General features: G+C 41.7%; 5 protein-coding genes across 5 annotated transcripts; 2 read left to right on the top strand and 3 right to left on the bottom strand.

Annotated features, from left to right (window-relative positions):
- The first annotated feature begins 817 nt into the window (after positions 1 to 817).
- LOC135085164 (uncharacterized) lies at positions 818 to 3,934 on the top strand. Its single transcript, XM_063979920.1, has 3 exons — positions 818 to 895; positions 1,302 to 2,490; positions 2,851 to 3,934. The coding sequence occupies exons 1-3, from the start codon at positions 856 to 858 to the stop codon at positions 3,932 to 3,934; spliced, it is 2,313 nt and encodes a 770-aa protein (XP_063835990.1). The 5' UTR covers positions 818 to 855.
- Positions 3,935 to 4,507: 573 nt separating this feature from the next.
- On the top strand, positions 4,508 to 118,275 carry LOC135085520 (catenin alpha). The gene is made up of 24 exons (XM_063980306.1): positions 4,508 to 4,677; positions 7,026 to 7,337; positions 9,096 to 9,262; positions 16,830 to 16,958; positions 17,811 to 17,891; positions 18,848 to 18,953; positions 20,257 to 20,318; positions 21,028 to 21,146; positions 22,481 to 22,565; positions 28,217 to 28,332; positions 29,137 to 29,254; positions 43,141 to 43,233; positions 44,873 to 45,029; positions 47,287 to 47,392; positions 48,993 to 49,087; positions 95,383 to 95,534; positions 104,006 to 104,078; positions 107,483 to 107,550; positions 108,132 to 108,313; positions 109,029 to 109,134; positions 109,927 to 110,061; positions 114,098 to 114,214; positions 117,020 to 117,185; positions 117,952 to 118,275. Coding segments are annotated over exons 1-23 (2,745 nt in total). The 5' UTR covers positions 4,508 to 4,676; the 3' UTR covers position 117,185; positions 117,952 to 118,275.
- On the bottom strand, positions 49,540 to 55,954 carry LOC135085134 (uncharacterized). The gene is made up of 7 exons (XM_063979889.1): positions 55,915 to 55,954; positions 55,723 to 55,868; positions 54,966 to 55,115; positions 54,236 to 54,427; positions 53,502 to 53,651; positions 51,374 to 51,478; positions 49,540 to 50,766 (listed from the first exon to the last, which is right to left on the bottom strand). The coding sequence occupies exons 1-7, from the start codon at positions 55,952 to 55,954 to the stop codon at positions 50,668 to 50,670; spliced, it is 882 nt and encodes a 293-aa protein (XP_063835959.1). The 3' UTR covers positions 49,540 to 50,667.
- LOC135085135 (peroxidase mlt-7-like) lies at positions 76,931 to 83,081 on the bottom strand. The gene is made up of 4 exons (XM_063979890.1): positions 82,933 to 83,081; positions 81,156 to 81,354; positions 80,448 to 80,553; positions 76,931 to 77,063 (listed from the first exon to the last, which is right to left on the bottom strand). Exons 1-4 carry the CDS (start codon positions 83,053 to 83,055, stop codon positions 76,931 to 76,933), a joined length of 561 nt encoding a protein of 186 aa, XP_063835960.1. The 5' UTR covers positions 83,056 to 83,081.
- LOC135085136 (peroxidase-like) lies at positions 83,655 to 87,878 on the bottom strand. Its single transcript, XM_063979891.1, has 6 exons — positions 87,846 to 87,878; positions 87,366 to 87,558; positions 86,108 to 86,302; positions 85,499 to 85,643; positions 84,553 to 84,709; positions 83,655 to 83,843 (listed from the first exon to the last, which is right to left on the bottom strand). Exons 1-6 carry the CDS (start codon positions 87,876 to 87,878, stop codon positions 83,655 to 83,657), a joined length of 912 nt encoding a protein of 303 aa, XP_063835961.1.
- Positions 118,276 to 122,574: the final 4,299 nt, after the last annotated feature.

A 122,574-nucleotide genomic window follows, 5' to 3' on the forward strand; every position in this document is an offset into this window, starting at 1 on the left:
GTCCAGGTAATCATCAAAAATCACTGTGGTCGAAACAGTAGACGGAGTGAAGGTCTGCTCGAAGAATGGGTAGAATCTGTTTGGCGTAGTACGAGTGGAGAAGTATGACGTGTCTTTCAATCCTTCCATGGTTAGCCACCAGTTGTCTACGTAATCATACTGCTGGGTGAACTTTGGCGTATTTATACGAATATTCCCTTTATATCCGATTGGCCGTTTTGGCTGTTGCGTCGTCAGAACGCTGTTGGTGATGTTCAGTTTTTCTAAGGCTAGGGATAAAATGAATAGTGCTGTAGCTAAAATTATTTTACTTATTTGACAGTTTTTTCATGGATTAAGTTAAGACTAAGAGAGAGAGTCAAGAAATTAGATATAGGTACCTACTGATGAGCTTGCGTGTAAAAATATAAAAGGTAATGTGACGACTGGATCTATATTTCTTTTGAAGATTGTGTGTAGGCTGTTGGCTTTGGATTGATAATTTTCCGCTGTCATGGAACTAAATATTTTTTACTCTCACTCCACATCATCATCAGCTACAGGACGTCCCCTGCTGAACATAGGCCTCTCCCAATGATTTCCATACTGCCCGGTTGGTAGCGGCCTGCATCCAGCGCCTTCCTGCTACCTTTATGAGGTCGTCGGTTATAGGGTTTGTTATTATTAGTTTTTGGAATACGTACGAACAGTAAATATTTCAGCTTGAACCGATCTCCAAATGAAAATAATCTGGAATAATAACATTATGACGAATTTCTACAGAAACATTTTGATGGCGATTACATTTTTACGAGTTGTAACATTTATAAGTTCTTGATAAAGATTTGTGAAGAAACTGGATATAGTTTATACGAAATGAAAGTTCTTGTGTTTATAGCCTTGTTCCAAACATACGGTAATTGTTTGTTTCTAGAATAACTTAATATTTTCATTAATAATCACTAAGTAATTGGAAAAGATAAAGCCAAATTATTTCTATATGTGGAAGTAAGAGGCATATCAGGAATCTAGATTTCGAGGTCCTACAAATCAACTTTCCATACTATGGTGATAGGAGAAAACCATAAAATATACCTACTGCTTCCCTTGTCTCTAGTTCTTTAGGTCAACTTTCTCCCGGGACAAACTTGACCTTCACTGGTTGGGTTTTTATTGGAGGTCAAGCTGTAGATCCTGGCTACACAGGAGTCGCAGCGGTGGGAATAGTCCTCTAGTTCTCTAGGCACGCGATTCAAGTTTGGTAACTATCTCCATAACGTCTCATGAAGGGTTATTTTTGATAAGTAATAATGTGTTTTCAGCATATTGTAAAGAACCATCCAAACAGCGCAGCGTCAACCTAGCACTAGAAACCATTCTAGAATTCGACAACAACGAAAACTCTGCTGATGTCAACATAATCGATAAAGTGCGAAGCTTCCTGGACCGAGTCAAGATGGTCATTGACAAAAATAGTGTATACAGACGGAATCTGCCAAGGGGACGCTTGAAATTTACTGATTTCATCAAACATGTGATAGGCATTTTGAGTACTTACGATGATAGTGATTTGGAAGACGTCCTCACGATTGTAGACGATGAAATGAGGAAGTATCACTACAAAGGCTGCAAATTTCATGAATTAGTAGAAGATATCAACGTGAGAAGATTCATGGCTGATAATTTGGAGAAGATGAAGAATGCTCCAGCTAAAGTGGTTAAGGATGAATTGCAGAAGATGCTTAAGAAATTTGAGGATGATAACATGGGGCTGATGCAGAAAACGGTAATGGATTACGTGAATACTCTGTACGGAGCCAAATCCGATGCTAAGTTTAAGGAAGTTCTTAACAATTTAGCATTGTATAAGAGTAAGTCGAAGAGGTCTAGTGTAAACTTAGTGAAGGTCGTCAGAGATGGAATTAGATCTATCATCTTCGACCACTACAGCTCGTTGGAGCCTCAAAGACGTCGCGATCTGAAAATTAAGCTGGAAACCTTTTGGAACGACTACGGTCATCCTGAGAGAAGTCACCACTACGTGTGGCAGTTTAGACCTTTCAACAACGATGAAACCAAAAAAAAAGACAATCATGTAGAAGGAGAAGAGTCTGCTAGTTACGAATTAAAAACTACCCCTAAACGTCATAAGCATGCCAAAAATGTACCAAAACATAAACCAGATAGAAAAGTGAAGAGAGAACGTGATGATGGAACTACGAGAAGGCGTCTAACTTTTATCACTCTGTACCCTGAATCGATAACGTTCTTGGAGAAACGTCGGCACAAGAAGAAGTCGACTACAAAGAAGATAAACGTTCGTTCGAAGGAACATAGGAGCAAGTCTAGACATAGGAAGAAACATAAGCCAGTTAGGGAGATAGTGGCAGAGCATGAAGCGGTGATAAATGTAGAGAGAGAACAGTTCATTGACACGGATGATGAGCCGACCACTGTTAGGAGTCATAAGAAGACAAGATTTGTCAAAACATCAAGGAACAAAAAGAAAAGGTAAATTATTATCAACTAAAATAACTGTAGTCTACTTTAAATATCTAATTTACTTTGAACGATTGTTTGATTTAAAGGAAGAGTCAATGCTATCAAAGTAATAAGGTAGTTAATAAACAGGGGGCAGCGTGGGCAGGCCTCCCACTAGGTGGACCGACGATCTGGTGAAGGTCGCGGGAAGAGCCTGGATGCGGGCAGCGCAGGACCGTTCGTTATGGAAATCCTTGGGGGAGGCCTTTGTCCAGCAGTGGACGTCATTTGGCTGAAACGAACGAATATGCCTTAGTATTTTCAAAAATCTTTTACTTCCATTTTCCTATCCCAGTAACGTGTCTAGATTTATAACTTGGTTTGTTTCAGATATCACTCAATCGAAAGAACGAATAGTTACAAGAAACAAAAGAAATCTAAAAAGCCACGATTTGAACATCACACCGAAGAGTTTAGAAGACATAAACTTACTTCAAAATTGGAATCTGACGAAGGCCTCTCAATCAGCTTTGATGATGAAGATGCTAGTGATGTCGTCACAAAATCATTTAGAAAAAGCAATGCCAATGATACTTTACAGGTTAACCATACTGCTGGTTCAAACAATACGACAGCCAATGCAGTACCAGTAGCAGACACAGTAATAAAACGTATAGACCACCTTGAAAAAGAAATAAAAGATGTAAAAGAACAGATGAAGGTTCGCAAAGAATCGGATGAAACGCCTCACTATGAACCTTTAGACTTCTGGGTAGGGACTACTAAGCCAGCCACCACTAAAAGCACAACCAAACCTACTACAACTAGACCTACAACGACTAAAACGACTAGAGTTACTACTACAACAACTAGACCTAAGACTACTACAGCAAGAACTACCCAATCTACAACTAGAGTAGTGGACAATACGTTTGCATACGACAGTGCAGTATTTAGAGCGAATCCGACAAATGGAACGAAAGATGAGAAGAAAACTCCCAAAAAAGAAGAAAAAACTACCGTAAAAGAGGTGACACACAAAAAGGTCACTGAAAAAAACGCTACGACAAAAAAGTCAACGGAAAAAAAGTCTACCGCAGAAGTCACCGCAGAAAAAAAAGAAGGAGAAAGTTTACCAGGAGGGATGCCTATGCCACATGCTGATAGCGATCCATTAAAATTAGATCAACCAGTAGAAGACGATTATTACAACGACATAGATGGGGCTAACATGAATTTAACCCGTTTTGAAGATATTGAGAAGTATTTGAACGAAACGAATCCAGTGCACGACCAAACTGGGTCTATGGTTCGTCAGCAAATGCTGGACAAATTGAAAGGCCTATTTGCAGGGAGTCCGGTATTGAACAATGCTACAGATTACATACCAACTTTACCACCGATTCCTTCATTGAATGAGGAGGGGACGGAGCCATTAAAGTTCCTGGATGAAGTTGATTTAACAAATAAATAAATTCGATGTTTGATTTGAATCATAATCCTTATTTAATTAAGAGTAGGCGCACACCGTTGATTTTTCGTCGGCCGATACTTTAGTCGGGCAGTTGATCAGTATGGGCATGTATGGGAGAGCGCATACTACGCCGATTCGATTTGGCCGATTCTTCATACAATTTAAAATCGGGCACAACTATCGGCCAACTAAAAATCAACGGTGTGCTCCTACTCTAAGTCCAAAATGGGCTGTATTATAGTAGACTACAAACACAGGGCGGCACTGCAGCTAGAGGCTACGGTTGACCGCAAAAAAGAAAAAGTCGAATAAATCGTGGTGGCTTGCAGTTTGCGATCTACTGTCCATCTCGATGACGATGAAATCTCAATGACCGTCTTTCTACCTACAAAAGCATTATAAAATTTCATTAAAATGATAGGTTGAAGAATAAATCTGCCTTGCCACGATAAAAACGCTTTAAATCGAATATCAATTGAATCATGGTTATCGATAATCATATCCAATTCTAATCGATTATTCGATTCGAAAGCAAACGTCAAATAAAATTTCTTTTTAGTCTGTGCACGTCTTGCTGTGTTTTTTGACACGCCTTGATTGTTGTAATCGCATTTTCGAAGAATTTTGTGGTATTTGATGTGATTTGTGACATCGAATAAGTTAATTAGTGTGTATAGTTAATTAGTGCATCGATTCAAATAAGTTTAAGTGGAGAATTACGTCGGATTTCGCCGCTAAAACAAGTAATAAATCCCTTACATTGTTTTTGATGTTCAACCTTGCCAAATTAAAAAGTCTCAGTTTTGGAAAGTTTGTAAACAAGTTAATGACATTTCAATTTGGCAGTGTAATCGTTTACCTTTCACTGAGCTATAATTTGTTTATTTATTCATGAAATTCAGTCGATTTACAGATCAATATTTGTCTGCAAACTTTGTTCAATACACAAACAAGATAATAAAAGTAAATTACTTAATTAAATTACGCTGCACTCTCGTATGAGTCATACATTCTTCACAATGCATATCTACTTACCTATTACTCATAAGAAACAGTTAAGTTACTCCAGTTTTTACTACAATTATATTTACAACTGATAAGAAAACAACATTATTGCTTGAACAAATTAAAAAATAACATTGTATTTTATGTAGAAATGTACAAATTGGTGTTGTTAAAAACTGTTGTTTTAACTTTCACCAGCTTACAAAGAGTGTTGCAACTGATTAATAGATAAAACTGTTGCAGTTTTATTATATTACTGTGACTATACATGACATTTTATGTAAACAATGATTTTATATGACTACCTACTATTTTAGATAAATAATTTGATTTGATTTGATTTGATTTTAGTACTATGAATCCCAACTAATATTATAAATGCGAAAGTAACTCTGTCTGTCTGTCTGTCTGTTACGCTTTCCCGCTTAAACCTCGCAACCGATTTTGATGAAATTTGGCATAGAGATAGTTTGAGTCCCGGGATAGAACATAGGATAGTTTTTATCCCGGTTTTTGAAACAGGGACGCGCGCGATAAAGTTTTTCTGTGACAGACAAAATTCCTCGCGGGCAAAGCCGCGGGCGGAAAGCTAGTATTCAATAAGATTAAAATATACAAACCTCATACTTAAATGGTAGAATAAGAAAAAGTTATCATTGATAAATTAATAAGCTAGGAGTCAGTTCATAAATAATTAATACCACTCCAAAGATTGTAAGAGTGCCAGACTGGCAGTCTTGTTAAACTCTTGACACATAGATTTATTATTTTAACTTTACGGGACTATTCCCACCGCTGCAACTCCTGTGTAGCCAGGATCTACAGCTTGACCACCAATAACCCAACCAGTGAAGGTCAAGTTTGTCCCGGGGGAAAGTTAAACTGTCATTGGACCTGCAACAAAATTTAAATTAATCAGAAAAACGTAGGAGTGTGAGTGGTTAGGAAAAAATACTATTCATGAATTTTCATGTACGTATTTTGGAGAAGGTCATAGGTAATTGTAAAAAATAATATTACAAATTAATAAGACTGGCCAAAAGTGCATAAAAGTAAAGATAGTTGTATTTGATAAACACTTTAGTTTATACGAGGTGTGTTCAAAAAGTAAGGTGACTTTGTATTTTTAAGAAAAAATATTTATTTATTTATCAATATTTATGTTGTCCCGTTCAAAGTAATCCCCCTCAGATACAATACACTTATGCAAACGGTTTTTCCAATCCTCAAAGCACTTCTCATAAGCACTTTTCGGTATAGCCTTTAGCTCTTCCAGCGATGCAGTCTTTATCTCCTCAATCGTTGCAAATCTCCGTCCTTTCATAGGTCTCTTTAATTTTGGGAACAAGAAAAATTCACATGGGGCCAAATCCGGTGAATATGGTGGCTGAGGCATGATTGTGGTGTTGTTTTTAGCCAAAAAATGTCTCACAAGCAAAGATGAGTGAGCAGGGGCATTATCGTGATGCAAAAGCCATGAATTGTTTTTCCAAAACGTTAGAAAAAAATTATTGGCACGAGCCAAGCGATATGCCGATATCCTCAGCAACTTCTCTGATAGTGATTCGACGATTTTTCAAAACAATTTTCTTCACTGCTTGATCGTTTTCATCAGATGTTGACGTGCTTGGGCGTCCAGAGCGAGGCTCGTCATTGGCATCTTCCCGGCCATCTTGGAAGAGTTTGAAACATTTTTTTTTACTCAGAACAGTTTCACCGTATGCCACTGTCAACATTTCAAGTGTTTCGGAGCACTAAATTTAAAAATTTTTACACAAAATTTGATGCAAATCCTTTGATCCATATTTTTCGATAGCAAAAAATCGCCGAGCACGCAAAACATTTATAACCTTTACGGCTCTCACAACCAAATAAAAAATGCTATACACTTGAAACTTGGTACAGATGTTCGGGAAGAGTGTACCAACATAACAAAACAAAAAAATCGATAATCGAAAGTACGTTGCCCGCGAAATTTGAAAAGTCACCTTACTTTTTGAACACACCTCGTATGTCATCATTGCTTTGGAGGTACAATAAAATAAAAATAATATGAAGTTAAAGAATATAATCTATTTCTTTCCAGTGGCAATGACAGATCCGTACGGTACAACGGGGACCTTAACCCTAAAATGGGACCCGAAGAATCTGGAGATACGAACCACTTCGGTGGAGCGTACTTTAGAGCCGTTAGTGCTTCAAGTGACCACGCTGGTCAACAGCAAGGATAAGGCAGCGAAGAAGAAGCGTCCTGGCAAGTCTAAGCGGGCGAGCGCTCTGGTGGCAACTGTGGAGCGAGCCACGGAGATATTCATCGAGCGCGGGCAGACCATCGCTTATGAGAACCCGGAGATTACGCAGGAGATGCTAGCTGCGGTCGAGGAAGTTAGGAAGGCTGGTAAGTTTAAAGTAATTCATTTACCAAAACCAAACGGGTATTTGACACCCTCATATAATATCCTACTAATATTGTAATGTGAAAGATGAAGATGGATGGATGGATGTTTGTTATCAATGCTTACACCACTGAACCGATTTAGATGATATACAGGGTGGAAACGATAAGTGATCTCATTCGATTATTTCTAAACTATACAAGATATCAAAAAATTTATTACTAATCCTGAAAGTACTTCACAAGCTCTATCCAACGGTACCAATATTAGATTACAGAATTAACTGGATCTATCCAAAAATTTAATGTTTTCAGCTTCCATACTAAATTTATGCCAGCCAAACAATAACAGAAGTATAATTTTTTTTATTAAATAATAAACACTTAAAATGACTCGTAAAATGCATTCATATTTAAAATTATTCTTGGAAAACATTGGTTTTAGGCTTTACTTGCTATAATATTAACAAGACATGAGTGCCATGACTGTGGCTGTACTAAATGTATGGAAGTTGGAAACATTGAATTTTCGAATGGATCCAGTTTATTTTGTAACCTATTATTGGTATCGTTGGATAGAACTCGTGAAGCACTTTCAGGATCTGTAACCAGTTTTTAAATATCTTGTATAGTTTTTAAAATTATGTGGTTTTACTAAATGTATGGAAGCTGGAAACATTGAATTTTCGGATAGATCCAGTTTATTCTGTAACCTATTATTGGTACCATTTAAAAGAGCTTGTGAAGCACTTTCAGAATCAGTAATCAGTTTCTCGATATCTTGTATAGTTTGGAAATAATCGAGTGAGATCACTTAACGTTTCCACCCTGTAGAAAAAAACAGTGTTAGTTTATCCTGATTTTTTACGTTAACAAGAAATATGTGAATATCAAGCCTCCCAAACTGTTTCACCAGTGTGAGGAGTGTAAGACAAACCTCCATTTTCTACCAATATCAGCCACAGGGAAAGGTGGAAAATGATGGAGGAGGCTTTTACCCAAGTGGGGCCACAAACAGATTAATTAAATGAAACTGTTAACAAGTGGAATGTAAAGCTATAATAAATAAATAAAATCTGCCACTGCTGGGTATTGGTAGAAAATGGAGGCTACAAGCTCTTTACATGATTTATAACATGTTGCGAGTCTTCATTTATGCGTGATTCAGTGCCCGCGACACGTCATCGGTGGCAGCTATTCGGTATAAATCTTTTACAAAATCTAGTGGCTGCTTAAGTTACTAGTTGCGGCTACCAACCACTCGTGGCATCCACCAAATACCTTGGTTGGTGCCATATTAAATGACGACGCGTGTGTCAACCAATCGTGGTGGCCCGTTTGTGCGAAGAATTATTTGCGATTTCCTTCTCGACTAGGGTTGCCAGAACCAAAAACACAAAAGCCGGACTCGGTGCTTAATTTGGCCGGACATTTTACCCTGAACACGGACACGCCTTTTTTGCCATGTCACATGCAATTAGTATCATTGCTTATGGGCGAGTACTATCAATAACTATCATCTTCGAATCGGTAGCACGCATTCGCGGTAGTTCTTCACACGCATGTGTGCTTTTGACTGGGCGCGGCAGCCACATAAAAAGCCTAACAAAAGCCGGACAGGCCGGACAAGAGAATTTTTGGCCGGACAAGTCCCTAAAAAGCCAAACATGTCCGACTAAAGCCGGACACCTGGAAACCCTATTCTCGACTGCTATTATTTTGGATATCATAGGTTCTGACATAATATTTTTACACCTCCAGGAGCGGCAATGAGTGTAGCCGCGCGCGAATTCTCCGAGCAGCCGTGCGCGTCCGCCGCGCGCTCGGCTATGGTGCGAGCCGCGCGAGCGCTGCTGTCGGCCGTGACGCGCCTGCTCATACTAGCTGACTTGGTGGACGTGCGGCTGCTGCTGACGCGCCTGCGGACGGTGAGTGCCATGTAGTTCCGAGGTTTGACAAGAGATGGCGCTGGACGCAGTTGCATCGCGGTATCATTTGATTTTTTCCGAAACTATAAGTAAAATTGGAGACTTCTAGGGACATCCATCATTCTGACAGAATGTCTGTGCTTGCGTAGTGAGTGAAGTGAGATCCTGACATAGAGCCTCTTCTGGAGAAACTACGCTGTAAGCCAGCATCTCACTATGAGATGCTAGCAGAGCTTCTCACTTGGTGGAAACCCAGCATTCTCAAGTATCAACCACTGAGGCAACTCATTTTGGTAAGATACAGAGGTAGTTTCATGGTAGGTAGCTAATGTTGCTTAAAGGCTCTGTGGACCTTGCAAATGTGACGTCACAAGTCTGTGAGTGCCTACTAGTAGTTCCCTGGCTCTGGCCAGAGACAGGTGTCTCAGAAGACAGCCGGTCTTTCCCCTATAAGACTATAGAACAGCGCTGCTGTCGGCCGTGACGCGCCTGCTCATACTGGCTGACCTGCTGGACGTGCGGCTGCTGCTGACGCGCCTGCGGACGGTGAGTGTGTAGTTCCGAGGTTTGACAAGAGATGGCGCTGGACGCAGTTGCATCGCGGTATCATTTGATTTTTTTCGAAACTATAAGTAATTGGAGACTTAGGTCATCATTGTGAGTCACCTTTGAGGAGCTCTTAGCTTGCATCTTACCTAATGGAAAGTCACTATTAGGCCGTAGGTGGAAGCGAGGTATACCCGAAAGGAACTGTTTATCTTACTTACCATCCATTGGGAATCGTGGGGACCTCTGTGTCCGAAACAGGTGGTCTCGCTTCTAGAAAACCTTTCAAAATTCAAATTCAAAATTCAAATTCAAAATTATTTATTTGCATAAAACATGGTACATTTCAGTTATTATCTTGTTACGAGAACAACATGTTTCATCGACATAGCGATATGCAAACATTTAGTCGTCATGCAGTATTATTATTAAATTATTAATAGTCATTATTAATATTACATGATCTACCTCCAATAGAATTTAAATGTCAAAAATATTTATTACAATGCAATTACAATATCAATTAAAACAATTAGGTAATTCAGGTAAGGATTAAAATTTAGGATGTCACATAAATTATAATAAATTAAGCAATTTTATGATCACAATAAAATGTGAGAATACAATGTCAGTATCAAAATTACAAGAATGTCATAAATTAACAATTCGCATATGGTTACCACGGCAGAATTTTATAAATTCATCTATGTCATAAAAACAGTTTTCAGTGAGAATTCGGAAAATAGTTCTCTTAAAAAGATTGAATTGCAAATTTTGAATGTGATTTGGAAGTAAATTAAACAATCGTATACACATACTATAACAATTTTTAGTAAAGCAAGTTGTGGCTGCTGGGGGTACTGATAGCTTCCAAGGGTATCTTCTCGTACCACCACGATTACAAATATCAGACTTTTTTATAAAAAGGTTTGCATTTTTTTTCGTAAATATTAGGATTTCAAATATGTATAAGGAGGGTAATGGCATGATTTTTAGATTTTTAAAGAGAGGCCTACATGATTCCATCTGTCCAACATCGCACATAGCTCTTATACATCGCTTCTGTAGAATGAAGACACGATTTGCGTGAGTCGAGTTTCCCCACAAGATTAGCCCATACCTTAACACCGAGCCTACGTATCCGTGGTATGCCATCAGAGCTGTCTTAAGGTTAGACAATTTCGTAAGACGATACAGAGCGAAAACGAACCTGTTAATCTTCTGGCACACAATGTCAACATGATTTTGCCATGTAAGTTTGGAGTCGATTACAATACCAAGAAAGATTGCCGATGTAGTCATGTCAATAGGATTGTTGCGATGCTGTACTAATAATTGCTGAGGTTTACCATTTTTGTTGTAAAATTGTATGTATTTTGTTTTATTTGTGTTAATTTTTAAGTCATTACATTCCAACCAATTTGTTATATTTCTTATTTCATTATTTATTTCATCATTATAGTCAATATTCGATTTTTTGTGTATTGTTATAGAAATATCGTCGGCAAAAAGTGTGACCGGGTATTGCGTACAATTTGGAAGGTCATTAATGTAAAGGATGAAAAGTAATGGACCCAATATACTGCCCTGAGGTACACCTGAAGTATTTAACCTACTCTCTGATCTGTACGTCACGCTCTGGAACCTATTATCTAGTTTAGGTATTTCTACAAACTGTGTCCTCCCACTGAGATAGCTTTCTATCCAACCATAGGCAGCTCCCCGTACACCATATCGTTCGAGCTTGTTCAGGAGTGTTTTATGATTGACAAAGTCAAAGGCCTTACTCATGTCGAAAAGAATGGTGGAAACGGGAACCTTCTTGTCCATATGGTACAATACATTCCTAATAAGAAAGTAACACGCCAGTGTTGTTGACCTTCCCTTGCGAAACCCAAATTGCTCCTCCCTAATTATAGCATGTTTTGTTAGAAATGAAATTAATCTGGCCTGCATTGCCTTTTCAAAAATCTTTGACAAAACTGAGATAAGGGCAATAGGTCTGTAATTATTTATATCATACCTATCTCCGCGTTTAAATAGTGGCCTGACAATGGATAGCTTAAGAGTGCTAGGAAATTTACCGTCCACAAAACAACGATTTACAAAATGTACTAGCAATGGCGCTAACTCCTTCGCACAAGCCTTAACCATTCCAGTGCATATCGCATCATAGCCTGTAGAATTTGTATTGTTAAGAGATTTTATGATTTTAATTATTTCATTTTCATCAGTAGGGTTCAAGAATAGTGATACCGAAGTACTTTTAATGAACTCGAGTTTACTTGGATTACCTCTATAGTTACAAGGAATGTTAGTTGAGTCTATATAATGATTATTAAAAGAGTTTGCTATTTCTAAGGGATTATCTATTATTTTGTCATTTATCTTCAAGTAGTCTATATCATGTTTGTTATTAGTATTGTCTTTGTTATTTATTACATTCCAAGTTGCTTTGCATTTATTTCTAGCTGTATTTACGTAATTTTCATTTGTAATTTTTTGGGAATATTGTATACATTTTTTAAGAATTTTAGAGTACTGTCGGTATTTCTTTTTTTTATTATGTGCATATTTTTTATAATAGGATAAACGTAGTTTTCTTTTAGTTTGACATGATGTTCTTAAGCCCTTGGTTAGCCAGTTAGATTTTTTATGTGCTGTATTAAACATTTTAATTCTATATTGAGGAAAGCATAAATCATACAAGAGGATCAATTCATTATGAACTAGCGTGAAGTCTATATCTACATTCCTGAATTCAACTAGGTTTCGCCACGGGTAGCTCGTCAAAACATATTTAAATTTGTTCAGGTTGTCAATACTGTAATCACGTCTCATTTCAAACCAAGATTCAAGCGGTGGTTTACGTGGTTCAACTGGTACAGTCAATAATTGGGCTGTATTATGGTCTGATAAGTATATGGATTTGGTATATCCGCATGCTTCCCTGATATTGCTTGCGAAATGATCTATACAAGACTCCCTTCGAGTAGGAGTTTTTATATGCAAATCCAGATTGTAGCTAATAAGTGTTTCAATTAATTCGTCCGATAAACTATTTTTCTTTAGGGTGTCAATATTCCAGTCCCCTGTAATAATTATATGTTTTTTAAATGATTTTAATTTGTCAAGAAGATGATTAAGTTTATTAAAAAATATTTTCAAGTTTGCTGTTGGTGTGCGGTAAATACACACGAGGATTATTTTATATTCTACTAGTTCTAAACCACAACATTCAAAAGTCAGTTCAGATGCCAATTCATTCAGAAAAGGAAGGGCTTTTGTTGTAAGTGTTCTACTGTGCAAGATACAGGAACCTCCGCGTTTTTGCGTTGACCTACAAAACGAAGCGCCCAACCTGTAACCTTTGAGATTTATGTTTGACTCACAATGTCTTTTGACAAACGTTTCAGTTAGACATATCAGGTCCGGGATTTCGTAATTTTCCGACATTTCAGTTAGAGTTATTTCTATAAGTTCTTTCTTACTAAGAAAACCAGCTATGTTTTGGTGCATGATTAAGATCGAGTCATTTTTTATAAAAAAGGAAGTGTGTCGGATCTTAGGTCTGTTTCATGGTATGGACATGCCTCTGATATTGATGGATTTGGTGAATATGGTGATTGTAGGTAATCCACTACATCCCCATGATTTCGCAAGTCAGTCAAGAATGGTTCATGATTGCGATAGGATACATGTATAATGTCTCGGAATATACCAAAACATAAGTCCAAGAAATATTTAGAGCCAAGATGAGATCTGTTATAATTAGGTTTCACAAAAGTACAATAGGTGAAGCCCTTACATATAAGTTCTATTTCCCTATTAAGATAATTACTTAAATTCGCTTTATAAGGCAGGCCACACATAACAACATTTGTGTGTCGTGTTAAATTTAACCATTTTAAAAGTGTGATCTTTAAATTAAGTGGGTTATTGTCGTTTAAGCCTCCCATAACTACAACAAAGTCATGCAATGTAAGACTACACAGTTCGGTTTTGCAGGTATTTAGAACTTCTTCTAGGCACGCGCCATCCTTCCAGAAGCATGTCACTATATAGTTTGTATTCAGAAGTCGTTGTAATGCTCGTTGTACGCCTCGTCCTTGCTGGTCAGCTATTACCACAACTTTTATTTTCCTTGGAATAGCTGTCACTGTCTCAGTCTCTTCCTTAAGCTCGAATGGTCTCCCCTGATCTTTTCTTTTATCTGCACTATTTGTGTTGTGTTCACTTAAATCATGATCCTGTAGGCTACGATGTGATTTATGGTTTTTTGCTTTATCTTTCTTTCCGTATTTTTTATTATTTTTGTTTTTGTTATTTAAAGGAGTTGAGCATATAGTTATTAAGTCTTTGATTTTTTGGTCCTGTTCTTTGATTTTTGTAGCCATAGTCTTGTTTTCTAACATCAGATTATTCATTTCATTCTCTGTAGCTTCAAGTTTCAACTTTAGTTCGCTTATTTGATTTTTCATGATTACCAATTCTTCGTGATTCTGAAGTGTTGATAAGTCCGGCAAGCTTTTCATTGCCAGCCCACTAGACTCCGACCCGGACGAAGAAGAATCTGCACTTTCAATATTTGGTAGCGATGTTTCAAGGTAGTTCCTTTTTCTTCTTTGTGTAATAAAAACAGAATAATCAGACCCTTGGTTTTCAGCGCATGTGGGTGAAGTCAAGGTAGGTGTCGGGCTCGTGGATGGCAACAAGTGAGGCATAGAGCTCCCGGATGTTAAGCCCGTAATACGCGGTGATGTGGGAGCACATGACAGGGCCACAAGTGGAGACTCACGTAGTTCTGTAGGTGATGAAACTTCTCGAACATGACAGATGTCCATAACTGATGTTTCTTCTCGGGAGGCCATTTCCTCCAGGTAAGTAGTTGGCAGCCCAGGTGAAGGCTGTCGGCAAGGAGACAAAGATGGCCGTCTCAGTGGTTTGTTGAGAGTCGACTCTTGCTCAATGTTTGCTGATTTTTTGTTTGCAGTTATTTTGTCTGCACCAGATTTCAGAATCAGACCTTTATTGTACAACTTAGCGGCCGTTCCCGACTTCTGGTCAGGTTTCTTGTTTGCAATAGAAGTCCTTGTTGTTTTATGTGGATGAGGCTTGTCGATTGGTGTGCTGGTTGTAGGTTTGTTTTTTTGTTTACACTTTTCACATGTCCATAGTAATTTACGTGAATGGTCCATAAGGTAAAACAGCTTCTCCGACACGTTTGCACACTCAATATCAAATGTTTGTTTGCATAATGTACGTTCAGGAAACGTCGGTTTTCGATTTTTCGTCGACATTTGGTACATATACTGCATTTCGGAGACATTTTTCTTCTATATAAATGTCCACTTAATAGCACAAACAGCAATTAGAGTACAGTTTGACTTGCACAAAAATGACACTTGAACGAAGCACGGTGACTGTCCAGTCTGTGTAAACGCAGCACGGGCTAGCCGCTCGCTTGAATCGGCGGCGGTGACGGCCGTGACGGTGACTCATCGGCAGCGCGCTTGTTGTTATTGCGCCGACGAGCGATCGGTAGCCGTTTTTAAAATAATTCAAACTTAATTCTTCTATTACTCCGAAACGACATTGAATATCGAAAAACGGTTTTTTTCAGACAATGGGGAACTTAATTGGCTGTGTATTACTCGCAAATTAAACGATATATGATCACTTTTCACTACCACTTTGAACTAAAATCGACGGAGAATTGAAATATACGTGCTCTTCGAACAACTACCGCACGACGACTTCTAAGGTCTTAAAGCCAGTTCTGGGAGCATCCGCGTTAAATAGAGCGTGTGACGTCACAAGTCGAGATAGGCGGTCTCTCCACTTGGGTTAGGATACAGTCCCCAGGCTCGGAACCAGTTCTTGGAGCAGCCGTGTGACGTCTAAAGTCTTCTAAGGTTGTGGGTGCCCACTACAGTAGTTTCACGCCTGTCTGTGTCTTGAGACAGCCGGTCTTCCCCCTATAAGACCATAGAACAGCTCCCCCAGTCGTCAGTCCGCGCTCGGGATGGTGCGCGCTGCTGTCGGCCGTGACGCGCCTGCTCATACTGGCTGACCTGGTGGACGTGCGGCTGCTGCTGACGCGTCTGCGGACGGTGAGCCTTATCCCAATACATTTAGGGTCGGTTTTCCTTGCTCCAAGGCGAAGACAGGTCTTTTAGGGTCGGTTTTCCTTGCTCCAAGGCGAAGACAGGTCTTTTAGGGTCGGTTTTCCTTGCTCCAAGGCGAAGACAGGTCTTTTAGGGTTGGTTTTCCTTGCTCCAAGACGAAGACAGTTTTTTTCCATCCACTATGACGTGCGGCTGCTGCGAGCGCGCCTGCGGACGGTGAGTGCTACGTAGTTCCTAGGTTTGATAATAGATGGCGCTGGACGCAGTTGCATCGCGGTATCATTTGATTTTTTCCGAAACTATAAGTAAGATTGGAGACTTCTAGGGACCAATCGTCACTTTCCATCGTCAATCACTTTCCATCCTCAATCGTCAATCAAGCCGAAGGTGGGAGCGAGCTTCACACTGAATCGTCGACCATAGAGGAAGTGACTATCTTTCTTACCCCTATTGAGTGAGAATCGTGGGGACGGGGACCTCTGGTTCCGAGACAGCAGCTGGTCTTTCCACTAGAAGACACTATTTCACACAACCGCTTTTGTTTTCTGAAGTCTTGAAGCCGATTCTTTATGCAGCCGTGCGCGTCCGCTGCGCTGAATAGACTGTAAAAGTGTGACATCATAAGTCTAGGTGTTGGTCTGAGACAGGCGACGACGTTTCCATTTGGATATCCGCAGCCTCAGAGCCAGTTCTCAGAGTAGCCATACGTGTCGGCCTCACTCAATAGACTGTAAAAGTGTGACGTCACAAGTTTAAGAAGATGGTCTTGGCACTTGCTCTCCTCGGAGTCACCATCCCTTCAGCGTCCCGTAGCGAACCCTTATTGTATGTTCTATAACCGCTACAGATATTACTTTATTCTTTTGGTTTTAATATTGTGTGTTCGTCCACAGGTGGAGAACGACTTGGACAAGCTGAAGTCGGCGTCATCGCAGTCGGAGCTGGTGGAATCGGCGCGGCAATTCGGGCGCTCTGCTGACGAACTGGCTGCGCAGGCTGCCAAGAGGCAGCACGAGCTCAAGGTATGTCTTTTCTTTTTCTTTTGCTTTTTCTTTTTCGTTTTCTTTTTCTTTTTCTTTTTTTTTTCTATTTTTTTTTCTTTTTCTTTTTTTTCTTTTTCTGTTTATTTGACAGACAGGTTTTGCTTACTACAAATAATAATTAACTTTTTAAAAAAATAAAACCGACTTCAAATGCGTGAACACAAAAAAAACTAAAAATTGAAATTATTGCGTATAAAAAAGTTCATCCCCAATTTTCCACCCTTGGGGGTGAAATATTTTCTTCAAATTCGCATGAAACCACCCTTTTGATAATACCTATTCAACAAAAAATAATCGTTCAAATTGATTTATAATCGGCGGAGATATTGCGTATAAAAAAGTTCATCCCCAATTTTCCACCCTTGGGGGTTGTTTTTTCTATTATTAAATTTAAATGGGACCACCCTTGAGGTATTACCTATACGCAGAAAAAAGATTTGTTCAAATCGGTTCATAATTGGCGGAGTTATCGCGTAACAAACATGGAAAAAAAAAAACATACGGGTCAAATTGAGAACCTCCTCCTTTTTTGAAGTCGGTTGAAAATTAATATTCACCGTAGGTTTGATAATCTGCAGTTTTTTCAATATTTCCAAAATACAAGTTGCTTTCCCGGCCGGCCAATCAGTTGAAAGAGAATGAAGACACTTAGAAAAAAACCGAAGACTGCCGAGCGCGCCCGAATGTCTACCTTTGGCTACCTTCACCGCGCTCCGTTCGTTCTTATTTGAATTTAGGCGCGAAAAGGTTTCATTTAGGTTATCATTAAATTCTATCAGCAAGTTATGTTTAAGAGGTAATTCAACCTTTAACCTGTTTTTGTTCTTGCAGGAGCCGGTGATGAAAGACTCGCTGGCTGCGGCTCGAGCCGTTCTGAAGAAGCATTCCACCATGCTGCTCACTGCTTCCAAGGTTTGTGGACGATGTGTTGTTTCTCGCAATGAGTTAACTTGGTAAGAATTTATCACTATAGATCGTTTCATCCACTCGGACGCGCCCCACCATTCTTCAGCTAATGTTTGAGTGTTATCGGTACACGCTAAATGATCCATGAGTGCACACGCACAAACTCATAATCGGTCAAAACCACTTTTGACTGCAAAAATCAGTGAAAACCACTTTTGACTGATGCCCTTTGTCAATATCACTTTTGACTGACTTTTCCAGTCAAAAGTGGTTTTGACCAAGCGCGTTAGTCAAAACCTTTTTTATTTAACCGACCGAACAAATTGATAATCTACTTATCTTTTACCTGACGAATCTAGGTATTCTATGGTAAGTGATACATTTTAAAATTGTTTTATAACACATTTTCACTAATCATAACACTTTGTATGAATTTTGACGGATTGGTAAAATTTTAAACCAAGCGAAACCATTTTGGACTGATTTTTTGCACTCAAAAATGATTTTGACTAACGCGCCCTTGGTCAAAACCACTTTTGACTGGAAAAGTCAGTCAAAAGTGATATTGACCAAGGGCATCAGTCAAAACCACTTTTGACTGCCAGTCCAAAATTGTTTCGCCTGATTTAAAAATTTGCCGATTATTTGTTTTGACTGTAACATAACAATTGATTTCTATTCTTTTTTTTTATTTATTTATATTAGGGAAACAAACAATTTGATATACAGACAAATAATCACACAAAAAATAGGACAGAAATCAGCAAAGTTTCCACAGTTAAAATTAATACAGAGTGCAGACTAAAATTAATACAGAGTGCAGAGTACTATTGTCTCGATGTCTAGCTAGTACTCAAAGGGCTACTTAGTGGGTATCTAACCCTGTATTTATCTGTGTTTTTTCTTGTTATTATTGTTAATGCCTGTTTATATCACGTAGCTTATTGCTTATTCTTTCTCAGGTGTACGTCCGCCACCCTGAATTGGCGGCCGCTAAAGCGAACCGCGACTACGTGTTACGCGCTGTATGCTGCGCTGTCGACGCCATATCTGCAGTTGCGCACGGCCGCGCCGCGCCGCATAACGGTTAGTGAGACTACGCTACACTGCGATACATAACGCCTACATTACGTTACACTGTGATATATTACGCTACACTGCACTATACTACGCTACATCAGAAGTATACTGCGCTACACTACGCTACATTACGCTACACTACGATAAACTGCGCTACATTACGATTACGATACACGCTACATTACGCTACACTGTGCTACACGACGTTACGTTACGATACACTTCGCTACATTACGCTACACTACGATACATTACAAGTACCTACACTACGCTACATTACAATACACCACGCTACATTACGATACACTGCGTTACACTACGCCACACCAAGCTAGCGGCTGCTAAAGCGAACCGCGACTACGTGTTACGCGCTGTATGTTGCGCTGTCGACGCTATATCCGCAGTCGCGCACGGCCGCGCCGCGCCGCATAACGGTTAGACTACATACATTACGCTACACAACAGTCAGTGTACACTACTATGCTACAAGACCCTACATTACAAGTACACTGTGCTACATTACGCTACGTTCCCGTAAACTGCGCTACATTACGCTACACCACGCTACACTTCGATACATTACGCTACACTGCGCTACATTACATCACGCTACACTTCGATACATTACGCTATACTGCGCTACATCACGCTACACTTCGATACATTACGCTATACTGCGCTACATTACGCTACACTTCGATACATTACGCTACACTGCGCTACATTACACTACATCACGCTACACTTCGATACATTACACTGCGCTACATTATGCTACATCACGCTACACTTCGATATATTACGCTATAACTGCGCTACATTACGCTACACTTCGATACATTACGCTACATTATGCTACACCACGCTACATTACGCTACACTGCATTACACTACGCAAGACAGTCACCATTGTCAGCCAATGTACTTTACATACTTCATTACACAGCGCTCCCCTGCAGTACTCGAAACTTTATCACACTGAATCACTGCACAGGCACTACATTTATCTTTATACTACTCTGAATTACATAATGCTAAGTTCACATACGCCCGTATTCACAAACATTACTATGAGATCTCACAGTGCGCGTGGACGCACAGGGTGACACACGAACCTATCACAGAGCTCTATTGAACGCTGTGCGTTCGATTTGCTGCTTCACTTAAGCAAGCATCGTTTGTAAATACGGGCGTTAGCACATCTTGTGTGAAAATCCAAACTTTTGAGTGTTATTTCCCAATACAAAATCTTCTTTATTGTATTAAATTATTATAATTATTATTTTTACAGGCGCCAATCGTCCCCCGGTTGAGGGCCCCGGAGAATTAGCTCAGGCGCTGGACGATTTTGATGTAAGTATCCAAATGGATTAAATTCGACATCGACATCTTTTAATTTTTATGCAGTAGGCGACATCTTCACTTTCACTTTGTTTTTTACCAGTTGGTGCCATTGTTGTAGGCGCCAACTGGGCACAAACTCAATTAAATTAAATTCAATATGTTTATTGCATTCTATGTTCTACATAAGGTATTAAACAATATATTGTATAGTCTCAAACATCCGGTTTGGGCACAGCAACATTGTGTTTTACAAACATTTATTTATTAATTCGGCATGCATTTAGTGTTAAGAACTTCAGAAATACTTGTTTATCAGGAGCGCATGGTAATTAAGCTTTTAGCATTAGCAGTTACCAATTGGCGGCACTATCGAGTGGCTCACCAGTGGCGACAACTGGGCGCTAACTCATTCGCTTTCATAGTTACTAATTGGCGCCACTGTCTAGTCCAGTGGTTTTTAACCGGTGGTCCGCGGACCACTGGTGGTCCCTATAGGTATTCCAAGTGGTCCACGAAGTGCACTTGGACACCTTGGTCAAAACCACTTTTAACAGATTTTTGCGGTCAAACTGGTTTTGACCGATTATGAGGTGGTCCGTGACAAGACAGAAATTTGGTAAAGTGGTCCCTCATGACTTAAAGGTTAAGAACCACTGGTCTAGTCTCTCGCCAGTGGCGCCAACTGGGCGCCAACTCATTGCCTTTTCTCTCCTTCCAGGAGCGCATGGTCATGGAACCGCTAGCTTACTCGGAGCTACGCACGCGGCCGTCGCTTGAAGAACGCCTGGAGTCAATCATTTCTGGTGCCGCGCTGATGGCTGATAGCGGCTGCACCAGGTATCATCATCATCATCATCATCATCATTTCAGACATAGGACATTGATCAGGATTTAAAATAAAAGAGTCCCTTTTTTACTTGAGGAGTTGTCTATTCTTCATATGCTGCGTTTACATTGGTAAAATGGAGAAAAAATACGAGCTACGCGCTCGAGGATTCGATCCAAAGGTAAAGATGGCCGGACGACGCCGCTAGTGATGTTCTTTACTTCTTGTTTGGAGGCATTAGCGATAGTGACGTCAGGCGAGGGGTGAAAAAAGGTTGTAAGCGCACTGCGCGAACAGACGTCCACTGCTGAACATAGGCCTACCCCAATGCTTTCCATGCTGCCCGGTTGGTAGCGTGCGTCCAGCGACTTCCTGCTACTTTTACGAGGTCGTCGGTGGTATTTGATGGGTGCCCCAGCGGCCATCAGAACTGTCATTATTACAAATTCATCCAATCTGATAAAAGCTGATGGCTGATCGCAAATAGAATAAAAGGAAAAAAAAGCGGCCATTAGCTCTACGAGCTATATGCTCCGCCCACTACCACTTAATTTTAGCAATTCTGCAAACATGTGCTTTGGTTTTACTGCGGATCTCCTCATTTCTAATTCGATCATATACTTAAAAGCTGAGACGGGGGGACCTTTTTGCTGCTGCAACGCTGCCTAAGTTTGCCGATTACTATTTTATTTTAATTTTATTTTATTTGTTTAACAATGTTTCAACAGCATTTCATAAATAAATAAATAAAAATCATTTATTTGTAGACAAAAGCAGTCCATAGTTTGGTTAGTAACAATTTAATGGTACATAAATGTATGTAATTTTTTTTTTACTGATTCTGTAGTGTTGACTTAGTTTGTTCTATGTATGTATGTGTTTTTATGTGGCAACAAAAATAAATGTCTTATATTCTATTCTATACTCGTATGTTTAGTGTACACTGGACCAGAAAAAGCTAGCCAGGCTTGGACCCACCTCTCATGTTATTGATCAGTCAAAGAAACTTATTCTAAAATATATCATAATCCATTTACTTTTTTTTTTCTTTCTTTTAATATTGTATTTTTTTATTTTGTTTTTTCTCTTTTGTTTGTTTTTGTGTATTGTCTCATGTTTGCCCAGCTCTCTCCAAAAATGGTCACCGCAGAATAACAGCGTCGTGTTCTGGTTTTATTTACCACTCCAGAGCATGACACATGCTGAGCGGTGGCCAGTTTTGGTTCTAACTTGTATCTGTTATCTGTTTTTTGTTATCTGATTCTGTGTGCTATATTTTAAGTTGGAACCAAATAAATGTTTTTCTTTCTTTCTTTCTTCTTTCTTTAAAATGTGTTATATCCAGGGACGAGCGTCGCGAGCGTATCGTGGCTGAGTGCAACGCAGTGCGTCAGGCCTTACAAGATCTGCTCCACGAGTATATGACCAACGTGAGTGTACTTATTACTTCCTGTACTTTTATTACAGCTTGTTGTTGTTGTTTTTTATGCGTAACAAGGCAGGTATTTGACCACAATCGCACCTGATGTTAAGTGGGATGCAGTCTAGGATGGTACATATCTGCCCTGTAAGTGCTTTCACTCTCGCCTTGAAAAGGCCCGGATTATAGTTTTAATTTAGAGATCGCTTCATAGCGACAAGATTGTCTAAATTGTGTATTTTTTTGGGTTAATTTCTTTCTTTCCTTGTATTGTGTGGATTAATTATTTTTTTCAAAAAATTACATAATTTTGTCTGTCACAGAAAAACTTTATCGCGCGCGTCCCTGTTTCAAAAACCGGGATGAAAACTATCCTATGTCCTTTCCCGGGACTCAAACTATCTCTATGCTAAATTTCATCAAATCGGTTCAGTGGTTTAGGCGTGAAAGCAAGACAGACAGAATTATAATATTAAAGCCTGGTCCGTGAGCACGTAGAATCCCGTCCAATGACCCCAAGCTGCCCATCCTTGTCGCTCGCACGTAATTATGTTGATCACACTCACTGCGGGCGCGCGTCGCACAGTCGCGACAGCAATATAATTATGCGCGAGCGATAAGGATGGGTAGCTTGGGGTCATTGGACGGGATTCTACGTGCTCACGGACCAGGCTTTAGTAATTTGGTGTCTTCTCTATTTGTGCGTGTATGAGGGTCCATAAGAAGATAATAGAAACGTACAATTTAGATGATGATTTATTAGACACTGACTTGTCACATAAGATCTCAAACAGTTTTGTATAACGCTTTACATATTAGGAATACGTATGAGTAATCTTGCTAATGCCCGCTACAATACATCCCCCTTTCTTAAAAATAAAATACATGGTTAAACATTGTAACATACATGGTTACATAGATGGTTAAAAATACAATACCTATTCAATTGCTTTAATTAAAAGATAACACTTTTTGAAATAAGTAGGTAATAGTTAATAATAGGTACCTACATACATGAGTATACATAAACGAGTAGATACACAAAATACGATTACACAATTATACGATTACACAAATGACTTTTTTTTTAAATTTGCACACTTTTGGAACTTTGCACTTTCACTTTTTCACTTTACACTATCACTTGTTGTGTGTGCTGGGCGTGAGGGGAGTGGCTGATGAAGCCTGACTCTCCTCTGCGTACTGCTAGCACAGGAAGTTCTTGAAGTTCTCTCCTTACGTATCTTCCATAGTTTCTTTTCACTCTCTTCCAATAGAAATAAGCGATAATTATGATGATGAAAATGGTAATAAATATCAGGTAAAATTCCATTCTCTCTCTATCCATTTGTGTAGCGGCGGCAGCGGCGGCACTATTTCCGGCTCCGGTTTGGGCAATTATGATTTTTTCGTCAGCAACTTTACTTTGACTTTTTCCCATTGTAGATAAAATCAATTAGCAAAAGTGATTCGTGATTACGGGGCGAAGCGCACAACAGGTTTGACTATTCGTCCCGATTTTGTGACTTTGGGCTCATTGTTTACATTCGTCGTTGCCTTATTGGTCGCAACGGGATCATCGGGTAGCACGACCTTATTTGTCGCGTTCGCTTGTTCATCAATCTCTAGCATAAATGCAGGTTTTAATCGATCTATACTAATTATTTTCTCTGACTCTCCTTGCAATATTTTAAAATATTTATCAGTCTTGCAAATAACCTTATACGGACCTGTGTAAGGTTGCGTTAAGGGTTTAGTCACTGAATCACATCGCACAAATACGTAGTTGCACTCATGTAACTCTGGATGTACAAACATTTTTCCTTGTTTAACATTTCGTTTAGGCACAGATGACAAGTTAACTATCTTGTTTCGTAACTCCTTTAAAAAATCAGGGCTATTGGAAATTTCTCGCGTATTCGGCTGGAAGAAATCTCCCGGTAGTCTAATGGTTTCTCCGTATACCATCTCGGCTGCGCTTATCTGAGTATCTTGTCTTATGCTTGCTCGTAACCCTAGCAATGCTGATGGTAACTCTGATACCCAGTGCTCTGTGTTTCCTCTACACATAAGTGCTACTTTCAAAGAGCGATGCCAGCGTTCCACCATACCGTTCGCTTGAGGGTGGTACGCGGTAGTTCTTAATTTCAAAATGCCCATTCTTTTCGACAATTGGTTGAATAATGTAGACTCAAATTGTCGACCTTGGTCTGTCGTTAAACGCAAGGGACATCCAAAACGTGCAATCCATCCTGAGTAAATAATATCGGCAACTGTCTCAGCGGTAATATCCTTAACAGGATAAGCCTCTGGCCAACCTGTGGCTCTGTCTATCATAGTTACTAGGTATCGATAACCATTGCAGTAAGATAGTGGACCCACAATGTCCATGTGTAGATGTTCAAATCTGTCACTATTTTGGAATTTTCCTAGTGGTGATACAGTATGTCTTTGAACTTTGGACTTCTGACATTCGAGGCATGACTTAGTCCAACTCGAGATGTCTTTGTTCATTCCTTTCCAGAAAAATCGATCGGTGATCATCTTGCGTGTTGTGCGTATGCTTGGGTGGCTTATTTCGTGTATGGCTTTGAAAGCTGATACGCGAAACGCTTGTGTCAAATATGGTCGGGCCGCTTCTCTAGAAACTTCGCAGTAAATCGGGATGATGCAATTTGGAATAGATATTTGTTTAAAGTGTAATGTCCTCGATTGCATCAGGTTTTTTAATTCAGCATCGTTACTTTGTTCTCGGGCTAATTTTTGGTAATCGATGGGTGAAGGCATGTCGATAGATGCGATGCGAGATAATGTATCGGCTACAATGTTATCAATACCACTGATGTGTTGAATTGATGTACAAAATTGCATAATAAAATCGAGGTGTCGTATTCGTCTCGGCGTGTCGGTTTTTCCAACTGTGTTTTTCATTAACGAATATACTATCGGTTTATGATCAGTATAAATCGTTAAGGGTCTGCCCTCTATAAGATGTCTAAAGTGTTGTATCGCCATGTACATTGCAAGTAATTCCCTGTCGTAGGTACTATACAGTTGTTGTGTATTGCTAAGCTTCTTAGAAAAGAAACCTAAAGGTTTCCAAGTATTGCCATCTTTTTGTTGCAATACAGCTCCGGCACAAGTATTTGAGCAATCTGTCATCAATGCTATAGGGGCGTCCGGCGATGGAAATGCTAGCGTGACAGCTTCCAAAAGATTTTGTTTACTTTTTTCAAAAGCTTCGATACTTTCTTCGGTCCACGAAATAATAGTTTTGTCTTTTTTCTTTGAATTATGTAGGTAGTCATTTAATTTTGCATGTATTTCCGATGAATTTGGCAGGTGATTTTTATAGAAATTAATCATTCCCAGGTAACGACGTAATTCTTCTACTGTCTTTGGCCTAGGAAATTCTGAGATGACCTTGACCTTTTCAGGTAACGGCTGCAAACCATCTTTCGTCACACGGTATCCCAAGAAGTCTAGTTCCGTTTTGCCGAAGTCGCACTTTGCCAGGTTTATTGTAATACCATATTTGTCGAGTCGTTCAAACACTTGTCTGAGGTGTTGTTTATGATCAAATTTTGATGATGATGCAATTATTACGTCATCTAAATATATAAAAATATTGGGTAGTCCTTGTAAAACTTCATCATTTAGGAATCTTTGGAAAGTTTGAGCGGCATTTCTCAAACCAAAGCTCATTCTCGTAAATTCATATAATCCAAAAGGTGTTGTGATTGCAGTTTTTTCGATATCACTGTCAGCAATTTTCAAATTATGGTAAGCTCGTTGTAGATCAATCCGTGAGAAAATGGTTTTTCCGTTTAACAAATAAGTACAATCTTGGATGCGTGGTATTGGGTAGCGATCGGGTTTCGTTATCGCGTTGAGTTGACGATAGTCGCCACAGGGTCTGATTTCACCGTTCTTTTTATTCACTACATGAAGAGGGCTCGCCCAACAGCTTTTTGAAGGACGACAAATACCCATTTCCTGCATACGTTGAAATTCCTCTTTTACTTTTCTATATTTGTCAGGTGGCAAAGGTCTCGGTCGCGCGAAGACAGGCGATCCCGTTGTCTCAATATGATGTACGACAGAGTGACGTGGCGCATCCTTGAAGCACATAGGTTTGGTAATGTTCGGATATTCCAATAACAAATCACTATATTCACTATTGCAGTCTATTGTTCGTATTGAAAAGTTATCACTTAATGTCACTGAGGCGATAGAACAGAGGTTGGTAACAGAGTCTATAAGTTTTTGTTTGTTCACGTCCACTAACAACTTATGATTACTCAAAAAGTCAGCACCGAGGATTGGTTGCTTGACATCGGCTATCACAAATGTCCAACGGTATGGTCGTCGAAGTTTAAAGTCTAAATCGAGAGTTTTAACACCAAACGTTTTTATTTCTGAACCATTCGCTGCATACAGTTTATAACTATCACATTGTCCAAAATAACGTTGTTTTTGAGTCACTGGTAAAACAGATATATTTGCACCTGTGTCCACTAAAAATTTAAGTCCACTGTTATTGTCCAATAAGGTCAGGCGGTGAACAGGATTGATGGTGCAAATCGCCGCCTCCGACTGCACCACGTTTAGTTTTCCTTTTGTTCAGGTTTTTTCCACGCACACGGTTCCACACATTTAATTGCTCTTTGTCTAAATTTATGATGATAGTAACATAGCCAGCCTGGACTGTCCGGCGTACGGCGGCTCATGTTACGGGCACGAGACGTTGAACGTGATCTCGAGCGGTTATAGTTAAACCTTTTATATTGATTTCGACTTCTCTCCATGTCTCTGATTTTTAAGCTCAATTTAGCTATTTCGGCCAAAATGAACGAACTGTCACTGAGAGGTGTTGAGTTCACTTCTGCCACTTGTAAAGGTCTTGATGTTTCCATAATTTTATCCGCAACTGCTGCCAGGTTCTCCAGGTCTTGACTCTCACTCACTGCTAGCACGGCACGGACGGAAGAAGGCAAATGTCCTTGCCACATGATGCGAAGAGTTTCGTCAGGAATCTTTTCACGGGCCAAATCTTTCATTCGGCGCAGAAGCTGTGAAGGTTTCTGATCACCTAACTCCATACCACTCAAAAGTTTTTGAAACTGTCTTAACTCTGATTCTTCATAAGCCTTCAATAAACGCTCTTTCAATGTGTCGAACTTTTTGGTATCTGGTGGTTTCAATAATATGTCACTGACTTGCTGGATAACCTCTTTCCCGAGCTTGGCTACGACGAGGTTGAATCTTGCCTCATCACTCAACTTTTGTGGTCCCAAAATGGCTTCACATTGTATAAACCACAGACGCGGCTGGTCGCACCAAAATTCCGGTATTCTCGACGAGACTGTTACTGATGCCAATTCGGTAACTCCGCTGGAGGTGGCAGTGCTGGTTGATGGTCCTGTTTGCGAATTCATGTTGGTCGGGGTCACCACTTTGGTGTCTTCTCTATTTGTGCGTGTATGAGGGTCCATAAGAAGATAATAGAAACGTACACTTTAGATGATGATTTATTAGACACTGACTTGTCACATAAGATCTCAAACAGTTTTGTATAACGCTTTACATATTAGGAATACGTATGAGTAATCTTGCTAATGCCCGCTACAGTAATAAGTATAGATTTATATTTGTTCCCAGGCCGGCAAACCAGAGCAGTCCGAAGGCTTGGAGCGCGCCATCGAGCACATGTGCCGCAAGACGCGCGATTTGCGCCGTCAGCTGCGCAAAGCGGTCGTGGACCATGTGTCTGACAGGTAGTGATATATTTGACAATTAGAGCCGTGTGTGACAGTTAGTGACGTGTGTGACAGGTGGTGACGTGCGTGAGAGATAGTGTCATGTGTCACAGTCAGTGACATGTGTCACAGGTAGTGACATGTGTGATAGGTAGTGACATGTTGACAGGTAGTGACATGTTTGAAAGGTGGACATGTGTGACAGTTAATGACCGGTATGACAGATAGTGATATAATTGACAATTAGAGACGTGTAGACAGGTAGTGACGTGTGTGACAGGTAGTGACTTGTGTGACGGTTAGAGACGTATGTGACAGTTAGTGACTTGTCTGACAGTGAAGGGTTTGACAGGTAGTGACATGTGTGACAGCTAGTGACATGTGTGACAAGTAGTGACGTGTGTGACAGGTAGTAATGTGTATGATAGTTTGGGACGTGATTGGCAGATAGGCCAAGTAGTGACGACAGTTAATGACGTTTTTGACAGGTAGTGACATGTGTTAATGGTAGTGACGTGTGTGACAGTTAGTAACATGTGTGACAGCTAGTGACAAGTAGTGACGTATGTGACAGTGACGTGTCTGACAGTTAGTGACGTGTGTCGACCATTAGGTATTACAAAAATATCTTTAACTCAAAATCAAAAGTATTTATTCAGTTTAGACCACAAGTGGCACTTATGGACGTCAAAATATTATTATAGAAAATAATAAAAAAAGAAAAGGTAGCCCTTATGGGGCACTTTACATGTCTCCTTATCTTTTGGGCCCAAACTACATATATTATATTATCAAACATTATTCTTTATTTCTTGTCCACAGCTTCCTGGAGACCAACGTGCCTCTCCTGGTGTTGATGGAAGCGGCGCGCAACGGGAACGAAAAGGAAGTTGAAGAGTATGCGCTGGTCTTCACCGAACACGCCAACAAGCTTGTGGAGGTCAGTCATAGCGTCATAGGTCACAGTCATAAGCGTCATAAGTCATAGTAGCGACGGCGACGAGAAGGAAGTCGAAGAATAATAATAATAAATAAATAAAAAATAAATAAAACATTTATTCGCTGCAATTTTAGGGTTACAAATTAGGTGTGGACTTCCTCTATTAAGTACATAAGCACCTGTGTCAGAGGTAGCCGCTCTTCCATAGCATAGCATTGTAAAAAACCTTGGTAGGGTGCAGTAAACATTTCAAATCAAAAGAAAAACAAAAATGAAAGTTAAAGTTAAACATCGAGACTATGTAAAACTTAAATAATTAAATTAAGTACATGTTCGATTAAAAGTATAATTTAAATTAGTGAGCCAAATAAAGTAACAGTAAGTATGTGGTGTGTGTGTGTGAATATGTGTGAATGTGGTGTATGTGTGTGAATGTGTGTGTGTGTGTGTGTGTGTGTGTGTGTGTGTGTGTGTGTGTGTGTGTGTGTGTGTGTGTGTGTGTGTGTGTGTGTATGTGTGTGTGTTTGTGTTTGTGTGAAAATAATGAAATATTATTAAAATTTAAGTTAGCCTAAATTTCAATAAGTTACGTATGAATTTTCAATATATTTTCAGTCTCATTATAATCCAGATATTTTAGCCATTCGGTAAGTATTCTTTTACACTCCCTATATGTTAATGAGTATATTTCAATAGTTTTATTTATTTTATTGTAAATTTGTGAGGATAAATGCGAGTATTGGTATTGAGCAAATCGAGTGTGTACGTTAGTTATATGGGCCACTTTATCTTTCCTTCTTTTTGTTACATTATTAGAGCAGAACTCCATAGAAAGATGTCTTCTTAAAATAGCATAAAGTATATATAGCTTTCTAACCGTCAGTAAGCCAGCATTAGCGTATAAAGTATGAGTTGGAAATATCCTTTTCTTGAAAAACATGACCTTCAACAAAGACCTCTGGGCACGTTCGACCTCCAGAAATTTTGTCTTAAGTGCACCTCCCCATAAAGCAATACAGTATATTGTGACTGACTGTGCTAAAGCGACGTATATATCCTTTAACAATTGTTTATCCGCGATATGTCTCAGTTCTTTAAATATCCAAATCAGTTTCCGCAGCCTACTGGAGACTAGCTCAATATGGTTATGCCAGTTAAGTTTTTGATCCAGTATGACCCCAAGGTATCTAGTCGATTTAACCTTAATGATTTCAGGACAAGCACAATTTAGAATAGAGGTAGAGAAATTACAGTTATGAATTTTGATTTTAAAAGTTGTGTCAGGCTGAGACCTATCATGGATTGAGAAACACATGTAATTAGTTTTCGAGGTATTGAGCGTGAGGAGATTTGTTTTTAACCAAACACTAATTTTCTCCAGACCTTTCTCTGCCCGATTCTTCACACAATTCCAAGAGTCCCCAGTAAAAACCACGGCTGTGTCATCTGCATACGAGAATATTTTGGTGTTTGGTATTGTCATATTACAAAGATCATTAATATAGATTATAAACAAGGTCGGTCCTAGGACACTTCCCTGTGGAACGCCGAAGTTTATACTAGCAACTCTGCTCACTGTTTGACCAAGCTTTGTTTTTTGTGACCTATCGTTTAGGTAGCTCTTTAGAAGTTTTAGGGGAGTGCCTCGAACTCCCAAATGTTCCAGTTTCTGTTCAAGGATGGGAATGGACACTGTATCGAAGGCCTTCTTTAGATCCAAGAAAACCGCGAGACATTTATTCTTGTTATCAAGGCCTTCGGCAACCACAGACGTCAGTGCTGCTACGGCATCTTCAGTAGACTTACCAGTACGAAATCCAAATTGTGACTCTGATAAGATGTTAAATTTATTTAAGTAATTTAGCAATCTTTTATTTATGAGTTTTTCTAAAATTTTTGATATTGACGGCAGGACTGATATTGGTCTGTAGTTGCTAACGTCTTCCTCATCGCCACTCTTATATATCGGTGTAACTAGCGATTCTTTAAGTATAGATGGGAAAATGCCCTTATTAAAACAAAGGTTTGTGAGGTGGGTAATTATGGGCAAGATTTCAGACTTTGCAAGTTTAAGGAACTTTGTAGGTACGTTGTCATGACCTGGAGCGCTATTTGTTTTAAGGCTCATTAGAATAGAGTGAACTTCATCCGTGTCAGTCTCAAGAAAGACACAAGAAGAAGACTGGGAGGGAAAATTGAGATCTATTTTAGGTTGAACAGATCCAGGCGCATTGATAGCATCCGCAAGATTTTTACCAATATTACTGAAATAATTATTAACAAAATTAGCCGATTCATGTTTATTACATTTGATGTTTATTAGTTTTGGATCAGATTTTACCTTTTTCAGATTTGTAATTTCATGTATATTTTGCCAAAGGCTTTTAGGGTTCTTTTTGGAGTCTTGCAATAGTTGTCGCTCATAGTTACGTTTTATTTTTTTAATCAAATTATTGCAGAAATTACGGTATCGTCTAAATGTAATCAAGAGAATCTCATCATGTGGATTACTACGAAGTTTTAATTGCATATTATTTCTATTTTGAATGCATTTTAGAATACCTGGGGTTATCCAGGGCTTGATAACTCGTTTATTCTTGGGGATATTTACAGTTTTCGTGTTATCTTTTAGGGTTAAGCAAAGTGTATTTATTAATCTCTCAGTCACCAATTCAGGGTCATTACATAAAAGCAGTTCATCAAGGTTTTTATTTCTTAAGTCATTTAGGGCATTATCATAGTTTGTTACCATTCTAGTTTTTATACATTTTGATTCTGGTATATTAGAGTGGGAAAGGTGTAATAGTACCATAGCATGATCGGTTATTGTGGTGTTTAGGACTGCGATTTGAGCGTTTACCTTTTTTCGGTTTATTCTGAGCATAATGTGATCTAGACAATTAGATTCTCTAGTAGGCAAACTATGTCCCAAAAGGACACCATGAATACCTAACATGTCTAAATAATTAGATCTGTTTCTTTGGTCTGAAGTTTTTTCACCTTCTCTATGTATGGTATTTATATTTATATCTCCAGTAATTACTAACTGTGTGTGATTTACTAATGTATCAAGGTGGTTATTTAGCGAAGTGATAAATCCATCCGCATTACTGATGGAGGGCGAACGGTATATAGCTAAGAATGTAAGTGTATTTCTCTGAAATTGTATCTGTAGAGCCGATGCGTTTTCTAAATGTATTTCATTTACTTTGGCAGTAAGATTATCTTTAATGTATGCTATTACACCATCACTTTTATTTAAGTGACGAGATGTGGAGTATGATATGTAATTAGGTATAATCGGAATAGGTTTGTGATCACAGAGCCAACACTCGGTCAAAATAATTAAGTCTGGGTTAAAATTTAACTGCGCGAGCGTGATCGTAAAGTCATTAAAGTTACAATAGACACTTCTAATATTTTGTGTAACTAAGGTAAAGTCATTTTCTCTTATATGTAAATAATTTAGTACGTTATCAGGGTTACAAGATATAGATCTGGCGATATTTAATTGATCGACTTCACTTATAATATTTGTGTTATTATTCATTATTATAATATAAATAAAATACTCGATTTTTCATCATACTTATCAGAACTACTGACTGAATGTAATGGCTAATAAAATATGTTTGTTTGTATGTAAGTGTGGGTGTGTAATTGTGTAGATGTGTGTGTGTGTTTATGCAGGATTTAACATATGGCTCATAGTTGAATACAGTTATCTTAATATAAAAATAAACTAACTGAATGATACACAAAGTGGTTAACAACATTTGTAAACAAATAATAAACAATCGAAAAGAGACGGTATTACATACACTTATTACTATCACTGAATTATGTATTGTAAATAACATCACATAGTTATTGCGGACTAGTCAGATATTAATTAGTTGATGTACTTGGGCCTCTGATTTTATCATTATTATTGGAGAGTTATCTGATTTCCGAACATATACCTTACCGTAGGCGGTCCAACAGTACTTGTATTGTTTTGTTTTGGCGAGGTCCCTGGCGAGGAAGTGCAATCGGGACCCTCTGGGGGTCAGCTGCTCCGATACGAACACTGGCGTGTCCTCCGCGGTACGTAGGCCCAAGTGTTTGGCGCATATTTTGGACTTAGTTTTTACATTAAAGTTTCTACACAACTTTAAGATGTTGGTTTTTACGATGGTAGAAGAGGTTTCAAGTACTATGGGTGGGTTCTGCGGTTCCTTTTTTCCACGCACCCTGTATATGTCCTTGATGTCTTCCTTACGCAGGTCACCGCCAATAGTGGTAGATAAACCCAAAACCATCTCGATTAAGTCCTCCTTGGATTCGTTATTCTTTTTACCCGACTACGGCAAAGCAAAAGGAGGGTTATGATTTTGACAGGCTATGTATGTATGTATGTATATATGTATGTATGTATGTATGTTCATGTGTACCCTCGTAACTTCTAAACTACTTATCAGAATTCGACAATTGACATATCATTAGAAGCGTCTTAATTGTCCGCTGGTTATAGGCTATATGGGGTTTCACAAAATCTAATGTGGCGCCCTCTAGCGGACAAAACATACAGAGTAAAAAAATAAAGTTAAGATAAATATGCCGTGTTTGGTATCATTTGAAAGCGCTTTACTTGTACATTTTGAATATATATATATTACTAGCATTTGCTTGTGACTTTACCTGTAATCATGGGCTAATTGCATATAATTCACATCTTTTCGTTCATAGCTTCTTTACTACTTATTAGTTCATCAATTTAACTTTTGTTTTCACAAATACACTTTATCACCAAAATAGTACAAATAATAAAAAGTAAAAAAACTAAAACCCAACTACGACAAAAAACGACGCTGAAAAAGTATAAAACAAGATTTTCAGAATACTAAACTGAACAAAGTTGCTAATGTAGTTGCATAGTAATTTTCATGTTTGGAAAGGCGTAGTCACACGTTACATATGTATACCTACCTACCGTAGCACTTTGACAACGTGTGACTGCGGTTTTCCAAACATGAAAATTACTATGCAACTACATTAGCAACTTTGTTCAGTTTAGTATTCTGAAAATCTTGTTTTATACTTTTTCAGCGTCGTTTTTTGTCGTAGTTGGGTTTTAGTTTTTTTACTTTTTATTATTCGGAACGTTTTTTATTTCTAGATTGGACTTTCTAAGCCCAATTTGTAAGTGTTCAATTTTTTCCTCCAATAAAACTATGTGCTCTCTGTCTTCTTTTGATTTATTTTCTAATTCGGTGATTTTGTGTGTCAATTCCAAATTTTGGGCGGTCAAAATGGCTACCGATTTTTCTATGTTGGTGTTTGTCTCTTTTATTTCTAGTAAAGTCGATGTGATAGTTTTAATTTCCTTCTGCTGTTCCGTCCATAATAAATGTATCATATTTTTTATTTCTTCCTTAAAATCTCGTAAATCCTCCGTTGTCACTTTTTTACTGCGCGAGAATACATATTGCGTCGGAGTAGTAGTAATATCATGCTGCGGTGACTCACCCGCCTCGCACACGGACATATCGGCCGCTCGGCTCATGGTACCAGGATAACACGGCGTCGAGAGAGGTAGCAGTTACGTCACGCAGGCACCGCCCACGGCGGGGTGCGATGGTGAGGGACCTCCACGTGGTGCATCCTGGGCAACGTCCGCGTGTTTTGTCACGCGGGCGGCTGACTCTTCACCCGCGCGGCAGGTTACGTCAACTCGGCGGGCCTGTCGGGCAACCCGTAACCCCCCAATGGAGGGGGGCCGGGGGTCCCGGCTACGGAAGCCGGGGCCATGACAAGGAAAAGTCTCTAAAACCCTCAAACGTCAAGGTGTGGAGCGGGCCGAAGAGCGATATCGGGTCTTCATAGGCTCGATATGGTCGGCGGAGTAACGTCGGCCGTTACCGCTCCCGGGAGTAAGGTGGGGCAGCTGCGCCCGCAAGCAGTAGTAATAATGGACAGCGCTCAAACGGAAAATGTTACCCGGGCGGGTCCCAGCCAAGCTGGGGAATCCCGTGGCTGCCCTCAGGGTAGTCGGCCTCATGTATACGGGGAGGCCAAGCCTGTTCTACAGTCCTCTGTGGCTGCTTATGTAAATAGTTTAAAGGAGAAGGAGAGCGGCAATGCCGATTTAAATATTGTAAATAGTAGTTCTGTAAATAGTGGTAGTGCAAATATGGAAGTTTGTACAAACACTGTACATAAAGGTGAAAGCGGCGATGCCGCAGACAAAAACAAGGGTGGAATCGACTCCCGATTTTTCGCGAGACGTGTACTGTATAGTAGCAATGACATAGACGATACTGACCATGAGGGTAATGCGTCCGACACATCATTTGCGTCGATCGCGTCGGCATCATCTCGGCCCATCTCACAAGCTAGCTCACGAACTTGCTCATTGTCGTCGCTGAGACCTAAGCTGCAGCGAGCAGCCAAAAAGCCGAGAGAAGTAGATGAGACACAAGGCTCCGACTCTGGGGCCACGCCAGCAAAAGCCCCTAAAACGGCGACCACGACCCGCAGAGGGCCAGGCAGGCCGGCCAAGACGGAAGCAAGCGCAGAACGTGCGTTTGCTAAAGAAAAGGCGACGCAAGAACGAAAACGCCAGAAATATGTAGAGGCAGATGAAGAGGCGGAAATCTGGACTAAAAAACTGATTCAGATGCGCTCTCAAGCGGAGTACAAAGCCAGCCAACTGTCGACGGAGGAAGTGTTGGAGCATATTCGCACCAGCGCGGATGCCGTCGTATTTGCGTACAAGAGGTGCGAAAACATATCGGGCCCTTTCAAAAGGACATTTAAAGAGTCCGCTACCAACATTGCGGGGGCTATTGCCGCACTTTTAGAAAGGACATCACCAAATGATGAGATCAGGCAGCTAACAGCTGCAAACAAAATGATGAAACAGGAGCTTGAGGAACTCCGTAAGGAAATTCAAGCCCTGAGAGAGCGAAGCAACGAGAGCAATCCTACTTCGACTCTCACGCAAACTCAACCGGAGCGGGAAGAACTGACCCGTGACATAATGGTTCAAGTTGGGACCATGGTAAACGCGCGCATTGAGGCGCTGCAGCCCCGACTCATGCCGGAAGAGCGCCTCCGGCCTCCACTCGCGGCAGACAGACGTAAGAAGGGCAACGATTTCCCACCCCTTCCATCCAAATCGGTAATGACGGCTCCAGCGGAGGTACCTTTAACATCTCCAAGGACTGCCCCAAAACCATCCAAAGTAGTAGCACACAAGCAGAAGGGCGTTCCCCCTAAGCCTGCGCCCAGGAAAACCTCAGTGGCTGCGGTAGGGACGGCTGCGACTGCGACTGCAACTGCGTCATCGAATAACACGTCGGTGACAATGGCCGAACTCGTCCCCCGGGAGCCCATTCCCACCACAAGGAGGGGCAAGAAAAGAAGAGGAGCCATACGTCAGGCCCCGGAACCCGTACAGGAACCGCGTCCGCTTCCACCCCCTCCTGCGTCGATGGACGAAGGATGGACAACGGTGGTTAAGCGTGGGAAGCGTAATGCTCAACCGCAACAACATCAGCAGCAGCAGAGCCAGAAGCCAAAGAGTAGGCCAAACCCAAAACTCCGCACACCGAGTTCAGCAGCTATTATGTTGACACTGCAACCCGGAGCGGAAGAAAGAGGTGCGTCGTATGACACTCTGATTCGAGACGCAAAATCTCGGATTAACATAGAAGAGCTAGGGATCTCTGGTGTTCGATTCCGTAAGGCCAAAACTGGGGCAAAGCTGCTTGAAGTCCCAGGAGCAACAAGTGGGAGCAAAGCGGACGCCCTCGCAGAAAAGCTTCGCGAGGTGCTTCCAGAAAGCGACATACGTATCTCCAGGCCAGTCAGAACCGTGGACGTGCGGATTTCAGGCTTGGATGACTCGGTGACGAAGGAAGAGGTGGCGGATGCGATCGCCAAAGCGGGCAGCTGTACAACAGACAGCATCCGTGTAGGTTCGATCCGCGAAACTTTCATGGGGACCTGGGCCACCGTAGTAAAGGTGCCGGTAGCGGTAGCCAACCTGATCTCTCGGGGCCGGCTTCTTGTTGGATGGGTGTCAGTCAGCCCAAGTAAGAATTCTACCAGCGAAGCCCCAGAGGTGCTACCGATGTATGGAGAAGGGGCATGTCAGTGCTACGTGCACAGCCGAGATTGATCGCAGCGGTCTCTGTTATCGCTGCGGAAAGCCCGGTCACCAGAGTAGGGACTGTTCTGCAGCCCCACACTGTCCCTTGTGTGCTGCGGCGGGTGCTCCCTCAGAGCACAAAGTGGGGAGTAAGAGCTGCTCCCCGCCAAGAAACAGAGACGGAAAGGGCAAACGAGGGCCCAACATGGCCCCAACTGCTAAGCCCACGCCCCAGCTAGGCACAATGGAGGAGATGGAAACCGCTGAATAAGAATGGCCGTACGCTTCCTTCAGGCGAATATCAATCACTGTGCTAGGGCTCAAGACCTCCTTAATCAGAGCATCACACAGTGGTCAACCCAGGTCTGTATAGTCACAGAGCCATACCTCGTCCATGATCGTGACGATTGGGCAGGGGACATGGAAGAAAAGGCCGTCATAATCACGAATATATCGGCAAACTCACTGCCTTTCGGCAACATCAGAAGAGGACGTGGATGCGTAGCAGGGTTGATCGGAGACATACTTATTGTCGCCGTATATTTTTCACCCAATAAGTCACTTGCGGAGTTTGAGGCCTTCATGGCGGAAGTTAGTGTTTTGCTGTCAGGGTGGAGCCGCCCCCATAATATCATTATTGCTGGAGACTTAAATGCAAAATCTACAGCATGGGGATCACGTTTTACTGACGCTCGAGGTCGATTTGTAGAGGAGTGGTTGGTCACGAACAATCTGGTCATCATCAACCGCGGAACGGTGGAGACATGTGTGCGAATGCAGGGCGGCTCTGTCGTAGACATCACGTTTGCGAGTCCCGCCTTGGCGAGCCGAGTCCAGAGCTGGGAGGTTCTGGAAGGGGTTGAGACACTGTCGGACCACCGATATGTGCGCTTCGATATCTCCCCCACCCAGCCTGCCCCGAGCAGCCTGAACCACCTTCCACCTGAGGCGATCGGTCCAAGATGGGCAACCAAGAAGCTGGATAGGGAGAGCCTAATACTGGCATCGGAGATCGAGAGCTGGGCACGATGCCCCGATTTGGTAGATCCGGCTAGGGAAGCCGATTGGTTCCGGGAGGCCATGTCGCATGTGTGCGACTCGGCGATGCCCAGAGTTAAGGCATTGCCATCCCGCACAGCGGTGCACTGGTGGTCTCCGGAGCTGGCCCGTTTGAGGGAGGACTGCGTTATGGCCAGGCGTCGATACTCTCGGCACCGCAGACGCCGGCGCAGAGACGAGGCACAGGATGCTCCTCTTTATGAGCAATACCAGCAGGCCAAGAAGGAACTAAGGGGTGCAATAGGGGCGGCTAAAAAGGCTGCCTGGGAGGAGCTCCTCTCCACCCTGAACCAGGATCCGTGGGGGAGACCTTACAAGCTCGTCATGAGCAAGCTTCGCTCTTGGGCTCCCCCAATAACCACCACAATGGATTCTGGCCTTCTACGCAGTGTAGTCGAGGCTCTGTTTCCAGACAGACCGGATTTTACACCGCCGGTTGTATACAGTGCGGCAGAATCCAGCACGGAAGAGGCGCCCGTCGTAACAGAGGGAGAACTTGGGGCGGCGATCTTACGGCTTCAAGCCAAAAACACTGCTCCCGGGCCAGACGGGGTTCCCGGAAAAGCCTTAGTGCTGGCCTTGAAAAATGGATTAGAGCCACGATTCCGCGCTCTACTAACAGCGTGTTTGCGGGAAGGGATTTTTCCTCGGACATGGAAAATTGGAAAGCTCGTCCTTCTCAGGAAACAGGGTCGCCCGGTTGACTCGCCATCAGCCTATAGGCCTATCGTTCTTCTTGATGAGGCAGCAAAACTCTTTGAGCGGGTTATTGCTGCCCGTCTCAATAAACATCTCAAAGAGATAGGCCCGGATCTGGCAGATAACCAGTTTGGCTTTCGACGTGGCAGGTCCACCATAGATGCGATTCTGCAAGTGAAAGAGCTGGCAGAAAGAGAAGTGACACAAGGGGGATGCGTAGTCGCAGTATCTTTAGATATCGCCAATGCTTTTAACACGATCCCCCATCAATGTATTGAGGAGGCGCTGAAACACCATAACGTCCCTCAATACCTCAGGCGAATCATAACCGCTTACCTTGACGGACGAGAAGTGGTGTTCCCGACGTGTGACGGCTGGGGAAGGAGGGTCGTGGCGTGCGGTGTCCCGCAGGGGTCGGTGTTAGGACCGCTCTTGTGGAACATCGGCTACGACTGGGCCATCCGGGACCTAAGTATGCGTGGTGTAGGAGTCGTGTGTTATGCTGACGATACCCTAGTCACGGCAAAGGAAAAGACCTACAGGGACGCGGCCATCGTAGCGACAGCTGGAGTTGCGCATGTTGTCAGTCGCATTCAGCGTCTTGGGCTTAGGGTGGCCTTAGAGAAGTCGGAAGCCATTTGCTTCCATGGACCACGGAGGAGACCTCCAGTGGGGTCGGAGATCGTTGTGGGAGGCGTCTCCATCGCTGTCGAGGGTACCATGAAGTACCTCGGATTGGTTCTTGACAGCCGGTGGAACTTTAAGGCCCACTTCAAAGCTCTTGCACCCAAACTGGTGAGGGCGTCTGGAGCCTTAAGCAGGTTGATGCCTAATCTGAGTGGTCCGCGAGCGGGGTGTCGGCGCCTGTTTGCAGGTGTTGTTAGATCAATGGCCCTGTATGGCGCCCCCATTTGGGTTGATGCCTTAGGACGCGAAAACACGTCAGCGCTGAGGAGGCCACAGCGGACAGTTGCGCAGAGGATTGCACGGGCTTACCGCACAACCTCAAGAGAGGCAGTATGTGCACTCGCGGGCACTCCCCCGTGGGAGCTCGAAGCCAGGGTGCAGTCGGAGGTTTACCACCGTACCGCTGCCGCCAGACGCAGTGGAAACCCTCCGGCACCTCGTGAAATCGAGTACTGGCGAGAGGAGGCCCGTAACTTGATATTGGAGGAGTGGGCAGAGTGGCTAGAGGAGCCCAGTGCTGGGCACCGAACAGTCGCCGCCCTGCAGCCTTGCCTGCGACAATGGGTGGAGAGGAGCAGTGGTTCGCTCACATACCGCATGGTGCAGGTATTGACCGGACATGGCTGCTTCGGTAAATACCTGCACGACATCGGTCGTGAGACAGCTGCTGCTTGTCACCACTGTGACTGCACCGAAGACACGGCGCAACACACTCTGGAAGAGTGCCAGGCTTGGACAGCGCACAGAACAACACTGTGCGCCACTATCGGATTTGACCTAACGCTGCCGGCTGTGGTTAGGGCCATGGTCAGTAGTGAAGCAGGCTGGGACGCATTTAAAAACTTCTGTGAAGAAGTGATTAATGCCAAAGAGGCGGCTGAAAGGGAACGGGAAAACGATCCTCTCTCAGATCCCATCCGCCGCCGAAGAGCTGGTCGGAGACGGCGTGCTTTTGCTAACCGTCTCTGACACTAGTCAACGCTAGTCATATAGTTAAGGTTCTACAGAGTACCAGTGGATAGGCCATGTACACCTTTCCGCTGGTCTCAACTGTTTTTGTAAATATGTTGATAGATTTTTGCACAAATGTACATTCTTGTATACAATTAGTAGTAAGGTAATGTACATAAGCGTGTAAATTTATCTCCGAGTGGTCGGTGGCGGATCAGCAAGCCGCCAATGTTAAAAGAAGGATGTGGTAAAGACGGAGTCTGCACACTTAAGCGGACTACATGAGCATTGGTTGGATAGGTCGGGATAAGGCTCAGCTACACCGGCTCCTGCCTCTGCTCAATAAGACGGAGATTGGTGGATTTTTAGTGGGTAGGCCCCTCCCTTCTGGAGGGGAGAGCCCCACATAACCCGTCGCCTTACCACAGCGGCGGGTATGCAACTCAATGCATTTTTACCACCTAAAATAAAAAAAAAAAAAAAAAGGCACCGCCCACGGCACAGCACGCTGACGTGGGGCGCGCGGACTGTATTGGTCGAGCGATGCTACGCCTCCCGCGGCGGACAGCAAGCCGTGGGCGGCGTCGACAGCACGGTGGGGCGCAGCGGGTACCAGGCGCACACCAGGAGCCGCGGTCGAATATTACCTCCTCGCGTTTATGCACTCCTATTTTTGTAGTCGATTAAATCGCGCACTTTTACTTTATTTTTCGGAATTATTTTTGAATAAGTCTCAGTGTTAAATACGTCTGAACACCTCAGAGGTCCGGGGGGAAGAGGAGAATACGCGCTCGTCTTCACCGAACACGCCAACAAGCTTGTGGAGGTCAGTCATAGCGTCATAGGTCACAGTCATAACCGTCATAGGTCATAGTAGCGACGGCAACAGAAGGAGGTGGAGGAATACGCGCTCGTCTTCACCGAACACGCCAACAAGCTTGTGGAGGTCAGTATTAAGGCTCCAAGTTCGACTCCCTTTGAATGTCTTCTATATGAAGAATAGAAGAAAAGAATGATCAAACTTACTTTTAAAAAAAATGAATATAAATGATTTTATAACTTAGCAAACACATAAGTACTTAAAGAAATGACACAATAATAATAACCCAAGTATTAGCAGTGATTTTAAGAAAAATTTAATTATTATTGTGTCATTCTTCAAGTACTTAGAGTCTTCTATGTTAAGAAATCTTTTAGGCATCTTCTAATTTATAAAAATGACTTTGATCATAATTTCCCTGTACTCTTCATATGTCACTTAACATCTGGTATTATTGCAGCCATAATGTCAAATACCTGTTTTATTGTGTAAAAAAAATCACTCGTTGAATTTTGATAAAATACTAAAAACCAGCCCGGTTCCCACTACGCCGGACCGGCAAATAGAATAGAATAGAGTACCTATTGTTTATTTGGCACAATACACAATACATGATATAGGCACAATACAAAATTAAAACATACATAGAAAGAACAAAAAAGAAAACTTATCCCAATTAAAATAAAATAGACATAAGTGCCCTGTGTCAAAAAGGTCCCTGACTCAGCATTAGTCGTGACAAAGGTGCCACGACACTGATTTTCAGCAAGGACCGGACCGGTAAAATTCCTGGAAGGGCTAGTTGGCTCTACAATTTATATGACGTTATTCACAGTCATTCAGTCATTATTCACTTACTGCATAACTTCATGGGGAGGTACTCATAAAACCACAAGCTTAATCTAGCTATAAGGAGCACAAAGAGCCGTTCTATACTCAATAGTTTATTTTGCTTAACCACATTAGTATTCACATTTTAGGTCTTACAATTTAGGCAGTTATACAATGTGGACCCAGTTAGGGCACAGCAACTTTAGGAAGGAGACAGAACGACGATCTTAATAGTTTCAAAAGAAATGTACACATTGAGTTTGGTGGAAATGTCATTATTAAACAATTCGATAATTATAAAATAAAGATAGAATTAATGAATTATTAAAATGGAAAAATATTGTTAAAATGTCATGCTAATTATTGTCAAGTGTTGAAATGTCAGGTTAAATATCAAGTGGTAAGCAGTTAGGTCCTACTAATTTATTATTCAGGTCAACATTAATAAAATAATAATAACCTAAAAATCCTTAAATGTCAAGAAATTTTCAAAATAAATATAAATAAATATGTGTATAAATTAAATAATGTCAAAATGTAAAATCATGTCAAAAATGTAAAATCATGTCAAAATGTTAAATCATGTCAAAAACTTATCGTCTAAAAATTCTTTCAAATTATAATAAGTTTTCTGATTAAGTATATTCCTTAATGTATTTTCTAACAGTCTTTAATATGTATTTATCCCAATGTTGTTGTCCTCAGGTAGCGAACCTGGTGTGCTCGATGTCAAACAACGAGGACGGCGTCAAGATGGTGCGCCACGCCGCGTCGCAGATCGAGGCTCTGTGCCCGCAGGTCAGACACTTGACACCTTACTTTACCAACGACCACTCCACTGACCACTGATGGATTAAGGCCTTCCCCCATAAATATCCACAACTATCGACTTCTTGAGGCTACTCTCTTGCCATATTTAGGGCTTGTCTGTGTGCTGCTATGTTAATTCTAAAACTCATTAAACTCATTTATTTTTGCAAATAGGCTTTTAAAAAGCACTTTTACACGTTCTAGTATTAATAACCCTACTATTGCTTCAAGACAATAAATGGACAAGTGCTGACAAGAAGCAGTGCAAGAAACTAAAGTCAGTCTCCTTAGGATTGACAGTTTTTAAAATATGTAACATAGTTATAAATAATGATGCGAGCTAGGCAGTTACACATACCAATCATTTTTATCTTTTATATAATCACTAGCGGCCGCCCGCGACTTCGTACGCGTGGATCCCGTTTTACCGCCTTCATATATCTTACGCGGTTTAGATTTTTTCATATATTTTTTTTTCCCGCTAACTCCCGTTCCCGTGGGAATATTGCAATATCCTGTTGTAACTAAGCTTTAAATTTACTAAGGTACCTGCATGCCAAATTTCAAGCGTCTAACTTAAGCGGTTTAGATTTTTCATGCAAAAGGATTTTCCCGCTACATCCCGTTCCCGTGGGAATTTCGGGAATTCCTTTCTTAGTGCACCTCTACGGTACCTAAGCTACGTCCCTTATAAATTTCAAGTGCCTACGTTTAGCCGTTTAGGCTGTGCGTTGATATGTAAGTCAGTAAGTCAGTTTCTCCTTTTATATATTTAGAAGATCAAGGTAGCAGGAAGGCGCTTGACGCAGGCCGCTACCAACCGGGCAACATGGAAAGCATTGGGGGAGGCCTATGTTCAGCAGTGGACGTCCTATGGCTGTGATGATGATGATGATGATGATGATGATATAATCATTGACTTTATAGTAGCCCTTTTTCATGAAGGTACTTTTAATATCTGGGGGCACGGTAGTGCCCTCTGATCCTACACAAAGGAGTGCAATTTCTGTTGCTACTATTATGTATTCTGTGGTAATACCAAGTCCAGGCCAGGAAATCTTTAACGTTTTACATAAATTATTGACTTGATCATCGCACTAAATAATTTAATTTACACGTGTTTTCATGCGATGACCAAGTCAATATATTTATGTAAAACGTTAAAGATTTCCTGGCCTGGACTTGGTATTACATGGATCTCACAACTTTTTACCGTAGAACAACTGAGTTGCGAGACTTGGTTTTTTTGACAAGTATTGTTTTTGATGGGATGTGCTTTAATCCCAATGAGGGCTATCGTTTTTATACTTAAGAGTTGGCACCCCTGGCGATTGACAGGACCTTACTCTACAGTGGCGCCATCATGATGAGTGCAAATGCGATAGTCCTCCTACCACTTTAGCGCTCACCAGTTGGTGCCACTGTCTTCGCGACTAGCAAGTGACAGGACCTTACTCTACAGTGGCGCCATCTTGATGAGTGCAAATGCGATAGTCCTTCTACCACTTTAGCGCTCACCATTTGGCGCCACTGTCTTCGCTACTAGCAAGTGACAGGACCTTACTCTACAGTGGCGCTAACTGGTGAGCGCTAAAACGATAGCCCTCATTCGTCATATCATCACCAGGTGATCAACGCGGCCCGCGTGTTAGGCGCACGTCCGCGTTCGCGCGTCGCGCAAGAGAATGCTAGTGCATTCGCACGCGCCTGGGAGGCCGGCGTCAAGCTGCTGACAGATGCTGTTGATGACATCACTACTATTGACGACTTCCTGGCTGTCAGCGGTGAGTAGAGTAGATGTAGAGTGAGAAACACACAGGGACAGAGAGAGACACACAGGGACAGAGAGAGAGAGACAAGGTGAGAGGGAGACAGAGACGAAAGACAGGGTGAGAGAGAGAGAGAGAGAGAGAGACAGGGTGAGAATTGCAGGTGCCTTCGCGCGCGTTTTGGAAGCTGGCGTCAAGTTACTGACCGATGCTGTTGATGACATCACTACTATTGACGACTTCCTGGCTGTCAGCGGTGAGTCCATCCTAGACTGCATCCTACTTAACATCAGGTGCGATTGTGGTCAAATACCTGCCTTATTTTGCATTAAAAAAAAAGAAAGTTTCGTATATGTAGAGTGAAAAACACACAGGGGCAGAGAGAGAGAGAAACACATGGTGAGAGAGAGAGACACACACAGGGTGAGAGAGAGACACACACAGGGTCAGAGAGAGAGAGAAGGTGAGAGGGAGACAGAGACGAAAGACAGGGTGAGGGAAAGATAAAGAGAGATAGCAAGAGAATGCTAGTGCATTCGCGCGCGCCTGGGAGGCCGGCGTCAAGTTGCTGACAGATGCTGTTGACGACACCACTACTATTGACGACTTCTTGGCTGTTAGCGGTGAGTATACTGAGAGAGGGAGAGACAGGTAGGGAGAGAGAGAGACAGGGCGGGAGAGAGAGAGACACGGTGAGAGAGAGAGAGACAAGGTGAGAGTGAGACAGAGACGAAAGACAGGTTGAGGGAGAGATAGCAAGAGAATGCTGGTATTGGCGCGCGCCTGGGAAGCGGGCGTCAAGCTGTTGACAGATGCTGTTGATGACATCACTACTTTTGACGACTTCCTAGCAGTGAGCGGTGAGTATAGTAGATGTAGAGTGAGAAACACACAGGGACAGAGAGAGAGAGAGAGAAACAGGGTGAGAGAAAGAGAGAGAGAAAGAGACAGGGTGAGAGAGAGAAACAGGGTGAGTGAAAAAAAAAACAACTTGTTAGCTGTCAGCGGTGAGTATACTGAGAGAGAAAGACACAGGGAGAGAGGGAGGGAGAGAGAGTCAGTGATTGAGGGAAAGAGAGAGACAGAGTGAGAGAGAGAGAGAAGTCAAGTTATTGACAGACGCCGTCGATGACATCACCACTATCACACACCATAGTGCGTACACATGCACACTTACACACATTATGGACGTCTTTTTTCTGGCTGTTACCGGTGAGTATACTGAGAGAGAGAGAGACAGAGAGTGTGGGAGAGAGAGATAAACGCAGAGAGAATAAGAGACAACGTGAGTGCTGCTGACCGACGCTGTTGACGACATCACCACTATTGATGACTTCTTAGCTGTTAGCGGTGAGTGGAGCGATGTTGTGCCCTGCGTGCCCAAACAACTGCATGCAGGAAGATTTAGTGAATGCTACCAGGCCTGTTCATCTCCGCGAGTTTACATCGAAAACAAAACACGCACGATGGCCCACCTACAGGATACTATTCGACAAGGCCTCACATACGAGCGAACATTGACTCCGCACGCGTATTCTTGTGTATGAAGGAAGAAAATAAAGAAAATGGTGTACTAAATACTGGGCAGTATTTAACTGCCTAAATAATAATAAAAACACAGAATGTAATTTTTTAAGTTACCTCAAGACACTGAGAGGTAAATATATGATAATTCATGCTAAATCATGTATTTCCTCCGCCATTTTCCGCAGTTTGGCACCTCACGTCACATCATTTTACCGAAGTCAGCCCTATAGCTTCGGCGCAGTGCCGACCACTGACGTTTGTCAACAAAATGGTGCTTGACTCTTGAGACAGGCTAAATTACACCATATTATTATTGTTAATGACATTGAGCATACATTTTTTCAAATACCTTCGTTAAGTAAAACTTCTGTACCTAGTACTTATTATTATTCTGTGATGCTACTGACAACGCCACTTTTGTGGCGGAGTTTTGGGCTGACGCTGTGTAGGTTTGTTGTCGACACGACAAGAAGAAAGCGGTGAGTAGAGACATGCGCACTTAACCATTGCGTACACTTACATTATGGCCGACTTCCTGGCCGTCAGCGGTGAGTATACTGAGAAAGAGAGACAATATGAGGGAGAGAGAGAGACAGAGTGAGGGAGAGAGAAAGAGAGAGAGAGGGAGAGTTTTGGGCCTTGCCAGATTGACGGCTAGAATTGAATTTGAACTTAATTGAAATTAAACTGAACTCTTATTCTCTTGAACTGAATTGAGCCTAAATTGTACTGTTATTCCCCACAGAGAACCACATCCTAGAAGACGTGAACAAATGCGTGGTGGCGCTGCAAGAAGGAGATCCGGACTCGCTCGAGCGCACCGCCGGCGCCATCCGCGGACGCGCCAACAGGTAAGGGCAGTTAGTTAGTTGGTTTTGCAGGGCAGCCTCTTGATTGGGCCATTGTGTGCGATTTGTGGTTTATCTTCCCACTCCAACCACCCCAAATCCCCCCAGAAAGCAACCAGATCACCCCAGATCCCCCCAAAAAGCAACCAGATCACCCCATATCCCCCAAAAAGCAACCAGATCACCCCAGATCCCCCTAGAAAGCAGCCAGTTCACCCTAGATACCCACAAATCTCCACATATACCCCAGAAAGCAAACCACCCCAGATCCAAACCACTTCAGATCCCCCAGAAAACAAACCACCCCAGATCCCCCAGAAAGCAAGCAGTCTGTCTAAGTGACATATGACGTGACAGAGACAGAGCATGCAAGTGTGAAGCACATCCTAGAGGACGTCAATAAGTGCGTGGTGGCGCTTCAAGAAGGAGATCCGGACTCGCTCGAGCGCACCGCCGGCGCCATCCGCGGACGCGCCAACAGGTAATAATCATCATCATCATCATCATCTCAGCCAAGGCGACTAAAAAGCGCTTTTACGCGCTTTGGTGTGATGTCCCTCTTATTACGGGACTCTTCCCACCTCTCGTTCCCACCGCTGCAACTCCTGTGTAGCCAGGATCTACAGCTTACCCGGGCAATTACCCCAGATCCCCCCAGAAAGAAAACCACCCCAGATCCCCCCAGAAAGCAACCAGATCACCCTAGATCCCCCCAGAAAGCAGCCAGATTACCCCAGATCCCCCCAAAAAGCAGCCAGATGACCCTAGATACCCCCAGATCACCCCAGATCCCCCCAGAAAGCAACCATATCACCCTAGATACCCCCAAACCACCCCAGATCCCCCAGAAAGCAAACCACCCCAGATCCCCCCAGAAAGCAAACAACCCCAGAAAGCAACCAGATCCCCCAGGCGCCATCCGCGGACGCGCCAACAGGTAGGAAACAACTCTGATATACAGGGTGTCCCAACATCAGCACATCAGACTAGAAGTACAAGTAGCTAGCGCATACCTAACTTAGTGCCTAAGGGCGCCACCCGCGGACGCGCCAACAGGTAGGAATCACCTCTGATATACAGGGTGTCCCAACATTAGCACATCAGACTAGAAGTACAAGTAGCTAGCGCATACCAAAGTTAGTGCCTAGGGGCGCCACCCACGGCCGCTCCTACAGGAAGAGGGAAAACATCATTGTTATACAGGGTGTTCCACCATTACTTAGCACGTCACACTGACACAAAAGGGCTTAGAGTGAGTTTATATCAAACGTCGTCACTAGTGAGCGCGTTAAAAAATCTATGAAGATTTTAGTTCTTGAAAGTTTCCGCTAGGGGCGCTGTACAATCCGTCATATATGTAATGTAACTTTTTTTTGTCAGAAATTATGTAATAATGTAATAAATAATAAATAATTTTAATGTAAACTAACCTAAACTAATATGATCCCAATGTGATTGAAATAAATAATTATTTAATTTAATTGCGTACAGCATCATTCTATTGATGATCATTCATATCATTTCATTTCTTTTTTATTCTATTCATACTAGTGTTTCAACATAGAGTGAACTGTTGACCTGCAACATATTTGTTTGTATACAGGGTGTGCTCGGTGGTGACCCAGGAGATGGACAACTACGAGCCGTGCATCTACACCAAGCGTGTGCTGGAAGCCGTCACCGTGCTGAGGGACCAAGGTCAGTGCTATATTGTATTTATTTAGGACTACCGGATTTTAGATTTTCATGGCGGCGTTATCCTATGCGCGAAATTGATTGAAATAACATCTATCTTATTCGACATTATTACGTTTAAACACGCTCTTCATTTCGTTCCTCAGTGCCTCAGCCGGCTTCCAAAAATAGGCAATATGCAAGATTTTTCATTTCTCACATTTCAGTAGCTTTATTGGCATTATCAAATCAATCAGTGCTTTGATTTTTACAAAAATATGTATATTTTTGTATTTCTTCTAAGAAAGTGATAATTTTATTGTAATAGACACCCTGTATATCAGAATAATCACTTTTGTAACCCCTAGGGTTTCTTAGCCAAAATATTTTCAGGATTCAACCCCCTTTTTTACTGTGATACCTCTTACAAACTAATATTAATTTTATACCTTTTGGGTGATGAACTAAACAATTGATTGTTACAAAACATTTATTTCTTTTATCACAGTAAATATTAAAAAATCTTACACGTAAATACGAGACTACGAGTATTTTAAGAAACAATATGGCGCATAGAACGACTTACATACAACGTTATAATACACAAAATCATATAATTGACGTCATTATACACCAATATGGCTGACGCCAAGGACAAAACTGGATACAGAATTTAGTTTTATTAAGTATACTGTTTAAGGTATATTGACATTGTTAGGTGATGTCTGCAGGAAACATACGCCCGTTTTCACCATCAATCCTTAATTTTTAAGTGACCCCTATGGTAACACATAATAATTATGAATTTTGTTTTCATAGGGGTCACATAAATATTAGGGATTGATGGTGAAAACGGGCATTAGTCTCTGACGCTATGTAAGCATTACCTATCAATGTGAATCCACCTTTAAAATTTACTTTATTTGTTACAAAATTTTACTTATTTGTACTTGAACTGTTTATCATTTTTTATCTTACATAATACTACAACTAAAAAGTCCACTGTAGCTTGTGTTTAACCACTAATTAAAAAAATCTTTACTATCGCGATCCAGGTTTGTAGGCCCGGAGGCGTGTGCCATAGTAAGCTTATATCAGCGCCATCTGTTGAGCGATCCTTACAACCAGTTTGTAGTGGCGCCTCAATAGGTGTCGCCACTCCCCCATTAGTGGTTCTCAAACTCAAGCTCCAGTATACTTCTACACATAAGTTTCCGCAGACTAAAGACTTTAAGTCGGCCGATAGTTTAGTCGGGGTGTTAATCAGTATGGATGTATGAAAGTGCGCACATTGCACCGATGCGGTATCGGCCAGTTCTTCATACAAATTTAAATCGAGTCCAACTAAAATTCGGCGGTCTGCGCCTACGCTTAAAGTCCCCGTAGACACAGACTTTTAGTCGGCCGATAGTTTAGTGCGTACTTCCATGTATATTTTACTGGTTAACAGGTCAACAACTTGTCGGTCGACTACAGCTGGGTTGCACCATCTTTCTTTAACTATAACAAACGTCAAAGTTATCAAACTCCATACTAAAACACAGGTTATGTTTAAAGTTACGGTTAAAATGTCTATAGTCTGCGGGATTTTATTCTACTCCTCCTTAAGACCTGGGCTCCTCCTTGGGCGGGTGCTCGGCTATGTACTGCAGAGCCCGCTGGATCGCGGCCGGGATGGGGGGAGGGGTGGGGAGGTGGGAGCCCTGGAATGGTAAACATAAGTTAGTGAGGAATTGGTTTGAACAATCGTCGGGGTACTGCCATTCCATCACTGTCATATGGGCGACAGTGACATCATCATCATTTCAGCCACAGGACGTCCACCGTGAACATAGGCCTCCCCCAATGATTTCCACATCGCCCGTTTGGTAGCGACCTGAATCCAGCGCCTTCCTGCTACCTTTATGAGGTCGGTCCACCTTGTGGGTGAACGTCCCGCGCTGCGTTTTTCGGTACGTGGCCTCCACTCCAGAACCTTGCTGCCCCATCGGCCGTCAGTTCTGCGTACTATGTGTCCTGCCCATTGCCACTTCAGTTTGCTAATCCGATAGTAGATACCTTGATAGTGACGGGGTAGGCCCGCTATATGCATAAGTTCTTACTAATATTAAGCTCGATTCCACCTTCAACCTGTTCGTCATTTTCCATCAAATGCAATGACCCGCATAATTGCTAAACTCACCACAGAACCATGGGCGGTGGTGGGATTTGTCCAGTTGTGGACGCAGAACCTATTCTTGTGGAAATCCTTGATAGACTTGTCCAGCAGTGGACGTCATTTGGCTGAGACGAACGAACGAATGATCTTACCTGAGGCTGGTACCCGTTCTCGTCGGCTACATACTGCAGGCTGATCTGCTCGCCGTCAGGGGAGGACCACGCAGCCTGGCCCTGCACCACTTGCGCTGCGTTGTCCTGTAGCAATAGACAATAGAGTTAATGACGTCATAATTATCAGTAGGTCTGGGAGGCGCGCCACGATAAACGCATTCTATCGATTTTGCGTGATAATCCATACGGTCTTTTACTACATTACAGAGGAGGCTAAGTTGCATCATCATCAAATCATTGTGCAGAAGCTTTGACGTCAGAAAGCCATCGAGAATCAAACCTGCGACTCCAGTTAGGTGGTTGAGGATATTTAGGATCTATTCGAACCTTGGACCTAGCTTGGCTTAGGCTAGGTAACTAGCATAGTTCGGGTTAAAGATATTAGTGTTCGTCTCTAGATTCTAGTTGTCCACGCTGGGAACCGTACCTGGGACCTCTGGGTCTGACACAGCCAAGAGCAGTCACAGATTGTGAGTTCTGCCTGATGATGGTTTGCGAGGAATAGAATCTTGAACCTGGTATGGCATAGTACTCTAGATGGCTCATAGATTGCGGGTCGGCTAAGAATCTTGGGGCTGGTCTCCCGATCTTTGGGAACCGAACCTGGGACCTCTGGCTCTGTCTGTCAATGTACTCACAGATTGCAGGTTTTGGCATAGGATCTTTAGGGTGTCCCTAGAAATCATGGGTTGATCTTTAAGATGCCTCCGCTGGGAATCGAACCAAGTGACTTACGGACTGCGGGTTGGTAAGCTCGCCGCGCGCCTGCGCCGTGATCCCGTTGTCGGTCTGGAAGGCCCACTGGTAGCTCCCTTCCACGCCCACGTCCAGCTCCTGGCTGAGGATCTTGGCGCCGGCTTCGGGGCTCACCACGTGGGACACTGGCTCTGAGACCAGCGGGGTTGCTAGTCGAAAGAGACTAGAGGCCAGTGGGGTTGCCAGACCATAGAGACTTAAGGCTTAAAGCGTAGACAAGTCTTGTACTTCAGGGCTACTCCGAAGTAGTTTCGGGTCTCCCTGTCACTGTCGCTCATGCTGATATCTCGCTTTGAGTGAGAGAGATGGCCACATTCGAAACATTGGATCAAGTTTTTCGGAGTAACTCCGCTGGCCTTTAGCTTGAAAATGCCTTCGCTGGGAATGAAACCTGAGACCTCTGGGGAGTAGACTAGTGGTCTGACCAGGTTACAGGTGGATATTTAGGATGCCCCTTCTAGGAGTCAAAACCTAGCATGGCTTAGTGGTCTAGGTGGTTCTCTGATTGAGGGTTGGCCGAGTATCAAACCTTCAAGGATTCAAGACGCTCCCCTTGGGAACCATCCTGGAGGAACTTCTGGGTCTGAGACAAAGCCAAGAGCACTCACAGATTGCAGGTCTTGGCTGATGATCTTTAGGATGCCCCTATTGGGAATCGAACCTGGTACTTCTGGGTACTTACGGACTGCGGGTTGGTAAGCTCGCCGCGCGCCTGCGCCGTGATCCCGTTGTCTGTCTGGAAGGCCCACTGGTAGCTCCCTTCCACGCCCACGTCCAGCTCCTGGCTGAGGATCTTGGCGCCGGCTTCGGGGCTCACCACGTGGGACACTGGCTCGGAGACCAGCGGCGTTGCTAGTCGAAAGAGACTAGAGACCAGTGGGGTTGCTAGACGACAGGGGTGGCTCCCAAGGCATAGTAGGCATGAGTACTCACGGATTACTACTAAGCGAGCCGTGGATCTAGCGCTGACAGCTAGATTGAGGATGCACCAGCTGGGAAAAGATCCTGGGACCTCTGGGTCTTCGTAGACCAGGTTTAGTAGTTCTGGGAGACTTTCTAGGCTTAGTAGTCAAACCACTTGCAGATTTGCTCCCGGTTGAGTGAATTGAGGATGCTTTCATTGGGAAGCGAACCTGGGACCTTTAGGGCTGAGACAGATTTTCGGTGAATCTTTAGGATGCTCTCGTTGCTGGGAATAGAATCTAGCACCTGGCATGGCTACTCTAGCTAGGTGGCTCATAGATTGTGGGTTGGCTAAGAAACTTGGGGCTGGTCTCTGGATTTAAGACGCCCGCGCCCCCTTTAGGAACCGAACCTGGAACTTCTGAGTTTCAAAGCCAAGGGTACTCACAGACTGCGGGTTGGTAAGCTCGCCGCGCGCCTGCGCCGAGATCCCGTTGTCGGACTGGAAGGCCCACTGGTAGCTCCCTTCCACGCCCACGTCCAGCTCCTGGCTGAGGATCTTGGCGTTGGCCTCAGGGTTGACCAGGTGGGACACTGGCTCTGAGACCAGTGGGGCTGCTAGTCGAAAGAGACTAGAGACCAGTGGTGTTGCTAGACCATAGAGACTTAAGGCTTAAAGCGTAGACAAGTCTTGTACTTCAAGGCTACTCCGAAGTAGTTTCGAGTCTCTCTGTCACCGTCGCTCATGCTGATATCTCGCTTTGAGTGAGAGAGATGGCCACATTCGAAACATTGGATTAAGTTTTTCGGAGTAACTCCGCTGGCCTTTAGCTTGTAAATGCCTTCGCTGGGAATGAAACCTAGGAGCTGAGTGAGACAGATAGTCTAACCAGGTAATAGGTCTCGTCTTGGCTGAGGATCTTTAGGGTACCCCCGCTGGGAATCGAAGCTGGGACCTGGCATGGCATGGTACTCTTAAGTGATACGCTCATTGCGAGTTGGCTGGTCTCCGGATTCAAGACGCTCCCCTTGGGAACCAAACCTGGAACCTCTGGGTCTGTCTATGTATGTACTCAGCTCACAGATTGCGGGTCTTGGTTAAGGATCTTTAGGGTGTCCCTGCTAGGAATCATGGGTTGATCTTTAGGGTGCCTCGGCTGGGAATCGAACCAAGTGACTCACAGACTGCGGGTTGGTAAGCTCGCCGCGCGCCTGCGCCGTGATCCCGTTGTCTGTCTGGAAGGCCCACTGGTAGCTCCCTTCCACGCCGACGTCCAGCTCCTGGCTGAGGATCTTGGGATCTTGGCGCCGGCTTCGGGGCTCACCACGTGGGACACTGGCTCGGAGACCAGTGGGGCTGCTAGTCGAAAGAGACTGGAGACCAGTGTTGTTGCTAAAGCATAGAGTCTAGAGGCTTAGTAGGCAAGAGCACTCAAAGACTGCAGATGTTTGAGAAAGCATCGGGTCTTGTACTGGTCTCCAAGTTGAGGATAGAGAGACTAAAGCTTAGTAGTCTTAAGTAACTCACAAATTTTGGGTTGCTAAGCGAGATCTAGGGCTTACTTTCAAATTGAGGAAGCTGGGTATCAATCCTGGGCTTTGGGGCTGAGGCAATGTCAAGAACATTCAAAGATCTTTAGGATGCCTCCGCTGGGAATAGAACCTGGGAATTCTGGAGCTGATACCAACCTTTAGGGGGATCCCTGTTGGGAATTGAACGTGGGACCTAGCATGGCAACTCACAGATGGTCTCCACCTCCAGCTTGAAGATGCACCCGTCGGGAACCAAACCTGGAACTTCTGGGTCTCAAAGCCAAGAGCATTCAAAGATTGCAGGTCTTGGCTGATGATCTTTAGGATGCCCCCTTTGTGAATCGAACCTGGAGCCTCTAGGTCTGTCAATAGTACTCACAGACTGCGGGTTGGTAAGCTCGCCGCGCGCCTGCGCCGTGATCCCGTTGTCGGTCTGGAAGGCCCACTGGTAGCTCCCTTCCACGCCCACGTCCAGCTCCTGGCTGAGGATTTTGGCGCCGGCTTCGGGGCTCACCACGTGGGACACTGGCTCGGAGACCAGTGGGGTTGCTGGTCGAAAGAGACTAGAGACCAGTGGTGTTGCAAAAGCATTGAGTCTAGAGGCTTAGAAGACGAGAGCACTCAAAGACTAGATGGTTGAGACAGCATCGGGTCTTGTACTGGTCTCTCAAGTTGAGGATACCCCATACTAGATGACAGACGCTAAAGCGTAGTAGTCTAAGTAACTAAGCAAGCTGCGTATCTAGTGCTGACTTCCAAATTGAGGATACACCATCTGGGAATAGATCCTAGTACTTCTGGGGCTGAGACAATGTCCAGAGTACTCAAAGATTGCGGTTTTTTAAACGAGACACGAATCTCTTGCTGTCTCCTTAGGATGCCCCCGCTGGGAATAGAACCTGTGACCTCTGGGGCAGGGACAGACGGTCTTACCAGGTTCAGCATATCAGCTTAAGAATCTTTAGGAAACCCTCGCTGGGAATCCCTACTACCAGGTCCTAGGGGTGCGAGTAATATGGTGGATTATAAGTGGATCTTTAGGATGCCCCTGCTGGAAGTCGAATCCTGGACCTTTGAGTCTTAGATTTGGTCTGAATGCAGCACAGAGGCTGCTTAGTAAGGCTAATAACACTCACAGACTGCGGGTTGGTAAGCTCGCCGCGCGCCTGCGCCACGATCCCGTTGTCTGTCTGGAAGGCCCACTGGTAGCTCCCTTCCACGCCCACGTCCAGCTCCTGGCTGAGGATCTTGGCGTCGGCCTCAGGGTTGACCAGGTGGGACACTGGCTCTGAGACCAGTGGGGCTGCTAGTCGAAAGACACCAGAGACCAGTGGTGTTGCTAGACGACAGGGGTGGCTCCCAAGGCATAGTAGGCATGAGTACTCACGGATTACTACTAAGCGAGCCGTGGATCTAGCGCTGACAGCTAGATTGAGGATGCACCACCTGGGAAAAGATCCTGGGACCTCTGGGTCTTCGTAGACCAGGTTTAGTAGTTCTGGGTGACTTTCTAGGCTTAGTAGTCAAACCACTTGCAGATTTGCTCCCGGTTGAGTGAATTGAGGATGCTTTCATTGGGAAGCGAACCTGGGACCTTTAGGGCTGAGACAGATTTTCGGTGAATCTTTAGGATGCTCTCGTTGCTGGGAATAGAATCTAGCATCTGGCATGGCTACTCTAGCTAGGTGGCTCATAGATTGTGGGTTGGCTAAGAAACTTGGGGCTGGTCTCTGGATTTAAGACGCCCGCGCCCCCTTTAGGAACCGAACCTGGAACTTCTGAGTTTCAAAGCCAAGGGTACTCACAGACTGCGGGTTGGTAAGCTCGCCGCGCGCCTGCGCCGAGATCCCGTTGTCTGTCTGGAAGGCCCACTGGTAGCTCCCTTCCACGCCCACGTCCAGCTCCTGGCTGAGGATTTTGGCGCTGGCCTCAGGGTTGACCAGGTGGGACACGTCTGCGTACGCGCACGCGACGAGGAAGGCTAGGGCGAAGAGTTTCTGGAACAGAATGTGCTGGTTAAGCATTTGTTACCTTTCAACAGGCACTAAGGTATTTCGTCCAAAATACCTTAGTGCCTGAAGACGAAAGTCTAAATAAAGCCCGGTCTGTGAGCACGTAGAATTTTGTCCAATGACCCAAAGCTACCCATCCTTATCGCTCGCTCGTAATTATATTGCTGTCGCGACTGTGCGACGGGCGCCCGCAGTGAGTGTGCGAGCCACTTTTGACCCACTTTTAGCTTGGTCCAAGTGCCAAGTGGCTGGATTTAATTTTTAAATATTTTTCTGCCGCTGGTAGAGTCATTTAGTAAACTAGCTTTTGCCCACGGCTTCGACCGTGTTAAGCTTTTGACCCCACTAAATCCCCTTATGGGGGTTTTTTGAAAAAACTGTTATTATCGTTATTCTGTCTGGAATTTTGTCTGTCACAGAAAAACTATCGCGCGCGTCCCTGTTTCAAAAACCGGGTTTTAACCCTATCCTATGTCCTTTCCCGGGACTCAAACTATCTCTATGCCTTTCGTCAAAATCGATTCAGTGGTTTAGGAGGAAAAGCGTGACCGACAGACAGAGTTACTTTTGCGTTAAAATAGAGATGTAGAAATACATTGATTGACACCCCGTTCATCTGCAATAAGCACCCATAATGTTAGTAGTAATTATTGCATTAGATTCTATTTCTTCATATCAGATGGACGTGTAAGCCAAAGCGATAGTTCTCGGTAAATGTCAGTATGACCTTACAATGACATGGGATTGTAAGAACATTTTGCTTGTACTTTATTGGGACTAACGGCCGTATAGTTTAGGTTTTAGATGTTAGACTTTAGTTTAGACGTAAGATAGCTAGTTGAAGGCTGGCTAAAGGGATATATTGAACAAGTGTTTGGCAATAAGTATACTAATATTATAAAGAGGAAAGATTTGTAGTTTTGTATGTTTGTAACGAATAAACTCAAAAACTAATGGACCGATTTTAAAAATTCTTTTATCATTAGAATAGGGATGTTTCCTGGGTCAAAAAGCAAGTTTTAATTAGTCCGTCAGTTAACTTATCAAAAAATACTCTACACGTATTTTTCACTTTTTCAAACTAATGAAAATTTAAAGAGATAAAGCGCGCCAAAGTTCATAAGAAGAGGCCCGTGACGTCAATGCTTGCATAAAAGTGCCGCACGTTGTGACGTCGTGCGGAACTTCACCGCACCATAACTATGTAATTATTTGTTAGATTGACAAATAAAAATATATGTGTACAATATTTTTTGATATTAAACATGACGGACAAAAAAAATTTTTTTAGGAAACTAGCCTATTCAGGTTTTTTTCTGATGAACATAGGCAAAATTCACTCCTTAAGGAGATGAAACGGAGGTCCTAAGTATACCGCGAGTGAAGCCACAGGCAAAAGCTTATGTGCTAAAATACGTCACAAGTTTAATGCGAAAGTAACTGTCTGTCTGTCACGATTTCACGCCTAAACCACTGAACCGATTTTTAAGAAAGAGAGATAGTTTGAGTCCAAAAAATTGATATTGATGTAGGATAGTTTTATCCCAGTTTTTGAAACAGGGACGCGCGCGATAAAGTTTTTCTGTGACAGACAAAATTTCATGCGGGCGAAGCCGCGGGCGAAAGCTAGTGTTGAAATAAATTAAGGTATCTACTTCGCCATTTTCCACAAATGTCACTCATTAATTGACTGGGCGGTAATTGTAAGAAATAATCTAGGTAGATTGCGTAGACAGGAAAAATGTCATATGTACATTTGTAAAACATATTCCTTCTGGCGCAACTGGGTAAAAAATCTCCTACAAATGAGAGTACAATTTAAAATAATAATGACATAGCGTGTCTAGAACACATAAAACAACAAAAAAAATATGTTTACATACAAATAATAATTGTTAATCGAACCCTGACCTTGAAGGTCGTGACCTTGCTATCTGACCTCAGACTCTGAGCATAACTCATCTATGGGCATAACTTTGAATCGTTACGGAGAAACGTATTAACATACGCGTCTTGGTTTTGAGAAAAATCTTGAGATATTATTTTGATAACTTTAATGCAGAACAAGGCAGGTATTTGACCGCAATCACACTTGATGTTAAGGATTTGCCACACTGCCTACATTATAGGTAGGTACAGGTTGGAAACGATAAGTGATCTCACTCGATTATTTCTAAACTATTCAAGATATAAAAAAACAAAAAAATGCTTCACGAGCTCTATCAAACGGACTGTTTTGGGGCAAAAACTAACACTCATATTCACAAACAATGCTTGCTTAAGTGAAGCAGCAAATCGAACGCTGTGAATAGAGCTCTGTAATTGGTTCGTGTGTCACCCTGTGCGTCCACCGCTCTGTGAGACCTCATAGTAAAGTTTGTGAATACGGGCGTAAAAGTTGTGACTTATTTTTAAAAATCTTTGCATATAATGTTAAAGTTTCAAGGGCAAACGTCCATCAATGTTTTTATGATCATTTACAATTCTAAATGCGCGGTCGGTTTGTAAATAACCAAATACCGGCCGTCGGGCGCATATCATTCATTTTGATTTGTTTGTTTTGCCGGATTACACTTTTAATCTTTTAGAGGTCTCAAAACATTGTATTTTTAATAGAGTTCGTTTAGCTAGCGTTCAAAGACAAAGTTTTAAAAATGCCTTCCATACAGAATGGGATTCATTCAAAGGCAACATTTTTTGACTTATTTCCTCTCCTTTTGGAGAATGATTGTTTCCTACTTTCCCACCACTGCAGCTCACACAGTTTTAATTTGTAGTATATTTCAGTTATCTTATGTCAAAAAACAAATACCATTGGTATTAGATGATGGGATTGGATCGGAATAGATCAAATGTAGAATGTATCACTACTTAATATTAAAGAACAAGTTCTTTACCTCGTCTAAACTCATAAACTACCGAACGAATTTTCATACGGTTTTCACCAATATAATTATTAACTGTTTAGTTTAGAAAAGCAACATAGACTTTTATATCAGTTTTTGGAAGCGGGACGTGCGCGCGATATAGACTATCACAGAGCGGCCGAAGCCGCGGGCAAAAGCTAGTATCTTATAACAAAAGAAGATCACAATCACAAGGGTACCGCACAACTACACCAAATTCCCCGAGCGGTCGAACGTCACTCACCATTTTTACGGTTTCTTTCTTTCTTTTCAGCCAAATGACGTCCACTGCTGGACAAAGGCCTCCCCCAAGGTTTTCCACAATGAACGGTCCTGCGCTGCCCGCATCCAGGCTCTTCCCGCGACCTTTACCAGATCGTCGGTCCACCTAGTAGGAGGCCTTTTACGGTTTACTAACTAATAATAAATGTTACAGATGGATGGTCATTTAACTAATTTAGGTAAAATTTGGTTTGGTAAAGACAGCTTGAAAGTACTTTTTATCTCGGTATTTGGACTTGTGAAATACCGAAATACACCCGGGCAAAACCTAGAATCCTATTGATCTTATAGTACTAAACAAAAGAATGTCACAATCACAAGGGTGCCGCACCACTACAGCAAATTCCGCGAGCGGTCGGATGTCACTCACCATTTTTGCGTCACGGTCGGTCGGTCACTGCGCTCGGCGGCGCACGCGCGAGCTTTTATAGAGTCGACGAGATGCGCAGCGGCAGATTTGCGAGTGCACGGTGATCTTTATTTGTTGTGCGCTTTGCAACGGAGGGAAGTCGAACCTTAACTTCGAACTCCTATGTTCTTCTGATTAATTTCGTTGCGGGTCCAATGACAGTTTAACTTTCCCCAGGACAAACTTGACCTTCACTGGTTGGTTTTTTATTGGCTGTCAAGCTGGCGGCTACACAGGAGTTACAGTGGTGGGACAGAGGGGTGGAAATAGTCCCGTAGTCACCACCATAGTAGACCAGTCATATTTGATTAGAAAAAGTGTTAAAAAAATGTCGAGTTGTATTTTAGTTATTTTCCTAGCTAGTTTTATATTTGTTCCAAATTCATTTCATTCAGGGGACGCCCGAAAAATCTTCTCTACATAACACTGGTCAACAAAAAATCAAAATGAAAATGGTGCCGAGATTCTGTTGATAGTTTATTATTAGGTGTGTATTAGTAATAATAAAAATATTTTTCTTTTTTTTTCCTACGTGTAGTTTTGGATCTACCCTCAGTTTTAAAATTTAGCTTTAATCGGTACTTTGGTTGCACAGTTTGTAGTGTTCTCGGTACATTTTTATAAATGCATTTATTTTAATATCATGTCTACATTGCCAAGAAGTTGTCTCAATAATCAAAATGTATTTCTGTTACATTGGTGGTGTGTACACAGTTAAAAAGTTCAAAAATTCAGGCAAGATTTCATTAAAAGTGCTTATTTTTCTTACTTTAAGTCGGAAATTGTGGTTGTATTCAAGCCGTGGATACCCAAAATTGTTTTTATAATCTTCTGTGAACACTTAAGGCAATGTTACAATGGTCAAAGAAGCCGTAACATGAAGTTCAGAGTGGAGAAAGTGAGGAAAGAACAAAAAAAAATCCTAGTTTGAGCATAATTTTTTTTTTAATTAATTTATTAAGTAATTTTAAATAGTCCATAAATAACAATATTAATAAAAGATACTGATTTCTTAAGTTCGATGGACAATTTGGAACGATTTGCATAGATTTTGTTAATTGAAATTACAATTTTTTTTTTCGGAAATCACTAGTCCAGTAACTACTCTGAAATTGTGAGACATGCCTTAAAAACTCAAGATGTCATAATTTTTATCAAAGAGCACTACCTCCACAGTCATCTTGACCAATTCCCAGAGAATCTTGGGTCACTATAGCATGCTATAGCTAAGAATAGGGAGAGCGATGCTATCAAGACCTAAAAACCATTGGAAGAGAGGTACCAAGGCAGATGGGATCGGTATATGATGGCTGATTACTGCTGGAGGATGTAACGTGATAGTTCCATTACACCTCATTCACAAAAGTCGTGGAAAATAAAGTTTTTAAGCATTTCAAAATATTATAAACGCTGATTTTGGTGAAATTTTGTATTTTTATATACACGTCAAAATCTAGAAAACCACACGTAGGAAATCATCAAATTCGCTACTAAAGCAACCAGCATAAGGTCCTCAATCAAAAAATATATACAATTCCTTGGCACCAAAACCACTGTTGACCAGTGTAATTATTTTATTTGTCAATGTCTTTAAAACAACACCTGTAAAAACAGTTTTCTAGATCTGGAACTGGGGTAAAAACTATCTCCATCATCATCATCATTTCAGCCATAGGACGTCCACTGCTGAACATAGGCCTCCCCCAATGCTTTCCATGTTGATCGATTGGTAGCGGCCTGCATCCAGCGCCTTCCAGCTTCACGAGGTCGTCCGTCCACCTTTTGGGACTATGACTCTATGCTAATTTTAAATGTTATCTAAATCAGTTCAGTAGTTTAAGCGTGAAAAGGCAAAAAAAAATGTCTGTCTGACTTTCGCATTCATAAATCAGTACGTATAGAAAGAAAGAAAGATACGTTTATTACAATGGACATCACACAAATACAGGCAACTAGCTTTCCGCCCGCGGCTTCGCCCGCGTGGAATTTTTCGGTATTTTATATAACTTATGATACTCAGCAATAATGTGGCTTTCTATTGGTGAAAGAATTTTTAAAATCGGTTCGGTAGGTCCCTGATTACCCCTTACAATTTAACAAATATGCAAACACACAAACTTTACCTGTTTATAATATTAGTTTAGATTACATAGACATGACAGTGGCACATGATATAGGACAACCAAATCATGACATAATAATGTCATCATCTTTTTCCCACACCATGACTGGTCAATACTGTCCTCTGCCTTAACCATATCTACCTTACCACATACCTTATGTACCTCCAATAAGGTCCATTCTGCACATAAATGTAAAGCTTCACGTGCAGGTTACACAAATGTCAAGGTTACCGACAGTCTACCTGGTGTACCATTAGAATTCCAATTGAGTCTTTGACTGACCTTTGGGTTAATAAAATACTAATAACGAAGGGTTTTAGGGTTCCTTAGTTTTTTTTTATCCACAACGAGGAAGCTCTTGGCCTGTATCTTACCTGATGGTAAGTGATGATCAGGCCGAAGGTGGAAGCGAGCTTCATCCGGAATCCTCAACCACGGAGGAACTGGCTATCTTACCTCTAACTGCCGGAACACAACAATGCTGTTAACATTGTTGTTATGGCGACAGACTTGGGTAAGATGGTGGTAGCTAGCCAGGCGGACTTAGAACAAGCCCTACCACCAACCAAACCGAACAGAAAATTCTGCCCCCACTGGAATTAATATTCTTTCGGGATAGAGCAACAACTACGAGCTGTCAAACGAAACCGATTTTGGGATGTCACCAGACGTCATTTGTGTGTCAGTTTTCAGGATGATTTCACTGTTTTGTACAATATCAATCACTCCATCAGTCCCCACGTTTCTGAAGCACTATTTCTCATAAACATCCATGATAAAATCTGAAAAAAATTCAGGGCTCAAATTTTTTGCGTGCCAATGTGTGCTAACGAACTGTTAAATCTATACTAATCTATACTATCTATACTAATATTATAAATGCGAAAGTAACTCTGTCTGTCTGTCTGTCTCTCTTTCACGCCTAAACCACTGAACCGATTTTGATGAAATTTAGCATACAGATAGTTTGAGTCTCGGAAAAGGACATAGGATAGTTTTTATCCCGGTTTTTGAAACAGGAACGCGCGCGATAATATTTTTCTGTTACAGACAAAAATCTACGCGGGCGAAGCCGCGGGCGGAAAGCTAGTAGTTGCAATAAACGGTTATGTAATAGGTAGATACTTATAATGTTTGTACGGAACCTTCGTTGCGCGAGTCAGACTCGCACTTGGCCAGTGTTTTTTTTGTAAATAACTTAAGTCAAATTGTAAGGTTAAGTTTAAAATAACAAGTTGACCATAACTGCGTGGCTGTATTTATTACTTTGTTTGTAGCTCTTCTTCCGTAGACATCAATTCAATAGGTACAGTCAGTCACATAGCTCGTGATACCCAAAGTGGCGAAAAAGTTGACAAAACAACTACAACTATTTCACACCATTCCCTAACAATTCGAAATCACAACTTTTTTTAAAACGACACTCCGTTCTAGTAATTTAATATCATCTCCATAATGTAATTTAGGGCTGGAAGACGTAGCGTGGGCAGGCCTCCCACTAGGTGGACCGACGATCTGGTGAAGGTCGCGGGAGGTGTCTGGAACTCTGGATGCGAGCAGCGCAGAACCGGTCTTACAACTAATAATTTGCTATTAAACGCAAAAAAAACTAAATGTTTAAAATTCACTATGCCTAATGTCAAACAAGTTAATACTAATATTACAGTAAATAATGAACGCATTGAACTGATAAACTCTACTGTCTTTCTAGGTATTACCCTAGACTGTAAATTACAATGGGGCCCCCATATTGCTGCCTTGGCGGGAAGACTTAGTTCAGCTGCCTTTGCGGTGAGAAAGATCAGAAACTTGACTGATGTTGAAACAGCAAGGCTTGTATATTTTAGTTATTTTCATAGTATTATGTCTTATGGTCTTTTACTGTGGGGCTCAGCAGCAGACATAGAATCAATTTTCATTTTACAGAAAAGAGCTGTCCGGGCAATATACGGTCTTAAACCACGTGACTCGCTTAGAGAAGTTTTTAAAGAAATCAATATATTGACTGTGGCTTCGCAATACATATTTGATAACATTATGTATGTCCGTAAACACATACATTTATTTACTAAGACAAGTGACGTCCACTCATTTAACACGAGACATAAAAATAAACTTGCTGTTCCATCATTTAGGTTGCATAAGATAGGTAATTCATTCTTGGGGAAATGTATTACCATATTTAACAAAATACCACACAACCTTGTTGAATTGCCAATAGACAAATTTAAGATACATATAAAAAATACCCTTATGTCCAAAGGGTACTACAAGGTTCGAGACTATATTGATGACAAGGATGCGTGGTCAGTTCAGTCTGCACATATTTGATGTACTTAAATTTGACTATTCTTACCGTTAGATAATTCCTGGCAATAAGTGGTGACTGAGTTTGTTCCGGCGTTTCTTCTCAGCACTTGCCATATGTTTGTCTCGAAGCGCTGGTAGGGCCCAAAAGATAAGGAGACATGTAAAGTGCCCCATAAGGGCTACCTTTTCTTTTTTTATTATTTTCTATTGACGTTCATAAGTGCCACTTGTGGTCTAAACTGAATAAATATTTTTGATTTTGATTTTTGATTTTGATTTTGTGGAAATCCTTAGGGGAGGCCTTTGTCCAGCAGTGGACGTCTTTCGGCTGAACGAACGAACGAATGTCCAATTTTAGAGTCCCACATAACCCACTGACCGTGTTCATCGGCTAGTGGGTATTTCCCGGCGGAAAAAAAGGCTGTACCGATGATGATGCAGTAATAATTTCTAGAAATTCCTTCTTTCCTCTCCAAATATTTGCAACATCTTACGTAACAATATTTTACGTGAACCCTTGACCAATATACTCTCGTGTTATCCCACTTATACACTCGTTACTCATCACGCGTACGATCGTTTGTCAACAGCTTCCGAAACAACAAGCAACAGTGTGACAACTCAGAAATACTAGAATTTGATCACAAAGTTTTAATTTTTTGTTTATTTCTGTAGTTTTGAGATTTTTGCAGTTTGAATCGTGCGGTATGAATAGATACCGTTGACTGTTGAATAATGCTATGCATTATTCAACAGTACTATTTATCTTTTTTTTAATTTTTTTTTTATTACTATTTATCGGCACTAAACCAGATCGTCACAGCGGATAATGTTAAAGTGTCTAACTACTGCTCTGGAATAATAAAGTGTTTTTTAGCTGAGAAGCAGCACTAGAAACTCAAGTCTAGTCTTTATTATCAGCCTAGTTTTAATTACTTTTACAAACTAATTAAAATTGATCTATGAGCTTACTATATTATATTTTTTTTTTTTTTTTTTTTTTTTTTTTTTTTTTTTTTTTTTTTTTTTTCGTCGTTGGGTTTTCATTGCGAGTGGACGTGTTGTGGTGGCTCTTAAACAGTTTTTGAATATATTTATTTTTTATTGTGATTGCCTCGGGGCTTCGCCCTCTGTGACCGCGGGCCTGCGTGTCCGGCTTTGGAGCCCCATCATTGGAAAAGTTGAGGTAACATTTTTGTGTCGCCGCACTGAGATTTGAACTTGGTTCCACTTGCGTGGAGGCCGCCGTTCTCGACCGCTAGACCAACAAGACTAGGCGCACCGCGGCGAATTTAGTAACCACAAGGAACGCACAAGATGAGTTGTATTGCATGTAAAAAACCGTGCTCTAAGGAACTATTGAGATGCCGACTGTGTACAGGCAAGTTTCATTATCAGTGCCTCAGCATTGATAGGCAAAGATTTCTTGCTATTACTAAAGAGCAGGCGTCGGCTTGGATATGTCCGTCTTGCAGCAATGTAACTCGACGCACACGATCTAATGAAAACACACCCGTTCGCCAGGGTCATTTATTACCGCATCCTACAGACAGCCTGAATATGTCTCTGGACGTGCCTGACCCGAGCATAGGCAACTCTCAGTCGTCCCCTCCCTCAACTAAAGCGATGAGTTCTACTGTGAGTAACACCCAATCAAAAGATGAAGTCACAATGGAAAGAATCAGTGCTCTTCTTGATGAAAAGCTAAATGTTTCGCTTTCGCTTTTTATGGATAGTTTTCGTAAAGCAATCAGGGATGACATTAAAGAAATGGTTAAGAGCGAAGTAGGGTCAGCATTGAGGGAAATTAAGGATGACTTCAGCGCTTCCAATGATTTTATCTCCGCTGAACAGACGGCTTTACGATCGGATATTGAAAAAAGCGCAAACATAATAAAGCATCTCGAGAAGGAAAATATGAATTTACAATCCGAAATAAACAGACTCAATATCCGCTTGGTTGGCATCGACAAGATCTCACGCAACTGCAACATCGAAATACAAGCAGTGCCGGAGCGTAAAAACGAAAATATTTTGGCTGTGCTCAAGAAACTGTTTGAAGTTGTGAAGGCGCCGGTGGAGGATGGCCAAATTAGCGCTTGCCGCAGGGTGGCTAAATTGAATAATGCCTCTTCCAGGCCACGTAACATAGTAGTAACCTTTTCCACCCCACGAATAAGAGACCTGGTGTTGTCTGCAACCCATAGATACCACAAAACCCACACTGGTAATGGTTTAAGAACTTCCGACCTAGATATTCCTGGTGAACCGTGTAGAATCTACGTCACCGAGCACTTGTCCCCAGAGCAAAAGACATTGCACGCGACAACTAGAAAGACTGCAAAGGAACGTAACTACAAATATGTGTGGGTAAAATATGGACAGATATATGTGCGCAAGGACGACTCAGCAGGTGCTATTCTTATCCACAACCTGGACTCCTTAGATAAGTTACGCTAGTGTTAATTTTTTTTTCTTTATTTAGTTAATTATAATTTTGGTAAAATATTAATTTCTCAATATGTATAGTATGTTCTATCAGAATTTAGGAAGAGCCAGATCCAAATTGAAAGATATCTATTTAAGTTTATTGAACTGTGATTATGATATTGTTTGTTTAACGGAAACTAACTTTGATTGTGGTGTGTACGATAATGAGTCTATAGATAATAGATACAGTGTTTTTCGTAGGGACCGCGAGAGCTCTTGTTCGGTGAAGCAGAGTGGGGGCGGCGTTCTTCTTGCAATAAAGAACAATATTAATTGTGCCCGTCAATTCTCTTGGGAGAGCAGGGTCGAGGACATTTGGCTTACGATTTTTTCAGATAAATTGGGTGAGGCTTCTTTACATGTATGTCTTTGCTATTTGCCGCCTGACCTGCCATATGACGATATCAGTGCGTTCCACAGTAACTGCCAGAGGGTTGTTCTTGACTCAGCGCCTGGCGATAACTTTCTTATACTGGGAGATTTTAACACCGTAAATGTGACCTGGGAAAGACTTGACGTATCAAAATCACTCTCGGCATCTAACCCTCGAGACCACAAAGCGCGTTTGCTCCTAGAAACAATGAACACTTGTAATCTTTCTCAATTTAATTTAATTCCTAATGGCAATAATCGTTACCTAGATTTAGTTTTTTCTACCCTGCCCGCGTGCGCCATTGCCGTTGTTGAATCTGAACCTCTGTGTCCTCCGGATTGCCATCATCTAGCGTATGTCATAAACATAACTGGAGTTATAGTGGATAAGCCACTGAAACCCCAAAACAGGAAACGATACAATTTCGACAAATGTGATTATGTTATGGTTAGATCTGAGTTGTGCGATATCAATTGGGAAACGCTTCTGTCATCTGCTGATATTAATGCATGTGTTGACATTTTTTACAATAAAATAAATGAAATTATTTCAAAACATACTCCGTACAAAAGAAACTCTTCTTATAAATATCCCTCGTGGTATAGTTCAGCATTGATTCGCTGTATTAAGGAAAAGAACAAGTTTCATAAACGCTACAAAAAATACTCCAATCCTCGAGATTACGACACTTTTTCACTGCTTCGGAGCAGATGCAAATCACTCATACTCGACTGCTACAGGACCTATCTATCAACAATCGAGAAGTCTCTACCCGAAAATCCTAGTGCATTCTGGCGTTATGTGAACGATAAAAAGTGTGGTGTTACTATTCCTAACCAAATGACATTCAATAATAAAACATGTTCGGATGGTCAAGGCATTTGTGAACTCTTTTCGGAATATTTTGGGTCAGTTTATGACTTGTGCACTCAGTCTGCTGTATTGGTGGACATGCCTGATGTGCCTAATTTCTCTTTGCATAATATTGAAATTACCGCGGAAGATATAGACACAAAAATTAAACAACTTGACACGCGTAAAGGCCCTGGTCCAGATGATATTCCACCCAAATTTGTTCGATATTGCTCTGAGGAACTGTGTTCTCCTCTTGCCATTATATTTAATAAATCTATTAAGTCTGGTATTTTTCCCACTCGCTGGAAGGTCGCACATATTATACCCATTTTCAAAGCGGGTGATAAAACAGCATGCGCTAACTATCGGCCTATAAGCATCCTCTCTTGTTTGGCAAAATTATTTGAGTCACTCGTCTACACTACTCTTTACTCTCACTTGAATAAGTATATCACGAACAAACAACATGGCTTCGTTAAAAATAGATCGACACTTAGTAATTTACTAGTTTTTAAAAACTATCTCTGTCAAACTTTTGCTGTTAGAGGCCAAACGGATGCAATTTATCTGGATTTTAGCAAAGCTTTCGATAAGGTTAACCATTCCTTGCTCTGCCAGAAACTATCCCACTATGGGATCCACGGATGTCTGCTACGGTGGATAATATCATATTTAAAAAATAGGACTCAGCTCGTTACTGTGAAGGGTTACACATCTTCACCCATACCGGTCACCTCTGGGGTTCCACAAGGGTCGCACCTTGGACCGCTCCTATTTGTCATGTTCATCAATGACCTGACTGACAGACTATCCTCTCATGCCCTCTTGTATGCCGATGATCTCAAGATTTTCACGAGTGTTGATAGGGAGAGTAATGCTCTGGTGCTGCAGAACGATCTAAAGGTTATCGATGATTGGTGCTCGTCCAATAAAATGTCCCTCAACGTAGATAAGTGTTGTTGTATCACTTTTACAAAAAAGAAAAATAGATTTGTACACTCTTACTACATACGCGATCAATTAATATCCAGAAGGGACACCGTCAGAGACCTAGGTGTTTTGTTCGACGAGCAGCTAACATTCCGTCCACATTACGACCAAATTGTTAAAAAAAGTAATCGTGCCTTAGGATTTATAATAAGAACTACTAAAGATTTTAGGAAACCTCGCAGTGTGCTATATCTGTTTAATAGTTTAGTCAGAAGCATTCTAGAATACTGCAGCCCGGTGTGGTCTCCATATTATAACGTCCATATTGAAAACATAGAAAGAGTCCAACGTAGATGCTTAAGATACATATCACGCAAGAATCACTACGGTCGTTCACTAAAAGACTATAGTGAAAGGTTAACGGAGTTTGACGTAATTCCTCTAAGTACCCGCCGCAGAAGATACGACCTACTTTATCTGCATAAAATCTTGCACTCCCGGATAGATGCTCCAGATCTTCTCTCCTCACTCAATATTAATACCAGACATAGATCCCGTGGGTCGAAGTCTAACATCTTCGCAATACAGGCATACAAAAATAATACTTCTTACTACAACCCTCTAGTCAGGATGTGTCGCGCATATAATGAGTTGGCTCGTGCAGGCAAGGACATAGATGTATTTAATAGTAAATTTCCTCAGTATAAAAAGGCTATATCCGACTTGCTCAAAAATGACGAAACGACAGCGTCTCCCGGTGGGAACGGTGGGTAATGTCTTCTGGGTAATCTTTTGCTTCCGTCGTAATCACCGCAATTAGTATAAAATATCTAATAAAATTTCATAATATTGTGTTGTAACTGTTAGAGTTAAGTTAGAACTGTATTTATTTTTGGATAGTACTTGTAATTTAATTTAATTTATCATGCTGTGTATACTAATTTTGGCTTACGGTCCAGTATGTAATTAACACTTTTTCTTTACGATGAAGCCCAGACTGTAAACTGTTTGTATACCTATTACAAATAAATAAATAAATATACAGTTTCAAATTCACACATTTTTGTGTTGTTTAATAATTGCTCATTATGAAAACCTACTTTTACTATGTTTTTACTTTAAGTGCCGATTTTTGAATCATCAGATATCTTTTAACTGATGAATGAACTTGTCACTTTGACATATTTCCCATACTAAAACTGTCAGTGCCAAACTTATTCTTCAGTTAAAAGTTATCCGACTATTGAAAAATCAGCTCTAAAACAGATTGTGTTGATGTTCAGTTAAGAAGTTCAAATCAAATCAAATATATTTATTTTGCGAACATGTAACATTACAAGTAGTTTAGAATCTCCATCTTCCACCTTTTGGCATGCAAAATTATAAACCAAACTTATCAAATTTCAAGATATCGAAAAATTAAAATCACGAGTTGTCACTTTATTTCTTGTGCCGATCTTTCAACACCGATGACTCCTCGCCTCCAAAAAAGGGAGAAAGCGAAATTATGGGGCCGATTATGAAAGATCGCATGTTTATGGATATCGATTATATTCGATACGATCGATGCGCATCGATTATATTGATTTTTTGCGGCCGATCCTTGTTGGCGGCATCTGTTTAATGCAACGTAAGTCTTGGTTGGGAGAGGATGTGTGGCCGTTCAGAGATATGATGACTTTTTTAGACAGCTATAACTGAGTCAGAGGGTGAGGCATGAGAGATTAATATAATTATGACATAATTTGAAGTTTTTTCGCTGACGTTTGACTCAAAAAGGCTTATTTCACTATTCCCCGTTGACAATCCCCGTCAATTGGAGCTTATAATGGGGAATAATGAACTAAAAAGTTCATTAATCCCCGTTTTATTAGGATTTTATTTTTAACGCTTCACCCGCGTGGAATTTTGTCTGTCACAGAAAAACTTTATCGCGCGCGTCTCTGATTCAAAAACCGGGATAAAAACTATCCTATGTTTTTCCCGAGACTCAAATTATCTCTATGCCAAATTTAATCAAAAACGTTTCAGTGGTTTAGACGTGAAAGAAAGATAGACATACAGTTACTTTCACATTTATAATCTATAATATATATGTATATGTTACAGGAAATGTATGAATTCTAGGAATTGTATACTATTCCTAGGAAATGTATACAATTCCGAAGCTATTTAGGAAATGTATAAAATATTGCTTCAGAGATTTTTTAATACGCACATATCCTAGGACATGTATACTTTTCCTAGGAATTTTATAGAATTCCAATATTATATTAGGAAATGTATTAAACTAAGCGGCACAAGCGCGGTCGTGTGATTGGGTGCCCCTCCGTACGCCTAAAATTTCATTTAGACAAACCACATTGACCGATAGGTACTTTTAATTCACAACTATTATTGTTTAGGCTGAAAGTTGTTTTCGCACTATTATACTTTGGCTGAAAAAAAAATTGCCGATTGGCATACCTTTCTTTCGGCATCACGCATATTACGCTGAAGTATTGGAAAACCCTAATTTTAACATATCTTTTATTAAACTATTATTGACATGAAGGTTTTAGTACTCCTGTAGCTGGATAACAAAGTCTCGGTTAGGTTAGGTTAGACTTGCAACCTTACACATACACAGCGGCCGCGGCGCGGCAGCGCCATTTAAGTTTCAGAGAAAAAAAAGAAATCTTAATTACATTTCCGATTGCTGTTTAGGAAATGTGTAAATTTCCTAGGAAATGTGTCTAATATAATTTACATCACACATTTCCGGGTGATTTTAGGACTTATACACAAATCCTAGGAATTGTAGACAATGACGGATTTCATACATTTCCTGTAATAACACATAAAAGAAAGTCGTGTTAGTTACTCCACTTATAACTCAAGAACGGCTGAACCGATTTAGCTGAAAATTGTCAGGGAGGTAGTTTAGAGCCAGGAGAAGGACATAAGATACTTTTTATCCCGTTCGAAATTAAAAAAAAAGTCTGCTTATTTATTGCCATTAAGGCGGAACAAAGTTCGCCGGGTCAGCTAGTATTAGTATAGATGTGACATTATATGCCAAGAGGTCGATTGACCTCTTGCCATATAATGTCACATAGCACTAAGTACGACTTTTACTCCGTGCATTAAATGACATAGACAAATAGTTTTTAACTTACATAACCATTTTATTGGGTTCACAAGAGCCTGAGTGATGGACAGACATATTGTATAATATTAAACAATGGAACTGATCCGAGATAATATTGATGGACTGTAAGATAAACGTTGCGATCTTTTCCGCAGTCGGGTACGGGCGCAATTGAAAAAAGTTTAGCAATACGTAGGTCCACCCACAAGGTGGACCGACGACGTCATAAAGGTAGCAGGAAGGCGCTGGACGCAGGCCGCTACCAACCGGGCAGCATGGAAAGCATTAGGGGAGGCCTATGTTCAGCAGTGGTCGTCCTCTGGCTGGAATGATGATGATGAAATTAAAAAAAAATATAGAGTTGTTTAGTTACAGACCGGCAGACAGTGGTGACTGAGTTTGTTGCGGCGCTTCTTCTCAACACTTGCCAAATGTTTGTCTCGAAGCGCTGGTAGGGCAAAATTAGTCTATACAAATAAAGATAATGTTGAATTTGATATTTTGGTATTAAAATGACATTCAATTTGTACATTTCGTTGTGTAACTGACCGTCTACTATACCAACAACAATGCGCTGAGCGCCTTGATCTATGACACCAGTCTGTCAGTCTATAGGTTGAAGGCTCCACTCATCATCTGTATTATTATTACAAATGCGAGAGTAAGGCCCAGAACACACGGTGAAATGCAACTGCAACGTAAATGCAACTTCTAAGTAGTTACTTTTGAGTTGCATCTAAGTTTCTGCCATAGCGTCCGTTGAGAGACCACACATGACGTGACCAGTTTGAAACTGCGTTTCACCGTGTGTTCTGGGCCTTTCTCTTTATTTTTCAAGAATATTACGCCCGTATTCAAAAACACTATGTACTATTAAAGCTTCTTATTTATAGTCCCGCTTTCATCATCATCATCATCATCATCATGTCAGCCATAGGACGTCCACTGCTGAACATAGGCCTCCCCTAATGCTTTCCACATTGATCGATTGGTAGCGGCCTGCATCCAGCGCCTCCCTGCCACCTTTACGATGTCGTCGGTCCACCTTGTAGGTGGACGTCCCACGCTGCGCCTTCCGGTACGCGGCCTCCATTCCAGAACCTTGCTGCCCCATCGGCCGTCAGTTCTGCGCACTATGTGCCCTGCCCATTGCCACTTCAGCTTGCTAATCCGTCGGGCTATGTCAGCGACTTTAGTTCGTTTACGGATTTCCTCATTTCTGATTCGATCTCGCAAAGAAACACCAAGCATAGCCCTCTCCATAGCACGCTGTGCAACTTTGAGCTTCTGTATAAGGCCTATAGTGAGAGGCCACGTTTCCGAGCCATAAGTTATCACTGGTAACACACATTGATTGTAGACTTTCGTCTTCAGGCATTGGGGTATTTTGGACGAAAAGATGTTACGTAGTTTCCCGAACGCTGCCCAGCCGAGTTGGATTCGACGATTGACCTCCTTCTCGAAATTGGACCTACCTAGCTGGATCGTTTGTCCGAGGTAGACATACTTGTCGACAATCTCGAGAATTGAGCTCCCAACTGAAACTGGGTAGGGCGCAACATGGATATTCGACATAAGCTTCGTTTTATCCATGTTCATCCTCAGGCCTACCTGTATAGTCCCGCTTTACTGGAAGGCAAAAGAAGAAAGGATAGAATTTGTGACACTGTCATAAGTAGAATTGTATTAGCTAAGCACCATTTTGACTGCATTTCATCTTCTTTATACAACAAAGTAAACGCAGCACTCCACATCTACTCCCTTCCCACTTTCAAATGTAAAATCCTTTTAAGTGAATGGCTTCTTGGTCTTGATTATGACGCAGTAGAAACTTTGATAAAGTAGTGGTAATGGTAATTGTATAATTTGGAAAAAATTGGTATTAAAATTAAAATAAAAATAAATCTAATCATAATGAAACTAGCACTCTCAGTACGAACTATATACACACATCACTCACAGTTAGGTACTTACTTCTAAATAATGTGTAAACTTAACTATTTAATTTATAAAATAGAAGTTAAAATTAAGACTAAAATTAAAACAAAAATACTTTTAAGTCTGCAATGTCAGCCTGTATGAGGTGGGCGCTAGCAACTGCGACACAGTCCTTGACTAATGCAGTTGCTAACGCAACAATGTTTGTGCATGTAAGTGTTTTTGTTGCCAATAAAGATTTATTATTATTTATTATTATTATTATTATACTATGAGGTCCCACAGTGCGCGTGGACGCACAGGGTGACACACGAACCAATCACAGAGCTCTATTCAACGCTGTGCATTCGATTTGCCGCTTCACTTCAGCAAGCATCGTTTGTGAATACGGGCGTTATTTTCACGACCCTCTGGCCTAGTGGTTGGCATACTGCCTGCTAGAGGTCATGGGTTCGATCTCCGCACAATACACATTCGAAACTGCTCTAATCCTTCTTCCCATTGAGCTATTGTTTTGTGTCTCAATATGGCTGGAAGACGCAGTGTGGGCAGGCCTCCCACTAGGTGGACCGACGACCTGGTGAAGGTCGCGGGAAGTACCTAGATGCGGGCAGTGCAGGACCAGTCGTTATGGAAATCCTTGGGAGGCCTTTGTCCAGCAGTGGACGTCATTTCATCATCATCATCATTTCAGCCACAGGACGTCCACTGCTGAACATAGGCCTCCCCCAATGACTTCCACATCGCACGGTTGGTAGCGGCCTGCGTCCAGCGCCTTCCTGCTACCTTTATCAGGTCGTCGGTCCACCTTGTGGGTGGACTTCATTTAGCTAAACGACGTACGAGTGAGCGTTCTTTCCATTAAGTTATTGTTTTGTTTGTGACGGTCAAACAAGTCTAATATTATTCTAAGTTAACATCTTCACCTTGACCCTATGACATGCACACTAACTTATTATTTATTTTTTATTGTAAAGGTCATTCTTGACGTAGACTCATCTAGACAATGTGTTTGTTTGTTTGTTTCATAATAGTGCACTATCCTAATATATTGTATAGTTAAAGCGTTTTATAATATTTTTTGCAAGTTTTTTGTCCCGTTGACCCCAAATATCAGACCAGTTCCTAAGAATAGCGCGTTCAAGCAAACAAACTCTTCAGCTTTATAATATTAGTATAGATAGATAGATACCGTAAACCGCCTCTGTGGTCAAGTGGTAAGACCACCCGCTACAGACGCAGAGGTCCCGGGTTCGATTCCCAGTGGGGGCAGATTTTTCTGTTCGGTTTGGTTGGTGGCAGGGCTTGTTCTAAGTCTGCCTGGCTAGCTACCACCATCTTACCTAAGTCTGTCGCCATAACAACAATGTTAACAGCATTGTTGTGTTCCGGCAGGTAGAGGTAAGATAGGCAGTTCCTCCGTGGTTGAGGATTCCGGGTGAAGCTCGCTTCCACATTCGGCCTGATCGTCACTCACCATCAGGTGAGATACAGGCCAAGAGCTTCCTCGTTGTGGATAAAAAAATAGATCCTTGTTTTTTTCATAACACATTTTTGCAATGAAACTCATAAAATTGTCATGATATTTATTAATTTTAATAATAAAAACTAATTAACATTTGATATTTCTGCTCAATGTTTTACAAATTATTGACATTTGATTTAAAATATTATTCAATTTACCTAAAACATAAAGTCACAAAAATAATTCAAGTGTCAAAGTTTAAATAAAAATAAAACAAACGAATTGACAACCTCCTCCTTTTTGAGTCGGTTAAAAAGTAATAAAAACATAAAATTAATATAAATTTCGTGCTCGATATAATTATCTAATTTTGTAAATAAAGTATAAAAAATCTACTAAAAGAGCAAAATGAAGAAGAAGTTGACATTTACCAGTAAATGCCGCACAATTTTAGTATATCTTGTTACGTAATATTTTTAATAGCTATTTAAAAACACTTCTCACAATATACATAGAGAATGGACGGATAAAAACATTAATCACATAAAAAAGAGAATGTACTAATTGTGAGAAAACTGAAAAAAAAATACAAGTGCTTGTTAACCCAGTTTTAAGCTACTGTTTACAAAAAAAAACGTGATTTGCAAAATGGGTGTTTTATCTAATATGAAACCAGTAACATACTTTAATTTGGCATTGTCACTCTGTTCTGCTTAGTGCTTACTGCCATTTTTGGGCTCACTGTGTAGTGCTTACTGCCATATATCTTAAAAATATCTGTCGGAAATTCTCCACGAAGGCAACGAAGGGTTCCGTAGCATCGTGCATAAACGAATGATACTTTTAGTTTGAGTTTATGTTGCTATTATAATTTTAATAGCTATGACTATTAATGTATAAAAACAAAAGATAGTTTCCTTCCCAATGAATCAATTCCCCTTTAATTATTTACAAATACATTCTGTGGCAATTTCAACTGAGACTTACAGACAGAAATATGGTCTTTTATCAATCTTTGGCAAGACTAAATATTTTTTTTCTCTACAGCTCCTAAAATCTAAAACCTCCTACTAATCTGACTTACTTAACATAACGGCCAAGCTTTAAAGCTTGGCCGTGCCTTAAGGCAAGTAAGGCGACCACCACGTCTGGTGGGGTATCTTGAAAAGGTATTCTCCGTCCCGCTCGCACTCGTGGTCCTTCCACGGAGCAAAGTTGAAAGCCTCATAGCGGGAACAGTCTGTTATCTCGTTTCTGGAAGAAGAATTAGGAAAGGAATTAAGATTTTATTATCATGTTCTTAAAGGTGGTTGTGGCTTAGTGGTTATTGCCTCTGGTATATTAGAGAGAGAAGGTATTTTCTGCCTGGAATTGCTTCCTTCCGAGCGGGTGTTGTGCTCGGGGACCAAGTTCCAATTATCGACCATTTCGTTTTTCAGGGTAGAAAACTAATACCGCGATGCAGGATTACAGGCGCGATGGTGTATGCCATAGTAACTCAACCGTCAGCGCCATCTGTTGGTTGATGACTACCACTTGTCTGTAGTGGCACGCCGATAGATGTCGCCGCAAACTCTCCTGGCCCCCAATTTGTGTCCTTAAGGCTTGGTATTTCTGCTAAAGTAGGTATTTCGCGCTGTCAAAATCTGCGCGCGCAATACTTCGCCGAAGACAGCGCGCCAAAGAGCTCTCGCGGCTACACAGTATAGAAATACGCAGTTTAGAAATACGCAGTTGGTTAGGTTAGGTTGACTTCCTTCCGTTCAAGCGTCACACTCAAAGCACTTTCTAATACAAATCATATCCAAGTGATACAAATTAAAACAACTTTCAAAATTTTTGGGAATATATTTTACAATCGAATAAATATAGAATATAACTGCCAAAGTAAACACGGTTCAAAGAGGCGTGGCGTCACCCGACCTTCCGGAAGTTCCGCGCCGGCTAAAAGAATTTCAATATTACGTCATCCGACCTATCGGTAGATCCTCGGGAGCTTGAGCGATTGGAAAAACATTTTTTGATCAGTTACTCGTAGTAGCGATTATTTAGAGCTTGGATAATAAATTATAGTTGTTGCAATTCACAAAGCTTTGCATGTGGTTAATTACATTAATCAGTACACGCATCAATTTTGTTCAGTCTTTTTGTTTATTAATAAATAAAAATATCATACTAAAATTGCATACATATTTGTTTGTATTGGTCTGGGTGTTTTCTTTCCATAATTTATGTATAACGTATGTACGGGGCTCTGTATCGAAAATCACTATGAGCAATGAGCATCACACACGGTTACCTGGAGTGCATTACCGCAGCAAATTTTTTATAAATGTTGTGCTTTAGAGAGTCGAGAGTATAGCAGATAATTAGTCCATCGTGAGCAGAAATTTGTCCACTAATAGCAAAATTCGTTCAAATTATAGTTTTAAAGTTATTAGGAAAACACATATTTTGCTGCGGTAACGTTTCAATCATTACCCTGGCAAAATTTTTTTTTGAAAGTCGTTTTATCCCGGAACCAAATACATGGATAGATAGCTCTTGTTGCGTAGTAATTTTTCCACGAATAGCAAAATTTTTTCGTGTTCCGGTTCTCAAGTTATTTAGAATTTTGCTGGGGTAATGTTTTGTGATGTCCCAGATCTCGTAAATGGCTCAACGCAGAAGTTTGAAAAAAATACCAATGATAGACCTTGATATGTCCAAATTAGTTCAAACATTAGTCATTGATTTGAATGATAAACACCAGTGTAATTAAAAGATTTCAGAAAATCAGATAAAACGTATTTGTGAGTAAACCAGTACTCTTACAATCGAATAAAAAAGTGTAGCATGTACCCTTGGTACACCTTTATAACCACAGTAAATATAAATGATGTGGCTTTGCGCAAAAGAGAGATTTCAAGAAATCTAATTTATTTTAACAGTCTTACTTTCGTGGCCGAATACGCGATTCCCTTATAACAAGGGAACATGGAATACAATGGACAAATTAAAATGTTCCTTGAATAAGCTATCCTGTTAATTTCAGCTTTATATAACGACTTATAAGAAAGTTATCGAACTGCAAAAAAATATCAGGAATTCTTCTATAAGGCGACCAAATTATAAAGGTTACAAAAAAGCGACCGTTCCATACATATTAAGGCTTGCCATCTTAAATGAACGGTATAATATCGAGGTTTCGTCAGTACAGTTGCGAACAAAGGTGTTTGTGTAGTGTAGTTGAGTTGAGAGGTCAGATTATTGAAATAATAAAACGAACATTTTATTTTTTAAATACATTTTAAAAATAATTTACATTACAGATAACAATGAGAGGATGACATTGCAAGGTGGTGCCAGTCCAGTCTTAAATCTGTTGACATCTGCTGCATCTGCCATCTTTTTGGCTAGAAGATTCTTCTATCTTGCAGCTTTGACCTTTAGCTACAGACCTTAGACAGTATTTTTGAAACATTCTTACGCATGGTGGAGGAAGGGACGCTCTAGAGACTCAAGTCTAGAAGGAGTCATATGAACTCCAGTTTTAAATCCGTTGACATCTGCTGCATCTGCCATCTTTTTGGCTAGAAGATTCTTCTATCTTACAGCTTAGACCTTTAGCTACAGACCTTAGACAGTATTTTTTATTATTTATTTGTGTCAGTGTGCTCTTCTAAAGAGTGTAAGACGATTGTATGTAGGTACTATTAAAATGTAATTTTAACTCATTGGTTTTGTCTCATATTTGTATCATGAGTAGAGTCTTCGTTTAAAAGGATGCGAACGATTTAAATTTCAATAGGTAGACAAAATTGATAATTCTTAATCATCAAAAATTTAAGCTTTCTCCAGTAACACTGATATTATTATACTGTGACTCAGCAAAGTCATCATTGTCAAAAATATTGACAAATCGCGAACTGTCACGGCCAAAAAACTGACACGCGTCCGTCCTCCGTAAGCGCCACCGCGCGACTGATTGAGATTGTCCAAGCCGTCATGGACGATTTTTTCCACATTTTTTAACATAGTAACTAAATAAGACGCAATATAAAAATTTCATCCGTTAAAAGCCCTCAAGTTATTTCTGAACTTTAGTCTAATAAAAGATTTAGAATCTCAAATCGCTTATTTTAAAAATAAAACCATAAATAGAAAACGAATAGAGGTAACTTTGGGAATTTATTCTATCGAGTCAACTTCATCAAATCGTGTTTCCATCCGTTAATAGCCCTAGAAAATATCCTCAACTATGCCCAATAAAAATCTTAGCCTTTAATTTTACTGTTTAGTACCTCAAAAATGAAAAATGAAAACCTCATTTTCGCCATTTTCTCTGCTACCCGGCCTTAAGGCGATTATCACACTGCACCGCGCCCGCCGCGGTACGCGGGACGACAGATTTAATCATTGTATGCAAGTACCTCAGTTTGTATAGAAAACGCGCGGCACAACACACTGACAACGCGTTTGCGCGCGGGATTCCTTATAATGTGGCCACGCGGACCGCGGCGGAGCGCGGTGCAGTGTGATAATCGCCTAACCTTGGGATCTTGTTGGAAATAATGTCCAAATAAAGTTCTTATCTATCTTTTAATGTTTCTACATGTACATTGCAATGAAGTATTGAGTATTGAAAAGTAGACTTACCCGCGTCCAGGCAGGTAGAACACGTTCGGCTGGATGGCTTCTACAGAGTCTGCGTGCGCGCACATGATTTTCGACATGGAGATGCGCTTGATCTCGCGCAGTTGTTCTGACAACAAAAGTACCGGTTATATTCTATAAATAGATACTGCTGAGTGTGGAAAGTCCCATCTTCTACACTAATATCATAAAGACAAAAGATTTGATTGTTTGTATTGAAAAGGCTCCTAAAGTACTGAAATGATTTGAAAAATTCTTTCACCATTAGAATCTTACATTATTTCTGATGAACATAGGTGGTGTTCACCAGGTCAGCTAGTATCTACCTAGATACTAGCTAACCTGTACCTATAGATTTAGTACCTACTATATCTAGCTTTTGCACATGGTATCGAGCGCGCGTCTCCATCTTCCAAAAACTCTTATAACAACTACCCCATGTTCCTGGGTCTCTTAAGTGTCAGTGGTTTGAGAGTGTAAAAAAAAACCAACAATTCATCCATTCTATCAACCATCCTCTCAACCTTTTATCAGACAATTAAACAGACTGAAGAAATGTGACTATTAAAGCGTGTTTAATTTCCTTTCGCGACCCATGACAGTCCGCGCGACCAGTCATTTCCCTATGATCGCGCCGGCGATGGCGATCTGCAAGCGTTGGTGTGGTTGAAGCTTTAAAGTTCTAAACCCTCAAAAATCATACACCCTTACCTCCAGTAAAAGCGCCAGGGTGTACGGTATTCTCGTACCAGAACCGTTCGGACCTGCGCCATCTCAGCAGCTGTTCCGTCATGATGCAGGCCAGCGTCGGGCCCATGACGGCTCCTGGCATGGCCCTCTCGCCCAGCAGCCCGGCCATCAGGTCCACGTCGTCTATGTGCTCGTAGGCCGCCGTTATGGCCTCCACTTGCTGGGAATAAGGGGAATCCAGTTCATTCGAAAAAAATGAAATTGTATCGAAAGTTTCTGAATTTATCAAGATTACTGTTACTGTCCGTACCGCCCATTTATTGTCCTGAAGCAGTGGTAGGGTTAATACTGGGACGTGTAAAAGTGCTTTTTTAAAGCCTACTTACAGAAATAAATGAGTTTTACTGAGTTTTTTTACTGAAAAGTAACCAGCTTCCAGGTTAGGCATTCCGGGCAAGGTCCGTTTCTACCTCTCGCCTGATCATCACTTTCCATGACGTCATACGTCACGCCATGAGGCTTTACGTCTATTCAAGGCAGTTTCTTACTGGAAACCAGCAAGTGTATAATCTGAGTACATGCCTCCTTGGGAATCCACTGGTAGAGATCATAGATGACCCCTCCCCCACTTGGTACGAATCCACTAAGGCGGAGCTTTCCACTGAAAATATGCCAGTGGAGTTGTTAGCTTACCTTCTTAGGCATCCACTGGTATAGGTCATGAAAGTGCTTGGCCAAGGGCAGTTAATAGCGGCCATCTTGATCAAGGTAAAGATTCCTCTAGCAGCAGATAGTTGTAGCCTTACCTCCTTGGGCATCCACTGGTAGAGGTCGTGGAAGTGTCTGGCACAGGTCGCGATAGCATAAGCACTCTTTAGAGTGCGATATATTTTTAGATTCTTTGATGTAATTGGGTGGCAGCGGCAGGTACGAGTAGATAGCAAAACCAACTAGCATTTAGTTGTAGCCTTTACTCCATTGGTAGAGGACAGAGGTCATGGAAGTGCTTGGCCAAGGGCAGTTTATAGCCGCCATCTTGCCCAAGGTGAAGATTCCTTGCAGCAGCAGATAGTTGTAGCCTTACCTCCTTGGGCATCCACTGGTAGAGGTCGTGGAAGTGCTCGGCCGCAGGCAGCTCGCACAGCTCTCGGTAGCGGTTGTATGGAGGCAATCCCACGTCGCGCGTCTTTATGATGTCCGCCGTCATCACGTCTGACACGAATTGGAGGCGGCCGAGGGAGCCTTACCTGAGCCTGTTGCCATAGCAACAGTGTTAACAGCAGATGGAGGAAAGATTCTTCTACCTTCGGTTTGATCAACATGTTCCATCAAGCGAAAAGTGTCGAACTGCAGGCGGCCGAGGGAACCTTACCTGAGCCTGTTGCCATAGCAACAGTGTTAACACCATTGTTGTGTTCTGGCAGATGGAGGAAAATTATCAGATGCCCTACAGCGCCATATTAACAAACAGCATTGTTGTATTCCGGCAGTTGGCGGTAAGAGAACCATTTCCGTGGTTGAAGATTCCTGGAATATCTCGCTTCCAACATCGCTTTGATCATCATTTCATCAAGTCTGATGCACACTAAGAGCATTCTCCATTGTGGGAAAAAAGTACACATGCACCGAAAAAGCGTAGCTAGTCTGGAAACGCTCGAAGGTTATACCACCACACTCTTGTTTCTAGTCTCTCGACGTATATAATGTGCCTTTATGTCTGTCTAAGGAGGAGTTTCTTACTGAAAACAAGCCGGTAGAGTTGTGACTAGAGTTAGTACTAGTTGTCTTGTAGCCGTACCTCCTTGGGCATCCACTGGTAGAGGTCGTGGAAGTGCTCGGCCACAGGCAGCTTGCACAGCTCTCGGTAGCGGTTGTATGGAGGCAATCCCACGTCGCGCGTCTTCATGATGTCGGCCGCCATCACGTCTGACACGAATTGGGGGCGGCCGAGGGAGCCTTACCTGAACCTGTTGCCATAGCAACAGTGTTAACAGCAGATGGATGAGAGATTCCTCTACCTTCGGTTTGATCAACATGTTCCATCAAGCGAAAAGTGTCGAACTGGAGGCGGCCAAGGGAACGCTCTTACCTGAGCCTGTTGCCATAGCAACAGTGTTAACATCATTGTTGTGTTCTGGCAGATGGAGGAAAATTATCAGATGCCCTGTCCTGACTAGCAAGAGCCATTGTACCTAAGACTAGGCGACAGCGCCATATCAACAAACAGCATTGTTGTGTTCCGGCAGTTGGCGGTAAGAGAACCATTTCCGTGGTTGAAGATTCCTGGAGTATCTCGCTTCCAACATCGCTTTGATCATCATTTCATCAAGTCTGATGCACACTAAGAGCATTCTCCATTGTGGGAAAAAAGTACACATGCACCGAAAAAGCGTAGCTAGTCTGGAAACGCTCGAAGGTTATACCACCACACTCTCGACGTATATAATGTGCCTTTATGTCTGTCTAAGGAGGAGTTTCTTACTGAAAACAAGCCGGTAGAGTTGTGTACTAGAGTTAGTACTAGTTGTCTTGTAGCCGTACCTCCTTGGGCATCCACTGGTAGAGGTCGTGGAAGTGCTCGGCCACGGGCAGCTTGCACAGCTCTCGGTAGCGGTTGTATGGAGGCAATCCCACGTCGCGCGTCTTCATGATGTCGGCCGCCATTACGTCTGACACGAATTGGAGGCGACCGAGGGAACGCTCGCCCATCTGGGAACAGATTTTGTTGAGAATATTAGTAATTTGTATTATAAACAAACAACCGTCCATCATCCATCCATCATCCATCCATCATCCATCCATCATCCATCCATCATCCATCCATCATCCATCCATCATCCATCCATCATCCATCCATCATCCAACCATCATCCATGGACTGTCGTCTGCGGTGTTTCCGGACGGATACGACCTGCAAGCTTTCAAGAAGAGAGCGTATCTTCACCTTAAAGGCCGGCAACGCACCTGTAACGCCCCTGGGTCTGCGGGTGTCTATGGGCGACGGTAATCACTTACCATCAGGTAATCCGTCTGCTCGTTTGCCTCCTGTCACATAAAAAAAATCCATCCATCATCCATCTATCATCCATCGATCCGGAGCGAAGCGGGGCTCGAAGTCGAACCAGCGTTTCTCGGATGTATTGTCGACTAATCCGACCCCTTCACCATTCAGCTATACCACACGACAATGCTGTTCATACATGTCAAATCCTTAAATCTATGTTGATACTATTTTTATAAAATAAAGTACGGTCGCGGAGCACATAGAAGCTCGCACACTCACTGCGGCCGCCCGTCGCACAGTCGCGACAGCAATATAATTACGCGCGAGCGATAAGGATTGGTAGCTTGGGGTCATTGGACGAAATTCTATTTGCACGGCGACCGGACTTTAACAAAATGTTAGAAGAAAACATACCTCTGGGTCTATAACGTAATCAGTACTAGCGCAAGCCTGCCTGAAGGCGCCTTGCGTGGCGCCCTCTATAGTGTTATTGATTGTCAGCGCGCCCGTGCGTAGAGACAGGTCTACCACTGACAGCTGGTTGAACATCTTGCCGTGCTTGTCGTAGAGGCTGGGAAAGAGACATCATTAAGCTATAGCTATGGATAGGGTAGACGGAGAAAGAATGTTCTTCTTCCTCAGAGTATATTGACTATTTTTAAATAAGCAACCTGAAAAAATCGAACTGCCTAAGGGAGGAATTGAACCCACGATCTTTCGCTTGCCGGGCGACTGCTCTTCCAACTGAGCTACTTAGACACTGGATGAACTCGTCTTTTATTAACTTTGAATACGGTTGGTTCATCATCATCATGGTTTGCTTGACGTTTTATTATGCTAAGAAAAGCGGGCCAGAAGACCAAGTGTGGACAGGCCTCCCACTAGATGGATCGACGATCTGGAAGGTCGCGGAAAGTGTCCGTTATTGTGGAAATCCTTAGAGGAGGCTTTCTTCAGCAGTGAACATCTTTTGGCTGAAAGGAAGATGCTGAGAAAAAGGCACATCATAATAGTAAATTAATTGTGTGGAATGGTAATGATTACACTAATTGTCGGAACAACAACAGTAGTATTATGACCACCTCCACTCTTCCCGCCACCTACATTCTTCCCATGAATGTCGTAAGATGAGGCGACTAAAGGAGATATTTATCCGAATACCAGCTCTAGGGAAGTGTAGGCCAAATTCTCAATTTAACTTTGGTTTCGAGAGAGTTGTCCTCTTGTACTGGACTATACCCAACTTCTGCAACTCCTGTGTAGTCAGGAGTTGCAGCAGTTGGTTGTGCAGCAGCAGAGGAGACCTTCGTCCTTCTGTAGTAGAGACTAAGTGACCTGATGTTCTACCAAAAGCACTCACTTGATCCGTCCCTCCTGCAAGACGTGGAACCATCTCGTCGCCAACACGTACTCCTGTGCCAGTCGTGGCTCCAAGTCCTCATCGTAGTCGTCCACGTGCACGTGCCCCGGGAATATCACTTTGTTCTTCTCTAAGTACTTCTGACCTGGTTTATAAACAAAGTTTTAGAATTAGTCATATGATCATATTCATCTCTATAGTTTTAGGAATTGTCACTGGATGCCGAGGAGAGCGTTGTGCTTAACTACATAAATATGTTTGTGTGACGAGTGGTTTCACCACAATAGTCCAGCGGCGGCGGTGTTCAAACCAGTGTTCCTTGGATCCCGAGTCGGCCAGACTTTACTGTTCGGCTATTGACGCTTTGTTCTATAGTTCAGGATTCTGGGTGCAGATCTACTGCTTGACTGCCAAAAACCCAACCAATGAAGGCCAGGGCATCATGAAAGGAACATAAATGGTCAAACCCCTCTTTCCCACTTGGCACTTTGGTCACGTGCCCAGTCTGCTCAAAAGACCTTTTTACCGGTGATAAGGGCCCCCCTAAGTGTCCAGGGCCCCTAGTAGATCAAAGACGGCCCTGTAAATGGCGTAACAACAACCACTCACCAATAACAGCGGGCATCAGCTCGTGATACACTATGTGCTGGTACATAGCAATATTAATGTCCCTGGCGACCTGGTAAAGCTTGTCGTCGCCCCAGCAAGGGTTGAGCTCGTGCAGCTTGTCGGCCAAGTAGTTGTGGTTGCGGAACAGCCAGAGGAAGATCAGGTTGATGCCGAGGAGGGCGTTGGCGCCGGCCTCTGGAATTGATAAAAAAAATGCGTCAAAATCGGTTCAGTTTGAACTGTTTATTGAACTGAAGATTTTTGAACTGTACGACTTTCCCACCTTGCTTTTCTAATAACACATACTTCTGAATTACAATTTATAGTCTGGTCGCTGAGCACGTAGAATTTCGTCCAATGACCCCAAGCTACCCATCCTTATCGCTCGCGCGTAATTATATTGCTGTCACGACTGTGCGACGGGCGCCCGCAGTGAGTGTGCGAGCGCGACTGCAACATGATTACACGCGAGCGATAAGGATGGGTAGCTTGGGGTCATTGGACAAAATTCTACGTGCTCGGAGACCGGGCTTTAGATAAGCAAAACATTATTGTAAAAAATATAATTTGTCATGTGTTAAATAAAATAAAATAAATAAAAAGTCGCTTAGGAGCCACGATGCCACAAGCAGACTCGTCAAACTTATTATTACCTGTGCTATGACATCTATTCTCGCTCGGCGATTCGTTATTAACGCAGACTGAGGACCCGTTGGTAGGCCACTCCTTCCCTCTGATCCTCTCAAACTATCTGGACTTTGTATGATTATATCATTCCAAAAAGTGCGCATTACCTGTGCTACGACACCTATTCTCGTATTAGCTGTGCAATGACATGTCTTGTATTACCTGTGCAATGACACATAGGTGACGAGAATAGTCTCGTATTACCTGTGCAATGACATCTCTTGTATTACCTGTGCTATGACATCTATTCTCGTTCGGCGATTCGTTATTAACACAGACTGAGGACCCGTTTGTATGCCACTCCTTCCCTCTGATCCTCTCATACTATCTGGACTTTGTATCACTATATCATTCCGAAAAGTGCGCATTACCTGTGCTATGACACCTATTCTCGTATTACTTGTGCTATGTTACATATTCTTGTACAGTTCAAGCTTCAAATAAAGTAACGAAAAAGTAGATAACACAACCAATTGTAACAAAGACGTGACTATTTGACGCCGAGTGTATTACCTGTGCTACGACACCTATTCTCGTATTACCTGTGCTATGACACCTATTCTCGTATTACCTGTGCTATGACATCTATTCTCGTTCGGCGATTCGTTGTTAACGCACACAGAGGACCCGTTGGTAGGCCACTCCTTGCCTCTAATCCTCTCTGAGCTAAGCCGTCCTCCCTTGCCCTCCCTGTAGCGAAGAGCGTGCACTTCCTCTATGCCGTACACGTTGGATAGTTCCAGCATTGGGGGCGCTGTGTTGATCTGGAAATATAAAGATTAACAATATTAAGTATACGATAGAAGTTCGTAGTTTTAGGGGTGGGGATAGTAATATCTACTTATGGTAACATCGTCCATCGCGCCATGCAAAACATTCGTGGTTTTTGCAGAAGTAACAAATAAGTATATGTTAACAAACTTTATAATACGTTGTTGGTCGTGTAATTCCTGCGATAAAGAATCACCTCCACTTCCACTCTTCTGTAGATACCGTAGAACTTGACTAAGTGACAAATACGCGAATATCAGGCTTCTTCTATCCGTCTTACCAGAGCGTGAGGACTGTAGGCCAAATCCTCCATTTGCCTCTGGTACGTTAGATAGAAGAAAGACGGAGACGGAAGACGTAGCGTGGGCAGGCCTCCCACTAGGTGGACCGACGACCGGTCTTTGTGGAAATCCTTGGGGGAGGCCTTTGTCCAGCAGTGGACGTCTTTCGGCTGAAACGACGAACGACGACGACGTTAGATAGCAGTGGAGACTAAATGACCTTATGATGATAGAAGATTTATCCTTTTCTCGTGGATCGTCATTCTGTCTGCTTCATATTTATTTATTTATACTTCAATGCCAAAAATATTAACATTAGGCGAACTTAATGCCATAAGGCATTCTCATCCCATGATTCGTTCTTCTTCCCGTGGATGTCGTAAAACCAACCCGTCTGACCAGCGTGCAGCGTGGGAAGTGTAGACCAAATCCTCCATTTGCCTTTGGTACATGGTCATGCTCTTGCAGCGGAGACTAAATTTCCTGATGATGGTGATGATCATGGTAAAAGATACATACCCTCTCCCCAGGAATAGTCCGCGGCACGCACCCCAAAGACTGGTAGGTGATGGATCTCGTCAAGTTCAGGCATCTGACATTACTCCTTCTTAGATGCACGTCGTTTTCCGGCACTGTGATCGGTATGCATCTGTTGTTGAGATAGAGAAAATCGGTACGAGTAAGAAAGTATTGAAATAATTGATTGACCGGTTATTAACTGTACTTTTTGATGAATAAACTGAATTATTTTGATGAATTTTGGTAGAAATTTGGTAGAGATATGGACTTTGACAGAAGCTACCTTTTGTGGTGAAAATAAATTTGAATAATGTGATATAGGGGATTAAAACTTGCTTGGGGAAATTATTTCCCATATTGGCAACATGCTGGTTGGATATATACTGAGTGAGTGTTCTTAGTCAGTCATTTGTCAAACTAGCGCGCCATGATAATAATTATGTTATCATCATATTAGACAGGTATGGGCCTGTCGTTTAAAATCGGTAAAGGTTCGGCCACACCAACGCGTGAAGCCGGCGTGCATTATGGCGATCATACTGATACGTATTCGCCATCGTGCACGCAGTCTGATCGCGTTGGTTTGACCGAACCTTAAGATTATAATTATCATGGTGCTGGTACTGGTGTCTCCTCACCTAGGGTCCAGATTGCCGCCCGGCTGGCAGCAGGTGGTAGTAAGCACCACGTAGTTAACGGTGTCGTGCACAGAAGTGACGTCACCGATGATGAACACGTTCAAATTCGTGATCATGTGCGTGAAATGCTTGCTGGACACGCGGCCGTCGGGCACTGGGGAAAGAGCGACAGTGTATATTTTATGCTCGTATTCACAAACATTACTATGAGGTTTCACAGTGCGCATGGACGCACAGGGTGACACGCGAATCAATTACAGAGCTCTATTCAACGTTGTGCGTTAGATTTGCTGCTTCACGTAAGCAAGCATCGTTTGTTAATACGGTAATAGGCAAATGGCAACATCATCCATCATCTTCATTTCAGCCACAGGACGTTCACTGCTGAACATAGGCCTCCCCCAATGACTTCCACATCGTCCAGTTGGGAGCGGCCTGCATCCAGCGCCTTCCTGCTTCCTTTAAGGTGGTGGGTTCACCTTGTGGACGTCTCACGCTGCGTTTTCCGGTACTTAGCCTCCATTTCAGAACCTTGCTGCCCCATCGGTCGTTAGTTCTGCGTGCTATGTGCCCTGACCATTGCCACTTCAGCTTGCTAATCCGTCGTGCTATGTCAGCGACTTTACCTCGTTCACAGATCAGAAATGAGGTCTGATTCGATCGGGAGGTCCAGAATCATGATCTATGTTGGTTTCTTTGGTACTCATCTTTTCATTTCTAATTCAATCACTTGGGCGTTTCGTTTCATCCACTCGGGCGTGCCCCACCAATGTTTGGTCTCGGTCGCGCGGGGTTCGGGGAGTTTGATCCGAGCAATCCGAGCGTCATTATTGTAGTGTGCGTGTGCACTCGTGGATATTTAGCGTGTACCGATAACACTCAAACATTAGTGGAAGAATGGTGGGGCGCGTCTTCGTGGATGAAACGATAAGTATATTAAGTATATGCCTACCTAAAGCAACTCTCAGAGCCCTAGCGTTAGGCAGGGGGCGTCCGCTCTTGGCAGCTCGTGGGCCCCCATCAGCAGCATAGTTAGGGCGCAGCATCCGATGGTAGGGGGTCAGGATGGCCCCCCGTTGCGGGTGGTGCAGGTTGTTGCAGGAGTTGTCCATGCGACGAGGCTCGTGGGGAGAACAGTCTTTGACTTCTATAGCGCACCAGCTGCGGAAGAAAGGGAGAGTTAGTTCGTCTGGTGAATAAGAATAAGAACACTTTATTCAGCATAGAAAAAAAAATAAAAAATACAGTACATGACATTAAACCATAACACCTTAACAAAATAAAATCAATACAAACTAGAATATTGAAAATGCTAACAGATAGGAGAACTTTAGTTAAATGTAAAAAAGAATACCTAAAGCTATTTAAAATATGTAAGATTTTGCCAATAGAAAAGAAAGTTAAATTAATACTAATACTAGAACAATATAATACAGACAAATTTAAAACAAAACGGGTACATAACTACCCAACTCGATTAGCTAAGAAAAATAAATTAATGGTGCCTAAAATAAACAATTATTTTGGTAAAAGAACTAGACAATGGATTATACCTACAATACATAACGAATTGGAGCAAGATTTGCTAAACGATATACTTTCGAGAAATCACCTTAAGTACAAGTTAAAAAAATATTACCTAACTTTATGTCCCTGATACTATAACTAGACTATTAGATATATTATATTGTAATATTAGTTTTTAAAAAGTAAGTGCAGGCGACCGGCGCACCAGGCTAGACACTGGAGATGTCTGATCTGATGTGCCGGCGACTGTAGGAACCAATTTTGCATGTGTGTATTATTACTTAGTTAATAAGTACAATAAGTTACATTTATAACAGTTAGCACGAGAACGACTGCCGACAAACTGTTAAGCAGTTTGGCAGATTAGTATTAAGTAAAATCGATGTAACTTTTATGAGACAATAAATTAAAAAAAAAAAAAAAAAAAAAAAAAAACTATATACTATGCTGAAGAGGCGTCCGCTCAGGTATATTCGCGACATAGCAAGCGCCATGTCGAGAAGCTGGTTTGCAGCGGGAACCATCATACGATGAGGATTGCGGATTGCGCGCCCTCTTGACCGACCGAGACCATATTGAGGCTACCAGCCAAGATAAAGACTTCTAAGTAGTATTATTTATTATCATCAGGAGGGGGGCAAAATCGAAGTCAAAGATTTTATTCAGTACTTTGACCCTTTCCAGGGCACTTATACACGTCCCAAATATAACTTGCACTACCACCACTTCGGGACAACATATGCTAGGCTAGGGACAATGTAACAATCGGAAATCGTCACTTTGTTTAAGAGGCAGGTCATTTCATTTAATCTCCACTCCAGGTGTATGGTCTTCTAATACCCAAACAGGCGATTTGGCCAACCATCCCCAACCCTGGCAAGACCAGGAGACCAGGATGTTCGCATATTTGTTCCCTTCGTCTCTTACCACATCCACAGGATGATTTGGAGTTAGATCGTTCAGTCATTTCAGCCAAATGACGTCCACTGCTGGACAAAAGGGTGTTCTTACCAATTTGTGGCAATGTTTGTATAAAGGAATGTGTACTCTCCACTCATGGTATAAGGTTGCTATCTCTCAAAACCTTCAACCGTTCTTCCGCGAACTCGCAAAGGTCGCCAATTCTGCTATTGGGGTAAAGGAATATGAACTCTGTACTTACGGAATAAGGTTGTTCGCTCTCAAAGCCTCCAGCCGCTCCTCAGTGATCTGGTTCCCAGTGAAGGTGTCGTACCAAGCCCCTGAGGCCTCCTCTCCCGCCACTGCCACCATGGCTAGTGCCCACCATGCGAGCATGGTTATGGTTTATGGGCTGTTGTGGTCTGAAAGAAAAATAAATGGCTCTTAGAGAGAGAAATAACCCTTTAACTTCAAGTTTTAAAATGGACATCACGCCACACTAATAGTAGGTACAAGAATATACCAAGAGAGTAGAAGTAGTGAGCTGAGTTGTGCAGACTGCAGGACCCCGATCTACTTCCCTCAATGCGCTTGTGCACTTGAAATATACCCCCGTATTCACAAACAAGCATTTAAGTGAAGCAGCAACTCGAACGCACAGTGTTGAATAGAGCTCTGTGATAGGTTCGTATGTCACCCTGTGCGTCCACGCGCACTGTGAGACCTCATAGATTTTTTTGTGAATACGAATTTACAAATTCAAACGGATCCAGACACTGAAAACGGGATGTTCGTGTGTAAAGATGACCCACGCTGAACTGTCCCGCCAAAGTCAATGAATGACAGGGGGGCGCTACCATCGTTCAACTATATGGTTTCCAACATGGCAAAAATCGGAATCAGCGATCCGGTATTGACGGTGGCGCCCCTCTGTCAATGTCATAGATAGGACAGTTCAGTATTTTGGAACTATATTAAGGAAAGAAACAATTTTGATTCACAGACAAATAATCACACAAAAAATAGGACAGAAAGCAGCAAAGTTTTCACAGTTATAAGTTTTTATTTTAAAAAGATCTCATAGCTATGGCAAAAGTCATCACTATTTGAAGACATGACGTTATCAGAATTAATAACTGTTTTTAGGAGCTCAATCATTGTTATATACATTTTTCCTTTTATGTTATCTGCCAATAGGTTTTTATTGCATTTGCAATAGAATATACAGTTTTCTTTTGTTTGGTGACCTTTAAAAATAATAATACATGTACAATAAACTAAATAAATGTTGACTTTGACCTTTAAATAATTAAGGGCCGATTTTTCAATCGTCGGATAACTTTAAACTGAAGAATAACTTTGGCACATTGACAGTTTTAGTATGGGAATTATGTCAAAATGACAAGTTTATTCTATAGTTAAAAGATATCTGACGATTGAAAAATCAGCCCTAATAATAATAATTTTTAGTCCGTCAATTACAAAAAATATTTTTATTTGTCAATCAAACAAGTAATAATTACGAAGTTATACTTATTGCTTTGAATTTCCGTGTGACGTCACAAAGTGCTACAGTTTTCATTAGTTTGAAAAAGTGAAAAATACGTGTCGAATAATGAAACTCTTGCTTTTTTACCCAGGAAACATTCATAGGAATTAGGATTCAGTAATAGTTCTGATTCATATAAGATTTTAAACTTTCGCGTTCCGTTTCAACTAAAATGGTAAGACACGGGTCTTAACGCGACGTTTATTATTGAGTTACATTATGTACTCATGGCTTGACGTTTCGGCTGCGATGCCTTATGATGAATTTTAGTTCTGATTCGTCTCGTAAAAGAAAACAAAAAACTCACCCAAAATATTTACTAAAAAACCACAATCTAAAACGTTTGACTTTGTATGATAGCAACAAGCAATTGTTCTAGTATAAATCAATGTTGTATAACAATGAATAATTGCTGTACATTATGATTCAGTACTCAACACGCAGGTATTGAATAATTAGCGAATTTGGATCCATCTTTTTGGTTAAATGAACTGAATTGTACGAAATCTGATACAGGGTCGTTACTTCATTTACAATTAAAAATTAAGTTGTGTTAACAAGGTGGACTGACGACCTCATAAAGGTAGCGGGATGGTGTTGGATGCAGGCCGCTACCAACCGGGCGATGTGGAAATCATTGGGGGAGGCCTATGTTCAGCTGTGGACGTCCTGTGGCTGAAATTAATGATGATGATTATGTATGTTCTAAAAGAACGTAACCGACATAGCCCAATATTGAGTACTAGCTTTCCGCCCGCGGCTTCGCCCGCGTGGAATTTTGTCTGTCACAGAAAAACTTTATCGCGCGCGTCCCTGCTTCAAAAACCGGCATAAAAACTATAAATAATAAATAAATAAAAATATCCTTGGACATTTTACACTGCGCTTCTAGTCCCAAACTAAGCAAAGCTTGTACTATGGGTACTAGACAACGGATATAAACATAGGTACTTAATTTATTTATTTATTTATTTACACTTTTGCACATACAATTGTACAGTGGCGGACTTAATGCCAGGTGGCATTATCTGCCAGTCAACCACAGGTCGAGTAGAGAGACTAAGGCGGTGCAATAAATATGACGTTTAATTAACATAAGAATACCTACATATTAATATAATAGACATACCTACATCTAAATACATAAACATAATAATAATATTGGCGTACACAAAACACATGTCGGAGATAAGAAAAAAGTTTTAGTCTTTAAAATAATTGCGCAGAGCCTTTTTAAATGTAAATTTGGAGGTTGCTTTTCGCAAATTCGCCGGAAGGCCGTTCCAGAGCCGTACTGCTGAGACTGAGAAGGAGTCAGACATGAAGCAGCATGAAGAAGACTTAAATACTTTTTTTTTGTAAATACCTACATACTTATTATCTATCTACTATCCTATGTCCTTTCCCGGGACGCCAACTATCTCTATGCCAAATTTCATCAAAATCGGTACAGTGGTTTAGGCGTGAAAGTGAGACAGATAGAGTTATTTTCGTATTTATAATATTAGTATAGATTTTCACCAATGTAATGTGAACTGTAGATTTTGTAAAAAAATGCGCATGCATTTTGCCAAATGAAGGTGTTAACGATTAATGTACAGTTGTATTACATGCATTAGATGCGTTTGCGCAACTGACGTGCGATGAGGACTGACCTTTGCCTTTCATAATTATCCGCCTTCAGACTGATATGGTTTCCTAATTTTAAGTGTTACACTGATGACCTAAAACAGTAGGTATTCAACTCAATTGGGAAATTAAAATCAAGCATGCGTTTTATATCGTATTCATAAAAAAATACAAATGTTTGTGAAACCTATTATTTATAGTATGTTTAGTCCATGTCATGTTTTTCAACATTGACAAGAACAAGACAAGTTTTTTTTTGGAATGGGGGTTAGTCTTCTTTTTTTTGAAATTTTTAAGGCTTTTAAAAAGCCCTACAATTTTAAACTTGCTACAGGACAATCTCAGATGTGTTAGCTTTTATCAAATCAAATATTTTTTTATTATAATTTGTCCCGTTAACCCTTTGTACTAAGCTTAATTATGCTTGGGTTACGAGTGGGTTCACCACAATAGTCGAGCGCACAGTGTTTTATGAAGACCATTTTTCGGACATGGCCTTTTTATTCAAAAAGCGGTTAGTTAAGGCGATTTAAATGATAGCTACGAAATCCCCATTTAGCTAGCATGTCTAGTTTTTGCAAAATAAATTCTTGAAATTTGACTATCCTTCAGATGTTGAGTTGGGGGGTCCCCTTAACCATTCGGCTATCGTCACTCCGCTAACAATGTTAGCTGGAGTTTCCATCGTCCCGTTCTGTACCAATTAATTTTAAAATTATTGGTCGTTTAATTCTAATGATGGTTTCAAATAATATTTTCTTCTTTTGTCCACAGTGATGTCCAAATTCGCCGTGCGCGTCGACGCAGCGGTTTCCGCGCTCGGAGGCGGCGCGGGCGCAGCGCTCGACGAGAACGACTTCATCGACGCGTCGCGACTGGTGTACGACGCCGTGAGGGAGATACGACGCGCCGTGCTCATGAACAGGGTGCGTGAGACAGTAGTACAATATGAGGATTATGATACTGTGTTCATAGTAGCCTTTTTACCAGTGTTTGAGGCTGTGGCAGCTCTTATACCAACATTATAGGGTGTATGTAACCTCCTCAGAGGCAGCTTTTTAGTAACATTAAAGGACCAACGCTAACGCGAAGACATTCCCTTATTAAACGCGGCGTGTGACGTCAAACGTATCTGTCGACGTCCATACGTTGACGTCAACGTCTGAGAGAGACCACAAGTCCACAACACAGCATATTTTCTGTAGTAAACATTGTGACGTGGCCTACGGACTAGAGACTAACTAGAGACTAGAGACTAACGGAGCGGAGCAGGGTAGTGAAGCGGAGCGGAGTACGGTAGTAAAGTGGAGCGGAAAAGTGAACTGTGTTACTGTATACACGGATCTAGCTAGCGGAGCGGGTTTTAGGAGTGTGTTTCTCTTGCGGACTGCATCTAAGACACTTGGCTAGGTAGCGAAGCAGAGATTCTTAGTACAAGGCCTTACGTACGGCTGCGCGGAGTGGCGTTGTAAACTGAGTCTCCATAGACGTCCGTGCGTGGAGGCCGAAAGACTCACTTTGGGTCGCTGCGCTAGCTTAGGCCGAAATGGACTCTTAATATGACTCTTATTGTCGTTCGCTAAGACTCACTTTGGCTCGCTGCGCCCTAAGCAAGCTCGGTGGCGGCGCGGGCGCAGCGCTCGACGAGAATGACTTCATAGATGCTTCGCGACTGGTGTATGATGCTGTGAGGGAGATACGACGCGCCGTGCTCATGAACAGGGTACGTGGGCCTATGGGCCACAAAACCGGTTGTAGGAACCGGTATAAACCGGTTTTTACAAAACCGGTAAAATCCTGTTTTTAAGAAACCGGTAAAATCGGTTTTTCACGACCTTTCAAAATCGGATTTCAAAAACAAAAACTTGAAAAACCGGTTATAGATACCTTCGGTGTCTCGTTAATAAGAACTACCGATAATAATCGAGCGGGTGTAATCAGGCCTAAAGCTGCCTGTCTACAGAGCGGAGCGGAGTTGCGGATTGTTTGTGTAGGCGCGGAGCTAGCTAGCGGAAAGGAGCGGAGAAGGCATGCAGAAGGGAGATGCGTACTGTGAGACACAGAGCTAGGTTTTGGAGTGCTCCTGGCGTCACCTGCGACACTGGACAGACACTGTGGCATCGTCTCAGGCACAGTGTCGTATGCTGCTGAACATAGGCCTTCCCCAATGATATCCAAATAACCGATTGGTAGCGGCCTGCGTCCAGCGTCTTCCTGCTACCTTCAAGTCGTCGGTCCATCTTGTGGGTCCCATGATGCTGAGGCATCTTGTGTAGTTGTGATAGGGGCGATTTGACAGTGATAGTCTGTAACGTCGTCTGTACCAGCCTCTTCTTAGGGCTCGCTCTCACTGCCATCCAGTTTTGCGGGATTGGGATTGGACTGTCGTGTGAACACACATAGTTATGTGTGTTAATTGGAACGGATAGCTTTTTTGCGAGACACTGCAAACGGGACTTTCTTGTGAATATTAATATTAAAGCACGTATACTACTAAACGGGATCCAGCAAAATACGGGATGTCTTCTTGGGATAGTCACCTGGTTCCTCCGCTCCGTTCTTTAAGCCTGATTGTAGGAAGAGGAGGTTACCTCTTAAATCGCTCCGTTCCAAGTCCCCTGTTGACTGTAAAAGGAGGTACCACTAAGTCCCTGCCTCCACACTGTTCTCTAAGTCCCCTGCTGCAGGAGGAGGAGGAGCTGGACCCTGAGGACGTGGAGCTGGACGAGCACTACACGCTGGAGACCAGGAGCAAATGTGAGGCCTGAGAGGGGCAGGGGCTCTTGGCGACACTGTACAGACACTGTGGCATCGTCTCAGCCACAGTATCGTATGCTACTCTATATGCAGCGTACGATGTCAATGTCACACGTACCTATCGACGTCCATACGTCGACTTCGTGTGACAATAATTTGAATTTGACGTCAACCTCTGAAAGAGACCACAATAGTACCTTTCTGTAGTAAGCATTGTGACGTGGCCTACGGCGTTAGATACCAAATACTAAGACTGCTCGACAACTAGAGCGGACTACGGTAGTTAGAGCGGAGCGGGGCAGTTGGCAGCGGCATCCAGCGCCTTCCTGCTACCTTGAGGTCGTCGGTCCATCTTGTGGGTGGACGTCCACAATGCTGAGCGGTATCTAGCGCCTTCCTGCTACCTTGAGGTCGTCGGTCCGTCGGTCCTTGTGGGTGGACATCCACAATGCTGAGGCATCGTCTGTACTGGCCTCTTAGAGCTCCTACGGCAATCCAGTTTTGCGGGATCCAGTAGTGTGGGCACACAGGTGTGGATTGCTTACGGCCTCTAGTAGTCTTAATCCGTAATCCGGCACTGTCTCCAAGTCCCCTGCTGACTGTAGGAGTAGGTTCTTACCACTTAAGTCCCTTCGCTCCGTTCTTCAAGTCCCCTCGTTCTTACCACGTAAGTCCCTCCGTTCCAAGTCCCATGTTGACTGTAAGAGGAGGTACTACTAAGTCCCTGCCTCCACACTGTTCTCTAAGTCCCCTGCTGCAGGAGGAGGAGGAGCTGGACCCTGAGGACGTGGAGCTGGACGAGCACTGCACGCTGGAGACCAGGAGCAAATGTGAGGCCTGAGAGGGGCAGGGGCTCTTGGCGACACTGTACAGACACTGTGGCATCGTCTCAGGCACAGTGTCGTATGCTGCTGAACATAGGCCTCCCCCAATGATATTATCATCCATAATGACCGGTAGGTAGCGGCCTGCGTCCAGCGCCTGTCTTCTACCTTGAGGTTGTCGGTCCATCTTGTGGGTCCCATGATGCTGAGGCATCTTGTGTAGTTGTGATAGGGGCGATTTGACAGTAATTGTCTGTGATGTCGTCTGTACCAGCCTCTTAGAGCTCGTACTCACTGCCATCCAGTTTTGCGGGATCCAGCAAAACTGGACTGTCTTGTGAACACATATCGTTATGTGTGTTAATTGGAACGGATAGCTTTTTTGCGAGACACTGCAAACGGGACTTTCTTGTGAATATTAATATTAAAGCACGTAGACTACTAAACCCCTGTCTCCCTGGAAAAGTCACCTGGTTCCTCCGCTCCGTTCTTTAAGCCTGATTGTAGGAAGAGGAGGTTACCTCTTAAGTCGCTCCGTTCCAAGTCCCCTGTTGACTGTAAGAGGAGGTACCACTAAGTCCCTGCCTCCACACTGTCTAAGTCCTCAGGCACAGTGTCGTATGCTGCTGAACCTAGGCCTCCCCCAATGATATCCAAATAACCGATTGGTAGTGGCCTGCATCCAGTGCCTTCCTGCTACCTTGAGGTCGTCGGTCCATCTTGCGGGTGGACTTCCCACGATGCTGAGGCATCTTGTGTAGTTGTGATAGGGGCGATTTGACAGTGATAGTCTGTAACTTCGTCTGTACCAGCCTCTTAGAGCTCGCTCTCACTGCCATTCAGTTTTGCGGGATCCAGCAAAACTGGACTGTCTTGTGAACACACATATCGCTCCGTTCCGCTCTCTAAGTTGCTGACTATAACACCTAAGTCCCTTAGCTCCGTTCCGTTCTAAGTCCCCTGCTGACTATAGGAGCAGGTTCTTACCACTTAAGTCCCTTCGCTCCGCTCTCCGTTCTGTAAGTCCCTTGGTTCTTACCACTAAGTCCCTGCCTCCACACTGTTCTCTAAGTCCCCTGCTGCAGGAGGAGGAGGAGCTGGACCCTGAGGACGTGGAGCTGGACGAGCACTACACGCTGGAGACCAGGAGCAAATGTGAGGCCTGAGAGGAGCAGGGGCTCTTGGCGACACTGTACAGACACTGTGGCATCGTCTCAGGCACAGTGTCGTATGCTGCTGAACATAGGCCTCCCCCAATGATTGTTACTTGCGACACTGTACAGACACTGTGGCATCGTCTCAGGCAGTGTCGTATGCTGCTGAACATAGGCCTCCCCCAATGATTGTTACTTGCGACACTGTACAGACACTGTGGCATCGTCTCAGCCACAGTGTCGTACCTATGCTACTCTATATGCAGCGTACGATGTCAATGTCACACGTACCTATCGACGTTCATACGTCGACTTCGTGTGACAATAATTTGAATTTGACGTCAACCTCTGAAAGAGACCACAATAGTACCTTTCTGTAGTAAGCGTTGTGACGTGGCCTACGGCGTTAGATACCAAATACTAAGACTGCTCGACAACTAGAGCGGACTACGGTAGTTAGAGTGGAGCCAACTGCCCCGGCAGCGGCATCCAGCGCCTTCCTGCTACCTTGAGGTCGTCGGTCCATCTTGTGGGTGGACGTCCACAATGCTGAGCGGTATCTAGCGCCTTCCTGCTACCTTGAGGTCGTCGGTCCGTCGGTCCTTGTGGGTGGACATCCACAATGCTGAGGCATCGTCTGTACTGGCCTCTTAGAGCTCCTACGGCAATCCAGTTTTGCGGGATCCAGTAGTGTGGGCACACAGGTGTGGATTGCTTACGGCCTCTAGTAGTCTTAATCCGTAATCCGGCACTGTCTCCAAGTCCCCTGCTGACTGTAGGAGTAGGTTCTTACCACTTAAGTCCCTTCGCTCCGTTCTTCAAGTCCCCTCGTTCTTACCACGTAAGTCCCTCCGTTCCAAGTCCCCTGTTGACTGTAAGAGGAGGTACCACTAAGTCCCTGCCTCCACACTGTTCTCTAAGTCCCCTGCTGCAGGAGGAGGAGGAGCTGGACCCTGAGGACGTGGAGCTGGACGAGCACTACACGCTGGAGACCAGGAGCAAATGTGAGGCCTGAAATAGGGGCTCCTGGCTTGACTTGAAATAGTGTACAGACACTGCGGCATCGTCTCAGCCACAGTGTCGTACCTATGCTACTCTATATGCAGCGTACGATGTCAATGTCACACGTACCTATCGACGTCCATACGTTGACGTCAATATCTGAAAGAGACCACAACAGTACCGTTCTGTAGTGAGCATTGTGACGTACGCGGAAAAATAAAACGATCCCAAATCCCTTCGCTCCGTTCTGTTCCGATCCGTTTTAAGTCACCTGCTGATTTCAGGAGGAGGACAGACTTAAAGTCTTTCCGCTTCGTTCTCTAAACAGTGCTGGATTAATCCTTAAGTAAATTAAGCAATTGCGTAGGGCATTACGTCTTAGGGGCACTAAAATGAGTCCAAGCTCAAGGGGGAGTGTAGGTTCTACTAACGTGTTTAGTCCCTTCGCTAGCAAAACTGGACTGTCGTGTGAACACACATATCGCTCCGTTCTGCCTTCTAAGTCCCCTGCTGACTATAACACCTAAGTCCCTTCGCTCCATTCCGTTCTAAGTCCCCTGCTGACTATAGGAGCAGGTTCTTACCACTTAAGTCCCTTCGCTCCGCTCTCCGTTCTGTAAGTCCCTGGTTCTTACCACTTAAGTCCCCGCCTCCACATTGTCTCTAAGTCCCCTGCTGCAGGAGGAGGAGGAGCTGGACCCTGAGGACGTGGAGCTGGACGAGCACTCACGCTGGAGACCAGGAGCAAATGTGAGGCCTGAGAGGGGCAGGGGCTCTTGGCGACACTGTACAGACACTGTGGCATCGTCTCAGCCACAGTGTCGTATGCTGCTGAACATAGGCCTCCCCCAATGATTTTCATAATGACCGATTGGTAGGCCTGCGTCCAGCGCCTGCCTGCTACCTTTATGAGGTCGTTGGTCCATCTTGTGGGTCCCATGATGCTGAGGCATCTTGTGTAGTTGTTATAGGGGCGATTTGACAGTGATAGTCTGTAACGTCGTCTGTACCAGCCTCTTCTTAGGGCTCGCTCACACGGCAATCCAGTTTGCGGGATTCAGCAAAACTGGACTGTCGTGTGAACACACATTGTTATGTGTGTTAATTGGAACGGATAGCTTTTTTGCGAGACACTGCAAACGGGACTTCCTTGTTAATATTAATATTAAAGCACGTAGACTACTAAACCCCTGTCTCCCTGGAAAAGTCACCTGGTTCCTCCGCTCCGTTCTTTAAGCCTGATTGTAGGATGAGGAGGTTACCTCTTAAATCGCTCCGTTCCAAGTCCCCTGTTGACTGTAAGAGGAGGTACCACATAAGTCCCTGCCTCCACACTGTTCTCTAAGTCCCCTGCTGCCGCAGGAGGAGGAGGAGCTGGACCCTGAGGAGCAGGGGCTCTTGGCAACACTGTACAGACACTGTGGCATCGTCTCAGCCACCGTGTCGTATGCTACTCTATATGCAGCGTACGATGTCAATGTCACACGTACCTATCGACGTCCATACGTCGACTTCGTGTGACAATAATTTGAATTTGACGTCATCAGAAAGAGACCACAATAGTACCTTTATATAGTAAGCATTGTGAGGTGGCCTACGGCGTTAGATACCAAATACTAAGACTGCTCGACAACCGGAGCGGAGTAGCGGACTGTAGTCCCGGAGCTAGGCAACTTAGAGCAGTTTCGGACTGTTTTTCTGTACGCGGAACAGAACGGAGCGCCGTTCTGTTCCGTTCCGTTCTAAGTCCCCTGCTGATTGCAGGAGGAGGAGGACCATTTAAGTCTCTCCGCTTCGTTCTCTAAACAATGCTGGATTAATCCTTAAGTAAATTAAGCAATTGCTTAGGGCATCACGTCTTAGGAACACTAAAACGAGCCCAAGCCCAAGGGGGAGTGTAGGTTCTACTAACGTGTTTAGTCCCTTCGCTCCGCTCTCCGTTCTGTAAGTCCCTGGTTCTTACCACTAAGTCCCTGCCTCCACACTGTTCTCTAAGTCCCCTGCTGCCGCAGGAGGAGGAGGAGCTCGACCCTGAAGACGTGGAGCTGGACGAGCACTACACGCTGGAGACCAGGAGCAAATGTGAGGCCTGAGAGGAGCAGGGGCTCTTGGCGTGACTTAAGATAGTGTGCTAGTTTCTCAAGTGTACCAGTCTTTTCTTACATCAAGAGTTGCTTAAAATGTACCAGCCTTTTCTTTTTTTCAACCAGCTTACAAATATTAAAAACTTAATTGTCTTTGTGGCAACCAAACTTCTTAAAGAAGAAGATTATTTCAGCCAGTGTCAAGTTATTATTATTATTCTGTATAATGGCTTCAATGGTGCGTATTTGAAGCACACTGGTTTCGCCAATGTCGAGTGTTTAACGAGACACGGTGGACAGTGGAATTTGAAGATTGCCCGGTGATAATTTATTTATTCCATTCTTCATTGAGTTTTTTTTTGGGTTAGTATCACCCCAGTGTCAAGTTAGCTATAATTTTTTTTTTTGACTCGAAAAACTGACATCGAGCGAAAAGCGAGAAAGAAAGTTCTTAATTGAAATGTACTTTATGTTCGTACCTCCATCATTAAAAACCAGAATGTCCAAAAACTTTTTAACATTAACATATGAATCAAAAACAAGGTCAGGCTGGTACAAATTAAACACCAAATAATAATTATGGTCCATCTACAGTCACGTCAAGCGCCCAAACTCGACCTGTATGTGTAGTGAATGTGTGTGTATGTGTTGTCATGTCTCATTAGTTATTAGCGCCATTTTGTGTTCATGTATTTGTTTTAATAATACATTTGTGTTAACATTGTCGTGTGGTTTGTTTGTAGATGTTTTAGTCACAATTACAGGCCTAGAGCTTAACTAAATCAGTGCACAACGTCTCGCTGACGTTTAACGTCACAAAAATTTTATTTAATCATTTCGTCCAATGACCCCAAGCTACACATCCTTATCGCCCGCGCGTAATTATATTGCTGTCGCGCTCGCACACTCACTGCTGCCGCCCGTCGCACAGTCGCGACAGCAATATAATAGTGAGCGATAACGATGGGTAGCTTGGGGTCATTGGACGAAATTCTACGTGCTCGGCGACCGGGCTATAATAGACCTATAGTAAATTTTATTAAAAAAACTTTGCTACGTTCACTTTAGTATAATAACCCATGCAAAAATTTTGTAATTTAGTAGTCTACGAATGAATCACACTTTCATGAGCGTAGATAGGAATATAGGTAGCTTTTTTAGTTCAAACCATTGCCAAGAGCTGTAATGGTCAATGGTCATGACAACGGATTTTTTTTGCTGTCACTTACAATACTGTCACGAAAGAAAATAAATTTGTTATTTATTGCTTTTAGTCTGCAACCCGCATTTTAAACTCGTTTACTGGTGAAATCCGGGTTCATACAGTAAGGCCCGGTCTCCACCAAGCCTGATTGGAGCGGAGAAATGTTTTGATTAACCAGATTTTATTCTCCAATAATGAATGAAATCTGATTGGTTATTCAAAAGATTTCTCCTCTCCGATCCGCCATGGTGGAAAACGGGCCTAAGCGACGGCAAAAAATTCGTTGTCATAACTTTACGACACAAAAAAGCTACTTATAGCCCTATATAGATATGCATCCGCATGTGTTGTGACGTCATAATAATTGTGTAGAGCAGCGACGAGCTCGACACCGACACCGAGTTCGAGCCCGTCGAGGATATGACCGTGGAGACACGCAGCCGATGTGAGTACCGACCGACTAGATACCGACTACCGACTTTGAACGCTTTGGAGGTCATTTTGGACGCTTTGGACGCTTTGGAGGTCACTTCGATGACTTTGGACGCTTGGAGAGTGACTTAAGACACTTTGAAGGTGACTTTGGGCACTTAAGATGACTTTGGACGCTTGGGGATTGACTTTAGACGCTTGGAGTTTAGCTTTAGACACTTTGGAGATGACTTTAGACACTTTGGTTACTTTGGAGTCACTTTGGGCACTCGAGATGTCTTTTGACGCTCTAGAGGTCACTTTGGGCACTCAATATTACTTTAGACGCTTTGTAGGTGATTTTGGTCATTTTGGAGGTGACTTAAGATGCTTTGGATAGAGTAGGGTTGACTTTAAATACTTTGTATAGCATGACGTTGACTTTGGACAATTGAGACAAATTGTTATTTAATTTTTAGCGTTAAGAGTCGCATCTCGTATTTATAATTTTCAAATTGAGACAAATGTCAAGACGTGTTGACTTTAAACATTGAGGGTTGACTTTAGATACTTTAAAAGTGACTATCGGTCCTTGTGCGGGCACTCGGCCCGCGCCGCGCGTGACGTCACTGCAGCCCTCGCATCCGCATGTGTTGTGACGTCATAATAATTGTGTAGAGCAGCGACGAGCTCGACACCGACACCGAGTTCGAGCCCGTCGAGGACATGACCGTGGAGAGGCGCAGCCGCTGTGAGTACCGACTGGACGCTTTGAGCTTGACTTTGGACGGTTTGGAGGTCACTTTGAACACTTCAGAGTTGACTTTGGATGTTTTGAACATTTAAGAGTTGACTTTGGACGCTTTGGAGTCACTTTGGACGCATTGGAAGTGACTTAGGGCACTTAAGATGACTTTGGAGACTTTGGAGTTGACTTTGGACGCTTTGGAGGTCACTTTGGACGCTTTGGAGTTGACGTTGGACGCTTTAGACACTTGGGAGTTGACTTTGAATGCTTTGGAGGTCACTTTGGACGCTTTAGACACTTGAGACTTGACTTTGGACGCTTTGGAGTTGACGTTGGACGCTTTAGACACTTGGGAGTTGATTTTGGATGCTTTGGACTCTTGGGAGTTGAATTTGAGTACTACGGACACTTTGTAATGGACTTTGGATAGTGTGAGGTTAACTTAAGACACTTTGAATTGTGTGGAGTGGACTTTGGACACTTAGGCATTGACTTTGGATACTTTGACACTTTGGACACTTGGGAATTGACTTTGCGTACTTTGAACTTTGTTTTGGAAGCTTTGACGTTGACTTTGGAAACTTTGTAGTTAACTTTCGATACTTTGAACTTGAATTTGGACAGCATCGATTGTACTTTGAATAGTTTGAGTTAACTTCTGATAATGGTGATTTGACTTTGACAATTTGGGGGTGGACTTTAGACACTTTGAAGACGACTTGACTTAACGCAGGCTTTTTGACTTCTGCCTTACTTTTACCCTGAAACAACTCTTATTACTTATAATTCTTGTTATATTCATAGAGTTCTAAGCGTCGTTTCAGAATTTTTGAGTATTTTCACATTAGCTCGTTTTCCAGTGATTTCGCTTTTTTTTAATTCCATTTTTATTGTATTCCTAATAAATTATTAACGCTTTTCATGAGTTGTATGGAGTTGGTTTCATTTTTAATTAAATTCTAAAATCGTTCGGTCGTTCGTTTCAGCCAAACGACGTCCACTGCTGGACAAAGGCCTCCCCCAAGGATTTCCACAAAGACCGGTCCTGCGCCGCCCGCATCTAGGCACCTCCCGCGGCCTAAATTTTGAAATAATTATTGCTAGTGTGAAAATACTAAATAAACTCTATGTGGTAAATGAACTAGTTTTCACTACATTGTATCCTTGTGTGGATCCGGTGCGTGTGAATACCTAAATAATAAGCAGCTTGTTCTTCGTTATTCAGCATAATTAATATTAAACATCACTTGTGGAAAATAACACCAATTTAAGTGTTTAGGTGTAATTTGAGACGGAATTATATTAACGCCTATTCACAAACATTACTATGAGGTCTCACAGTGCGCGTGGACGCACAGGGTGACACACGAACCAATCACAGAGCTATATTCAACGCTGTGCGTTCGATTTGCTGCTTCACTTAAGCAAGCATCGTTTGTAAATACAGGCGTTAATTACTATGCACTATTCGCGTTGATTTATGAGATATGAAATAAGCAAAATTAATTTATTGCTACATAGATTTTAACGTAATATGTAATTATTGTTATTTGTTTATAGACGGATATGCTCACAAAAACTAGTTTTATGATTATACTGTCCGTCTTAATGTTACATCTATAACAAGCATGCTTTTAAACTAATTTTTCATTTCATATTTTACTAACTGCTTCCTAACACTCTAAGTGCATGGCCAGCGTATCTACGTACCTACTACAAATCGAATCTACTTATGTTTTCTATATTCAATCCTAATCAAAATCCGTCCATCAATTTTGGTGAAAATATCTGCTGTTTTCGATTTTTTTACATTTTCATATTGTTTAAAAGACTATTTAAACAATATAAAAGTGTAACCGCATCGAAAATTATGTGATGCCAGATTCAAATTGGACAGTTGAAATCCGGATTTTGACAAGGATTGAATATGGGAAACGGGCGTTAGTAGCAAAGCTTCAATCGTCAAATGCTAAGTCTGCAGAGACTAAAGGTTCGGCCAAAGCAACGCGTGCAGCCGGCGTGCACGATGGCGATCAGACTTAAGCTTCAATCACACCAACGCGTGAAGATCGCCGGCGCGATCATAGGCCAATCACAGGTCGCGCGACCCATGACAGTTCACGCGACCTGTCATTGGCCTTCGATCGCGCCGGCTATGGTGATCTGCACGCCCTTTATGCGCAAATTGTTAAATTCGCAAAATGTCAAGTGTTCAACAAAATCAAAATCCTAATATTTTCATGTTATATCAAATCAACAAAACAAAAACCAAAGTTAAAAGATGTTCAATTTGAAGTTAGGTATAAAAATACCTAAAAAAGATTTTGTTGTTGATTTTTTATTACGGTTTTATGGTTTCATATTAAAAAAAACCTTAACATTTTAATGATTAAAAGTTCTGCCAATTAATTACTTGACTTTCATTATTAAACGTAAACAGCTGGACATTATAAAAACTTGACATTTTGCGAATTTGTCAATTTGCTAATTTGTCAGATTGCGACCGCTTGACAATTTGCGCATAAAGCCTGCACGCGTTTGTGTGGTTGAAGCATTCAACGCATTGATCGCCATCGCAATCGCACAGGCTGATCGCGTTGGTTTGGCCGAGCCTTTTGTGGCAAAGACAAAGACAAAGACATTTATTTGCATCATGTGGCGGAGTTCTAATCGTTAATTTTGTGTGTCAGCGTCGGCGCACACGGGCGAACATGGCGTCGACGAGTACCCGGATATCAGCGGCATCACCAACGCTAGGGTAAGTTGCTGTTCGCTAATACAGTTTCGTTGCGTATATAATTTATATCTCAAAAATAATGTATAAAACGGGTTTTGGTAAAATTATCAAGTTTTATAACATAAGCTTTGTAATGATATCGTGCCCTGACTGCACTCAGGAGGATTTGATGAGTGCTGCTGACAACGCCACTCTTGTGGCGGAGTTTTGGGCTGACACTGTGTAGGTTTGTTGTCGACACGAAAAGAAGAAGAAGTTTTGTAATCAGGAAGAAACTGGATCATATCATGCCAGTAAACGAAATTGCGGTGTTTTTTCCGTGACTTTAGAGGCATTTATGTTCACTAGCCTAATATAGTCTAACTAACCACTTTCCTTGGTGTGGTAAAAACATTAACTCGATAAGTTCCACTAAAGGAAATTAATAAATATTAACTTAAAACTAAAATTTTCCGAGTAACTTTTAAAAAGAAAGAAGAAATATTTACACTGATCATAGTTACATAAATCACATAAATGCATCTTAAATTGAAAGTTCTAAAAAGGTCACATACTCAGTATTATGTCGTGTAATAAAAAAACTCCTATAACGCTTCCTACAGGAAGCCATGCGTAAGATGACAGAAGAAGACAAACGCAAGATCCTCCAACAAGTGGAGCTGTTCCGCCGCGAGAAGATGACGTTCGACAACGAGGTGGCCAAGTGGGACGACGCCGGCAACGACATCATCATGCTGGCCAAGCACATGTGCATGATTATGCTGGAGATGACCGACTTTACCAGGTAAGGAACCCTTTTGGGCTCAGTGTAGAGCCTTGGGGGACCCCTATGGTACCAGTATACTACCTTGGGGAACTCCTGTGGGGCCAGTGTAGACCCTTGAAGAACCCCTGTGGTTCTAGTATTGAGCCCTAGGGAAACCCTGTGGTCCCAGTATAGAACCTTGGGGAACCCCCGTGGTCCTAGTGCAGACCCTTGAAGAACCATTGAGGCCCCAGTATTGAGCCTTGAGGAAACCTTGTGGTCTCAGTGTAGAACCCTGGGGAACCCTTGTGGCCTCAATTTACAGTCTTGGGGAACCCTGTGGGCCCAATATAGAACCTTGGGAAACCCCTGTGGTCTTAGTGTAGAACCTTAGAACCTTGGGAGCCCCTGTGGTCCCAATAAAGAGCCTTGGGGAACTCCTGTTCGTAATACTAATCTCAATGTAGCCTTCTCTAAGCACTAGGTAAAACTTTAGTCTCAGTGTTGATCCTTGGGGAACCCCTGACTATAGTACTGGTCCCATTATAGAACCTTGAGGGACCCCTTACTACATTACTGGTCCTAGTTTAGAGCCCCGGAGGAGTCCTTGTGTAAATCCTTGTTGCTTTTATCCAACATTGGATCTCCTTTGGTTGAAATGATCAATATTATGATTAATTTGCATTTGAGAAAGGACATTTAGGTTGAAGAATCATTGAGTCAGCCATAATAAAGGATTCTAAATTGTCTACAGAGGCCGCGGTCCTCTCAAGACTACGATGGACGTCATCAACGCCGCCAAGAAGATCTCCGAAGCCGGCACCAAGCTTGACAAGCTCACTAGGGAGATTGCTGAACAGGTGGGTACACTGCTCTGGTTTAGAAATAAAACGTGATGATATTATGTGGATCTGAGATATTTTACGGTCACTTAGACTCCCGCAAACTACAGACTTTTAGTCGGCCGATAGTAGGGCCCGATTTTAATTTGAATGAAGAATCGGCCGATCCAATGTGCACACTTTTATACATCTCCATACTGATTAACAGCCCGACCCAACTATCAGCCAACCAAAAGTCGGTGGTCTGATAAGAAGGCTAAAGGGCAACGGAGCGTACTCTGCTTGGAGTTCCCTGCACGATCTAATTAGAAATGAGGAGATCCGCGGGAAAACCATAGTGACCGACATAGCCCACAGACTTGAAACAATATAATGGCAGAGTACGGGGCACATGCACGGACAAAGGCCTCCCCCAAGGCTTTCCACAATTAACGGTTCTGCGCTGTCCGCATCCAGGCTCTTCCCGCGACCTTTACCAGATCGTCAGTCCACCTAGTAGGAGGCCTACCCACGCTACGTCTTCCAGCCCGTGGTCGCCACTCGAGAACTTTTATTTTATTTATTTATTTTATTTTATTTATTAGGACAACCAACAAGACAAACACGCATACATGAAATTACTATAACTAAAAGTGCTTAAAACAACTTTTCTGCCCCAACGGCCATCGTCTCTACGAGCTATGTGCCCCGCCCACTGCCACTTGATTTTAGCAATTCTGCGAGCTATGTCGGTCACTTTAATCCGGTCCGTTTCAGTCAAAGTCATTTGACTGAAATGATATATTTTCAACAAAATATTCTCTTCCCCAGTGTCCCGAATCGTCAACGAAGCAAGACTTGCTTGCCTACCTCCAACGCATCGCTCTGTACTGCCATCAGATACAAATCACCAGCAAGGTCAAGGCTGATGTGCAAAACATATCCGGCGAGCTCATCGTTAGCGGGGTAAGTGTCATCATCATCATCATCATCATCACCATCATCATCATCATCATCATCAACAACAGTCTATACCAGCGGTTCCCGAATGGTGGTCCGCGGAACCCTGGGGTTCCGTGGAAAGGCCGCAAGGGTTCCGTAAAAAATATTATCCCACGTTTCGTGACCGACGTTGTTCGCTCGCACCGACTTGTTTACGCACAAGGGAGGGGCAGGGCGTGCGGGCGGAGTAGTACGGGGGTTCCGCTAGGAAAAGTATAATCAATTAGGGTTCCTTGGCAAAAAAAAAATGGGAAACCCTGGTCTATACTGCCACCAGATATAGATGTTTCCCAGTCGATGAAGCACATGATGTACCCTGAGTGCCCGAGAAACTACACGCAGGAAGATTTAATGAATGCTGCTGACAACGCCACTCTTGTAGCGGAGTTTTGGGCTGACACTGTGTAGGTTTGTTGCCGACACGATAAGAAGAAAGATCATCATCATTATAGGATTTGAGGATACCACGAAAAGGAAGCTAAGATGGATGGGTGCTGTGCTCGGGGACCAAGGTCCAGTTATTACCATTTCGGTTTTCTATAATTCTATAATATAGGGTGTTAGGTAAATGGGTATATGAGCCGACACTAGCCCATGTTAGCATATGCATATAAATGGTATGGTGAAGTCAGAAATTTGATATCATCATTTTAACTTTTTTAATTTTCATACAAAGTAAAATTTATAAAATCAGATTTGTATGAAAATTAAAATAATTAGAATGATGATATCAATTTTCTGACTTCACTATACCATTTATATGCATATGTTAACATGGGCTAGTGTTGGCTCATATACCCATTTACCTAACACCCTGTATACTCAGTTAGCCAGAGAACTCTGTCACCGCGATGCAGGTTTGTAGGCGCGGTGACGTGTGCCATAGTAAGGAAGGTGTCAGCGCCATCTGTTGGTTGACGACTATAGTGGCGTGTCGGTAGATGTCGCCACATTATTATCATCAGATACAGATTACCAGCAAGGTTAAGGCTGATGTGCAAAACATATCCGGCGAGCTCATCGTTAGCGGGGTAAGTGTCATCATCATCATCATCGTCAGGTCAATAATTGGCCTCTGTGCTATGTGGCCATTAAGGTTTTTTTTTTCACAAGACACTGAGTCGCTGAGCCATCGAAGTAAGTAAGTATCAGGTAATTTAGCCTCCACTGCAAAATCAAGACTAAAAGTCTTCTTCTACTATCAAAACCTGAATAACAATCGTATAAACTGTATAACAGGGGTGGCCAACTTGATTAGACATAAGATCTACTGTTTACTAACGAAACCCTGGGCGATCTACCACTTACATACTTCTTGAAATCTTATATGAAACAGCAAAGTTTAGTACTAGACTAAGAGCTAGTGAACGCCAGACCTACGTCATTTTATAAAAGCTGAAAGTTTGTCAGCGTATGCTCCCAATATAGGATATAATGTTGGTGAATTATGAAGTTTGGGTCGTGGTGGCTTTGGGAGCTACCCTAAAAATACTGTCTTTCAAGGAGTTGGAACTGTCAAAACTGCCTGGCTGTTGGGGGAAAAAAATTCTAATAATTGTCCAAATATTATACATAAAAATCAGATTTAATGGTATAACGTTAGTAGAATTACAGTCTTTTGAATATACAGAAAAAGCCACCGTAAAAGATAGACTTACGTTATACTATAAAATCTGATTTTTATGTATAATATTTGGGCAATAATTAGAAGTATTTTCCCCAACAGCCAGACAGTTATGACAGTTCCAACTTCTTGCCAGACAGTTTTTTTAGGGTAGCTCCCAAAGCCACGATGACCCAAACTTCATAATTCACCAACATTATATCCTATATTGGGAGCATACGCTGACAAACTTTCAGCTTTTATAAAATGACGTAGGTCTGGCGTTCACTAGCTCTTAGTCTATACACAATCATGTAGTATTTTTTGCCTTGCCACGATCGACTGGACTAATATCCGCGATCGACCCGTTGGCCACTCCTGCTGTATAACTTTAGTATCTCCTGTGTACTCATACTAATCATATTACAACATGGTTTGTAACAGTAGTGTATGTTATACTGTTACACACTATTATACTTGGATTATAACTAACTTTGTAATATGTTATAATTTTAACAACAATAATATAACTTGATTAACATTGATATAACCTGTATAACACTGCTACAATGTTTATAACACCTTTATTAAACCTAAATAACCTTTTATAAACTGTATAACATTACTTCACACTGTATAACACTGCTACACACTGTATAACACTATTAACTGTAGACTATTAACATTTCTATCAGGCAGGGAAAGACGAGGACAATCAAAGTACAGGCATCGTGGTTAGTGGGGTAAGAGTAACACAATAACTGGGTTAAGTGGGGGAAGGGTGTGGGCTTGTGTATGTCCTTTTTTTGTCGATTTCACCAAAATTCAATGTGTCTCAGATCTTAAAAAGTGTTTTCGATAGTTATCTGACGCTATCTAATCAATTATCGGTTGATTTTTTTTCATTTATGTGTAGGGTAAACCGACAGTCATTGGACGCTGCCAGTCATTGGACAAAACAACCCTTGAATTTTCTTAAAATGAATATTCCTTCAAATACAATGAACATTCCTTTAAAAAAAACGCCTTTTTATCTCCATCAGTCGGAATATCTCAGTTGTTGAAATAGAAATGCTATTTTTCATTCAGTAAATAACTGTCCAATAACTTTCTTAAGTGTCCAATGACTGGCAGTTTACCCTATTTATCTTCTAAAAATTTGAATTTTTCACATTCACTTACTAAAAACTATAAGTACAGTATCATTATGAAAGTACTAAGGTGCGCCTTACAGAACGATGCACAAATCTGAACTCAATTGCATAGTGGCGCCACATCATAGGACAGAATCTATGACTGCAATTGAATCGAGTTTCGTGCTTTTTGTGATTGTGAATTTAAAACGTTAAAATTAAAGTTCTTCAGAGTAAATTCATATTTGAATGTCTTTTATTTAAGAACTACCTTTCCGCCCTCGGCTTCGCCAGCGTGGAATTTTCTCTGTCACAGAAAAACTTTATCGCGCGCGTCCCTGTTTCAAAAACCGGGATAAAAACTATCCTATGTCCTTTCCCGGGATTCAAACTATCTCTATGCCAAATTTCATCAAAATCGGTTCGGTGGCTTAGGCGTGAAAGCAAGACAGACAGACAGAGTTACTTTCGCATTTATAATATTAGTATAGATGTGGGCCTTATAATAAAATCGGTGGTGGTTACTTTATGCATCAGTGACGTTCAATGCTGTGGTGATGTTTGTTTATTTAGTGATGAATGTAATCTGGTGTATGTTTTCAAAATGTAATTCTTAATATTATAAAAAAACATAAAAGGGCCCTTTTCCACGGCAATTCAGCTTTGCGGGATTCCGCAAAAACTGGACTGTTATGTGAACATAAGCCATGATAGCCGAACGGTGAAGGGGTCGGAGTGGCCGACTCGAGATCCGAGGAACGTGGGTTCGAATCCCACCGCCGCTCGACTATTGTGGTGAGCCCACTCGTAACACAAGCTTATTTAGCTTACCACTAGGGGCTAATGGGACTATTAGTAATTTGGGCAATACAAATTGCTAATAATCTTAAAAAAAAAAAGTGTGTATAAGTCGAAATTCGAACGAATCGTTTTTTTGCGGGACACTGTTCGCGTGAATGTTAATATTAAAACACTTAGGCTCAGAACACACGGTGAAACGCAACTGCAACGGTACTGCAACTTCTGGTTACTTTTAAGTTGCATCTAAGTTTCTGCCATAGCGTCCGTTGAGAGACCACACATGACGCGACCAGTTTGAAACCGATTTGAACTGGTCAAACTGGTTCGCGTTGCAGTTACGTTTCATCGTGTGTTCTGGGCCTTACTTATACATAACTGCTAAACGGGATCCCACAATAATCGAAATGTCTCCGTGGAAAGCAGCCATAAATCCTAATAATAAATAAATATTGTTATATTTCAGCTGGACAGTGCCACGTCGCTCATCCAAGCGGCCAAGAACCTGATGAACGCTGTCGTCCTGACCGTCAAAGCCTCCTACGTGGCCTCCACCAAGTACACCCGTCAGGGAACCATTGCTGTAAGTGCTTTAGAATATACTAGCTTAGCCCGCAACTTTGGCTGTAAACAGTCTGCTATAGCCTATATTATAGATCCTTTCATCCACTCGGACGCGCCCCACCATTCTTCCGCTAATGTCTGAGTGTTATTACTGACAACGACACATGTCCCTGTGATAATATAACCACCCAATCAATGTTGCATCTCGTTCAGGACTGCCCAAGATTTCAATCAACAAGACTTAGCCATAATATAGTTTGCCAAATTTACAACATCGACCCATTCAATTTCCAACAAATTATAACTACGCAAGATTCCATAACAACATTTCAACCACCCACACAGAAAACATAGTTAGCAACCTAAAATCTTTCAATAATTAAAATTCTAAATCACGTAGGAGAGAGCAACGCGTAAACCGATGGCGCCGCGCTCTCTTTGAAATTCAAAATGCCCAAATTAAAAAATGACTGAGTGTTATCGGTACACGCTACTGATCCATGAGTGCACACGCACACTACAGTAATGCCTTACGGCTTGCTCGGACCACACTCCCCGCACCCCGCGCGACCGGGACCACACATTGCTGGGGCGCGTCTTAGTGGATGAAACGATCTATACTATACTAAGAGATGATGTAGCATTCAAAAATGGTGAAATGATTTTGGAAATCGGGATCCGGATGATTTTTTTGAGTTAATTCGCGACAAACATACAAAAATATATCTTTCCTTTTCGTAATATTAATATGATAAAAGGTGCTCTAAAGTTTTAAGATTGCTATTGGCTGAAATGATGATTGTGTGTGAATTTTGGGTGTGTGCAATTTTGACGTCAGATGTGAAGTTTTTAAATAAATTATTTACTTATATTTATTATTGTTGTATAAAGAAATATAATATTCAAACTAAAACTATTTTAACAACAATATTTAAACCGTATGATATTATCTTGAATAGCATGAAAGCTTAAGTTGTAGAAATATTTACGCTTAAAAAAGCTTCAGCAGAGCTTTGCTAAAGCTGAGCAATTACCTCGTATACAGAAGCACTTCTTCCAAATCGAGAAGTTTGTTTCCTAACAAAAAAATACAGCGTTCGTTACGACGTTACATTACACGTAAATGTTACATTGTGGTAACGTTCTATTTGTGTACCATCCTTAAGAAAAGTTTATTAATTGCAGATTGCATCCTCGAAATCGTAAATTAAACTAAAATAACATGTATATTTTAACAAAATTTTAAACTATAAAATACAAAAAATAAAGGATAAACTTTAATTTTAACAAAATTTCAAAGCATAAATAAAAGAATAATACGATATGATATAAAATAGAGGTGGTATTATTTAATATTATTTATTAAGCTTATATTGGCATTAAGTTGTAATTATAATCGTATTATAATACAATTTTGATTGGCTTCTATGCGTGCGGGAGCAGAACTATGTAAGTGGTAGATTGTTATCACTTTTGTATTAAATGTATCATGCATGGCTTTTACACTATTTGCGAAGCATTAGACGTAGATACTATGCAAAGTGATCAAGAATTTAAGAACGACAATCTTTTTTCTGTTTTGGTGTTCATTTTATTCATTTAGGGTAAACCAACTCAACTAAACATACAGGGTGGAAACGATAAGTGGTCTCACTCGTTTATTTCTAAACTATACAAGATATTGAAAAACTATTACTGATCCTGATAGTGCTTCACGAGCTCTCTCTCTAACGGTACTAATTATAGGTTGCAAAATAAACAAGATCTGTCCGAAAATTCAATGTTTCAAGCTTCCATACATTTTCGTACTACCACATCACAGCCACAGTTATGGCCCTCACCTCTTGATAATATTACACCTCTCGATATCTTGTATAGTTTAGAAATAATCGGGTGAGATCACTTATCGTTTCCACCCTGTATTCTTCTACATTACATTACTATAAAAATACATGTTTCCATAAATCTAAGTTTTATGTATAGTATATTATTTACATGACATGAATTCCACACTTCGATGCGTATATTTTTAGTTCGTAGAAATTTCAAGCATAATATTGACTAGATAGACTAATAACTATTATTTTTGTAATAAACACATCGTTGGGTTATTTTATCACTTACCGTTTTAAGTAGTTACTTTTAGGAAAAAACACGATTTAAAACCTTTTGCATTTTTGTAGTTTATCATAATCACAAAATACTAATGAACAGGTTTCTGTAATGCATCAACATCGTTGTTTCGTTTAATTAAAGGGACATTTTTAATAACTTGAATCGAATTGCTTACGGTGGGAATCGAACCTTCACTTGCCGCGAGTGCTGTGCTTACTAGCGAGCGCGTTAAAAATTATATGAAGATTTGAGTTCTTGTCGTAGCGAAACGCGCTGTACAATCTGTCATACATTTAATGTCACTTTTTTACGCAGATGACATCGAATGCGTTTGGCGTAAACTCACTGAGCTACTTAGGCCCAGTTTTTTGATTCCTAGTTAAAATAACGAATTGTTAAATTTTGCTACTAATGGTTAAATATTAACAAAATGTAAACAAATAGTTAAAACATGTACCAAAAGTCAAGCGAACCATTGCATTGTTGTTTTTTTTCTGATATTTAACCACTTGTCATTTGACATCTGTCAAATTTGACTGTTGGTTATTTTAAGTACGAATCAAAAAACTGGGTCTTAGATATTGGGTAAACCTTAGAGTCGTGGGTTGGGTTTCTACCTTAGGCAATTAAATTTTTTTTTTCAAGTAAAAATTTAGTTTCGTCAAAAATATACAAACATACCACAATGTAACGCTTCATCTTCCCCCAGTCTCCCATAGTGGTGTGGCGCATGAAAGCGCCTGAGAAGAAGCCGCTCATCCGGCCGGAGAAACCTGAAGAAGTGCGGGCTAAAGTCCGCCGCGGGAGCCAGAAGAAGCAACCGAGCCCTATACACGCGCTGGCTGAGTTCCAGAGCCCGGCTGAGAGCGTTTAAGGTACGTGGGTAGTTCGTCGTTTCAGCCAAATGACGTCCACTGCTGGACAAAGGCCTCCCCCAAGGTTTTCCACAATGAACGGTCCTGCGCTGCTCGCATCCAGGTTCTTCCCGCGCTGAGAGTGTTTAAGGTACGTGGATGTAACGGTTCGACGAAGCAATGTAGCACTCCAGCGAAGCTGTTGGTTGTGCACATTGATATGTAGAGAGAGCCCGACTGAGAGCGTTTAAGGTAAGTAATTTTAAACGTCCGCGTTGCATAATTTAATTAATTCAAACAGGTTTTAACGCGTTACGTGGATAGCGCTAACATTGAAATATTACCTGTATTTGCCTGACGTTTCGACCGAGTTGCACCGGCCGTGGTCACAGGCTGACTGGAGCGTCGAGTGCGTGAAACGTCAGGCAAATACAGGTAATATTTCAATGTTACCTATCCGCTTATAGCGTTTAAGGTATGTGAATGTAACGGTTCGACGAAGTTAATAATGTAGCGCTCCAGCAAAGCTATTTATGTACATTGATATGTAACGCTTTGACGAAGGTAATTACGTGACGCTTCGACGAAGTTAATAGATGGTAACGTTTCGATGAAGCTAACAGTTTTTATGTAAAAGCATTTCAAGATTAAATAAATTAGTAACGCTGTGTATTATTAGTATTTATTAAAGTCAAAAGATAATTTCTTAAACTATTAACTACTAAGTTACTTACAAATAATTAAAACGATTAGAATTTTTCCTTATTGTGGAATTTTTCCTTTACAGGTGTAGCCGGTGAAATGGCACTACGAAACAATACTATTAATTAGAAACGCTCATATTTATTTTATATCGAAATTCCGACATGTGATTATGTATAATTATATATTATATAAGGCTTTATCATTGCCAATTTTGTATTCATTTGCCTAATTTGTGATTTTTTGTGTGACAATATCTTTTACTAAACTAACCTCCGAATGCTTAGTTATTTATAAATTATGATGGCAGCTATGTTATGTTATATTATAGCAATTATAACAATGCAGCTAAATTATGTTAAATTATAACAATGTTTGTGTACGCATTTTATCATTTTAGATAAAGAATTAATTACACTGGTCAACACATGTTTTGTTTCCTTAATTTCTTTTTCTGTTATTGGGTAATTCTATGGCCCTGATTATGAAAAAAATACTGGGAGATCGCCAACAGCTTTACTTTTTAAAATATAGAGTTTTATTATTTTGACAAAAAAATACGAAAAGTTATACATTGTGTTTATAAAATTTCTATTGAACACTAACAAATGACATTTTACATGATTTCCTTGAATAGGCAAGTTTGAGTAGATATCGTTGCAAACTCCAGCAAAGGTCTGTCATTCATTTAAGAGCACCACGCCCCTGATAACCTTGTTCCATTGTCAGAAAATTCCAATGAAAACTTTTATCCTGCTCCTCACTAAAATCACCCACATTTTGTGGAAATCGATGTTAATGCGAGTACATGAAGTGTATTTTCATGCCCATGTTGCAGCCTAGCTCTTGCAGGTTGGATAGCATGCTCTCAACAATCTCTTTTTCCTTAGGAAATTACTTATAACCAAAAAAAATAATTTTAAGCGTTGGACTGGACTTCACTCATTGATTTCTTAAAATTACGATCGTTCACCAGTTGCCTAATGGGAGTCCCATCAAAAATTACCAGCTTTTAAGTTTTCTGTGCTTAATCCTGAAAAATTGCGTGAAAGAAAATTAAAACATTCGTTACTTTTGTCAAACGCCTTCAGAAACTGTTTCAAGATGCCGAGCTTAATATAAAGTGGTGGAAGTACGGTGATACGGTCTTGGCTAACTAGAGGCACTTTTATAAAATTGTTTGTATCAACTTTAGCTGAAGAGCTAAAAGTTGTTTGTGCGGGAAGCCGCACTGGTCAAAATTTTTGTAACCAATGCTATTGTTTGTTACGACTATTCCGGAGACACATGTAACGGGAATTTTGTGTAGCCCCCTTGTTGGCCTAAAAGATGTTGCCTATTCTCAGAACACAAATGACCCATTTGTGGTCCTGATTACTTAATTTCAAATATTTATATTAAAGTGTCGATGTTACACAGTTTTTATCAAGTCCGAAAGAGGTTTTCGATGTTTTTCAAATATTATATTTACCACAAACATAGCAGAAGCCATCTGGATTAAGCACACAACATCTTCATAACAAAGCAATATCGAAAACACCAACAAAATATATTTTTTTGTCCAATTAAATCAAAAATCTAAGTAGAAATATTAAATGACGGTAGATAGCTATAACTTAAAAACAAAAGCTGTTAGAGAAAAACTGTTGCCATATTTAAAAAAATATGCGTCAATTTGAGATAGAAACAGAAAAAAAATCACAGGAAACAGACAATTTTATTTTTTTTGTTGACCAGTGTTATCGAAGTTAGAGAACTGTAGAAAAAATATACATCTAGAGACTCTGTTAATTAAAATTAGTTTTTTTGTAAACGGCTATTTAATTAACTACTTTAATGGAAAAAAAAAGCTGTAAACCTAAATCGTAAAAAGTACAGTATGCATAAATTCACCTATAGTTGGCCCTATAGGACTGAGCTCATAACTTGCTCTTAAAGAAAAATAACTTCATCGTTTCTGTCTGAAAACTAAATTAGTCTGGCCTGCGACATTTTTAGCCGAATAGAGGGAATATACACAAAATTAAAAATATATTTCGTTCTGTGTTCTTGGAAATCGAACGCTATAATTATGTTAAATTTAATCTAACAGAGTTTCTTTTTTACGTATATTTTTATGTATATGTAACAGTAATGCGACAATATAACAAATATTTTAGCGAAATTTTAATAATACTAATAATTGGCTATAGAATATTTAAATAATAATTTAGTTAACTCAAATATTATAACATTAAATTATTGCACTTAACACGCCTGTCAAATGGGTCTGTCAATTTGGCAGAAGCTGGAGGTTTTACAGTATGTTCAGAATGTTTGTATTATAGAAATAATAATAGATATTGTACTGTAGTTAACGTTTCAAATACAACCCGAGTTAACTGCGCACCTGAAGCCATGACGTCACATCGACATATGTGCGGGAGTCGCATTCCAGCGAGGAGTTGTAGAAGTTTCACAATAAAATTAATGCGGAGAATTCCTTTCAAGTTACTTTGGTAGTCACATGTCAACAGCTGTCATATCTGAGATGACATTACTTGACATTGACAGCCTGCTCATAAGATGTCCAATTTTTTGCAAGCTAAATAATGTGTGAGCGCGTTTTCCAAATCCCAAGTCATTGATATTTAAAAAAGAAGAAGAATATTAAACATTATTTGATGATAAATCATTAAATTGGAATAAAAAGTTGTGCAATATCTATTGTTATTTTTACGGTTAGAATATTGAGATTTTAGGCAATAATTTTATTTATTAATAAGCGAGCCTTAGATAGTTTTACAAACATACATTTGCGAGCGTTTGTCATGTCAACATGCTAGTTACAAAAGTTGAAAGTCTGTGTCACAAAATAGGCCCAAACTCGATTCAATGTAAGTCAAAGATTCTGCTCAATCTCTGTCATATATTTTGATCAATTTCGGTCATAGATTCAATTCAATTTCTGTTATAGATTCAATTCAATTTCTGTCATAGAATCATTCAATTTATGTCATAGATTCAGTTCAATTTCTGTCATAGAATCATAGAAAAGAATCTATGGTTGAAAATTTAATAACTTGATACGCTACATACGTTGCTTATGTAGTTGTCACATACAGACATGACAAATAGCTTTATACACATAACTTTAGTTATAAAAATTGTATTTAAGTAGTAGGTACCTTGTAACGTATTTATCATGTATCAATACAGTTTAGCTAACTTTAAAAAAGGGTGAATTTTGTGCACGGTTTTTATCAAATATTTTGACCGTCATGTTAAAAAATACTGGAAGATATGAAGGTTTTTTTTTTATCATAAAGTAGTTCTTAAAACTATTTTTTTTAAAAGCAAAAATCCTAATTTTAAGAAACCATGATGTGATACCGATATCACGTCATGGTTTCTTACCCTTTTTTAAAGTCGGTTAATAGAAAAGTTAGGAATGGTGTGGTTGATTGTGGATTTGCTCATAGATGTGAAAATATAATAATTAATAATTTTAAAATAATAACTGTTCTAACTTACAAGTTTTCTGAAAGTTTTTTTATAGTACAATGTCAATTCGAAATATACATTCTCAATTAGAGATATTATACAATTTTAACTATAATCATCAGAGGTGGAATTGTGTAAAGCAATCGTAATCATTTGACAGTTCATAACGTACGATAAAGTCAGTTATACAAAGCGTTTGACAGAATAATCGTACGTTATGAACTGTCAAATGATAACGATTGCTTTACACAATTCCACCTCTGGTCAATAAGGTGCAAAATGAAGCCCAAAAGTTGATTCAATTTAAAACAGATGAACTGACTTCGATATCAATTGCAGAAGCACGGTCTTCTCTATAGGTCAAGTGCTTAACTGAATCAAAAGTAACATTGACATATTATGACCTGATAGAGCAGCGGTTCCCAAACTTATTTAGTGTACTGCCCACTTTGAGAATAAATAATTTTTTAGCGCCCCCCATTTTTGCAGTCAAGAGTCGAGCTCAGTCGGTGTCTTAGAGTCCTCCTAGTAGATGACGCCTCCCAAGCCTCTACACAACGTCCCGATTTTTTTTTCTGGGTCTCTTACCGCCCCCCTTGAAGCCTGCAGCGCCCACAAGGGGGCGTTATCGCCCACTTTGGGAAAGACTGTGATAGAGCATTGCTTCCCAAAGTGCCCCCACCCCCAAGGGAGGCGCAAAGACCTTTAAAGGGGGCGCGGGCCATCTATGTACTTAAGTATAAAAAAAACCTGCGACCGCTGAGAGAATGCATTCCAGACTGCTCGATACGACCAATAAATAATCTTGACTGGAGGAGGGGGCGCTGAATTTTTTGTATGGTCGAAAGGGGGCGCGTCTCACTTAAGTTTGGGAACCAATGTGATAGAGCATATAAGTTTAATTTAATAGATGTAAATGGAGGATTTTGGTCTAAACATCAATTTATTATCATTACATTTTTTTTTAATATACCTACTGTGAGCAGAGCCACTCGGGAGTTGTTAGTGAAGAATGTACAATAACGGACAGCCAAATTTTACTAGAATATTATGTATTTAAAGCATTTTACAATAAATTTAGTTTTAAGTGCTGCAACGTTGGCATATTGGGTCTTTATTTTAATTCAGCACTTTGCTTCAAGGTTTTCCAAAAAAGTATCTATACACTCCACAGACAAGAGTTGTCACTGGGGCATAGACAATCAGATAATATCCTTCTGTCACT

The sequence above is a fragment of the Ostrinia nubilalis genome, chromosome 28 (genome assembly GCF_963855985.1).
Source record: "Ostrinia nubilalis chromosome 28, ilOstNubi1.1, whole genome shotgun sequence".
Taxonomy (NCBI): Eukaryota; Metazoa; Arthropoda; class Insecta; order Lepidoptera; family Crambidae; genus Ostrinia; species Ostrinia nubilalis.

Excerpts from the sequence above, each read along its gene's own strand:
- LOC135085164 (XM_063979920.1), top strand. The coding sequence starts at position 856 with ATGAAAGTTCTTGTGTTTATAGCCTTGTTCCAAACATACG. Across the intron at positions 896-1,301 it reads AGCCTTGTTCCAAACATACG|CATATTGTAAAGAACCATCC; the intron begins GTAATTGTTTGT and ends ATGTGTTTTCAG. Across the intron at positions 2,491-2,850 it reads TCAAGGAACAAAAAGAAAAG|ATATCACTCAATCGAAAGAA; the intron begins GTAAATTATTAT and ends GGTTTGTTTCAG.
- LOC135085520 (XM_063980306.1), top strand. Across the intron at positions 9,263-16,829 it reads TGCTGACGCGCCTGCGGACG|GTGGAGAACGACTTGGACAA; the intron begins GTGAGTGCCATG and ends GTTCGTCCACAG. Across the intron at positions 108,314-109,028 it reads GAGATGACCGACTTTACCAG|AGGCCGCGGTCCTCTCAAGA; the intron begins GTAAGGAACCCT and ends AATTGTCTACAG.
- LOC135085134 (XM_063979889.1), bottom strand. The coding sequence starts at position 55,954 with ATGCCTTGGGAGCCACCCCTGTCGTCTAGCAACACCACTG. Across the intron at positions 54,428-54,965 it reads AGCTTACCAACCCGCAGTCT|TCTCTTTCGACTAGCAGCCC; the intron begins GTGAGTACTATT and ends ACTGGTCTCCAG. Across the intron at positions 50,767-51,373 it reads AGAACGGGTACCAGCCTCAG|GGCTCCCACCTCCCCACCCC; the intron begins GTAAGATCATTC and ends TTACCATTCCAG.
- LOC135085135 (XM_063979890.1), bottom strand. The coding sequence starts at position 83,055 with ATGGCGGCCGACATCATGAAGACGCGCGACGTGGGATTGCCTCCATAC. Across the intron at positions 81,355-82,932 it reads ACCAGTGGATGCCCAAGGAG|CAAGTGGAGGCCATAACGGC; the intron begins GTACGGCTACAA and ends CCTTATTCCCAG. Across the intron at positions 77,064-80,447 it reads TTCTACCTGCCTGGACGCGG|AAACGAGATAACAGACTGTT; the intron begins GTAAGTCTACTT and ends TTCTTCTTCCAG.
- LOC135085136 (XM_063979891.1), bottom strand. The coding sequence starts at position 87,878 with ATGGAGGATTTGGCCTACAGTCCTCACGCTCTG. Across the intron at positions 87,559-87,845 it reads CCTACAGTCCTCACGCTCTG|ATCAACACAGCGCCCCCAAT; the intron begins GTAAGACGGATA and ends TTATATTTCCAG. Across the intron at positions 83,844-84,552 it reads ATTACGTTATAGACCCAGAG|ATGGGCGAGCGTTCCCTCGG; the intron begins GTATGTTTTCTT and ends ATCTGTTCCCAG.